The 144,179-nt window shown below is 43.2% G+C and overlaps 5 protein-coding genes across 6 annotated transcripts in view; 3 read left to right on the top strand and 2 right to left on the bottom strand.

The window, feature by feature from the left end:
- Positions 1-5,755, bottom strand: part of KEL (Kell metallo-endopeptidase (Kell blood group)) — a 21,464-nt gene extending 15,709 nt beyond the window's left edge. Inside the window, exons 1-2 of the mRNA XM_059821677.1 lie at positions 5,738-5,755; positions 398-539 (exon numbers count right to left, since the gene is read on the bottom strand). Of these exons, the coding sequence (XP_059677660.1) occupies positions 398-539; positions 5,738-5,755 (160 nt within the window). The remainder of the gene's footprint in view (positions 1-397; positions 540-5,737) is intronic.
- Positions 5,756-31,251: 25,496 nt separating this feature from the next.
- LOC104255901 (antigen WC1.1-like) lies at positions 31,252-58,957 on the top strand. Its single transcript, XM_059824492.1, has 15 exons — positions 31,252-31,321; positions 40,791-41,105; positions 42,606-42,914; positions 43,767-44,081; positions 44,879-45,190; positions 45,619-45,936; positions 46,678-46,992; positions 53,246-53,560; positions 54,334-54,396; positions 54,483-54,797; positions 54,993-55,028; positions 55,335-55,476; positions 55,685-55,773; positions 56,352-56,423; positions 58,677-58,957. The coding sequence occupies exons 1-15, from the start codon at positions 31,252-31,254 to the stop codon at positions 58,955-58,957; spliced, it is 3,267 nt and encodes a 1,088-aa protein (XP_059680475.1).
- Positions 58,958-68,088: 9,131 nt separating this feature from the next.
- Positions 68,089-75,910, top strand: GSTK1 (glutathione S-transferase kappa 1). 2 transcript variants are annotated; one of them, XM_059833564.1, is made up of 8 exons: positions 68,089-68,163; positions 68,862-68,943; positions 69,732-69,860; positions 70,205-70,305; positions 70,724-70,759; positions 73,528-73,644; positions 74,168-74,261; positions 75,485-75,910. In XM_059833564.1, the coding sequence occupies exons 1-8, from the start codon at positions 68,098-68,100 to the stop codon at positions 75,532-75,534; spliced, it is 675 nt and encodes a 224-aa protein (XP_059689547.1). In that variant the 5' UTR covers positions 68,089-68,097; the 3' UTR covers positions 75,535-75,910. The 2 variants fall into 2 exon arrangements, with proteins under 2 accessions (XP_059689547.1, XP_059689627.1); XM_059833644.1 differs by lacking the exon at positions 69,732-69,860.
- A 3,029-nt stretch (positions 75,911-78,939) lies between these two features.
- Positions 78,940-120,559, bottom strand: LOC104259599 (rap1 GTPase-activating protein 1). The gene is made up of 23 exons (XM_059833448.1): positions 120,516-120,559; positions 117,591-117,684; positions 117,097-117,132; positions 111,448-111,495; positions 110,288-110,326; positions 109,976-110,167; positions 103,854-103,957; positions 102,265-102,343; positions 101,912-101,965; positions 101,738-101,821; positions 101,394-101,494; positions 100,636-100,765; positions 100,225-100,380; positions 97,447-97,518; positions 97,179-97,265; positions 95,385-95,519; positions 93,686-93,832; positions 92,326-92,429; positions 89,902-90,018; positions 84,918-85,044; positions 84,727-84,829; positions 79,129-79,214; positions 78,940-78,963 (listed from the first exon to the last, which is right to left on the bottom strand). Exons 1-23 carry the CDS (start codon positions 120,557-120,559, stop codon positions 78,940-78,942), a joined length of 2,163 nt encoding a protein of 720 aa, XP_059689431.1.
- Positions 120,560-139,496: 18,937 nt separating this feature from the next.
- On the top strand, positions 139,497-141,763 carry TMEM139 (transmembrane protein 139). Its single transcript, XM_009808245.2, has 2 exons — positions 139,497-139,771; positions 141,175-141,763. Exons 1-2 carry the CDS (start codon positions 139,524-139,526, stop codon positions 141,719-141,721), a joined length of 795 nt encoding a protein of 264 aa, XP_009806547.1. The 5' UTR covers positions 139,497-139,523; the 3' UTR covers positions 141,722-141,763.
- The last annotated feature ends 2,416 nt before the right edge of the window (positions 141,764-144,179 follow it).

Below are 144,179 nucleotides of genomic sequence, written 5' to 3'. Positions count from 1 at the left end.
CTAGGACTAGCCTTATTAAGTCAGAGATGGAAAGGTGGAGGAGGATCTCCAAATCTCAAGATTCAGTCCAGTTTCCTGGAGGTGACTACAGAGAAAGCATGACACAATGGTGAGATGCAAGACAATATAATGACGCTCTCCCTCAAAACTGGGACACGGCATATTAAATAGCAGGCAGAGGTGGAGGACAGGTATGTGGATCTCCCCCCACTATGACCCAAGGAAGAGGCAGAACAGTGTACCTGTTTTACAACTGGTGTTATGATTCTTTGAAATTCTGAAACACCGATTCTTAACACAGATGCCTCCTAATACACAATGGAGGCAGATAGGAGAGAAAGGGGTCTTACAAATGGGGTGGATGAGGAAGCAGGGAAAAGGATATCCTATATTATACCTAGAGCACAAGTCATCATGATGTAGGTGATAAGCAGTGTAAAGCCAAGGAGAGTACTGAGAAGAAGTGTACACAGCAGTAGGCTTTTCCCCTGAAGGCATCGTTCTTTCTTTGCACCTGTTCTCAGCTCCTGGTCACAAGTCTGAAGAGAGAAAATGAGACAAAAAGAAAAAATGAAGAAAGAAAAATTCATATTAAAGTTATCACTGGTCATATACTCCATCTTCCACCTAATCTACAAGAAAATCACTCCCAGGACTAGTGCCAGAACACCAACAGTCGTCCAAATCATCTAGGTGACTGTACTCCTGGGGGCTTTCTCACCTCCTTCATTTCCCTGTCTTTTTCAGCTACAGCTGTTGCACAGTGTTATGAATTATGCATCAAAAAGCCAGCTTGCCATGAGAAGGCCTGTCCTGTTTTATGGAATCACCTTGCATATATGTCCTGAAGATATCAAAGTCTTTTTTGAGCCCATAAAGCTAATTACAGGATGGCTAGGACTGGTGGTTCTTTATTCTGTTACAGTCTGGCAACCTGAGCACTAATTTCAGATCTCTCCTCAAGAAATAACTCCTGTATCCTAAGCCTCTAGTCCAGTTCAAGTGGGAGAAAAGATTTGCACTATTCTAAAAACTGCAGTAAGCTGTAAGTCACAGAGAAGATCTTATATACAGACAGGTTTTATCTCACTTAAATTTAGCTGTGTTCATAATCTAGGTTTGCCTTTTTAGTCAGTGGAGAAGGTTAGGCACCTTATGACTACAGCTTCTATTTATAAACATCAGTCTTAGGATGAGCTGAAGCATCCTCCAGTTACGTGTCTTTTTCTCCATTGACTGCAAAGGAATCTAGATTAATATGATGTTAGGATACACCCCTAACGTCTACCTGGATAAAATTAGATAAAATGGCATTTACTCTTGTGTGTCCACTGCTTCTACCTACTTTGATGTACATAAGACTGGAGAACAGCGGATTACAAGAGAACAGATATGGGAATGGATGCTGGTCATACAAGGAAAGGGAAAGAAATGAAAAAATGAAAAGTGGAATAACTGAATAAGAATATACAGTGAGAAAAATGGGACAGAAAGGGAAAAAAAACAGAAGATAATGGAAAACCTGGGAGGAAGAGGGACAGAGAAGAAATACTATAGCAAGTAAGGAGTAAATCTCATAGGTGTGAAAGCTGATGGAAGTGCTACTTTGAGAGTCTTACATGCCAGTGTTAGGGCCTGGCTTGTACTGTCCCACAGCCTCAAGTTTATCTCCCTGTGCTCAAGCCTGGTTCTCTGATAAAAGAAAGCTGTTTGAGAAACCTTGACAGGCCTTGGAGCTCTTTGAGAAAAAGCTAGAAGCAGCCTCGGTGGAGGTGCCTACTTCTTCACTTGGGAGCTGCTTTTTGCAGCTCTCATGCGTGATCTCCATCTGAGCTATGCTGCAGCAGCAGCCATGTGTATGGCTGGCCATGTATCCCATTGATCTGGATCCTGACCTCAACCTACAGGCTTGATTCGGCAGGTTTGAACTTGGACCTGCCTGCTCACAATGGACTTGCCTAGCAATCTACACTCTTGGTTGACCCTAGCTACTGTCACCAGACCTGCCTTACCTCCCTCATTCCTGGACTGTGGGGGTGCACCCCTTGCTGGTAAAGTCATTACTTCTTGCCTACCTTGTCATAACGCTCAGGTTCTAGATTGTCTTCCCTTGTCTCCCCTTGCTGCTCCCTTACATGCAGCAGCTAAACTGCATTTGTCACCATGCTTAGTATCTATCTTCTTTGCCACAAAATCAGAAAACAAGATCTTTACAAAAATCGCAAGAAGAAATGAACCAAAACCCTACAAAAATTAAGTACCTCACAGCATATACCGCTTCACCTGAGGAAAGGCTAAGGAAATGAATGAGTCTGCTGTTAATCATCTTGCCTAATATACTATGTACCATTTCTGTACAAAAACATTAACAGAACAGAAAACATAGAAAGAAACAGAAAAACAGACCTCATTGTTTTATATCTTTCAAACGTGCATTTTATTCAATCATTAACAGAAGCCTCTCAAAAGCGTATGTCAGCTTACTTGACTCATGGAAAGTGCTAAGAAGGGTTAAAAACCTAACTGCTTTTCTCCCTTTAAAATCCTATTCTCCTGACTTCTTTAGGCAGGATACAGAATAACTAAGTGGAGAGCAAGTACATACAAGTGAATCCTGGCGTTAAAAGGTGCTAGACACAGAACATGACCATACTGGCAAAGTACAGTGTAGGAAATATAAAGGAGGAAATCCAAATTCCTTTCATATGCGCCTGTAGTAAAACACTTTAGCTTTTACTCCTCAAATAGAGAGTAAGTGTCACGACCTAACAGTATGGCAGGGAAGTGAGCGAAGGAAAATTTCCTTGGCTGAAAAGGAAGAAGAAAAAGTATTCCTTCAATGTGCAAGCCCTCATCTCTCACCATTTAGGAGAGAGTGAATGATTTACGTTCACAATGCTCCTGACTTCTCTGTTGCAATAAACTTCTTGGTTTTCACATTGAAAACCTGGCCTGTTCCTACTATGAAATATTTATAATTTTGCAATTCTTTGGTCTCATATTATCAGAAGACATCTGTTTCTCTCTTTCAAGTACTAAATGGCATGGCTGTGGAGATGCTAACAAGAAATTGGTATTTCAAGACTGTCACTGCAATTTCTGCCAAACTTCTGGTTAACAGTAGGTCTGGTTAACAGTATCAGGCCTATGTTCCTCTTGAAATGGAAAATGTATCAAATAATATATTTTAAAAAAATCTGTAAGAGAACTAGACTGTCCTCCCTCAAGACTCCAATGTGAAACAACTAGAGAAGTACCTGGCTGAGAACAGCATACCCCAAAAGAAGAGTCAGGGGAGTGGAAATTGGTTGTGTACCTATACTTAGAAACTGGATTAAGGTCTGTGTTATGTGACCCATAAGGATAAAAAGTGTTCTTCAAACACTTCACCTTCCATAAGGAATGTCTTTCTAATCTTCCCTCTGTTACTGGGGCTGGATTTGAGAGAACCTGTGGACCTACATAAACAGAGAAAAAAGAGGAGGGCAGTCATACTCAGTTGTCCCTTATCTCTTTTTCATGACAACAGCTTAAGGAAACCTAGACAGACAAATACCTGCTCTCGGTACTCTTATAAAGATACTGACCTGGGCAATATCCCTGTCAGATTCTTTATCTAGTATGAACTGCACTTTTATGCCACAAATGGACTAAGTGGTTCACAGAACACAGGCACTGAAATACAGAGCCCTTCCTAATTCAGTGATCCTTGGTCAAGGAAGTGTGGCTTTAACTAGATGGAATTGGAGGTGGGATATAAAAACTTCCAGGGCACAGGATGCAGGAACATTACATAGCTTTCAGGAAGTAGAAGCACTTCTTTGTGGTATGTTTTGAGGCTGGGTTGCCTCATCGAGCATGCTCCATATAAAGAGAAAAGTGAATAGTTTGAACAAGCCCGTAGAAAAGAATAAAGAGCCTTTAAACTCTGACAGAGCTTTTCCATATGGGCCTCACTTATGAGTAAGTGAGAACAATGATTAGTATTTGCATGACGTTGAGGATGAATGCAATTTCCAGTACAGTTTCAGTTCTTTCATGATTTGCTTTTAAGAATGTGCAAGGGCTCAAATTTAAATGGCTTCACTGTAGCTAAGTGAGATCAAATGCCTGTTAAATTACTAAAGGCTGACTTCTAATTGTCCTCAATAATAAAATGAATAATTTTGAATGTATGTATGTACTACATGAATCATCCAATTCAAATGTGAGCATGTCTTAGGCTAGCAGAATCTTGACAGGTACTGTTATCACTAAAGCAAGAACAGTTTGATGCAACTAAATCAGCCAAAGAACTTGATAATCCTTCAGCACCTCCTTCTTTCTATTTGTGAGCCATTCCTGAGTTCTGCAGGGAGTTTGAAGCTCCTCTACGTAATTCTTCCTCACCTTGCATTTTCCCAGTGTTTAGTGCTGTTGCAGAAAAAGAAACATCTAACTTCTATGAAAATAAAATACATTAAAATAAAGATATTAAAGGCAGGGAGAATTGGAGTTATTTTTCATAACTATTTACCAGACAATTTATGGGTATTATTTTTCAGCCAGTAGATTATTCATGAATTACTGACTTTGGCTGTTATCCACATTGCGTTTATCACATTAGTCATGTGGATGACATGTTTTCAGACTAATGCCCCAATACTCACAAAAACTTCAGCATTTTCTTAAATTTATCTTTTGTCAGCAAATCACTTAAGCACATAAATTGAGCACATTAAATGCCATTAGAGAAATAATATTTTAGCCTGTGTTCAAAATATAGTACCTGCTAACAAGAGAAACTAATCAGAAAGTTTGCTGACTTATATTCTGGACTACTAAAAGTTTGAGGTATAACCATGGCAATAACTATTTGAAATTATGATTGTTGTCTGATCTTTATCACACAGAAATATGAGAATGGATACACAAACCAAACATTTCTACAAATTCTTCAGCCAGAAAAATGCAGACAAGATAAAGTGACCATTTGCGTTACAGCCACAGCTTTTGCAACACTGAACAGCTCTCAACATAACAAAACATACACATTTCTTTTTTTATATTATTTAGTTACATAGAAAACTTTACTTATGTCTATCGTCCTTGAATGCTTTGTACATTTTAGCAACCCTGAGCCAGCAGTTCAGTTCAGTGCGATTTGTCTGTAAATATGCAACTAACACTTTACTAGCTATTTATGTAAGACATCAAATCAGGAAAAGGACACCACACTACATGGGAAGTAATTAGGCTTACCATGCCATTCTCACATTCAGAAAACTATGCCATGTTTACCCACAACTATTTGTGGGGAAAAAAAATTGCACGTCTCTGCATAAGTACTTTCTTAAAATAATTTGTTGAAAAAATGGGGATACACTAAAAGATGCAAATAATCAGATGATGATTATTATTACTACTACTACTACTACTACTACTACTACTACTACTACTACTACTACTACTACTACTTCTTCTTCTTATTGGTCAGTGCTTCAAACAGATCTGAACACAGCCTCAGAATGGTCATTAGGATGGCTAACAGGAAGGGCAAGAACCCTTAAATCCTCACACCACATCCCACATCATTAATTCTGAGACTGGGACAAGCCCCTTCTGAATACAAACTGTCAAAACCTCAGCTTCTCCAGTTCCCCAGGGCAATAAGCAGTGTAGCTGTGACAGGGAAAGAAAAAGAGAGAGGTGCAATGAAGGTACCTCAGCAGACTGCAAGACATACCCATTTCCTTACCTCTGGAAGAGTCCTCATCCTTGTCACTGAGCAGGCTTTGCGCCTGTGGTAACCACAGTTGTCAACTCTGTTTACTTGTTTACTATCAGTCTTCTGTGCCAAGACACACTACTAAGTTCAGAGACAATCTCTTCTTTCCAGCTTGGCTGATTGCTGTGGGGAGGAGAAAAGAGAGGAAAAGCTCTGAGAAAAACGCCCTTAAAGAAAATGGGAGGGAGGGAAATGGATACATTTCTGCAACTCTCCACCCACCTTCTCATCCTAACATCCCTACTTCTCATAAAACTGTATTTTTTGTTCCCTTCTGCCTCTTCCTGTGACCCATATGTCTTTCTGTCTCTTGGAGCGGCACTGAAATCTTTTTGAACAGAAGTATGTGATTCTCTATCTCCCCCAGTCGCTTCTCAACTATTTGCTGCTTCTTTTCTCTCCAACAGCCTTACTATCCTGCCCACCCAACAAGCCTGTTTTGGTCTGATATTCTCAGTGCTACTAGCCTGTTTCAACCTGCTGCTCTGGAGCCTGGAGGCCTCTGTCTATTGCAGGATAGTGTGGGTTGTGGATCCGAGTGCTCCTCCTCCCGCAAAAAAAAGGCCAATGTGCTGACTTTCTTTTTGCTCTCTCTCATCTGCATCCAAAAGTCCATTCAAGGGGTGAACACAAATCCACTTTCGATTCTTTTTCTTTTGCATTAAGAGGCATAAGACAAATCAATCGTTACTGATTCTACTTACAGTTTTTTGTTGCTTCCTTACAGGCCAGCCTGTGTGTCTTTTCTTCCTTAAGGATGAATATTGGAAAGATTTTGGAGGGAAGTTTGTCTGCTTTGGGGACTGGGAACCAGGATCACTTCCCTGAGACAATAAACACTGAGTAGTGGATGTTGCAAGTTGCGACCTTCTCAAGTTGCATCTGGGAGCTGAGAGAGATGGTGGGGACCAGTTTGGTGTCTGCTTCCAAAATGACTGAAACAAGCAGAATACCAGAACAGAACTGTTTACCTCCCCACCTTGCTAGTCTCTCAGGGGAATATGATGTCCTGGTTCACTAGTCTGAAGATAATTAGATATCTATTCAGTTGTTCAGAGCTTCCCAAATCTTTGGTCTCTCTCCTAAAGTCCAAATCTTCTTCCGACCTTCGTCAGTCTGATTTTTTCCTTATTCCTGTAGTGCTTGCATAATTTCTTAACATCTTTCATTATACTGTGACAACAGACTTATATTGCTGAAACCTGTTACTTACTCCCAGTTCTCAGGTCACTGGTAGCTATGTATTTCTACATTTACCAAATAGCTCTAAATACTGCAAAAAAGGTCCTTGCTGACCTTTCTTTCCTTGCAATAGGTCATTTCCCTTCAGCTTAACATCAGAATCCAATTTGCAAATAGTTCTTGCATAAATGATTGAGATTCAACTTAGTGGAAGTAACAAGATGCTCTTTTGGTAGTCACAACTCTTGCATCACTGGGAGGAGCATTACTGTGATCCATACTGTCCAACAGATACAGAGGTGCTTTGTTCATTGTGGCCTAAATTAATCTGCAGCTAGTCAAATCCCAAATATTTGTGCAAACTGAGAAATGGGAATATATAACAAAATTCAGCCCTTATAATCCTTCATTTCAACAGAGCTTTAAGTCTTCCATATGTTTCTGCCACATTTGCCTTTAAGCGTTTTCCACGCTTTCCTACTTTACATCTTTTCTCACTATAGCTACAGTTCTAGTACTCTCTCACAAACGCTTTTATTAGTTGCACTGATAGTATAGACAAAGAAATGGTATGCAAATGTGTGTAGTGACCTCACTAGGTTTAACTATAAGTGATCTTACAGTGGACATATCTTTGTAAACTGACTAGACAAATTTTTCATGACAATATGTAGTTTATTTATCTGTCTTATATATGTGTCTGAACTCTTCCATCTTCATCATGACAACATCTAACAGCCCCCAAGCTTTAAGTAATGAAGTTAATTTTACTTCTTTTTTCTCTAATGGACACTATCTAGGCTTTAAAATTTCTCTGGGCAAGGAATTTATTGCCTTTTTGATTATAAAACGTCTATGATAATTTTAAACACAATGGCATTTAAATTAAATCAAGTAATAAAACCTTTGCTAAAGTGTTCAGTTTTAAAATGAAACTTGGGAAGACCAAAAAAGCCTTTAGGTCAATATGCCGATGGGGTATGATTGGAGTTCACATGGTTTCATGAGCCAGTATCTTTTAAACAGGTCCTCTACCTCTTCTTGATTAAATGTAATTTTACCACATAATTTGACAAAATGTTACATTGATATTGCCACACCATATGGATTGTCCCACACACGCTATCTAGAAATACTTTGAATGTGTGTATATGGCTGATTTTTTCCCAGACCTTATAAACTAATCAGGACACATCTTGAAAAGTAGTTGGATCACAACCTTGTCATAAATGTGCATAGGATGTTTCAGGAAATGAAATGCACATCACTTTCTCAGTGAAGAGCATGGATCTTTGAATTAGTACATGTTTCAGTGGTGCTGTGATGCTGAGAAAGCTGTCTTGTGAGATCTGGCATGGAGGTGATGTTCCCTCTCCTATGTCATCACAGGATGTAATAATGTTATATACTGGATCTAACAGACACTACTGTTGGTTTCCATTGGAAGAGCATGCTCCTGAGTAGCATTCCGCAGCAACAGAGTATGTTAAATAATTCAGCAGGAAAGTTAAACTGTTATGGAGAGAATCAAGTTGTTAAAACCTTTATTTATTCCAAAATTCATGTCTCTCTTGGAAGAGAACATGGATTTATTTCACTTAGATGCTCTCCCAGTACTTTCATTCTGACATATCCAGGTATAAGACATATTTTATCCAAAATTATATGACCCACACTTCAGAAAAATCTGCTTGACTGTGGTTATTAGCTGAAGCTGTATAATTCAGACACTGCAGTTATGTACCTTTTAAAGCAGAGTTTCTTGCATCTATCAGAGTAAGGACAGAGCACATTTGCATCTGGCAGCAGTAAGCCAGGGAAGCATATCTTATATTTTCCACACTACCAATTGGATATGGAAGTCTTCTTCGGGTTAGGTGCCACAGGACAGTGTAATGTCTGTATATGCATTTAAGCCTTGAAAAAGGTCTACCTTGGAAGGGATTGCATGAATGCAGTGTGCAGTCCGACATCTTTATTGAATATACAACCTGTAGAGCTCTGGGGATCTTGTGAGCTGAATATGTGAAGTACTCATGTATACAAGAATATGGTGCTGCATACGTGCAGTTGTTTTTTCCTGCTAGCGCCTAAGTTTCTTTGAAGACACCTTTATCAACTACTGAAAGTGGAGACAAAAAGTTTCCCTGTAAACTTTTTCTAACTACAGAAGCAGGAAGAGGGGTTGGGGGGGGTGTGGAGGGGAGACGTCACAAGTAATCCTTATCGACTGATTCCCTTCTTATCTTTAAGGCACAGATGACAGCTCTGCTCTCTTGAGTCCACATATTAGTGAGAGGACCTCTGGGTAACAGACTCTTTCTCTTCTCTATACAGTGCATTAGGTTTTCCAAATGTAACACTTAGAAAAACATGATGCAGGAATATTAATGTCACTGGCCATCTTGAAAACTCACGTGGAAAGTTTATCACTTACAAAGAAACTGTACTTAGTTTTAAAAATAAACTTGTCTAACTCAAGTTTTTCTGCCTCAAATGGTCACTGATAGTACTACCAGTGACCAGTGTGATTTGTGGATTAAAGCAACATGAAAGAAATTCTCATTTATATGAAAGACTGTCTGCCAAAGGTTAGTAATAGTTTTGGTAACCATCAAAAGCACAAATTTGTTTTGAAAACACCAGAACACTGTAGCGCTGCAAGAGCTTGTTGCTTCACTGGAGAAGGTCAGAAAAATGGAGGCAGGATCACCTGAGATCCATAATGTTTTCCATTGTGGATGAGAGGACTGATGGCAGGATAAATTCATTTTAAACAGCCCAGAATTGGAGCTGCCAGTCAGGGATCTAGCAGAGTGTTCTAACTGCTCCATGGGTGACATAGAGAGATCCCTCCTGGGGCAAAAATGCTCTCAGAGACTCTTAGTCACATATGCAGCTGGGAACTTTTCACTACTTTTTTTTCCACCAAGTACTTGCTGTCTCATCTACCTTCAGTCCATCAGGTACATAGAATCATAGAATCACAGAACGGTTGGGTTTGGAAGGGACCTTTTAAAGATCATCTAGTCCAACCCCCCTGCCATGGTCAGGGGCATCTTTCACTAGATCAGGCTGCTTAAAGCCCCATCCAACCTGACCTTGAACACTTCCAGGGATGGGGCATCCACAGCTTCCCTGGGGACAACCTGTTCTTCCAACTTCTCTGGGCCACTTGTTCAACATATTTATTCAGGAAAAAGGACAGAAAAAATTGCTGATACTTCTAACCACTAACATCAGTCAAAAGACTTTAGCTTCAGAGGAGTCAGGAAGAAGGGGAAAGACAAAAGTTTGGAACCATGGACTAGCTCAGTGTGTGGTAGTTCAGTTACCTCGTTAAATCTGTTAAAGATGATGAGAAAAAAAGTGGGATAGCCTGACCTGTGCAGGTCCTTCAAACTGAAGATTCATCAATCCATCCAAAAAGGAAGAGTATACTCAGACCTGGAAGCCAAGTGGGTAGTATGGATGTAAGGTATATGACTCAGGAAGTAGACAGGAAGGGTGGCCTTGATGACAGAAAAGAAAAGGGATTGGTTTCAGGTACTACAGAAGGGAAGTCTGAGAATGAAGATAGGAGGGTAGAGATGATTACACAAGAAGGCCAGGAAAGCAGGCAAGAATTAAGAGCAAGAATGGCAGGAGAAGACGTTGAAGCTGAAACTACAAAACACCCACCTTATTTTCTTGAGTTTCCCTGGGCATAATCTTGCCCTACATGAATGCCTTATATTATTTTCTATGTTACTTTAATATCTCATTTTAGTGCTTCACTGGGAAAAATCTCTAAGAAGAAATAGGCTTGATTGTAATATCACTTCAGGCTATTGTTAATGATTTTGTAGTTTGTTGCACTTACTGTACTAGTGAGAACTTGACCTTTTTTTTATGCAACAGGGTAAAGATTTATATTAAAAACCTTTTATTTAAAATGAAGGAGGGCGAGAAAGAATGAAAACATAATCTCTGAATAAGCAGACACACTTAACATGCCTCCTAGGTAGCAGGCTGTGTGGCTACTCTAAGAACAAAATACATGCTTGCCCCTATAAAGTTTTTAGAAAGATGAAAATGCAGTAGATAAAATAAACAATATTGTGGTTCAAGCAGAGAAACTAAATGAATAGGCAAATGAAATGCCTGAGTCCAGCAGACTGCCAGAGGGACTCTGTTAGAATTGAGTGTGTACCAGCTTTGTTGTTGCTTCTTCACAGCGCACCATCTTCTGAAATACATCCTAGAAAACCTTTTTCCATAGTTCTTTAAATTACTGGCTACCTACTTTGTCCTTTACAACTGCTTACAGGCTGATTTAAGAGGATATTTGATCTAAAATTCAGTTCTGGTTCTAAAAATCAGTAGAACAAAAAATCCCCTTTCATATTCAACATAATCTAAAGTGGCGAATTTAATAATACAAAAGCTATGTCCTGTGTTTTACTGCATTAGCCCTACAGATCCAATTGAGATGAGAGACAACTTTGTGTGAGATGTTGAGTTGTTCACTAATATCTGCTTATGGCAAACTCAGGCTAAGTTGTGTGCTTGGTGACAGTAAAATAGAACTAAGCCTTATAACCTAAACCATGGGTGCTAATGTGTGAGGTGAAAACAGCCTTGAATTTCAGAGATTATGGGGCTAACAAGCTGAATCAATTATATTTCACATGTAAATTAAGTTCTTCTGATGCAGAGTCACTTGACTCATGACTGTTAAAATTCAATAGTCACTTGACCAAAACTCAGAGACTTGTGTCTCAACATGTATACTTGAACTATAATGCCACAACAAGAAATTATGTGGCAACATAGTGTTTACAGTTAAATTAGAAACTGTAGGAATTCCATGGCCATTGGCAATGCTTTAGAAGGTGTCAGCAAGAACACTGTTTTTCAATATTTTTTTGGATATAAGTACGTCCATATTATTTACCATTAGTTGCAGTTGTGGACCAGATATTGAAGTGTCATCAGTCATAAAAATTCTTCTCTTCCATTCAGTCCCCAAATCTGCTGTCCCCATTTATGTTTTAGATCATACTTGATTACTAAAGCTCTTAATATACTTTGCAATACCACAAATAATGCTTGTGAAATGCAAAGAGGACTGACATATTTTTTAAAAAAAGAAAAATGACCTCATCTCTCCTACGCAGAACCCTCAATTTCCTTGCTCTGTATTTCCACCAAGTTTTCATTTTATGTCTTCTCTTCTTACCCTTTCATCCTGTTCGCTATCTCCAGCTATTGCACTGTGTTTCAGTAGTTAAGGCCTAAACTCAGGATTCTGGAGATTTCAAGTTCCACTCCTATCTTTGATCCTGACGTAATATTTGTTTTTGAGTCATCTGCTAACTTATCAGTGCATCTGTAAAATGGAGTTGTTTGTATCTGCCCAGCAATGTGGCATACTTTGAAATTAACTAAATAATCTCCTGTGTGACTATGAGGTATTATTAAGTACCAAAGACTCCAGTACACAAAGTCAAAAGAAAAACTGAACAGCCTAATTAGCAGGGAAAGATTTTCTCCCAGACTGATGAAATGGAAAATGCATTTTTAGTAGCCTTCTGTGTAGTTAAATGAGTAAGCTGTGCTTTAATTCACTTCTCACAGGCAGGATCAACTTTCCCTGTGACATTTCTGCACTTTCTTGTTCAAACTTTTCTAAAAAGTTTGCAATAAGAATATATGTGACATGGTTTTTTCTCTAAGTTTTAACACTCTAATTGTAAAAAGGATCTGACTTTGTAATTATGAAGCCTGCCACTCCCTGCCCTCCCCTTAATGTACCTGTAGAAAAGTTTATTCCTGTATCTTCAGAGTTATTTTTTGCATGTGTAAGCCCTTTTGCAGATTTCTTCTCTCTAAACTAAACAAGGCTGGTGCTTTCAATTTTTGCAATTTTTTTTAATTTTTGCAGTTCTGCAACACAACCTTAATAGAGCTACATAGAACAGTACAATGCCTTAATTAGTACAACAAACAAAAATTGCTGTTTGTATATCCCAGCATGCCATTTTTCTTTTTTACAATTGTCTTCACAGCTGTTGCTGTACCCAACAGATCCTTCTCTGTGGTTCTGCTGACAGCTTCTTCCCCATCCAGTATTTATGCGTATGTTTGTTCATATCTATAAGCATTTGTCCGTATTTTTCCAGTCTGCATCTCCAGTTTGCCAAGATGGTTTTGAATTCTGACTCTCTTTTCCAGAAACTTTGTGGTCAGTCCAAGCCTGGTGTTAACTGCAGATTTAATAGTCTCCAGTCACTAGAAAAATAAAATTACCCCTGAATATTGGATGCAGTAGTCCAGATACTGTCTTAAAAAGTGCTGAGGGAGAGAATCACTTCCATTAATCTACTGGCTATGGTCCTGTTAAAACAGCACAGAATACTGTACGCTGCATACTTATTCTCTATACATTTACTGAGCTACTTTATGTACTTAACTACCCATCTACTGTGGTAGTTAATTCTGTTTAAACAAACTGTTTTCTTGGTCAAACTCTTGGAATTTACCTGTGTTGAATAGCACTGATAATTTTATTATTAGTAATATTTTATTATATTATTATTGTTGTTGTTGTTATTTATCATTTTACCACCAGACGGTAGAAAGATGATACTGGGATGGACTCATTGATAAAGTTCCCAGGTACTGCCATAGTGCATATCGTCAGGGCCTTGAGTGCATTCCCTCTCTACTGCTTCTGAGGTTTTGGCTGCCTAGATTCAGAGCCAACTTTCACAGTGCAGCTGGCTGACCTTAAATCAAATTGCTGTGAGAAGCCACAGTGGGGTTTGGCCGCCTCTACTTTCAGGTGCTGCTTCTAAGCTGGGCGCTCACCCTTGGTCTCTACCTGAGCTATGCTGCAGCTATGCCTGTGCCTTTACATGTGCTTAGCTGATCTGGATACTGATCCTGACCTGCAGACTTGAATTCCTGGCTTGATCTTGGACATGCCTTATCACTATGGACTTGTCTGGCAATCACTGGACTGCTGGCTGACCCTAGTTACCATCACAGAGCTTATCTGCTCTCCTGGCTTGTATGCTGTGGGACTGCATGCCTGATAGTGTCCTTGCTGGCCCTGCCTGCCATGTGGTGATGCTTCCCCTGTGGGGATGCTTCCTGGCTCACCTTCCCTTGTGGAACACTTCCTCCTGCTGCTCCTTGACACACATGGGCATTGTAATCTATGCTTCATCCACAATTCTCCCTCTGGACTTGCAGCATGTTGAGTAGGTTTTTAAATCGATGTACTGATAGTAGCCTCTCTATAAGCAGCACATGGTCATAGGTACTTTGTTAATGGTCTCCGTGAAGATGGGGAGTTCGGGTTCAGGTAACACCCATCTGATCTGTGATGTTGTACTTCAAGTTGGCTGCCTAGCAATCAACATCGAGATGGTAAGGTTACACAATGCAATGGAGGACCTTCTTCACAGGTGTTGGCACCCGGATTGTGATATGGTGACACTTTGTGACAGGCAGTATGTCACTGCATAGAACTTTGAAGGCGACCTTCTTTATGTCAAAATTTGGCACTTCATGTTGGTCCACCCAAGTGCACAACACAATATGACCCCAGGAACTGGAGGGTCATTTTCTGCAGCGTGAAGAAATTATCTGCAGCTCACTTTGCCCCTTCCTGGAGAAAAAGATTGGCCCAGTACTTTCTAGATAATTCCTGAGCATGAGCGTAATTGAGAATACAGCAGCAATAGAATCAAAAACAGCAGCTAGAATGGCAGCAGTATCAGTCAGCTTGTCAGTTAGTTGCCAGACAGGGCCTGGCTTTTGAGATGTGCAATGAGTATGTGCATGTGAGTCACTCCAGGTCTCTTAGCCATGGAAACAAAGACCATTCCCTGGAAGGGGTCGCCAGGACAGTAAAACATTGCATGAAACATCTGCAAGTTCTGTAGTTTAATTGTTACATACGGGATGAATTGTAACATACTCATAGTCTATCAAAATAAATTAAGAACAATTTTTGTAAGCAATTTTCTGACATCATCTGTGACCAGCTCTCTAATTGTACTAACAGCCTGTGCCGTTAGGACCGTACTGTAGTATGTTAGCAGCTACTAACAGACGTTAGTACATTGTTACATAATTTCATTAAATGTAGAACTAATCTATTCTATTAAAACATCCCCAGCATAGATGGTATTTATGATACTTGTTTAAAGCAGTCTCTATACTTACTATTCTTCTTAATTAGATTCTATAATCTAAGGATTGCACTGCTCCAAGTTGATGAATCCATTATCCTGATGATGCATGGATGCTGTGGCTCTGTTTTCCTGAAGTTGAGCTGGTAATGAGGCTGAGCACATACTCCTCAGGCATATACAGAAACACGCACAAGCACATGCAGTCAGAATACTCAAGCACACAGCTGGCCACACAGATCAACATGCACAGAAAGTACCTTACCCTATATAATGTGCCTTGAAAAGTTAGCTAATGACACTATGAAGCCATCAGAGTTGGCAAGACACTTAAAAAACTAAGCATCCAGAACATGAAGGCAAACCTCTACATTTTTTTCAGCGATGTTTCAGGCTGTGTGATATTCAGTCCAGTACTTTACAAAATTTCACTCAACTTAATGATAAATGTTTAGAAGCCTCCTTTGAGGTTTCTTAATTCATAGCAAAAGACAAAAAGCCACATACCGCTGGGGAAACACTTGTTCTTCCTGCCACAGTAAAAATGTCTGAAATAATACACAGAAAGCAATACAGCGGCAAACCGAAATGCATTCCTTTGTCAGCAAACACTGTTGGAAGATGCATAGAAAACATTGCTGAAGATTAGAAGAAACACGTATCAGTACAAATTACACAGTGTGAGAGGCTTGTTATGCAGCTGGATGAAAGTACAGGTGTTTCTAACGTGTCTCAGCTTATGGTATTTGCTAGATTCTGTTTTGGTAGTCAAATACATGAAGAACCACTTTCTGTGAGCCACTAAAGGAAAGATCTGACAGAGAAGCTATATTCTCAACAGTAAATTACTTCTTTAATAAAAATGTTTTATGGAAAGGCAGGGTCCCTATATCTTTCTCCTTGACTACATAGCAGTTAGGACATTTAACTGGAATTTGGAAGGCTTGGCCAGATTCTCTTCCATCCAGGGTGAGCAACCTATCCTCCAGACTACTATGCTCCAGCATGGTGGGTGAGTAAAAACAGGGACAAGAAGTGGGCTGGCAGCAGTCAAAGCAAAGAAACAAGGCAGTAGATCAGATCCACATCGTGACATGAAGATCAGCAAGAGCAAATTCTGTGCTTGCTTCAACAATTAGCTGATAGGAATGAGCTGCCAATCAGTGCAAACCATACCTTTCTCTTCATTTGGCTTTGGTGTGATTGGTCCTTAAAGGTATAGTTAGGCTCCTGGCTGCAGAACTTTAATGCTTAGGGGCTAGCACTTCTGACTGGTCAATGCATATACAGAACTCCACAGATTCAGGGGGAAAAAAAAATAAAAAAAGATTGTAAAACGAGTGTACTAAAGCATCCAGTTCCCTGATGGATGGGATGCTCTCCTTAGATAACACTAGCTATTCCATTACAAGGCCATACGTGGAGTTGAACCCAGGTCTGAATCCTTTGTTTTGTTAGGGAAAATCAAGCATATAGTAACCAAGCTGTGAATGTCTTTTCTGCAAACCTAGGACCCACAGTGAGAATGCTTGCCAAACAGTTGCAGGAGTGAGGGAAGAGGAAGAATGTTAACTGCATGATGGCCAGACATGGAAATCAGATCAGGCTGCTCAAACAGGTTTAAGAGACTTCATGCATTTGTATACAAAATGTAGTTCATTGTGTATGTTCTGAAAAATCCTTATATTCCTTGCACTTTCTGATACTGAAATGATCTTCCTCTCCCGCCAGACAGTGGTATGGGACCCAATCCTAGCATGAAAGAGAATACACACATTTGAAACTATTCTCCATCTTTACCTACATAAATTCAGAGGGTTCTGTGAAAACTGGATTACAACACATTTTTAGAAATGCATCCGAACCCTTTAAATGCAAAACCTTTCTCTGAATTGAAAAGACAGTAATTGACTCTTTATCCAATTTGCATGCTTAGAGAAAGCAGCTGAGGTATTAATCATCAAAAAATGTAAGATAACATAAATATTAAATTACTTAGTTTGATACTTCTTCCTCTGAGATAAATAGGTGATCATGTGCTGATAAAAGCTTGTTGGGATTGGCATTGCCCTGTAAATCTAAGGCTTTCAGGAGCCCATGGAAAGCTGAGTAAAAATTGTGTTTTCGTGAGTTGCTGTGTCCACGTTATTTTCTCTCCTTTTTCTAACAATTGCTATAACTGAATCCATGACAGGACTTCTAGGAAATGGAACTATCTCGGCTGTCAGTGCAACTAGCTACATCCGGAACAAAATATTGTCCTCGTATGATATGACTATGATCTTTCTGAGTTTATCCAGATTCCTTTTGCTGTCCTGGGTGATGCTGGATTTGTTCCTAAGCCTGTTTTGCGAAACCTCCTATTATGAAAAAAAATTGTTTGTAATTTTCAAGACAGTTTTTATGTTTCTGAACTACTCCAACCTCTGGTTTGCCGCCTGGCTTAGTGTCTTCTATTGTACCAAGGTTGCTAGTTTTACTCAATCTTAAAATCTGGCTAAGATCTGGGAATTTCTTACTGATCATTTTCGACTGCTTGTTGATTCTATAAGTAGAAAAATATTTGTTGATTCTAGAAGCATCTTTAAGATTCCAGTATGATTCAGTAAAGAATGACACAGCCTTTTGAGATTCCTGCTATTGCTGAACTAGTAATATGATGATGAACTAGTAGATACATTAGAAGACTCTCCAAAATCCTGTGATTAGAGCTAATAGGAAAAATAATTTCCTTAATATCAGACTTTTCTGAAGAATGACTTGAAAGGTTAATATTTCAGGTTTTGTTATGGAGAATAGATGCCTCAAATCAGAAGCATGGATTTGTGTCATTTAAGTATTGTCAAATAACATTCAATTGCTAAAATATTAACATTAATTAATTGGTATTATTGAGAAAATAGTGTCATTTTTCAGACTCTTTAAGTGGGTCTTTCCTCCAAAGCTTTCTTTGCATAGAGTTAAATGAAAAAGTTACCTGTGCATCAACATGCATTTTGGAACCTAAGACGAAAAGTAGACAGAAATTCTGGAAGGCACCTTATAGGGTCAATCTTCTGGTAGACCTTTCCTTCCTTAACTGACCAGCTAACTAACTTGTCATATTAATAAAAATATATTTAAAATACATTTTATAAACAGTCTACTAAAACCTTGCTGTTCTGCTTGATAAATTATTAAATAAGATTGATAAACATTTGTTCTGGGAAACAGAACAACCCATGCACTAGTAGGAAAATAATGGTTATTAGAGTTATGATTCTTTGATGTCATGCATCTTATCTGATAGTAGGCATTTTTCTCTTTCCTCTGTTTTGTTTGTAAGCTGGAAGTTGGTTTGATTCCCCCATCTTAAACTTACCAGTTTGCAGCCTGAAGAAAGTTTTAAATTCATCTTATCAGACCCTTCTAAAACAACCCAACTCTTTCCAAACACACCAATGCTACCTAGAGGCACTGGCAGCTCTATTTAAAATCTGGTATGGTAAATCAAATCAGGAAACAAGCAAAGTTCAAGGCTCCTCCTGTTCTAACACTAAGAGAATGAGATGATACAAACCATGTTGTCTTGTAGTTCTTTTCATTGAGGATCCAGAAAAAAATCAAACAAGGTTTTCTAGGAAACTGCTCAAATGTAGCATAAAACAAAGATGCCAGCATTTGAAACAAAGCTCTTTTCCACTAAAGAGACTTTTCAGGATTTCTGTAATTTACTAGTTTAATCAGAAGCCTTTCTTTTTGCCTGAGGAGCAAATTCCTCGTAAACTACTTTGTGATGTGATTTCTGTTCCCTCAAGGAGGAGTATTAGAAATTTACAACATTGTGACTATATTTTAACAAGGTATACGGCCTTTAGATTCCTTTGTAATGGACAGACAGAAAATTACTTCTGTTATACTGCATGGGACTGTGGACTATTGGATACTGATGAAGCCATACACAGAAAAGGCCCTGAACAAAATCATTAAGAAAAGGGGTCACAGAACTTCAGTTTTGTGATAATATCTATATATTGTATTAAAGTAGCCTATAGATGACTGGTAAATCATAAAATCCTTCATAATGATAAAAAATCATCAATGAGTAATTCAGAGAAAAAGGGACAACAGCCCTCATTTGTTTTCTAAATCCCAGTCTGGCCTCTTTTCCAAGTAATGAAACTAATTTAATTCTAGTCATTAGCTCAAGGCAAGGAATGCAAAGATGTGCTATATAAGTGACAGATCACTACAGGATCCTTCTCTGATTTGCATACCCATAAGCACAGCTAGAATTTTCATAACTGAAATTCTGGAAAACATGTTATGGACTCTATTTTCAATGCCCATTAGAACATGATTTTAAGAAATAGGAAAACCTATCAATAGTACACTGATGCAGCTCATTCCTCACATGAAAGGAACACTACATGTACACACCAACATATATATATATGCACATATTGCCAACCAGGCATCTTGTATGGTGATTCTTTATACCTTTATACCTCTGCACGTGCATATGAAAATGGAAGGCAGGACTTCAACATTAAACTGGATAGCTGCTTCACTGGATATCAGTTCCTGTGGATTCAAGAGTACCACTGGTCTCTGGAGTGTCTCAGTTGTTGAGAGACTTTCTCATGATATCTCTAAGCATGTAGTTTTCAGTTCTTCCACCTGCTGTTTTCCAGTAAATATTTCTCCACCTACACCCTACACAAACTCACACAGAACAATTTTATGGTGTAGCGATGATAATTTTTGCAAGAAGCTCTTGTGCTAGAACAGTGACCATGAAGGGATGCTCAGATCTTTTTTGTAATCTTCTTTCCCACTCCTTTGGCTTCCTTAAATGTATTTTCTTTCCTACAGTACCAGATATAATTGGGGTTTTTCTGTATTTCTCCTGTACAAGTAGAATTCACTCACACGCTCCTAATGTAATCACAAAAGGAAAACAGAATTAAAATATTAGCAATAATCAATCACTAGCACTGAAGGAAGAAAATATACAAACATTGTGAGCAGTAGTAGGAAGTTGATTATTGACTGATTTGCATCCCGAGGATCACCATCTGAAATAATTTTCTTAAGCTGGAACTGAGTTATTTTCAATCTCACTCTTTCTGAATCTTTCTTTGACACCTAGAGAAAAAAATCCTGAAGAACAGATGTACAATCATGCTCTAGTAAAACTTTTCATGCCAGAATAATTTCTGCTGGAACTCTAGCCTGTGGAGTTTATTTGGGAAAGTCTTCCTCCCATTTCTGAAATCCACTCCAGAATTACTTCTGCAAAGTAATTTCCTGTCATTCCTAACACATTCTGAATGCTTGCTTGAATCACGTATAAACCTAGACACTGTGGCTATGTCAAGTGTTGTCTGGAATTTTCCAACATTTGGGGGGTATGTTATGCCACAGCCTGGCGCTTTTGGGTACTGCTAGCTCCTACACCATACCCAAGTAGCTCAGGAAGAGTCCAATGCCACTGGCTACCTCATGCTTACTGGCTTTTTGGAGCACGGCTGTCCCTGGGCCAGTATCCTTGTTCCTTCAGAAGGAAGTTTGCATCCATGAAGTGCCATCCCTTCCCTGGCTTTTTTGGGCACAGCTGATTCCACTGCATCCCCAGGAGGTCCACAGTAGTGTTGGGGTTTCAGAAGCTGGCTGACAAGAATCTTTGTGGTTGTGCTGATTTTCTTACATTTAGGGGTGTTTTGCAGCCTAATTTGGCGTTTTTTTAGTGTGGCACCACACAGACGCAGATGGAGATGGTCATGGTTTCTTTCCCCCTTTAAGACTCTCTGCCCCTTTTATGGAGGGTCATAAGTCAAATTTGAGATCTGCTGAAGGACTGACTGTTTCTTTCGAGTATTTGGTGATATGTTTCCTAACAACAGCATTCTAGAAGTTCAGGAGTCTGTGCTCATTCCGGGTTTCCATATTGTAAGTAGTAAATCTCAGAACTATTTTTTTAACCTTTTTAAGGAACAAGATTCCTGAGACGCAACTAAGTTCATAGGATATGTTTACTTGAGATTAATAAGTAAAAACCTTTTAAGGATGTCTGGCTAACGGCTATACAAATACACAGAAAGCAATCAGAAGAACAGTGACAAATCAAGAACTCAGCCAGCCTAATCCCTCTGAATCAGCTACTCCTAAAACCGCTGAAGATGACTAATTTAGTAATTGCCCCTGTTGTAAAACACTCAATGGTGATCCAATTCTCTTTGGAATGCAATGCAAATGAAGGCAGACTACTGCATAAAGGAGTACAGAAATTAAAATGGGGAGCTTGGGAGAAAAGGAGAATTTGGGGATTAAACAATGGAATTTTGGGAATGTAGAGGATGAATTACAGGACATTTACAGGGAATAGGAAGGATCATGTTATGGAGGAAAATGGAGAGGGGAGTATAAAAGATGCCATTGCACACAAGCAGTAAACTTGTCTGGCCAGTCCCTGCACCTGATCACTGCAGATTGTCCTGTCTCCCTATTAAATTCTAACAGCTTTCATGTGAGTATGCTTTCTGTTTCTTCTGTGTGTGTGGTCTGCCAGCAAACTCTCACTCGCTGGTGAGTAGAGTGAGAAGATTAAGAGGTAGGTACTGGAGAACCTGAGGGTCCAGAGGCCACCTACCAGAGAGACCTGATCTACTGTTTTTTATCTGTGCCTTCAAATTCAGGGATGAAAGGTTTAAATATTTAGAGAAGAAGTTTAGAAACCTGATCTTACAAAAAGGGACAAACACAGACATGCACACATCACCTCCTTCCTGTTGAAACTTGAACGAATCATTTTAATCTTCAGAATTGAGATCCTGGCATTTATTTAAAAACTAAAGGTGACCTCACAGTTCTCTGCAGCAAATGTCATAGCATAATGCATCATCATTAATGTAACTTTTCAGAAGCCATTGGATCAGTTGTTCTGTCATTAGTTGACTGCATACTCATCCTGAAATCCTGGACAGTTACCCCAAGTTAATTTTACTATACATGGCTTGAATAAATAGTGATTTCATGACTATTGGAATTAATAAAAACTGGAGGGGAAAAAAGTAACAGACACTTGTATTAAAAGATACATTTTTTTTAAGGAGAAATGATATGGAAAGAAATAATAGCCACAAAAAGAAACCACCAAAGTTTCCATGTATAAATTAAAATGTCTCAGAGACAGTGCACCGAAACATCTGCCTTAGACCACAATTCGAAGAAGAAGTCACTAAAACTTTGCTTTCAATTTCTTTAACTCTTGGGGATGGAGACATTCAATGGATCATAAGATCAAAATATAGTTTATTCTGAAACTGAATGATATCTTAACTTTTCTTACAATATAAATGATATTGGCTTGCACTTGAGTCCTCCCTAAAAACAAATTTTGTCAAATATATGTATTTCTTTAAAGTACGCTTTCCTCAATCCATACTTTTGTTGGAAAATTCCTGACTGCCACTTCTCCAAAAGCATTCGGGCTCCTAAGAGAATAACAGAACGTATGACTAGCTTTTGGAAGTTTTTGAAAAATACATTCATAAAGATTCACAAAGGTAAATACCACTCCAGATTACTTCATTTCAGATGTTTGTTTAAACCATTGTCAGTTTGAGATAGTGAGATTAATACTTCTCAAAGCTCAGGTTTAACTTAACCACAGGATACACCTCATTTCTCTGAAACTCAAAATCCCTCCAGCACAGCCTGAGTCAGGAAGAAAGTGGTTTCCTTCCTAACTGCTTTTTTTCCTTCAGACACCCCCATCTTCACCTTAGCATTAAGTGTATTAGCTCCATCTATGTTTTGTTTCAAGGTAACAGCAGTTTAAAGACACATATATCTCTATAGCCCCAAAACAAGTTTTGAGGCAGCCTGTATCCACTTTGGACCATAAGACATGTGTCTGTGTCTGTGTCTGTGTGTGTGTTTATCTTCCTCACGCGCTTTCATAGACGTATGGGACTGAAGGTCTTAAGACCTGGAGGAGGCTTTTAGAAATGTGTACAGCCTTCTGTACACAGGGGTTCATATTCTGATTAAATCTGCTTAATAGCCCTCTAGGACAAATATTTAAGAATGTGGTTTTACCTGTAAGCCTAATAGTTTGAAAGCTTACCAGAAGCCCTTACTGATGGCACTCTTTGGTAAGCAGAGAGTACAGCAGCTCCTCCTGAACACCGCAGAGCAACAGTTGCCACCGTGTTGGGGCAGTAGCTCCTTTGCCATCCTACCTTTAGCATGCTGGAGGGGCTGACAGGGACAAGCAGCCAAGGGACAGCAAGAGCAGCTGCAGGATGACAGTCACTGGAATGCTGTCTGTCTGTGCCAGGTGGAGACCGACAAATTACAGACAAAGATTTGCTGCACTCTGCCAATTTTAATTGGAAATCTGTGGGCCCCTGGAGTCCAAAGTGGGGAAAACAGAGCTCTATAGGGATACAGTTCCTGCCATTCAAGGGGAAACACTGTGTCAGCATGTGGTAGAGGGAATTGAAACAGTCAGGCAAGAGCTGTTTGCCTTTTAGTTATGTTGCAGTGAGTGACATATTTTAGATGTCCAAGTTTAATGTGCAACAACCATAAGGTATAAATTTCCCATAGATACAAGAGAACGATGTCCAACAGGATTGGAGGTAAAGATTACTGCTGTGAGATGAAATCATGGGATAGGAGAGTGTCTTGTGGGACACATGCTGGCTTATGGATCAGCTCAGGTACTGCATTTCTGTCATAAAAGCCTGTATTGGGTGACTTTCCATGAATGAGTAGTGCCTATGTGTGTGAATGGAAAAAGAGTAACCAGAAATCAGATCAAGGGAAGGACAGGTAGGTGCTGAGAGGCAGCATGTAAAAGTCACAGAATCACAGAATCATTAAGGCTGGAAAAGACCTGTAAGATAATCAAGTCCAACCATCAACCCAACACCACCATGCCCACTAAAACATGCCCCGCAGTGCCATGTCCACACGTTCCTTGAACACTTCCAGGGATGGTGACTCCACCACCTCCCTGGGCAGCCTGTTCCAATGCTTCACCACTCTCTCAGTAAAGATTTTTTTCCTAATACCCAGTCTAAACCTCCCCTGGTGCAACTTGAGGCAATTTCTGCTTGTTCTATCACTTGTCACTTGGGAGAAGAGACCAACACCCTCCTCTCTGCAACCTCCTTTCAGTTAGTTGTGGAGAGCGATAAGGTCTCCCCTCAGCCTCCTCTTCTCCAGACTGAACACCCCCAGTTCCCTCAGCCGCTCCTCATCAGACTTGTGCTCCAGACCCCTCACCAGCTTTGTTGCCCTTCTCTGGACATGCTCCAGCACCTCAATGTCCTTCTTGTAGTGAGGGGCCCAAAACTGAACACAGCATTCGAGGTGCAGCCTCACCAGTGCCAAGTACAGGGGCACCATCACTTCCCTACTCCTGCTGGCCACACTGTTTCTGATACAAGCCAGGATGCTGTTGACCTTGTTGGCCACCTGGGCACACTGCCGGCTCATCTTCAGCCGGCTGTCAACCAGTACCCCCAGGTCCTTTTCCGTCCGGCAGCTTTCCAGCCACTCGTCCCTAAGCCTGCAGCTTTGCATGGGGTTGTTGTGACCCAAGTGCAGGACGTGGCACTTGGCCTTATTGAACCTCATACAGCTGACCTCGTCCCATCCATCCAGCCTGTCCAGCTCCCTCTGCAGAGCCTTCCTACCCTCCAGCAGATCAACACACCCGCCCGACTTGGTGTCGTCTGCAAACTTGCTGAGGGTGCACTCGATCCCCTCATCCAGGTCATTGATAAAGATATTAAACAAGACCAGCCCCAAAACTGAGCCCTGGGGAGCTCCGCTTGTGACCAGCCACCAACCGGATGTAATTCCATTCACCACGACTCTTTGGGCCCAGCCATCCAGCCAGTTTTTTACCCAGCAAAGAGCGCACCTGTCTAAGTCATGAGCTGCCAGTTTCTCCAGGAGAATGCTGTGGGAGATAGTGTCAAAGGCTTTATAAAGTCTAGGTAGACAACATCCACAGCCTTTCCCTCATCCAGTAAGTGGTCATCTTGTCATAGAAGGAGATCAGGTTAGTCAAGCAGGACCTGCCTTTCATAAACTCATGCGGACCGGGTCTGATCACCTGGCTGTCCTGTACGTGCCACGTTGATGGCACGCGAGATGATCTGCTCCATAAAACATAGTCTTATTTTACACACAAGAAAACATGCATGCATTAGTACAGGTAGTGGCCTAACCTGCTTTGGCAACCTTCACAGATATATGACAAGAGGGTGTTTTTGCTGTATTGCAGCAGTGGATAAGACCTCCAAGGAAAATAATGTGTGTCTGTCTTTCATACCGTCCTGCCTCTGCAGTGTTGCCATACAACTCCTCTTGTCAGCCCCTGTGATTGCATTGGACCTTTCCATCAATCCCTGAAATGGTCTCACCATTTCCTTCAGTGGACATCAGATTGGTTCTGATGTGGCTGCAGGTGGGCACAGGCAGAAAAGATGGCAACCCTACCTTCTTTTCATCATGTGTCCACTTACCTTCTGGATACCACTGGCCTAAGCCGCTGCTTGGAGGAGCAGCTTTTCTCTCACCCCACTGCAATCCACCAAATGTGTGGATCTTAGTGAGGCAGCTGACATGATTCCAGGTGCTGCAAGAGAGACCAGGCACTTCCCAGGGAGATGATGCCTGTCTGTGCTCCCTTGTCACCACATGCTGCTATCCCTGTGCCTTGAGCCTCCCTCCGGCTATCCCTTTCACTGTGGCAAGGCTGGCAAGACCTAAGTGCTCCTCTGCAGCAATATTTAGGAAATTGCTGCAGGCCTAGCAGCTCACCTTTGCTTTTGAGAGAAAGTTCCTCTTCTGAATTTCTGCTGAGGCTGCCACTGGGTCTGCTGTGTGAAAGGTTCAGCAAGGTCTAGTACTGATGTGCCTAGAGCTGAGGAAGATGATGGTGTCTCTGTTGCTCCTTCACTACCAAAGCTTCTGGCAGCAGGAGCCTCAGAAATGGTGTACATAAACATCCCTGGTTTAGCCCTCTTGAAAAGCCCTGAGGTAGAGCTTGACGCAGTTTGTGACAGGAGGACTTCTTGGTATGCAGAGATCAAACCTGCCAGTGGTGAAGATGGAGACACCAAGCTTTTTGTGACCTGCAGATCTGCTGATGTCCTGGATCTCCTGTCCCCATAGATTCCCTGTGTCTACCTGCTGCACAGTAGTACCACACTCCTGTGTCAGTACGGCTGAGGTACCCATTCCCATTCTCTCCCATCCCTCTAACTATGACTTTCTCTGCTTCACCTCTGTTTCTCAGAAGATGGTCTCTAACAAATGTTTTCCATGTTTCCTTTCCCATCCTCTAAAAGGGGCTGTACTGCCTCCTTTGTTGTTTACCCTGCACCAATGTGCATGCCTGGAATCCTGCAAAGGCTCCTTTGTAGTCTGGATGATCCAGCACAGAGCTTGCTAATGGATCTTCTTAGCCAACTCCACTACAACTGCTTCCTAAGAGATCTCCCATTAGACAGCTCTGCCAGGTGCTGAAAACTCTTCTAAAAAGAATGTTTTTTACAGACTACAAGGAAGGACTTTTCTTGCTGACTTCCCATGCTGTATATCTCATCTTCATGTGCATGGGGAGGGATCCCCCATGCTGCCATGGGGATGAACCCTGGCAGGTGTCAAGAAGATGAGGGGGCTCTTCAGCTGCAGGAGAGAGATGGGAGGGACTCTGTGGGTACCCCTACACTGTACAATAAGCAAGCAAACTCAAGAACTTAACCTCTGTCCGTGGCTCAGGTGCTGGTTCAGTCTCTACCTTTGCTTTGACGCACTTCAAGGGAAATATGATATAGAGGGAATTAATCCTAGGCAGTGCAGGTGCAAGTCAGTCTGTGCCACTTGACACCAGACACAGGAATCAGTCCCTGACCGACTTTTAGTTAGCGCTGTAGACAATACTTGTGCTGACTGCTTCAAAAATGAGGCGATCTTCTAACCACATCCTTCGTTGTTTGCTCTGGGAGAGGAAAGCCCCAGTGTCTCCATGGTACTTGCTGCCTTAGGTGAGTCTGTGCGAAAAGAGTCCCTACGCGCCTCTCAGCTGTGGGGTCCTGCCACGTGACTCTTCCAGATACTCACTGCACAGCCCATCGGTGATACCCATGCAGCCTGCTTCAAAGCCATGCTGCAAGAACATCCTTATGTGTGTCAGTTCCCTATGCTACATTGTCTTGCAAAAGCAAAGTGGCAGAACTGAGGAGCATTAGAAGAGAAGAGAGAACCCTCTCTTCTACCCTACTAATCTCTCACTATACCTATGATATAAACTGGAGATTTTCTTATGAAACAGTGGGCTATTTATTGGGATGCTCCCACCATGTATGCCCATTTTGCAGAAAGGTAAGTATCTCCTGTATATGGACAGATCCTGAGAATAACAAAGCTTCACTCTGTGCTCCAACCAGATTGGAGCCCTGCCCCGTATCTACTTTTCTTCTTCCTTCCTTGCAAGCTGGAAAACAGTGGGCTCTGCCCACCTCTTAATTTTTGCTCATCCCAGTAAGGAAAACTGAATCAACACCAGATTTTTCTTGCAAAAGAACCGAGAAGTAATCCTTAGCCAGAAAGTACCCCTAGAGCTGACAACAGGAGCCCTGGAAGAAAGTGCTGCTTTGGGAGCAGTATGTCTTGAAGCACCTACTCGGCAAACACAGAAACAGCTGTCAAACAGTGTCCTTCGACCCCATTTTCATTTCTGTGATGAAATATACTTCATTTTGCTCTCAGAATGTATAGTAGGGAAGTCAGGCAATTGATACTAGTATGATGTTTCTCATGCAGCACAGGAAATTCTTTATTTTCTTCCTGTATTCTCATGCAATCTAACTATTGGCTGCAAATTTTCACAGTTCATTAGAGCTCTTGTGAAGGCCTTCTACCTCTTTCAGATTCTAGACACCAACACCTGTTACATCTTCCTGTCCAGGGGTGTGTTCTAACCAGTGTCCCTGAAACTCCATATGCAATATGATTTTTAGTTACAGAGTTGTAAAGTTCGTTCTGAAGCACACAAGGCTGAGTCTCGTCCCCAGCACATTCTATTGCATGCCTCCAGACCATAAGGGTTGTTTTTTGTCTATCTTCCCAGGCTTTTCTGGCAGGGAAGCCAATTCTGAAAGAACCTTCACAAGCGACACAAACTATCCAGAAGTCCCAGAAACTCATGTGCAGTCAAAAAAAGAGCACCAAGGATTCAGAAATACATGTTCACATTGGGAAAACTAAACCTAAAGCAAATATATTTCAATATTTCTTCGTAAGTCTTGAAGTCATTCCTAGTCCTCCAGACCCACTTGACGACCTGCTATCAGCTGCTCTTATTTCAAACTTTCAATTCCCCCTCTTTGCCCCATTACAGATTTTTGCTCTCGTGACTGATTCCTTCCATCTACTTCTAAGGCCAACAGTGGGAATACACTGTGGAAAGCATCAGGGAATAATTCTGAAAAGGGGGGCTAGACCTCTAGAGGGGTAAAGCGGATGGCAGAGAATATTTTCCAAACAGGTACTCAGTTTATGATTGATGGACACTGTTTTAAAGACAAATGCAAGATTCCTGCTCAGCATCCCGACTCCCAGGAAAGAAGAGACAGAATCCTCAGCCTGTGACTGGCTTATAAGTGGCCAGGGAAAGAAGTGAAGAAGGGAGACAGTTTGACTGGGGGGGGGGGGGGGGGGGGGGGGGGGGCAGGCAGCACAGGATAGGTGGGTTACTCAGAGAAGAAGAAAGTGTTTCATCCACTTGAGGAAGGAGCTGAACTTCTGCATATGCAGACCAAGATGTTTGTGCTTAATGGAGATGGTACTGGTTTTTCTTCTGCTATCTGAGCATAGATCGTGTCCCAGAATGCCCCTCTATCCAAACAAAGGATACCAACAGTTATGATGGGGTGTGCAATGGTAACCGATGGGTTACTTTTCCATCTAGGAACATTCTGTATCCAAGTCTAGTGAGAAGATACCTTTAAGGTCCTTCACAATGCCATGTTGCCATTGAACTTGTCCTTGAATAGAAGTCTTCTCCTGGTCATTTGACTAGAAGCACATCCTGGTGTCACCAGACATATTCAGGACTTGTTAAAGTCATCATGGGGACTGTGGTTTTTAGGTAAGTGCTCATGCTCATTGGGCAGAGGGAATCCATACTGCCAGTCCCAACCCAAGTGAATACTGAACCTGATGACAGGATGGGAAAGAAAAGGAGAGTACCAACTTCTCCCCATCTGAGAATTCTGGAGTTCTAACATCCATGGGCACTGGCATGTGCCTGGCTACTTGGTCATAGTGCCCATGAAGGAGACCTTGGCCATCAAGGGCCTGCACGCTGAGAAATAGCTCTCACTCTTAGACTTCCTGGAGTGGGTTTAAAATGTCGGTAAGAATTCTGTTGATGGCTACTAATCAGCAAGGAAAAGAGTGCTATGTGAAACCACTGAACCTCAGTACATGAACAGACATTACAATGGATACACCATCTATCTCTCATTAACACATCTGTAGTGTTTTTTTTCCTCACCCTGACCAGATTTCCAATGGAGTGGCAATGACTTTCTGTTTTTCAGAGGTCTGTACCAGGGAGCAGAAGCAGGCTGATCTGCAATGGTTGGTCAGCCAGGAACTGAAGTTGACAGCAAGCCAGGCATGAGGCAGGATCCTCACCAAGGGGTGCAGTCCCATAGAACCTGAACAAGAAGAACAGAATCGGTCCAGTGACTGCAGCCAGGTTAAGTCAGCAGTCCAGGCAATCCAAACAAGACCATAGTAAGGTAGTAGGTCCAAGATCAAACCGTAAAGTCAAGTCAGGAGATCAGGGTCAGTATCAGCAAAGATCATGGCCAGACCCAAGTTTGGCTGCCATATAGCTTTAGCAGAGACCACAGGTAAGTGTCTGAGCTCCTGAGCAGCTCCTGAGCAAAGAATGTGCAGCTTCTGGCCAGACTTCTCTCTGCTCTTCCTCATGCAGCTCTTTCCACAGCAGTCTGACCCAAGGTTACACTGCTGCAAGGTTATACAGACCTTGAACAGGCAGTCAAAGCCCAGTGAGAAGGGGAAGAGGGTGCTGAGCTTGGTGGTGTACTAAGGACTTAACAGCTTGGACATCACTGAACTTGGGATTCTGGATGAATGTCTGATGGCACCAGATAGATGCCATCAGACAAAAAGAGCATGTGTGTCAGTGTCATAAAGAGGATTGTGTGTTCAGACTGGTGTAAACCGATAGCACTCTGCAACTTGTTCCAGTTGCCAAGAATGAGTCAAGTAGCCACAGTTTGATTAGCAGCAGCTTTTATTTCCCTAAATTCATCATTCTGGAGTGAATGAGAGAGTGGGCAGAACTACCAGCAATGGTCATACATCACCTGAAACAAAAAGAAACTCAGCAGAGGAAACAGGAAGACCTGCAATTCACATCCCAAGGAAGATGGTCTTTCAAGAGCTTCTGCCCATACAGTTCTCAAGTTTTGATCAAATAAGGAAACCCTGAGCAGCGCTTGCCTCAAAGACAGAGCGAGTGTAATTTTTTACTCACAGAACTACCGCTAGCAATAAACACCACGCCTGTTGATTTTACAGTGAGAGTACAATTGCTCCCAATGAGATAGATGAGCTACAAATTTAGGGATTTTGTTTGCCTTTTTTTCTTCACCTTTTTTTCTTCCAAAGTGGTTCATAAAATGACCAGTGTTCTGCACTTTCACATAACTTTGTCAGGTGAGAAATAACCATTTTGCGTACTGCTCTGCTTGTACCGCTGATGTTGGTCCCATAGTAAAACAAGACAATACCGATGGTGACATCAGAAGCGCAATCATCCTTCATATATGGTCACAAGCACATTTTTAAAAATTTTATTGGAGGTTTTGGTTCTTTCAGATTTGAGATTAATCTGTTGATAATGTCTAAAAAGGTGAACAATATTTCTATTGGTTCTTTCATGTAGTTCATGCTAGCACGTGAATCTATATATTTCCTCCTTTGTAGTCATTTGTGAGACACAGAGAAGCCCGTGCAGAGTTTGGTCTAGGCAGTGCCTAACAGAGAGTAAAGTTTCATCTGTCCATGATCAGGATGGCAACAAAAGGATGTCTTTCTACTCCAGTGTTGTGGCTGCTTCTCCTCTCCATTCAGGTGTCCCTGGGTAAGTACATACTTTCTTTCACATAAAGCAGTGAGATAGGAAAAAATGTAAATTCAATATAAATACGTTGTTATTCCATCAACCTGTAAGGCAAAGTGTCAAGAAGGTGTTTAAATACATTTCTGTCTTTGGTTCAGTCTCCTTCGTGATCCTGAGAGAAAGAAGGGTAAGCCATTTGCAATAGTTTTGTATTTTACTCAGACATCAGTGACTGGCCGTTCTCATACGAATTCGAGTCCAAGTTTAGTAAACACCCAAGCTGTAATGGAAACCAGCTGGGTAGTCTTACTACTGCCTTGCCTCCCCTGTTGAGCTCTGTGCAGACAGAATGAATAACTCCAGTTCTTTATTCAACACCAGTTAAAAAGATGTTGCTGTACTCTGTGCATCCAGTGGAGTTTGGCTGGGTAACATACTGTCTCCTCAGTTGTTCCTGTATATCTGAAGCTTATCACTGTTTGTCTCTCTGCTTTTCTAGAGCTATGTGTACATGTTTGAAGCTGATGATGAGAGAGAGATTTTGGAATCCCCATTTTTGTCTCTATACACATGTAGGTGGCACTATGGCATTGTGACTGGTGGTTGCATCCCCATATGATGAGAACAAGACTTCGTGGTTGATACTTTGATGTAGCATGGCCTTAGTCTTAAAGGTTCTCACCAGTTATGTGGATACAGTCACAGTTCAAGTGGATGGGAAGAGGAGGCACAGGCCTTTCTGTGCAAAGGCATGTGAAGAACAATATTAAACATTTGTATTTAGACATCTTTATAGCAATGTTTGAGTGTCAGCTGAGCAGAACTGTAGAAATGAGAGTGAGTTTTCTACCACCTTCTTTTTAGTAACAGGGAATAGTACCAGAGTGACTCACTGGCAGATGCAGACAAGAGTAGCTTTACCTTGACACCATCACCAGCACCTATGATCCACGTCTCTGCTCTGGTGGCACTTGCACCCTCCACGCTGCCACAGTCCCCTGCTGGTCCCCGAGGAGGGTGCAGCACGCAGGCAGTGCGGGAGGCACGGCCATTAGGGAGTGAGCGGGCAACCTGCGACCAAGGCTGCATGCCTGTGCTGAAAACCTCCACTTAGTGTCTGGGTACACGGATGCACAGTTCGTTCTCATCCCTGGCCTACGGGGAACCAGGTCTTCAGCTGGAGCAAGCCAAAATCTGATGCTTTCTTATGCAAGCAGAACCTCATTCTGTGACTAGTACCACTGAGTTCAGTGAAGGCACTTGTGGGACATGCTATGGAGTGTAAGGAAATACAAAAGAGTGTGCCTGTCGGTATCATAAAAAAATTCACATAAGATTGATTACAGTAAATGATAGCTTTGATTAGGGAATATTTAAATCTGTCGATTCGGTTATGCCTACCTCTGCATCCAACCTTGCATGCTGTCCTGTGTTGAAAACATCAGATGTTGGATTATTTAAAAATTCAAGTGCAGAGAGAGGTCAATCAGTCAAGTGAGGAGCTGTTTGTTTTACTCCTGGATATGGCTAATGGAAATAGTTTATCTGGTTCCTTTAATAATATATTATGACTTAAACTTTTCTTAGAAATTATTTCTCTTTTAAATGTATATATTTTTTAGCTGAGAAAACTTTTTTGGACTATGTTCTTCAAATAAACTGTGGGTTGTTCTCCAGAACATCTTTCACAAGAGTCATAAAAGACTTATTACAGAAAGATTATACTCCTTCTGAGACAACATGTCGCAAGTACAAGGGGATTTTGTAGTTATCAGAGGCTTGTGCTATGTATGTGAGAGACTTTCTTAGGAAATTTGAGGAGAGGACAGTTTGCGGAAAAAATAGTATGTGGAAGTTACTAGTTGTCAGTCACTTGAATAACCTCCCTTAAACTTTCTGTGTTTCTGAATCTAAATGATAAGCAGGAAATTGTGAGGAAGTCCAGAAGTGTTAGCAAAGAGGTAAAACCTTTGACTGTGTATAAGAGGTGAACATATGTCAAAGCTATATTGTCTGTGTCTGATGAAGCAGGGAAAAATCAGGCTACAGTCTACATGGAGATGGAGGCAAAATTGCCCTTTAGTTGACTACTGCCAGCAGTTTACTCTGCAATGAGAAATGAAACAATGGTTAGTTAGTGAAGGAAGTGGGTGCATCAGCATCAGTTCATGGGCTAAGACTGACATAGGGCATAGAGAGAGGAATTAGATTTGTTTTCAAATGCAAAGAAAAATTATATATTCTTGTTTCACAGTCTCAAATCACAGCAAACAGTGTGATATGTAGGAACACCTCTCTCTTTTGAGGAAGAGAGGGAAGGTGATATTTTCCACACCAGATTTTTTTGAAAACCCTTACTGGAAAACCCAAGGCTCTTAGTGCAAATTAGTTATCTTTTGTCGCTTATCAAATGCCATCATTGATAGGCGAGGATCTCTGAGAGGTGTCTTTCTGAACTATTTGCAAGATGTGCACAGCTGCACTGTTTTCTGTTCACATCACTGCCCGGTGCTGGGTCATAGTGAGTACTGCAGGTTTGTCTCGATACCTGGTCAGGTTCTGATATCTTTCTTGCTTCCAGTGCAGTCTTACTAAGAATTGTGGCTTCCTTAGCTAACTGTGTCACCTTTGGAGAGGTGACTCCTCTGAGTCATGAGCTGTAGAGCTGGTATGAAGGTACAGCAAGGGCCAGCCGCTCCAGCTGCGATAGCGTCCGGCGGGGCGGGGGCCTCACCAGGCAGGGTCCAGCACCGCAGTACCCAAGAGAGGCAAGCAGGGCAGACCTAGGGGCGGTAGTTGGGTTCAACTCTTGTTGCCAACTTGCCTCAGATCATCAGGCAATTTCATGTTGATGAGGCAGGTCCAAGGTCAAGCTGAGAAGGCAGTCCGTGGCCCAGAGTGCCGATCAACAGGGCCCATGGCCAGGCACAGCTCTGCCCAAGTTGAACACAGATGCACCTACAGTGTAGCTCAGGCAGGGACAGAAGGTCCAAGCCTGTGCTTAAATGGAGGCCTGTGCCCATGGGCAGAGTGTGTGGGTGGACACCCCAGGTGGGGAAGGTCAAGGCCTTTAAAGATTATTAGTGCATGCAGGGCACTGACAATTGGATCAAACCTGTCCTATAGTGTTTGCTTTAATTTTCCATTGTGTGTCAGGTTTTGAAACAGTGCTAATTTGGGACCAAAGTTACTAGGCTTCTTATGTGACTGTCCTGTAAAACTTCTCTAGCTATGTGGTCAAGCTGAATGATCCTCCAGGCCCCAAAAGAAGTTGCCAGCCCTCATCAGGGATTTACCTGTTCCATAACATGCTGAAATTCAAATCTGATCAAATTGAAGACAAGTCTCAGCTGTGGTGGCCAAGCTCTTCCTGACTCTTGTGTGCACTTAGCTTGTAGTTTGTCCTTAACCTGGCAATACTAAGGTCCTGCATATGTTTTTCTACCATTTGATTTTCTACCCATTTTGTCATGTCCTCGTTCATGCTCTAAACACCAGTGGCTTTCAATTCATATGGTTCAGTAAGGCCAACACAGTGGGTTTTTTCCATTTTCTTCTTTTAAGTTTTCTCCTTGAGAAGCACAAAGCTCATATCCAACAACTTGGTTCCAAGGGGCGCATGAGCTGACAGCAATGTTTAAGAGATAAACGTGATAAGTACAGAAAGATTTGGTTGTCAAGGGGCAGACTTAAATTTTTAAAAAGTGGCCCAGGCTTCTTAATTCCATCACAAAAGCTGGAGAGCTTCCTTTCCTCTGAAACATAAAATTCCTTTCAAATATTTCAATATTCTATGTGTAATTCAATTGAGCATTTATATCCAGCAAATAATTACATACCTGTCTTCATTTCAGGTCGGCCTCTATCCCAAGGTTTAAGGCATGTATCTTTCTCGTGTTATCATTGCTTAAATATCTGATTACTGTTTGATAAAATCCTTCTTAAAAACCTTTCTTGTGCAGGGGTTGCTGAAACTGGTAGCATGATAAGAGACAAGGCAGTTACAGCGCTATTTCCTGAGGTCCTGAGGTAGCAAGGCTCACTTGTAGTCCCATTAGACACACACATATGTAACACACGTACACTGATATACAGATAAGCACACACATATATACCTGTACATGGCTGGCCACACAGACAGAATCATGCAACAGTGACACCAACAGCCTTATCATAAGCAACTGATGTCAGCTATCTTAACTTCTGTAAGATAGTCCCACACAACATTCGTGTCATTAAATTGGAGATATATGGGTTTGATGGACAGACTATTCAATGGATAAGGAATTGGCTGGATGGCTGCATCCAAAGAGTTGCAGTCAACGTCTCAATGTCCAAATGGAGATCAGTAACAAGCGGTGTCCCTCAGGGGTCTGTACTGGGACCGGTATTGGGCAATATCCTTATTAATGACATAGGTAGTGGGATTGAGTGCACCCTCAGCAAGTTTGCAGATGACACCAAGCTGAGTGGTGCAGTTGATACACTGGAGAGAAGGGATGCCATCCAGAGGGACCTTGACAGGCTTGAGAAATGGGCCAATAGGAACCTCACCTCATGAAGTTCAACAAGGCCAAGGGCAAGGTCCTGCGCCTGGCTCGGGGCAATCATCAGGATCAGTACAGACTGGGGGATGAAGGGATTGAGAGCAGCCCTGTGGAGAAGGACGTGGGGGTACTGGTGGGTGACCAATTGGACGTGAGCCAGCATGTGCGCTTGCAGCCCACAACGCCAATCACCACCTGGGCTGCATAAAAAGAAGCGTGGCCAGCAGGTCGATGGAGATGGTTCTGCCCCTCTGCTCCATGCTGGTGAGAGCCCACCCAGAGTACTGCATCCAGCTCTGTGGTCCCCAGCAGAAGAGAGACATGGACCTGTTGGAGGAGGTCCATAGGAGGGCCACAGAAATGATCAGAGGGATGGAACACCTCTCCTATGAGGAAAGGCTGAGAGAGTTGGGGTTGTTTAGAGTGGAGAAGAGAAGGGTCTGGGGAGGCCTCCTTGAGGCCTTTCAGTACTTAAAGGGGGCTAGTAAGAAAGATGGAAAGAGACTTTTTACCATGGCCTGTAGTGACAGGACAAGGGGCAATGGTTTAAAACTGAAAGACGGTAGGTTTATATTGGATATAAGGAAGAAATTTATAATGATGAGGGTGGTGAGGCATCGGAACAGGTTGCCCAGAGAAGTTGTGGATGCCCCATCCCTGGAAGTGTTCAAGGTCAGGTTGGACGGGACTTTAAGCAACCTGATCTAGTGAAAGATGCCCCTGACCATGGCAGGGGGGTTGGACTAGATGATCTTGAAAAGGTCGTTTCCAACCCAAACCATTCTGTGATTCTATGATTCTATGTTTTCCTCTCTGGCTGATGAGAATAAAAGTCTATCAGTGGAAATATGCAAATATATACAATTTGGATTCCTCTAGACACTCAGCCCATCCAGTACCTGGTCCTGGATCCTCAGTCTCTGTAGTTGCCTCATGCACTGACACATATGCAAATGGGTCTTTGAGTTGACCCCCTGACCTTACCATCTCTCCAGTAGTTGGCCTGGACCCTCTGGTCCCTCTGATAGACAACTTCTCCAGTTACCTCAGTCCCACAGACATGTACACATACTTGGCTCCCAGGCCAATTAACTTATTCACTGGCTAGTCCAGCTTGATATTCACTAGCAATCACACACTGACATGCGGAACCCTCACTCCCTGCAGTTGCTGGCATCTGTTGTGGTAGCTGCCAGTAGGCAGCTAAGCACCACACAGCCGCTCGCTCACTCTCCCCTGGTGGGGATGGATGTCACAGTCTGTTTGGATCTCTCAGATTCAGAGGACAACGTACTCTGTGAATTAAACTTTATTTTAGGAGCTTATTAAGAAATACAATAAACAAACACAACAACAGGGGCTCATTTCCCCTTTGCCCAGACTTGTCTGTCATGTGAATTCACTGAGTCAAGTCATAAGGTTTCATAACTTATAACCTGTAACTCTTAACTCATGCACTTATGAGAAAAAAAAATATTAGAATTTGTTGCCTAGCTGATGGTGAGAATGCTCATCCTTCCTCCTCCATCATGGTGCAGGTGTCCCCTGTATCACACAGGGAAACACAAAAGCCTCAGCAATCCAACTGCTGTTGCATCTGCCTTAAAGGCTTTTTGGGTAAGCTGATGTTTTATACCTTCCAGCTTGGAGGTTTGGTCTATACCATTTCCACAAATTAGCAGATGCTGAAGAAACCGCCAGACAAAGACGATGGCTGCAGGACCCAGCTCTCTGCAGGTGATAATGGCTGCATAATGGCCCTTTAGCTCTTTCTGGCCACCTGTCCCACCTACATGGTGCTCTCACTCTGACCTAATGGCACTGCACCCAGCATATATCAGGGCTTAGCATGAGCTGGGTTAGCCAAAATCTGAGCAGGAGTTAATAGTCACAGATGGCTAAGATTTGGAAGGGTAAAAGTGAGAAAAACTCATGGGTTGAGATAAAGGCAGTTTAATATGTAAAGCAAAATCTGCACGCAGAAGCAAAGCAAAATAAGGAATTCATTCCCTACTTCCCATCGGCAGGCAGGTGTTCAGCCATCCCCAGGACAGCAGGGCTCCATCACACATAATGGTTACTTGGGAAGACAAACACTGTAACTCCGAATGTCCCCCTTCCTCCTTCTTCCCCCAGGTTTTATTGCTGAGCACGATGTCATATGGTATGGACTATCCCTTTGGTCAGTTGGGGTCAGCTGTCCCGGCTGTGTCCCCTCCCAGCTTCTTGTGCACCCCCAGCCTACTCGCTGGTGGGGCAGTGTGAAGAGCAGAAAAGGCCTTGATGCTGTGCAAGAACGGCTCAGCAATAACTAAAACATCCCTGTGTTATCAAGACTGTTTTCATGACAAATCCAAAACATAGCCCCATACAAGCTACTGTGAAGAAAATTAACTCTATCCCAGCCAACACCAGTACAGCACCAAAGACACATGCTTCTGTGACCTGTGGTCTGGCTCTAGTTGCTGGCACTTTTAGAACACCATATACACACATGCACACTGCATAGAGTCACCTCACCAGGAAAACAGTTAGAAATAGATTTTAATAAGAAGACACAATGGACAGCGCTCCTTAGGTGCAGGGCATAGCCAGACAAGCGTACTGACCAGCAGCCTGCTTACCGACCACTGGCTGCTTTTCACAGAATCACAGAATGGTTGAAGTTGGCAGGACCTCTGGATGTCATCTGGTGCAAGCCCCCTGCTCCAGCAGGGCCACCTAGCGATAGTTGTCAGGACCATGTCCAGATGGCTTTTGAGTATCTCCAAGGAAGCCAACTCCACAACCTCCCTGGGTAACCTGTTCCAGTGCTCAGTCATCCTCATGGTCAAAAAGTGTTTTGTGATGTTCAGCCAGAAACTCCTGTGTTTCAGTTTGTGCCCATTGACTCTGGTCCTTTTATCCACTTAGCCTTCTGTTTTCCCATGCTTGCTCCTACCCAAACGTCCTCGATTCCCTCCCTTTCCCCACCTTTGATTCCTCTGCTAAACATCCCATAATAAGCCTTGTGCAATTCCAAGATGCTCTTCTCTTGCATCCCATAGAGTGTCCCATACCCTCTAGGCAGTAGCCCCGCTCAGTCTCTAAGGTGACACAGAAAGCCCTCATGTTGATTCATCTGATGGGCGTCACACCTGGACAATGGGGTTGATGGCTCTGCTGGGAGAGCCCTAGAAGGGGTCAGGGAAGGGGCCTGAATGGATTATTGGGATTCCCCCACCTGCCATTGTTCCTCTGTTCTCCTTTGCACATGGAGACAAGCTTTCTATCACATAACCTAACAAATGAATGCCATTCATGTTGTTGTTTAATTACAACCATGACTGCTTTTGATGGAATTTGGCAGAAGGTTTGGGGTTTTTTTTTTGTTTCAACATTTGTTTTCGCAAACATCTACAGAAAATCATTGTCTACGTCAGTTCAGAATACTAACTCATCATGTTCTATGATTCTGGGTATGCTTTTTACTCAAGCAGATATGAACCTTTTTGCAAGTAAAGAATCTTTTTTATCAAAAGATGTTCCAAAACTCTTGCCTTAAAATTCAGACTGGGAAAAAAACCTCAAGACAATTCCTGAACAAGTCCACCTTTTTCTTTACGTGTCATAACATCTTAGGCTACACGCTTCAGTTTTTCCAATGTTTGCTGTGCCTGTGTAAGACGCAGACTCAGACCTATTCCCCTATGTTTCTTGGGTCCTAGCAGGCCTTTGTGTAGCTTGGCTTCCTAAGAACTCTGTCTGTGTCCCACCATCATTCCTGCATTTGAATGTAACAAAATTCTCCCTGTGTTTTCCAGCCTTTAAGTCCCTGTGCAAAGCTACTGTGTAATATTTGAAACATTTATGATAGCAATCCAACACTGTAAAGCAAGAAACCGACATGTGCATCTTCCCTCTTCTGTCAGGCTTTTTATCAAGTGCTCTGTGATGACTGTAATGTTATTTTCACAGAATCACAGAATCATTAAGGTTGGAAAAGACCTTTAAGATCATCCAGTCCAACCATCAACCCAACCCCACCATGCCCACTAAACCATGTCCCACAGTGCCATGTCCACACATTCCTTGAACACCTCCAGTGATGGTGACCACCTCCCTGGGCAGCCTCTTCCAGTGCTTCACCATTCTCTCAGTAAAGAATTTTTTCCTAATATCCAGTCTATTTTGTGAGTCGACAGGTAAAAGGACTAGGAAATGTGTATCCATATCAAAGGAAAGAGGCAGACCTGGGAGCAGAGCAGGAAAAGAGGGTTCTTTGGGCATCAGCCCCACCCCAAGAGATGGTGGGGCATGAGGAACAACATGAAGACCTACCTGTCTGTCTTCTGCTTATGCTGCTGCATCTCCTGAGATAGCTTGCCACGCCTCATGAGTAATTCTCTTCTCTCATCGGGTACCCCTGACTAGGGGACCCCGTGGCTAGGGCAAGAGAGGAGGGAAAGAACAATGAGTATTGGGACACTGAGTTGCAAGTAATAGTTTGTCTGAAAGGAAGAACCTGAGGCAGAGAAGAAAAGTTGATTCTTCACACCATACTGAACACAGGAATGAAGAAACTGGTGCCCAGTGAACATTTTCAGCTGGATATCATCATGGCAGAACAACAAAAAGAAAGGAGGAATTTCTCTCGAAACCTTTGTGAATCACACAGCAAGGACATTACTCAGCATTTCCCAGCCCTGATAGGTCAGAAGAAGAGAAAGCTCGCCTGCAATCAGAATAACTTACGCTTCAGCAGTGCGGTTAGCTCAAACTTGTAAATACAGACACAACTCCCTGCAAAAAACCTTTAAGTTGGACTATTTAGAAAGGTGAACTGACTAAGTCTGATTTACGAGTAAATTAAGAGTAATAATAATCTCATTAACCATCTGTAATAGATAATCGTGATTAGGCACTGTCCTTTCCATAACCTTGCTCTGTCTCTGTGTATGAAGGTGCTGATGAATTGAGGCTGTCAAATGGAACTGGCCCCTGCTCTGGGAGAGTGGAAGTAAAACATGAGGAGCAGTGGGGAACTGTGTGCGATGGTGACTGGACCATAGAAGATGCTGAGGTTGTTTGTAAGCAACTACGGTGCGGATCTGCTGTTCAGGCCCTTAATCGAGCTCCTTTTGGAGAAGGATCTGGACCAACATGGTTGTATCGAGTTGATTGCCGTGGTAATGAATCCATTCTCTGGAACTGCTCACACACAGGATGGGGTGCTTTTACCTGCCCTCATTACTTTGATACTGGAGTGATCTGCTCAGGTAAGAAGTCATCCAACCTTGTATAATAGAAAAATGCTACAAGGCTGAAATCAAACTTTCTGCTAGCTGGATAAAGCCAAGTACTACACAGAGGTAACACTTCTTCCATGGCCTCCACTCAGCCAAAGCAAGTTGCACCAGCATTAAGTCTTCTGCTGACTACAGGTGTATGTCTCCTTTGCCTGGGCACATAGAATGACATAGAATGGAAGTAGACATCATAAATGACATAGAACAGAGAAAGAAACATTATTTGTTTCTACCACAGCTCTCCCAGGCAACAGGAGAGCAGTACTAAACTTGTCTTTGACCAGGAATGGGGGCTAAAAAAGCAAGTGTAGATGGAGGAGCAAGACAGGATGGTCTGCAATGGCAAAGAAATCCAATGTCTGTGTGGCTGCCTTTCTCTGAAAGATGTACTTGGTTTTGCTCTTTGGATAAAGTACCATTGCAAGAAGATTTTTCTTCCCAGCTTCACGACTTTACATTTGTCCTTTTTGATTTTTATAAGGTTCCTTCTTGTTAGCTCATTAATCCAGCCTATCTAGGTCCCTCTGAATGGCAGCTCTGCCCTTGGGGTTATCTCCCACCTCCACCCAAATTGATAAAGAGTGCACTCCATCACCTCCTCCAGGTTGTTGGTAACGATACTGAACAGAACAGGTCCCAGGGAAGACCCACTTGTATTCCACTTGTTGCCAGCCTCCAGGTAGAGTGCAACCCACTAATCACTACTCTCTGAGCCTGACCATCCAGTCAGATTTTCAACCGTGTAGTTATCCACCCACCCAGACTGTAACATCCTAGTTTGGACACAAGAACATTGTGCAAGACAGTGTCAAAGGCCTTGCTAAATGTGAGGTAAATGGCACGTGCTGGTCTCCCCTCATCCACAAATCCAGTCACTTTTATCAGAGAAAGTAATAAGGTGACACAGGCATGATTTACCCTTGGTAAATCCATGTTGACTCTTCCCATTCACCTTCTTGTGCCCAGAAATGTGTTCCAGGAGGACTCATTCCATGTTTCTCCCAGGTACCAAAGTAAGGCTGACCAGTCTGTAGATATCCAGACCGTCTTTTTAGCCTTTTCTGAAGATGGGTGCAACATTTCCTCTTTCCTCTTTCTGGGGCGCTTCAGCTTCCTGTTCATTTGAATCATGAAGTCTCGAGGACACAGACTAGTAAATGGGGTTTTATTTATTTATTTATTTATTTATTTGGGGATTGCTACTTCTCAAGCATTTGGCAAATCTTCAAAGCTTCCCTCCTTCTGCAGCTTCCCAAGGTTTTAGCATTTTCACATACTAAGAAATAAGCATTCTCACACACCATTTTCTCTCTTGTCAGTGACATACAGGAATTGCCACAATGGTTACTTAAAAGTGTTAGTGGTCCTCAGAAAAGTGACATGTGTCTTGCCCATGAAGATATGGGAGTTATTAAACTAGGTCAGTACAACCAACCCCTGATGCTGGATTTCTTGAGGGTTTTTTTCCAGGTTTCTCTGGGCTGCGTCTGACTGGAGGGGACACTGCCTGCTCAGGACATCTGAAAGTAAAGCAAGAAGAAACTTGGGCTACAGTCTGTTTTTCAGACATTGATTTCAAAACTGCCTCTGTTATATGTAATGAGTTAGAGTGTGGCCAGTCTGTGGATATCTCGAGAGGAACTCACTTTGGAGACAGACGTGAACTGATATGGCAAGAAGAGTTTCACTGTGTAGGCAATGAGACTCACCTTGCACACTGTCCCAGGATGCTGCACCGTAGTAAGACATGCTCTCATGATGCTACTGTTGTATGTTCAGGTGAGACTTTGGACTGATGGATGTAAGTTTCATGTGTCCTATATGTCTTCTTCCTGTCAGCCCACAGTTCAGAGCCTCTGTGTATTTCTGTGGTCCTCAGGGTTCTTGGGTGCTTCCCCTATCACGCCTTGAGCCATCCAGGGAAGGCCAGGAAGTAACAGTGCTGAGAATTCCTTCTGTGTCTTTCTCATACACATAAAGGGAGAGATGGCCAGAGGTCTCATTAGGGGGAGCATGACACAAGGACCAGGCAAGGATAAGAAGTAACAGTGTGAGAAGATAGAGGGACCGCATGGGGCTGGCAGTAGGACACCACAGTCCTCCCCATGCTGCACTTAAATTATCGTCAAGATGCTGATGGCCATGGCCTGTGGTGTTCAGACCCTTATGCTGTGGCATGGATGAAAGTTGAGAATTGCACACTGCAGTTGCTGCTTACCAGGTAATGTGAGATGACCAACAACTGAGAGAGTGCTACCAGTAGCTCCCACTCGGAGTTTCTCACATGCTCCAAATACAAGGCAATGCTGGAACTGCCTCTGCAAGAAAAGATGTTGCAAGGTAGTGGCACTATTGGGGGGGAGAGAGCAGAGCAGAGGGGGAGAGACTGAACTTAAAGAGTGAGTCAAAAGACTTTTAGTCATGTAATGCAGGCTACTATATGGACAATAAAGACTTTTTTTTCAGAGCTGACTTATGAGCACCCTGGTCTAACATGCTTCCCAGTAACCTGAGACGCAGTGAGTGCTAGTTCCTCACAGCTAGTTCCTTGCAGCTAGATCTCTCTTAAAATTTTCAATGCAACAGCACACACAAAAAAGTAACTGCTAAGTTCCTTTATTCTTCCTGCAGGCTACGGTGGGTACAGGCTGGCAAATGGCAGTACCACATGTTCAGGGAGAGTAGAGCTGCTTCATGGAGGGACGTGGGGACCCCTGTGTGACTACCTGTGGGATTTACCAGCTGCCAATGCCCTCTGCCAGCAGCTCGACTGTGGAGTTGCCCTACTGATTCCAGGTGGACAGTCCTTCAGGAAAGGAAACGGATATGTCTGGAACGGCACATTCAGCTGCAAGAAGAATGGCTCACACCTGAGAGACTGTCCTGTGAGTGCGCTAGGTCATGATGAATGCCCTGCTGGAAAAGACGCTCGTGTGGTATGTTCAGGTGAGCAGTGGAAAGGTCTAAGAGAACTGAAAAACTCCTTCTTTGAGGAAAAATATGAACCCAAAATCCAGAGGGTGTCTGTGGAGTCAAGCTCCATCTTTTGTCTGCTGCTATAGGCATTTCCAGGAGTTGAGGCTGCACTTCACCTGTACCACAGGCTGCGATCTGTGAAATGCTCCTAGTGTCAGGGAACAGCAAGAACAGGGCTGCTCCACAAAGTAGGATGAGCTGGGGGCAGAGAGTGAGGACAACACAGGCAGTGTCCTTACCCATCAAGGCACAATCCAAAGCATCTGCACAGAGGACGGTACTAATAACAAGGTCTATGGACAGTCCCAGACAGGGCAAAGTAATCAATCAGATGGAGGGTCCAACTGGAGAGTACAGTTGGGAGTAGCAGGAGACAAGACTGGAGACGGTTACACCAGTCACATAGTTGAGGCAAGGACTGAAGACCTGGTCCAGGTTTAAGTGAAGCCTGGACCAGTAGCCTGAGGGCCCTAGGTGAGGCTGGTCAGAACAATTAAGGTCTGTTGGTTCACCCAGAGCCCTGAAAGCTAGTGCCCTGAGTTTAACAATTGCAAAGGGGACCAGACCCTGATTTCTGGTCATTCTTCTCAGTAAAATAGGGTGGACTGAAGTCTAGTTATGAGTATGGAAGTTCCAGTGGCCCAGCAGAGTCATTTTTACTACTGAATGCTAAGGAAAACTCGTTCCCATTTCCCAGACATTTTCAGGTCATGCCCATGAGCAGTTACGAACATGACATGTCAGTACTCACTTTCTCTTATATTCAGGGTGCCCGGGGGGCAGGTTGGTGAATGGCACCACATGCTCTGGCAGAGTCGAGATCCGCCATGGAGGCACATGGGGAAGACTCTGCCGCTCCCACTGGAATTTGCAAGCTGCCAGCGTTCTCTGTCGTCAGCTCAACTGTGGCTATGCAAAGTCAATCCAGACAGGAGACCGTTTTGTGGACGGGAATGGGCCTATATGGAGAGATGTTTTTCACTGTGAAGGGACAGAGTCCTGCCTGTGGGATTGTGCTCAAGTGACTTTGGGCAATCCAACTTGTTCAGCCAGCGAAGCAGCCACTGTTATTTGCTCAGGTAAGTCAGGAGTGGCTTTTTATGGGTAGTGCATCTTCAGACCAAAGCAGCATTGGTGATCTCACTCTGCCAAGCAAGTCTGGTATGTCAGCCTGTCTTTAATGCCCTTTCATTTCCTTTCTCCCACCCCTCCAACTTTGGTTTCAGCATAGAAACTTCATTTAGTAGAAGGAATCACATTGGTTAGATGTGCCTTGCTCCTCACAGGATCTAGTCTTTGAGCTGGGGAAGCCTTCCTCGCTTCCCATTGCAGACCCTTGTGTGTATGAAAGCAAAGCCTTAACAGAGGCTGTCTCCTTAAACAGTGGTGAGAATTATCCTTTTACCAGCATAGAAATTTCTCCTTCATCTCTCTTCTGCATGTTATTTCTACTGCAGTAAGAGCAGTAGATGTTATTCAATATATTTTCCAACTCTTTTGAGCCCAGGTCTTGCTGAATCACTCAGACTCTCAGATGGTGAGAGCCACTGTGATGGGCGAGTTGAGATCTCACTCCATGGCATGTGGAGCAGACTCCTGGATGATGACTGGGACATTAAGGATGCTCATGTGGTATGCAGGCAGCTCCAGTGTGGAATTGCCGAGAAAGCCTATTACCTTCCAAGGGCTGAGCGAGGCACGGGTCTTGTTGGCTTAAGAAGTGTCCAGTGTGCTGGAAATGAGACTCAACTGATGTTCTGTAACACCTCCCATTCTCAGACAGTGCCAACAGGAGTTGCTGAAGACGTTGGTGTGATTTGCTCCGGTGAGTTACTGTGAGAAAGGTACAGAATGCTTCCTAGGGTTGCCTCTAGCCCACCTTGTGCTGTGGTCTCACCAGATCTTAAATGAGCGTGGGTCTGAGCTTGTGATACCCACCTGCTTGTACACTCTAAGGGACAAATGATAGTTAAGGAAACAAGTGTAATTTACATAATGCCTTCTTCATCTGAATTTCTTAAAGAATTTATCTCACAGAATCAAAAAGAAATCATTTAATACAGAAGCCATAAGAACACTAATTTGGCCATGACTGCCAGACATTCTGACTGTCACTTGGGAATTAAATAGGTTTTATTTTGTGACATTTCTATATTTATAGATACCTGCAGCCTTTCTACAGTAAAGTAGAACTGTTTCTACTTTTCTCTTATTTTGTAACCCATCTGTAACAGAAACTGTCTCTGTCTAACTAAATGAGTTTAGATAGAAAAGAGCTTCTCCGGCTTTCTAAGATAAGGTGATCTCTGCATATACTTAGTATGACTAGATGCTCCTTGTTTGCAACATCTCACAGGAATTATTCAAACGTTTACCTGATGCAGGAGTAGGCCTTTCCCTTTATGCGGTTTTAGCATCACAGGAGTTCTGCCCAAGAAACCACAACAGAGGAACTGGAATATAACAAGAACATGATGCCTTAAAAGTGCTTTAAACATACAGCCATTACGCTGACCTGTGCATTATCATTATATTGCGTGTTGACAGCTGGGTTTTCTTCCTGCAGGTAGCAGACAGATCAGGCTGGTGAATGGAACAAAGCGCTGTGCTGGGAGAGTAGAGCTTTATCATGATGGCATCTGGGGCACCATCTGTGATGATAACTGGGATCTATCGGATGCTAATGTTGTTTGCAAACAGCTGGGATGTGGACATGCCATCGAGGCATTCGTCTCTGCTCATTATGGTGAAGGCTCAGGACAGATCTGGCTGGATGATGTGAACTGCACTGGGGCTGAATCTGATCTCTGGGCATGTCCCTCTAGGGCATGGGGCCAGCACAACTGCCAACACAAAGAGGATGCTGGAGTCCTGTGCTCAGGTATGTTCAGAAAATCCTTTCTGAGCCTGTGGGTTGAGAGAGGGGGGTTAGATGAAGGGGGAGCAAAGAATAGTGGAGACTTGCTTGGACAGCCTCTTGCTCTCTTGACTACAAGCATAGTTGGTCAGCACATCCCTTTGGTCCCACCAAGATGCAAAGGGTCTACAGAAGTCCTTATTTTGTGTTAACACACACACACAAAAGTGTGTGGTGGGGTGGGATATTTGGGGGGTAAATTGGAGGGTTTCCATAAAGATTTCCACAGCAAGGGGCTGTGGGTGTTCCTTGTGTTGGAGGAGGTCATCAACTGCCATGTGCCCATTGCAGTCAGTTACAGCTGGCTCTGTAACCAATGGAAACAGCCCACTGCGCACCAAAGCATCAACCAATCAGAGGAGCATATGGTGGCTCTGCTCATGCATATTTAGAACAGAGTGGCAGCTGCAAGACAGAGGAGAAATGAAGGAGAAGTGGAAAAAGACACTGCTGGGGACATGGCTGGAGACATGGTTTCCATGCCAGAGAACGGAAATGCCTCTGAGAGGGCTGTGGCCTGTGGATAAGCCACACTGGAACAGATACACTCCTGAAGGGCCTGCAGACTGTGGAGGACCCACACTGGAGCAGGTACAACCCCTGAAGGGACTGCAGCCTGTGGAGGGCCCACGTTGGACCAAGTACAAACCCTGAAGGCACTGCAGCCTTTGGAGAACCCACAACGGAGCAAATACAGTCCCTGAAGGGACTTCAGCCTGTGGAGCATCCATGCTGGAGTAGAGGGAAAAGAATAAGAAGCAAGGAGCAGCAGAAAAAAACCACAACCTCCTGCACTGCCACCCTGACTGAAGGAATTGGGAGGCAAAACAAAGGAAGTTAGGACTAACGGAGTGGCTCAAAGGGGTTTCCCTAAGTGTTTGTTTAATCGTTAGTGTTTTCTTTTTTTCCCTCATTACCCAAAGCAATAATTAAGATAATGCTAAGTGCAAAAAATAAAATTAAGTTAAATTCCCCAAGTGGAAACTGTTTTGCCCATGATAGCAGTAAATGCGGGAGACGCTCTGGCAATACTAGTACCTGGCATGCCCTGGTACTGGAATAATTGTAGTGACTTTAAACTCCAGAGAAGCCTTGATTCTGATATTGCAAATTTGTCTTCTTGTGGTGTCATGTAAACGGTACACCCATTGTCAGGGCAGGGGCACAGGGAATGGTATGAACTATGTGTAAACAGGTGGGGAATGGAGAGTATGACAGACCTCGTTGCGGGGAAGGTGATTGGAAAGAACTCCAGTGGCCTGGATCCTGGATATGTTTGTGTCCAAGAATATCAGCCTAGGAGATGCAAAGAGGTTATGTTGCCTTTGAAACCCCAAGAGCACGGTGTGTTGCTTTGCTGTGAGGTACACCAGAGTCTACCATGTGCTCACAGCAGAGCTTCAAAAGGCACTGGGACAGCTTAGCAGACCTGAGAATCTGGTTGATGGTCTCTGTCAGAGTAATGGTCTGGCAAAGCGGTGTTAACTCGTGCTCAGCACGAAAGGGAGGATTCTGGTCAGAAGTTAGCAGCTAGTAGCACTGAAATGGTCAAATTGCAAGCTTCAGGCTGCTTGTGGGAGCACCTACAGCTTAGATTGACTGAGCCAGAGGGGGATCCTGACACCTTTGGAGGGGAAACTAGGGGCTCATGGTGAATTTAAAAATGGGTCCTTTCAGGCAGCCCTAGTTACAGTAATTAAGGAACCCTACAGAAAATGGTACGCTGCTCCCCAGCCTGTGACCATTGAATGGGTCTTTACTCTGAGTGTAAATGAATGGAGAAATGTGGAGAAACTTACAGTCACTGGTCCAGGGAGAGGCCTCCGCAGTGCCTATGGCATTGCTGGGACACCAGAGCAGAAGAGATACAGATGAAAGATTGAGACAGCAAGACTTTGGGGAGTTCGGGGCATAAGCCACTTGTAAAGACTGTACTGCACAATGTAGGAGGGCTTTGAGATCAGTTTATAGAGAGATAGCAGCATCTAATTGTGCTGATCCCACAAACAAAATACCCCTTTGAAGGAACTGGGAAGAAGAGGATAATCAACTGCAGTTTCCTGGACTGCTGGAGTGTGGTTACAGGCAAAGGGTGAGGGACCCTGAAAAGCTTGTGATCACTAGTGTTAGGGCTTGAAATCTCCAGTGGCTAGGGACCCTTACTAATGCCCCTCTGGTACCACCTGGTGGGATGCCCTGTTGATCAAGGAGTGACCTATGTATACTGTTCTGGAGTGAGGATGCTGGAAGAAGAGTGCAAGCTTATCAGCGCAGACAAGGATAATACCGAGGATGCAGCAGTATGGTCAACCACAGGAAAAACAAGAAGAGAGAAGGAGAATTCTGCATGTCGCCCTCCTACACACTGAGACTTAAGGATGTATCCGAAAGAAAAGGGAGACAATATGAGAGACCAGGAGGAAAAGCCCTCCATAGAGCTAGTACTGTGAGCGCAGGTGAGAGGTGAGAGCTTATTTAAACCATTCCATTCTGCTACCCCCACTTCTGGACCACATACTGCTCTGACAACTGATTTGAACTTACTGCATCAGGGGGGTTCTTCCCTGGCCTGGCAGTGGATGAAGTTAACCAAAGTTATTAGACTGTCCAGATAAGGCGGGCAGGCACCCTCGCCTTAACAATGTTGTGCGCTAGTCAATATCTAACAATAGCGGCCCTCAGTGCACCATATTGTCCTCTCTGCGTAGCAGTGATAAATAGTTCTTGGAGTAACTGGAGGAGAAACACACCCAGCTCTGGAGGTAGGGAACCTAAGCTTGAATAGATGGGTTTGGTACATCTTACTTGCTGCCTCTGGTCCTACTGCCCCTGTCATCCTTGTCATTGACTTTCCTGACCACAGGAGATGGATGGATGGGACAGAAAGTCTTCGGGTCTTTTGGCATAGAAAGTGCAGCTTGCACAGGTGGGAACCAGCTACGGGACTCCCCAGGCCTCTCTAATCACCCAAACACTGCTGAATTTGCTTAAATAGACCCAGGTGTCAGTCCCTTGGCAATCCGAGTAATTTGCTGAAAGCAGTATCAAACTGACCAAGGGGCCATGGATGAAATACCCAAAATAATTGTTTCCCTGGAAAAACAAGGGGTGCTCTTAAACATACAGTGACTTCAAAACAGTCCTGTTTGACCTGTATGGAGTTCTGCTGGAAAATAATGGTTTACAATAGACTTCAGAGCTCTGAATGAAGTCACACCCCCACCAGCTGTTACAGTTCCAGATGTGTTGCAGCTCTTGTGTGAGCTAGAAGCTAAAGAATATACCCGGTATGCTGTAACTGACATTGCAAATGCTTTTTTTTTCAATCCCACTGGTCAAAGAAGCAAGACCTCTGTTTGCCTTCACCTGGAGTGGTGTGCAGTACATCTGGAACCCGCTGACCCAAGGGTGGAAACACAGCCCTTGCTATCTGCTATCCACCAAAATTTAAAGCAACAGAATTCCAAAGAACTTTCCTCTGCCTTGATGATGTATTGATTGGAGGAACAACTCCAGAAGTACTAAGTAAAGGGCTATAGGTAATCATTATGTTTCTCAGTGCTGGATTTGCCATTAAGCACTCCAAAGTAAAAAACCCCCCTCAAGATATACAGGTTTTAGATATGCAAAATGGATGCAGATACATGCCAGCTGACCAAATTGCTTGGATAAGCACCATGGACCTCCACACAATAAACAAGAACCCAGGCTTTCTCAGGCATTACTGGATTTTGATGTATGCATATCCTTGGTGACAGCCAGTTGACCAAACCCACATATCAAGTGACCTGAAATAAGCCTCGTTTTGAGTGGAAAGAGGAACACCAGCAAGGTTTGGAGCTGATCAGCAGGAGATAGTCCATGCCATGGCATTAGGGCCAATATGGGTACGTAGCAGTGTAAAAAAATTTGTTATATCCACATGCAGGAAAGAAAAGCATCATATGGAGTTTGTGGCACTGAGCATCTCAAGAGATGAGAGACACTGTTGGCACTCTGGTGTCAGAGCCACAAAGGAGCAGAAAATAACTACTTCCCTCTAGAGCAAGAAGTCCTAGCTGCATGTGCAGAGGGTGTCTGAGTGCCACTCAAGTGAGTGCAGAGCAGTCACTGTAGTTATGCCCTAGACTAGCTGTCCTGAATTTTAGGTTCAAGGATTCAAAACCACTGAGGGAAGAGCAACCACAACTACATGGCAAAAAAGGCTACTGGTCCTTTGCCAGCCTGCACATATTGGTTCAAGCTCCAGACCAGGATCAGTTGAATTTACTAAGTCAATGACCAGCAATCAATAGTACGAGGAAGACCAAACACCTTTGGCTGTCGAAGCCCTATCATATGATGAATTAAGTACTTGAAGTAAACAACAGATTTTGTTTACTGATGGATCCTGTAAAAGCACAGCAGGAAACAGGAGGTAGAAATCCTTGGAACCCCTCTACAGGAGAAGCTGCCTTCTGGAAGGAGACTTGAAGAAGTTTGAAAGGTCTTGAAAATAGCCTTGGAACATACTCAGAAGCGTCAACAGACCCACGTATACAGATTCCTGGATGGTGAATAATGTGGTAAGGAAATGGCTTGAAGAATGAAATTGTGATAACTGGCAGCAGTGAGGAAAACAATTTTGAGCAGAAGTAGTATGGAAAGTAGTACAACAGCTGCTTGAAGGAAGACCTACTTAGTATGTCATGCTAATAATGCACATATACCAAATCCAAAGGCAACTCAAGAGGAGAAACACAGCAACCAAGCTGACCAGCTGGCTCAACCTGTCAGTAGAGATTTGGGATGGGAGCGTAAAGGAAAACTATTTTTAGATAGATGAGCCTGGGAAATTGCTGAGCAGGCTGCGAGGGATCAAGGACAGAGAAGGCTGCTTAGGCTTGTCTTGGGAAGATACAATGCAAGCAATTAGGCAGTGTGATGTCTATGGAATAACGCAACATACAGCATGAATGATGGAACAGTATGCACAGTGAGAGAAATGAATGTTTGGAGATACCTGGCAAGTGGATTATACAGACCAACCCATTCTGCCCCAGCAACACTGGCAGATGCTATGTTCTCATAGCAGTATAGCATCACAAGGGTGGTTAGAAGCTTTCCCCACTCACACAGCAAACACAGGTAGCACCCTACAAGGAATAAACAAACATCTGTTGGCACCACGGAATGCTGCTTAGGCAGGAATCAGACAACGCAAGTCATTACAAAAATACAGCCATTCAAGAATGAGTAGGGTGGGTACATTCCCAGGCAGCTGGAAAAGTAGAGCTGTGGAATGGTTTACTTAAACCCATGCAGCCCAGAAGAAAACCTGAGCTCATTTGGCTGATAAAGCCAGCCCTGAGGATGCTTGGATTGGGAAGTCTGCAACAGCTGAAATCCCTAAGAAAGTTGTCTCTATCATTTGAAGATCAGGGTTTACTTACTGTTTGGTCTTTGGAAAAAGAACAATGAAATGTGTGCCTTTACACAAAGTAAATAGAAGAGAGTAATCTTACTTTACTTCATAAACTACATTCTTGTTCACGTGTTTTTCAGGGACAAGGCCTGAATCTTGTAATAAATCTATGTTGAGATTGGTATGATATAAACTCCTGTAATGTGGTTCCCAGAACGAGAGGTAGCATCTTACTGACTATATGTGCACGTTGTTACAATGTCAGTATCTATTGTCTGGGACTAAGGGTAGCTTTTATGATGCATGTATTTTATGACTATGATGATGGTAAAGTAGAGTTTATAATGGATCTGTGTTCAAACACTCCTTAAATAGGTGTTTCACAGAGGTGAGGGGTGAAATGTATTGGCTACAACTGGCAGGATTTCAGTCATGAGATGCTGCAGGGGTGCCCTGTGCTTCTGCAGGGGAGCCATTCCAGCTGGCTCTGACATTACTGTAAACAAGTCATTGCACACCAAAACTTCAACAAATCAGAGGAGCACATGGCACCTATGCTTCAAAGAAATATGCCTGCAACTGTGAGGGGTGGCCATCACTGCTCTTTGTTGATGTGAATGCTGGCTAACCAGAGAGGATCACTGTCTGACTTTTGGTTTTAAGTGCTCGTCACTTTTAGAGTGGCTTCCTCTGGCACTTTCTCACTCAGAGTGATGGACAGTATTGTTAGCAGATTCTGGATTTCACTCATCACAGCCAAGTTCCCAGCAGAATCAGGCCCCTCTAATTCCATTTTTATGTCTTCACTTCTAGAGTTCCTGGATCTGAGGCTGGTGAATGGCAACGACTGTGCTGGGCGGCTAGAAGTTTTCTACAATGGGACATGGGGGAGCATTTGCTCCAATCGTATGTCTCAACTCACCGCAATAACTGTATGCAAACACCTGAACTGCGGAGATGGTGGGGAAATTGCAAGAGACTTCAAATATGGCAGAGGTTCTGGGCCCACATGGCTGGACCACATTGAGTGTACTGAGCAACATAGCTCTCTCTGGCACTGTCAATCAGACCCCTGGGATCCTGAGTCATGTGATAACCGAGCAGAAGAGACACATATTTCTTGCACTGGTAATTAGAAATGCATCTATACAGGACTGCACAGACATATACATAAACCTGCGCATGCATATATGGACATTGTAGTAATTACCTTATGTTTGTTTGTTATCTGGTATATATTATTTCTAATTTCAGGCAAATGGCACAAACATTTTTATTCGTCTATATCCTTGACGTAAATGCGTGAATCAAAATTACATGAATGTCACTGAGTGCAATTACCCAGTGGAAATCCCAAGGAAGTCCCTGATAGGATGGTGCCATTGCATATTTTTAAAGCAAAAATCTATGATACACAGTCAGTCTGTGAGATCTGAGCTAGGATCAGACTTCTCAAGAAGTCTAAAGGCGTCTGTGTGTTTCTACATGTATGGAGGCTTATCAGTGCATCTGTACATGTACACATGTGCATGCACATAGCCATGGACAAGTGTATGAATTAGTTCAGTTCTAAAGGTCCATTTCTAATGCCTGCTCTTATGACAGTATTTCATACCTGTGCATTCCCACTATAATACAAACGAATTCTAGATGACATTCAGATCTCCTGAAAGGGATTGCAGCTGCCTCACACAAGAAGAAAGAAAGCACAGTCATCAGGAAGATTATTTAATTCACAGCAATAGCCAAACAGTGATCCACCAAGTACTAAATAGGCCATCTATATATATATATATATATATATAAAAATAAAGCTGATGATTAATTTTCAGGCATTTTATACTCCCTCGCTCTTTTTGGAGAATAATCAAATTATTTACTTCAGTATTTAAATTCTGCAGGAAGAAAAGAGGCAACATCTCCACCCACATTTGCTGAGTGTCCAAACTCTACAAGTTGTTCAGGTACCTTTACCTCTTTGTTTCTCCTTATTGGTCCCTACGGACCTTCCTGCTGTTTCAGCAATACAGAAGGTTTCTGTGTTTTGCAGACAGGGAGAAGTTACGAGTCATAGGAGGAGAGGATGGATGTTCAGGCAGAGTGGAGATTTGGCACCAAGGTTCTTGGGGAACAGTCTGTGATGATTCCTGGGACATGGCAGATGCTAATGTTGTATGCAGGCAGCTGGGTTGTGGATCTGCTGTGTCTGCTCTGAGTGAAGCTACCTTTGGGGAAGGGACTGGTCCCATCTGGTTGGAGAAGGTGCACTGTAAAGGAACAGAGCTGTCTTTTTGGGACTGTCCTGCCAAGCCCTTGTTCGGCAGAAACTGTGATCATAAGGAAGATGCTGCTGTGGATTGCTCCGGTTAGTGACTGGTCCTTTGGTTCGTTACACAGATCTGGGAAGGAGGAGGATAGAGGAACATTATGTCAGCTGTACATCCCAGTGACTAGCCCCTTCATAATTTTGACTGCAGGAACCTCACAAATGATGTGAAGATGTTCTCCCTATTTTTCACACTTGCCTCTTCCTTAATCTGGACTCACCTTCCTTTTGCAGGTATGACAGAAACAACAGCACCACCCACTAGAGCAGGTAAGACATTCCTTCCTCCCCCTTTCTTTCTCCCATCAAATGAGAATTTAATGTCCCTGATACTGCATAGCAGGTAAATTGGCACTATATTCCAGCTCATCAGAAAGTGTCTCCTGCAGCCTTTTGTAAAGGAGAGGCAAGTGACACTATCCCCAGCTGCTGATTTCTAGCTGCTTGAGCAGGACCCACAACTGGGCAGCAGGTGACCTGCCTCACCCTGCTAGCACGGGCACAGCGGGAGGCTACACAGGAGCAGCCCTTTCGGTCGCCTGATTCTCCACCTGTTGTTTCTTCGTTTCCATTCAGATCCTCCCCGCCGCCCTGCAGCAGACACTATGAGAATCTCAATGCCTGTCATTCTCTGCATTATCCTGGGGGCCCTTCTCTGCCTGGTCCTTGCCGTTCTTGCTGGACAGATCCGAAGTGCCAGGGCACAGCAGAGAGGTGGGTTCCTCAGGACTGGTATGAAATGCCTCCTGACGTGGCTGGCGAGTGTTTAGTTGGCTGGGGAGGCTGGGGGGATGCGTGACTGAGTTGAATGGTTACCAACCAGGCCATGTAGACCCCTTTAGGTCAATTATCCTTTCCATGACCCCCAGCCTGAGTATGAGCAGAGACTGTGTGAGTGATCATTGCCTTTTGCTTTCAGGCTCCAGACTATCCTATGACCCTTTCTCTGAGGCTGTCTACGAAGAGATTGACTATAACCTGATGAGAGAAAAGCAGGGCATGACTGGTCTCTCAGGTCTGTGTGTCTTGCTCTTGTCAAGGGAAAATTCCTCCTGGTGGCCCAGATCCCAATCTGATACTTTGCAGGTCCCAAATCTACTGAGAAACTGAAAATTCCTAGATTTGAGGAGGGGGGGTTTCCTGCCCACTGAACTCTGCCAATTCCTCTCCTAGGGACAATTCATTTTGTGCTGTCCTCACTGCAGCCATAGAGCATAGATCAGTATAGGTCAAACAAACAAACAAACAAAAACAAGGCTCTTGCTGCAATTATTTAAAGCAGGAACAAATAAAGGAATAATTTGTACCTCCCTCCCAGCAGCTACATGTCTCTGTAGGCTTCTTCCTGTCAATCGCTTTTCTCCCTTTGTGGCTTGCCTCCCCCACGAGCCACAAGAGGTGTTATGGGGCCCCTGAGGGATTCTTGTTTATTCCACCGTAAACCCTTTACCTTGCAGGAGTAATACTGACTGCCCAAGAATCTGTTGAACTTGGATGGTATTAGTGTAGCCTACTCTTTTCCTCATGATACAGTCTAGGCAGCTAAGGAGAGTTTAATCACACTCTTTCTCATCTGCCTAGATTCTTATTCAGAGAGTTCAAAAACAAAGGCACAGTTTTATAGCGGGGACAGTGATGAAGAAAATGGTCCTGGAGCAACTCAAGGTAATGGAAGATGGAGATCCTACAAAGAAAGAGACCCAAAATCAGGGTAGCTTTTAATTTCCAAAGTATTATTGGCGATTAATACTTTTTTCTTGCTGCACTTCATGTCTACTAGTGATGCTTTGATGTGAACAAAAAATTTCTCTTTAACTCCTGTGGTCAAAGAATGTCATACAATCACGTATACAAGTGCTAGTCTTCGCTTCTATATGAGAAGTTGAAAATAAATGTTTGCTGGTAGTATTGCACTCTTCACAGGATCCAGTCACATGAATACAATAATTTGACAACTGCTTCTCCCAGAAATTGCAACTATAACAGCTTGTAAACTGTTGCTTCATTTCTGAGATAAACGGGGAGAATAAAGACAGAGGAAGAACATGCTCCAAATAAGAACATTGGCATACGATTGGTGTTGATTAGGGAATTTTAATCTAAGGGATCTGAAGAAAATGCAGTTTGCCAGATGTAGGGTTTTATTTCATTTGAAAAAGCTGAGGGAGAGCCAGTGTTTGGAGAAGAACTGCATTTTCCTAGAGCTGATCAAAAAGCTCTCTTAGCTATTGCCTGGTCTCCGAGAGATCAACTGCCAAAGGCACAAGCAGTTTTGGACCGCAGCTGCCCATATCCCGGGTTATCTGCTGTGCTATGTCTTTAATTTTATTTTCTATTGCTTTTCTTATATTAAGGCTTCTTCGTATTATTTAAAATTAAACTAAAAGCTTTTCTTTTCCTTACTTGCTTTGAAATGCTTATCAAGAAGGTAATTATTCCAAATAAGATCTTTTTTTCTTATTCAGATTGAATATTGAGTACTAGGTAAAAGCTTGAATAGGAGTGCTTTGATTGACTTTTAATTTTATATATGTATTATTTGTATGTCCATGTGTGCATGTATATACCATAAAACAGTGAAAACTAATATTCTCTGAGGGATGGATTCCAGTTAAGTACAGACCACAGAGCTAGCTGCCCCTGAGGAATCAGAAAGCTGGCTACTGATAGAAAAGAGTTTGATGGACAGACTGTTCAATGGATAAGGAATTGGCTGGATGGCTGCATCCAAAGAGTTGCAGTCAACGTCTCAATGTCCAAATGGAGATCAGTAACAAGCGGTGTCCCTCAGGGGTCTGTACTGGGACCGGTATTGAGCAATATCCTTATTAATGACATAGGTAGTGGGATTGAGTGCACCCTCAGCAAGTTTGCAGATGACACCAAGCTGAGTGGTGCAGTTGATACACTGGAGAGAAGGGATGCCATCCAGAGGGACCTTGACAGGCTTGAGAAATGGGCCAATAGGAACCTCACCTCATGAAGTTCAACAAGGCCAAGGGCAAGGTCCTGCGCCTGGCTCGGGGCAATCATCAGGATCAGTACAGACTGGGGGATGAAGGGATTGAGAGCAGCCCTGTGGAGAAGGACGTGGGGGTACTGGTGGGTGACCAATTGGACGTGAGCCAGCAATGTGCGCTTGCAGCCCACAACGCCAATCACCACCTGGGCTGCATAAAAAGAAGCGTGGCCAGCAGGTTGATGGAGATGGTTCTGCCCCTCTGCTCCATGCTGGTGAGAGCCCACCCAGAGTACTGCATCCAGCTCTGTGGTCCCCAGCAGAAGAGAGACATGGACCTGTTGGAGGAGGTCCATAGGAGGGCCACAGAAATGATCAGAGGGATGGAACACCTCTCCTATGAGGAAAGGCTGAGAGAGTTGGGGTTGTTCAGCCTGGAGAAGAGAAGCAGAACTGCAGATATTTTTCTCCAAAGGCTTTGCCTAAGTTTGTAGCCACATGTCCATAGGCAAACGGCCAAGGGTTGCTACTTAGCTAGACCATTTCAGAGGAATTTAGCAGACGGTGGTTAAAGTAATGAAAAGACAAGGAAGCAGGTGGTACACAGATATAAACACAGAGTAATTTGTCATTGTGCAATTATGAAATGCAATGGGGAATCTTATTCTGAAATAAACTTTGTCACTAACTGCCTCCTTGTCCAGATCTTCTTCTCCCTCCTGTCCCTCCCTCATGTTGAATTTCGCTTTCTACTTGTTGCAGCAACGTATAACAATTATTGGAGCTATATCATTGTTGTCTAAAATACCTTACAGTCCTCAGGAGGATTCTTGATTCATTATTCTTCATTATCATCATGAAAATGTCAGTATTACAGGCCTTTATCGCTGGATCATCAGCCACTGCTTTCTCTAGGGGAAGATCTCTCCCCATCATAGTTAATATCTGTACTGTTCCAGAGGTCTCTCCACTGCCTGGAAATGCCCTGGAAGATGGTTATGATGATGTGACAGAATCTCCTGGACCTAAAGATGCTTCTCCTTCTGGGCAGAATGAACAGGAAATCATTGGGATCCCTGAAGAAAGTGACAGAAACAAGGATTCATGGACAGGTGAGGCCAGAAGAGCGGTGCTGTTAGTTTTCATAATCTATAGTTACCGTACTGAACTCAGGGAAAATCAAGGTGGATGGTACCTCAAGGGATCACCTAGGTTTTATCTAACCACTGTCAGGAAGTAACACTACCTACCTACACAAAGAGTGTCGGTTAGATGTCTGTTATTCTGTTCTTATAGCCACCACAGTTGGTGGCACTTCAGAGTTCTGTCCACTCCGGTCTCTCCAGTTGCTGTCACCACAGAGGCACAGACCTCTCTGACCCATGGTCCAGCTCTGGTTGTTGACACTTAGACCTCCATACACACACATACACACAGAATGGAGAGCCCCCTTAGCCAGGATGCAGTTAGAAATGGAGTTTAATAAGAAGACAGGACAGATGCTGCTGATCAGATGCAGGGCATGGCCAAACACGCATACTGGCCAGCAGCCTGTTTACATGCCACCAACCCCTTTTGTCCCCTTATCGTTCTGTTTTCTCATGGTTGTTCCTCCCCAAACTACATTGATCTCTCCTTCTCTGTGCTTTTGTTTCCTCCCCTAAGCAGCCCATAGTAAATTGTCTATAATCGCAAGATGTTCTTCCCCTGTACCTCATAATAAGTCTCATACGCTTGTGGGCAACACCACCCCTCAGTCAGGAAGGTGGGTTACATCCTCTTAATGGGTTTCAAACAAACACAAGACAGTGGGCTGAGCACTCTCCTGTGACAGCCCTGGGAGGACCCAGATCAGGGCACATTTGTGGGATGGACAAGGATAAATCTGCTAAATTTGCAATGTGTCCGATAACACTTGAGGCAGTAAAACGGAGTGGGGTTACTCAGGGATTTTGAAGAATTGCCTTTGTTAGAAGTGTTTAAAGTTAGATCAGTAACCTGTTTTCTGGGAGCAGCAAGCTTGATCCTTGTATATATGTACATGTAGCAGGAGGCAGGACAAGACAAGCATATCTAAGGTTCTAATTTCTGGTGGAGACAACTGACAGCCCATGCTGCCAGCTGCACAACCACATAAAGGTAATACATACAGGATGTGCATTTATCTCAGTGTTCTTCCCTTCATGTTTTCAGACTGGAGTCCTAATGTGTCAGGAAACAGGACATCTAAGGCTGAGAGACATTCACCCCCTGCTCCTGAGGATACAGGCTATGATGACATTGAAGAGCTGGAACACTGATAGAGAGTGCTGAGCTGTTACTGACCACTTTTGGAAATACACCTCTGTTCATAAATGCTAATCGGGTACTAGTAGAACCAGAACAACCTGCATTTAGGATTAGTTTATCTAAGTTTGGTTTATTTGCAGAGAAGCATTTATATACTTAGGAGATACACAAGCATGACTGCTAAGAAAATCTTCCTCATTTCCCTTATAATTTCTTGTCGCCAAGACTGCCTGGACACTTCTTGCTTTTTATTTGTAAATATTTTTGTTGTAATTTTTTTTTCTACTGAGTTAATTTTTCAACTTATGATATTTCCTTATTAGAAACTGTTTAAAGATCTCTTCTCAAATTTACGCTGCTCTTCCCGGATACATGGGACAGCTTTCTGGAGATTATTAGGAATGGAGAGTGAACTGCAAGAAAATCATCAAAGTTCTGTTTCATCTTTTGGATATTCTTGCTTGTCATACAGAATGTGAGTACTAGAATTAATTTTCTAGATAGTGTTTTGTGAGACGAGAAACTCAGCAAGAGGTTATTCTTGTCCTCACTTTAGATCCAGGTCTGTCATTTGAATTATGTATAAGTGAATCACACATTTGATTGGAGGGAAAAGCTTCGCTTCTCTTTTCTCCCTCTATACCATGATGACTTATTGGCTCACAAAGTCACACCAATTATATAGTAAGAGAAAGTTTAAATTCCTTCCACAAATGGCAAGCGGTGGTCATACCTATAGGTGTCTGTCATGTCATTTCTTTTAATCATATGAAGGCAGATTGAAAAACTCCACATGTTGATGGATTGGAAGGTGAAGTGTTGTTGTCTTGGCTCCTAATGAAATTTCTTTCAGTTCTTGAAACAAAAAGCCTCCCTTGCATTCTGTCATCTCTCTTGGCCTCCATTTGTCCCTCAAAATCTGAGCCCTACCCTTCCAGTAGGCACTCCCTCTCCACTCAAGAAAGTTGCTAATTTATTCAAGAATGTGAAGGAAATTTTTAATGAACCTTATTCAGATCAACTAAGTATCTCAAAAGAAAAAGGTCTGAAACTTCAGCATGGATATGTTTTTTTGGATCAGAGGATAAATGTAGTGAAAACGCAGGCTGTTGAGAATTTGCCTAGAGCATGCCAGTGTAATGATGTGTCTAGAAGAAATACTTGTGAGAGTCACCATAATCTAAATGAGACTCACATTTGTACATAAAACCAACAGTTGTTCTAGCCATCATCATACATAAAGAAATGTTGAGTTTGTCCCAAACAGTTGAGAAGACACACAGAGAAGCAAATTCTTTCCCAGACAATCTCAGTAACCTCATTAGCCCAGCGTCAGGACACCTAATAACCCTGTGCCAAGGACAGAGGCAGAAGAGGTTGCACTGAGATGAACTGAACACTTCTTCGTATTCAGTGAGTATCCTGGCAAATCTACAGTTCCCTGGCTGTCACCCTCTCAGCACTGAATGGAGCTTCCTGTGGAACATCGTGCGAGCACCGGAGTACTCTGTACTGCTATGATTCTGTGATGCATAGGACGTTTCTGTCTGTGTAACTTTACCCTTTCCAAGCTAGACTGGAAGTAGTGAGGAGGAAATTGAAAAAGAAAGACAAGTCTGGCAAAGACGAGGCACTTTCTTAAAGAGATCCTAGGGGAAAGCAACCACCTTGACATCTAGCTCCAGGCAAGAGTGGTTTATTTTTTCCCTGGCTAAACCTAGGATCGCAGGAAGACATAAAGCCATTGCAGCAGCCAAGTCTTTGAGAAAGGAATTCTTGCTGATTGCTTCTCCAGCAGCACCAGCAAGACCTGACAGGCATGCTACAGGCCTGTTGTGAGACACAGAAGGAGAGAAACACACACATTCATGTAATTTAACTGCATCACGCCATCTGCTTTTCCTGGCACACTAAGAGAAAAACTAGGAAAGTGGAAATAGAGAGTGTTTGCAAGGAATAGGAAAAGGCAGCGGAAACTGATGGAGGCAACCAATTCTATGCCAGAAATAGGTGTAGCAGACTATTTATCCCTGTCAGAATTATCTATACAGGACAGGACCTCACCTCCCTGGGTGCACCGGGCTGGGCTCCAGTCACCAGGAAGGAGGACTCTCCTGCGCCTCAGAGATGGCAACAACTGATGTCATTGGCATGATCCGCTTGAACTGAGTACTTCCAGGTGACTGTATATACGGGTATTCAGTCCTCAATATGGCAAGTAGACTGATCTTGGAAATGCGCCCACAGTGTTAAAACTTGTAACCAAACTCCTATAGCATTATGGATGCACCTGAATGGGACCTGCCCAAGGAAATTTTTAGGATAATTGGATTGAAAGTATATTAACAGAACACAAGAATAATAAGAGATGTAAAGTGGCTTAACTGTGGGATCTATCAGGCAAAATTTCTACTCTGAGGGATGAAAACAGATGCTTACAGAAGTATGTATAAGACCTCCTATAAGTAACAGACCACTCTAAATTATTAAATCAGAAACAATATTGGCTAATGAGCAGAATGAAAATGAAGACAATCAGGCTAAGGCTGAGCTCATTACAAATCCATCTTTAAAATTTGTGAAAAAATCAAGTACAAAAGGAATACAAACAATTGCAAAGGTATAGCCTCAATTTACAGAGAGATTTAAACCTGATGGAGTCTGATAGCAGAACTCTTGAGTATTGCATACAAATTTCAGCCTCACCTGATTTTACTCAGTTTGATCCCTCTAATCCTCCCATGCCTATTTTTCCTATACTGCCTTGAATTCTTTCTCTGAAACAACACAACTCCATAAATAATGTAAATAATGTACCTAGAGGAAATACAAATTTCTCATAGCTCCTGTCATTAGACAAACACCTAGACATCCTGCTAGGAAACAAGAAATGGCTGGACAGGACAACCCAGGGTCAGCCAGTATTATTTTAGCAGAACAAAGGCCTGTGTTTCTGAGCATGCTTGGATAAAGATCCTGACCCAAGGGAAAATACACAATTTCTAAAGAGCTTGGTCCCTCTGAGGGAACCTTAAAGATTTCACCCTTGAAGAACCACAGAAATATGGACACACAAGATGGGTCAGGTTACAGTTTATGTGTCACACTGTATGATATCCCACCCATCAACATCCCCCCCTTCCTGATAATTTAAGTGCTAAAAATAAGAGCCCTTAAAAGGGGTCACTGCAGGGAAGAGGGTCGAAATAGCATTCAGAGACCAGCACCACCCCACACTAGAGTGCCGAAGGTGCAAGGTTCATTCACCAGAGCAGAAGGAACTATGTTTTAATTCATAGTGAACTTACTCGAAATTAACTACAGACTGAGATGAGATACTGGAGTGGGGGACTGAAGGATGGAGACATTGGGGTCAATCGGTTGGAAATGAGGCACCCTCCTCTGATACATGCTTATGGTCTTATATATACAGAGTCACAAACCTGACTGAGAAATTATAAGAGACAATAAGACTAAAATTCCTTAACCACTAGTTGATGGGCCATCAAGAATCTACAGGAATAGCTTCGAAGAGAGTCGACTTGGACTTTGTAACTGATAAGAAGGGGGAAACAAGAGAACATGCGTATTATGGATATTTGAGGAGATCTGGGGGACTATGCAAAACTGACTAAGGAATGTTTAGGGAAAGAGTAGGGAAAAAGGGGAATCAGGGAGGAACAAAGTGGGGGGAACAGAGGGGAAGAATAAAATGGCCCGTTTGTGCGTAAGCAGCTGCTGGTCAGAACACTTGTCTGGATGAGCCCTGTGCCTGATGACAGTCTATCCTATCTTACTAATATTTATTAAATATCTGTTTAATTTCACCCTCTACCCTATGTGAGACTGTTCAAAGGTCTAGGTGACAGCAACTGGAGAGACCAGACTAACCGAATCAAATGCCAGCAACTCAAGTTAGATCACGGGTGATAACGGCCCATGTCTTTGTGGTGCCAGCAACCAATTTTGTGGTGGGTCTCAGCATCAGCAACGGGAGGGACCACGGGTCATAGGGCACTTGTACCTGGGATGCCAGCAACTGGAGGGACCTGTCCGTTTATATTTTCCCCTAACCTGATGTGCATGGGTGCACATGTGTAATTTGCTAGAAATCTTCTGCTAGGGATGGGGTGACTCTGGTAGCTTGACAGAAGCAAGGCTGCCACAGCTCCATGACCCCAGGTACAACCAGTAGTGAGACTGTGAATGTATTCCCAGTAGGCACACACACAAACACACATATACAACACAGCTCAACACAGCCAGACACACTCAGTACTCACACGAACACAACCAACAGCCTCATCCTATCCCTGCTCTGGCTGATCTGGATGAAGATCCACTAGGTACAATGTGGATTCCCCCCCATAGCTGGGCTAAGACACTCAGCCTACCGAGTAGCTGGCTACTGGATCCCAGTCTCTCCAGTTGCTGGCACTTGGTCATAGAAGCCCCTGAGGCCACAGCCTCACTCCAGTTGCTGTTACAGACCTCCTAACTCACTGACACACACACATAAATACATTCACAACTTCCCAGCAGTTGGCCGGGACTCCCCTGGTCCCTTCTGGTAGCCAACTCCTTCTGTGCTCTTGCCCTTTGAGACATACAGGCACGCACACACCGTTTACTGGGACTCCCCTGGTCCCTGTGGTAGCCAAGTCATGTTTACATATGACAAGCGCTTTTTATCCCCTTACACCTCTATTTTCCCATGCTTACTCCTCCTGAAATCGCCTAGATTCATTCCTTTCCCTGTCTTTGGTTCCTCCCATAAACACCCCTATTGTAAACCTAAAATGACCTTCCCCTGCATCCCAGACCGCTTTGAGGTACCCCCCCCCCCCAACAGTTCTGCTCCTGCTGACTTGATGGGTTTTGCCCCTAGACCATGGGGCTGATGTCTGTCCTGGGACAGCGCTGGGAGGAGCCCAGGACAGTGTGTTCTTACACAAGAATTTGGGTTCTTACATGCCACTGTGTCCCTGAGCACCTCTGGGCTTGCAGAGATGGGCCTGGGACACGCCCCTGTGATAGGCCTGGAAGCAACCAGGGCAGCCTATTACTTGGGGTCCCCCACCCACCATTGTCTTTCTGTGGTCCTTTGTGGATGCGCGGATAAGGGTTTTTATCAGATAACCTAACAAATTCAAGCTGTACTACCTGGTTCGTAGGAGGAAAACCTGGAAAGACTCACGTCTGAGCTGGAGGTGGCTAAGGGAGCTTAGAGCACAGTTCATGGGCCAAGCTGAGAGCCTTTGCTGATAATCAAGGGATCCATGAGCTTGTGAGACAAGTGTGTAAGTGAACGCCTCTGTTTGCCAGTGAGTATTGAGCTGGACTAGCTGGCACGTAAAAGACCCATATGCTGGGCAACAGGGCTCAGGATCAGGGCATGAACATGAGCTGAGGGCCCATGCTGATATTCAAGGGATCTGCAAATGTGCATGTGCTCGTGAATCCAGAGGGTGAAGGGGTGTGTTTGGAGGAGGAACAAGTGTGGGAAAATAGAGAGTAAGGGGATAAAGGGCCAGTTGCATGTAAATAGTTTGCTGGTCGGTATACTTGCCTGGCCATGCCCTGTGCCTGTCCTTTCTTCTTATTAAAGTCCTTTCTAACTCTTCCTGGGTGAGGGCTCTCTACCCTGCGCGCACGTGTGTGTATGTGTGTCTGAATAAAGCAACTGGAGTCAGACCACAGGTCCAGTGCAGGCATGCACATGAGCATGTGATGGCGAGTGAAGATCCAGCCAGACGAGCTAGTCAGTAGGTGAGGCCACCCAAGAGCCGGGGGTGTTGAGTGGGTCTCTAAGGGCCAACGGTGAGTGTGACAATGCCTGTGTGTCTCACCTTCACCTGTCTTCAAAAGAAACAGGTTGCAAAGAGAGAAGAAACACTCTACTGGTACTCAGCAGTAGATTGCTTTCACATGTATCTTAATTATCCACGGTACTTGTTACTTAGAAAACATGTTCTCTTTATCAAAGCTGATGTATTCTCATGCATGAGACTTACTTCTCAAACCACTTTTTAGAGAATTTGCCTTCTTTAAAGAAGGCAAGGCTTAGTTTAATAACAAAGGAGAAATCCTTTGTGATCTTAAATTACACTTTTCAATTATTTTAACAGGACAATTGTTAGCCCTAACACCTACATATAAAGACAGTGTCTGGACTGTACCTGGCTTTATGGCAAGGTTTCTCAGGGCTATCGCACAACAAGTAATAAATTAGAGGACAAATAGAGTGGGGTTTGCTTCCTTCTTTCTGTCTGCATTTTATTTCTTTACCTTACTATGAGCGTTGCCAGAGGTAAGGTACAGATGGACAGCACTAAATAATGTGTGCTTGGGTAATCTTAGAGATCCGAGTCAAACACCTTTAATACAAAGAGGAACAACTTGCGTTCCACTCAAAGGTAGCCAATCTGACTCTCTCAGACAATCTCTCTCTCTCTTTATGTAAATACATATAGTATGTAATACAGGCAGTAATTCTGAGCCAGCTTGGCTTCTCCAAGGGAAAACTGAACCTCTTGATTGTTTATAGTATAAGTGAATGAAGAATTGAATAGAAAAAGTCAAGTGGATGACATCGCTAGAAGCACTCAAAATCGTTTAGAAAATATGTATTGATTATAGCTGTTAATAATGTTACCCATCCTTACAGTGTCATTTCAGAACTACACATTAAAGAGCACATTTCCTTTCTGAGGGTAGATATATAATGAACAATCAATATAGTTTCATAGATGAAACATGTTAAATATAAAGACAAACAGTTCTATTATAATCAACATCTTATTTTTCTAAGACACAGAAGTTTGTAAGCAACCATAGATCTATGCTGGAAACTGTTATAATCTCAAGATTTAAAATCTATTGTCTAAAGTTAGACACGTTCATGTTTTAACTTTTGAAGAGGAACAGGCCCATTTTCAGAGCTTTTGAGTGCTTGGAAACTATAAAACCTGGTGGGAGGTGCCTATGCAAGAGCTGAATTTAGCTCAGCATATTCGATATTGTTCATTGATATAAGGGAGGAAGTAAAGACCAAAGAACTGAGTCTGCAGATGTACCTCAGTTACTTCAAGGAGCAAATACGCAGTGGTGGAAGAAGGTGGCAGGGAAGCATGCTGCACTTCCAGATCAGGCAGCATGAAAGATGAAATTCACTTCTCTAAGGCCGGATTGTGATTGTCTCTGAACGTGAGCCGTCACCTGAGGAAAGAGATGACGGAATTAGCAGGGGCTGTGTCTTTTGGGAGAGCTGACTTTGTGCTGTTGCTCACGTACACAAGCCACACTTAAAATAGTGAAATGAACTTACTGAGTGTATCAAAAAGGAGATGGGAGGTAGCAAGGTAGTATTTTGCCACCATGTGCTATATGCTTCAGTGGGATATTGAAATATACTTGACAAGACTTTTAAATATCATGACAGGAGACAGAAAGAGACTTACAGGTTATTTGACTGGTGTGTATAACACAGTACAAAAAAGGATAATACAAAAAAGGAAAAATAGTGATTGTTTCTGTGCTTTAGATTATAGCGTAAGAAAATTCTTAAAAATATCAGTGTACTTAGAAGGAACAGCTCATAACTATGAAATTTCCAGCTAGCAAGAACTTCGATTTGTTACCCCAACCGGGGGAATTTTTTGCTTTTCTTTTTTAAGTTTTACACACCCTCCGCAGGCTCCCGCAGGGAAGCCGTGCTCCCGGGAAAACATGCTGGACTGCTCCGCTGAGCCCGCTCCCGGCTTCCCTCCTCGGGAGCCTCCTCTCCCCCTGCCTCGCCATGGAGAAGGGCGCGGGCCCCCTCCCGCTCCCGCCCCCCCCTTCCTCCCAGGCCGGGCTTCAAAGCAGCGACCGCAAAGGGCACCTCACAGCTGGGACCGGGCCCCAGCCGCGCCGGGCGGGCGGGCGGCGGCACGGGGGAAGACGGGGACGAGGAGCCAGAAGGGGCGGGCGGGCACTGCGGCCTCCCTCCGCCTCCGCCGGCCCCGGGGGAGGTGCCGCTGCCGCCGGGGCGCGCTGGGTAGCGGCGGCGGCGGCGGCGCAGGAGGGGCCGGGGCCGGGGCCGGGGCCGGGATGGGGCGGACGGTGGTGGAGCTCTTTTACGATGTGGTGTCCCCGTACTCCTGGCTGGGGTTTGAGGTGAGGTGAGGTGAGGGGGCCCGTTCCCGAGGCGCCCCGCCGTTCTCCGGCGGCCCGGGCCGCTGCGGCGGCCCTCTGCGGCTGCTGGCGCTGGCCCGGGCCGGGCCCGGGCGGCCGCTCCCGCCGCTGCCTGTCCCTCAGGCGCCGGCTGAAGGGCAGCGGGTCCGGCTGAAGGGCAGCGGGTCCGGCTGAAGGGCAGCTGGTCCGGCCGAGCCGCGGTGCCCTCCCGCCGTGCTGCGGGCAGCGCCCGCCCCACCCTGAGCTTCGGGTTTGTTTTCCTCTCGCTCGTGAGGGGTATTTCGGTTTCTTCCTCACCTGCTGAAAACCAGGGGCTGGAAGGAAGCGTGTCTCAGCCGAACGGCAGCGTGGCCTGTGCTTATTTGGGAGTTACTGCTGAAGGTTTTGGTTTAGGGATAGTTTCGATGTTTAACAAGGGCAAGTGTCCGCTCGTGAGCGTCATCTTTTCCTTATTTACCCCTGCTCAGACTTGTATCGTCCTAATACGAAGGCGGTCCTTTTAGTTTTCTGAGATCAGAGTTCTCTGGCAGCCTCCAGAAAAGGATTTTCGGCCTAGCGCCAATATAATAGAAGAGGATTTATCTGCAGTGTCTGTTTCATGCCTTAGCTTATTTCCTAGCTGCACGCAGCTCTCCAGACATCTCTGTCTGATAACCCGTCACTACTTTTTTATATTGCAGGTGCTCTGCCGGTACCAGCACATCTGGAATATTGATCTGCGCTTTCGTCCAGCGTTCCTTGGTGGCATAATGCAAGCGACTGGTAGGCAACACGGGGAGATTAGCTCTGTAGGGAAATACCTTCTTCACTAGCAGGGCACTAGTGGGCAAGCTCTTAGTGAGTGCAGAGCCCACAGAGCCTGCTTTAAACTAAGTTTTGGCACCAATAACAAATAACTACAGGATTGTGGAGCTGAGTAGTGACTGAGAAATCGGCCACAAGGAATTTCATACTGTTGCAACTACACAACCCCTGATGCTTATACTGTTTCTGGCACATACAAGTCTATGCCAAAGTTCTTCAGTTCTAAAATAGGATAATAATAATTTGATATGGAATGTTTTCCTAAAAGCTTTGTGTTGAGTTCAAACCCGAATTAATTTGTGGAACACTTGCAGTTTGCAATATGCAGGAAGAATCCAAGTATGCCAAAAATAGTACTTGTGGCCTTATTAGAACAAGTTAATCACTGAGACTTGTAACTCATAAATCATGAAATTGACAAGTGTCTACATTTGTTTACCCATGCATTAGTAGTTGTTTAGCTTAAAAGTTGTTTGTCTGAATCAATATAAATCCCTGTTAGGACACCTGTACCTTGGTTTAAAACTGGTTCTGCTAACTTAAAGGGTTGATCTGTGCAAAACCGAAATAAATCATGTTTAAATCTTAGCATTATCTTTGGAAAAGCTGTGTATGTTTCAGAAAGCCAATATGAAATTATACTCTTCCTTAGGCATATGTATGCATGAGGTCTAATTTGTCCACTTCTGTTTTGTCCAGTGTTTTATAATACAGTTGAAAATCTCAACAGAACTTTTTCCTGAAAGGTAACAAGCCCCCAGCAATGTTGCCAAAGCGTGCAGAATACATGCTGAAGGATGTAAAAAGGATGGCAAAATACTACCAAGTGCCTGTACAAATTTCAGAAGACGACTTCCAACGTATCCTTGGTAAAAGTAAGTAAGAGACTTAGCTTAGCTGGTATCTTTCAGCTCTAGCACTTCTTGTTCAAGTCCTCCCTAACAGTAAAGGTGAGGATGAATTCCCTGTCCACAGCCTCTTCCTATATCTGTGAGCAAGATGAAGTCTGTGCATTTTTAACCATAAAAGGAACTTCTGGAGAAATATGTTTGTGAATGATATTAGCATGGAAGATACTGTGAATCAACATAAGCTTTACTGTTTGGGGACTGTTACAGAGAGGATCATACTGTTCTTGGGTAGCACTTGTGCAGACAGTATCTGTTCCTGATCCTGTGCCTTGTTTCAGTATGTTTCTCTGTCTCCCCACTAATCCCAGGCAGTCTTGGGGCCATGCGCTTCATCACAGCCATTGATATGACACAACCACGATACTTGGAACCGTTATCTAGAGAGTTCTGGATACGTTTTTGGTCACAGGTCAGTATTTTATGAAGCCAACTTCTTGATCCTTTCTCTGTCACCCTTCCTGTCTCACTTCATTCAAATGTGGAATTCAAGCAAGAGAAAGGAAATGTCTTTTAATGAAAAGTCATAGCAGGAAACATATGGCTCCTGAACCATTATGACCTTTACAAGAAAAGAACTAGCTTCTAGTCAGTTTAATTTGCCTTCTTTTAGGCATGTATGCTGAGTCCTGTGGGCTGAGTGGATCAGTAGTTCATATCAGAAAGCACTCAATACATTCCTAGATTAGGTGACTTCAAACTTTTTCTGAGGAAATTTCTCCAGCAACTAGTGTTGTTTTTATTTCTGTTTTCTGAGAAAACTTGCTTTCAAGTCCAGAGCTGAGCTTTTGTTCTTAAGTACTGAATCACTTATTTTATTCTTTTACCAGCGTGAAGATATCAGTCAGCCGGAGAATATATTGTCTGTAAGTGTCTCCTTTTTGTTGGTGCTTCTGCATTTCTGATACAGATTCTTATTGATGGCTTGGATCAGTAATAGACATGAAGACAGCTTAGTCAAATGATCACTTTGAATTTTGAAAAATTTCAGCTAGAAAAAAGTAGATTTAATTTCCGTAGCAGCTCTGTTTGGAATGATTTTTTTTTTTGGTCATGCTTTGAGTGACATTCAGAACCAGAATCTCCTTTTTTGTTAATTCATGTGGTGAGATACCCAGGATGGAGAATGAATTATCTGTTAATAGTTTTATTAACAGTAGTGAAAGTATGAACAGTATCTCCAGAATGCATTGTGGTTTTGCTGCTGTATGAAATCTTTAGGTGAAATGCAACACTTTGGGGAAGTTGACTTTCCCTGGAGTGATGGAGCCAGGCTTTACTATTAAGTTCAGTGCTGTATTGCCCTTTTAGAAATTGTACTCTTTTGATGTATTTTCTTTTGCTGTTTGGATTTTGTTTATTACAGTAAAAGCTGTAATGGCATGTAAGTTAGTATACCATGAGATCCTCTTTAAGGGCTCTCATTTCTACATTATTTTATTTTTTAAGTTCTTGGAATATGAAGAAAAGAGAGGAATTGTCCATGAATAATCTCTCCTGTCCAACATCCCTATTTGAAACCTGAAGCTTGCAGTCTGGCTGTTTTCCCAGAGTCTAGTGCTTGCACTTCAGCTTCACCTTAGTGCACTTTTTTTACCAGAATTTCAGCACATGTTTGCATTTTGCCTTCTCAAGAGGCAAGATTAGAAGGATGTAATTAAACTGTGGTGTGTTAACGCTGGTGGGCAGCTGAGCACCACACAGACACTTGCTCACTTGCCCCCAGTGCCCAGGGGGACAGGGGAAGAGGAAAAGAAGAAAACTTGTGGTTGAGATAAAATTGCTTAAGACGCAAAGGAGAAGTGGAAGAAGAGAGAAACAAAACAAAACAAGTGATGCAAAGGCAATCACTCACCACCTCCCACAGGTAGACTGATACCCAGCCAAGCAAAAGGTGGCTAACCTCCCTAAACCCCCTCTCCTCTCACTTGCTGTTGCAGAGCTTGGTGTTACATGGCATGGAATCTCTCTTTCGTTAGTTCTGGTCATCTGCCTTGTGTCCTCTCCCAACCTCTTGTGCACCCCCGATCTATTCCCTGCGGGGGGGAGAGCAAGAAACAGAGAAGGCCTTGACAATGGGCAAACACCGTTCAACAATAGCTAAAACATTAGTGTGTTATCAGGATTGTTTTGGTCACAAATCTAAAACACAGAACTGTACAAGCTGCTATGAAGAAAATTAACTCCATCACAGCCAGACCTGGTACATAAATATATACAGAAGGTCCTTTCGTAGTCTCTGAATCCATCACTATTTAAATAAAGATAAAGCAAGGATATGCAGAACTTCAGAGAAACAAACTTCATGCTCAAGAAGATCTCTATGTAATTTAGTCACTGTTTGGCGGTCTATGAGTATCCACCTATGTTCAGCAAGGCAGAGAGGTAGGCATCTCCTTGTTTGCTTGTGCCTGTCTTCATTTACCCCTGCAGCAAGTACTAGACCTTCCTCTCTCGTGGAAATACGCCATCCAAAGCTGGGTGAGGGATCCCAATCCTTTCATCTGAGTATAGGTGAATTTATTTTACGCATCAATTAGAAAAATTGAATATTGTTTACTTTATACAGTTCCTTAGTATTTTTTTACTACTTCTTTCTTTAGTCAGCAGTAACATCACACAAATTACTACAGAAGCAATGTATAGTCTTTGACTCCTGCACCAGTCCCCTTAAATACCCCTTCTGCCCTAGAATGGTGAGGACGAGATACTACGTCTCTGTGTAAATATTGCGGTCTGAACACCGTGGCTACCAAGCATACACAGCATTTTGTTCTACTCCAGCACTATACTTGTTTATCTCCCATTGAAGCAGTGTCAAAAAGAGCTCCTAATCTCCCTGATGTGGAAGTAGGAGAAGGTATAAGAAAACAGGTGCTAAATGAAAAAGTGATTGAGAGAAAGAAAGAAAGAAAGTCATTAACACCTGCATTATTACGCAGGTGTATTGCACACAGAGTGTGCAATTTTTTAATGCAAGCATTTTTTTTTTTTTTTTAAAGAAAAAAAAAAAGTCATGTCATTTGGGTAGATGGCATGGAAGTTAGCATTTTTTTGTGAAATACGATGTTACCATATTGGACCTTTACCTTTGGCCACTTTGTCTCATTCCTGTGTGGCAGAGGCACAGAGGAGGCTAAAAAGATAGAGAAGTAACACTAGCAACTGTTTAACCTCTGTGAGTTACAGTCTCTTTCATGCAGTATCACTTACAGTTCCTGTGTGGCCACATTTGTTATACAAACTGTTCTTGTCTTGGCAGGCCTGTACAGTAAGATTTTCTTTTTCAGAAGAACATTTTTTTTTTTCCAGTAAGTAAGTTATCTGATAAGTTATTGGATCAGAGGTTAAACTGTTTTGTTTTTTTTTCCTTTTTTTTTTTTCTGTTTAGGAACTCCTGGAAAAAAAAAGTGCAGTTTAAAATATCCCTTCTATTTTGTATCTGAGAGTTGATAAACAATGAATGGGTTGGGAATACAGCAAGATAATTGTGCAATAAGTGCTGCAAGGGTATTTTGTAAATTTTTTGGCAGTAGACCTTGGGTGATAACGCAGAAGGTTAATTTAATTAGACCATAGTAGGAATTAGAATATTTAGTATTAGAGTACTCTTAATTATAACATCTCCTCTCAGGTTGCAGGACAGGCTGGGCTATCATCAGAGGTTGCCCAGAAGCTACTTGAAATGATTTCATCCCCTGCAGTGAAGAACCGACTGAAAGAGACAACAGAGGAAGCCATAAAATATGGGGTGAGATGCTTCCAATGCCATTTGGCATCACAACTATGCATTCCTTCGCTATTAAGAATACTGGGCAGCAAGGAACAATGAAGGTGATGATTAGAAAGCACTATATAGACCATCTCTTTTAGATGGTCTTTGCTCTTTGAACATGTGAAAGCTAACTCACTGTTGTTGGTAGTTAACACATTGTCATCTGGGAAACCAAGGCTGACCCACTCAGCTCATTCCAGCTGGACGGCAAGGATGGGGAGGTACAGGACCAGTACTAAGAGATACCATTTATTGCTGCTTGACATAAAACTGTGGATTTATCAGGTTGCTTTTTTTGCTCCTTGAAAAGGGACGCACAGGCTCTGGAGAGTCCCCTACTTTTTGATGGCTCCATTAGACTCATCTTTAAGAATGAAGAAGGTGAAAAGAAGGGGAGGAAAAAAGTCAAAGTTTTTGCTTTTTATTCCTGAAGATGGATCATGTGTTTGCAAAAATTTCTCTCATAACATTCTCTGTTTCATCTCCATGGTGTCAATAGGCATTTGGGATGCCTGCTGTTGTGGCACATTTTAATGGGGAACCGCATCTCTTTTTTGGCTCTGATCGTTTAGAGCTGCTAGGCAGCGTTATAGGTGAGTGTACCTAATAACATCACTTTTGGTTTCATGCTTTCACCCTCTTTTAATGAAACATGTAATACAGCTAAATAAAGCACTCTTAATGTCTTTCAAATATTAAATAATATTGGGTATCCTTCTCATGGGATGATACTGCTGACCAGAATGTATCTCAGTACAGTCAGAGTGACCAAAGATGTAGTCCTTTTCCAAACAAGAAGTAACTTGAGTTCTCCATGTATGTTTCAAGGCTGTGTGCTTCACATGCTGTTCTCAAATTACTACTGAAACTCCTTAGTTTTCAAAATGTTCATATTTAACCTTCTGGTACTGGGTATTAACCTTGGCTAAGATTAACACTATGGCTGATACTGCTTTTTTTTGTAGTTTTAACATTTTCATTTTATATCTGTTCCTTCTTAATAAAAAGCATATTATCACAGCTCCCCGATCCATAACTTGTAATTACCTAACTACATAACTTTTTAACAGAAATTCATATATTGACCATCCTTCTTTCCATTTTTCTATTAATAGAATACAAATTTTAAATTTTAAAAGAGAATAATAAAACTCAGTCACCTGCTCTTACATGAGTAAGAGACCATTTGACTATTGATCTCAAGATTTGGCACTTGATAGAGTTTGCCACTACCAAGAGTTCTGCACATAATTAGCTCTGAGCATTTGTTGAAAAATTTCAGCAGAAAATCTTAATATAAATTAAAATTAGTCATAGGCTTAAACAGAAGGGATTTTTTTTGAGGTTTATTTTCTTTTCTGAATGGGTTTCTGATTCTATAAAAATATTCTTGATGACTACGATAGTCACTAATCCTAATTGGAATGTTATGGCCTCGTTTCTAGTCTCACCTCCAAGGACTTCAACAGATTTTCTTCTTGTTTCTCTGACTCCCTAGCCTTCCACCCTTTTTTTCTTCCTTACCCCCAGCCCCTCAGAAAAAGGAATCCTAAAAAGAATTGGCTTCACCCTCAAGTGGAGTGCCCCAGACCTGCAGAATCTCTCATCTGTGACAGCTTCAGTTGTGACTAGACAGTGGAGGGTTTACGGAGATGGCTGAAACATGACAAACAAGATATAAATTTGTATTCCATCATCAGTAGTTACCCTTCAAAAACAGGAGTAGGAATGGTCATCCTACTGCAGAAATGTAACTGGCCAATCACTTCTATACATTAAATTTAAACTTTCTTTTTTGTGCTCGTTTGTCTTGCAGGTGAAAAATGGCTGGGACCAGTTCCATCAGTTCCAAGCGCCAAGATGTGAAAAGTCCTGGGGAAATATATGACAGTGAAAATATATATATACATGGTCAATCTTCAGTGATTATCTGAATGTATCTAATTTTATGGAGAGATGGGCTTTATCATCCTTAACAGCTAACTTTACAGCTCAGTCTCATCTCTAATTACAAAGAAATTCAAGGTTTGCCTGTGTGTTAACAGTCTGGTGAGGTCTTTACCAATACAAATGTGCTTCTTTTCTTTCGACAGATTAATGATTAACATTAAAGATTAAACATTAAATATTTAACTTCTTACAGATTAAACATTCTTCTTTCCTGATTAGTTATCTTTCTCTTACCCTAAAAGCATGAGGATTAAATTGTTGTTATGGGACTGAGATCTCTGAATTTCTCGTATCTTCCTGCTTGTCCTTTACAAACATACACACATACAGCCTAAGAGAAGCTGGCCACATTCTCGTTTTATTTTAAGTCCAGGATGCTACATAGAAACTAGAAGCACAGGACAAGGTATTCACACTTCCTTTTACTCTGCAGCATGGCAACTGGAAGGGACTCAAGAGCGAAGAGTGGAAGAGAGGGACAATTCAAGCCCAGAGGAAAAATCTGGGGAACCAAGCAGGTATTTCAAAAGGAACTGTCCCCCTCCTGGACAGTATTTTATACACCTTGCTCTGCAGTGACTGACATTTGAGGAAACCACCACATACATGCATTCTCAGGCACCAACCCCAGACCTTGCAGGCGTTTTTAATTAATGTCAGTTTTGTTACAGTAATGTCTTTGGAGGACAGTGGTGAATACCATGTAAGTTTATTTGGTAACAGCCAGACTGTGTTTTGCTTCCTCAAGGATGGCCTAATTGCTGCCTAGCCATAACAAAATCACCTTTGGATATGAGGGATTTCCCATCATATAGTCTGCGGAGGGAAAGATAGGCAAGCAATAAAATTAAAACCAAAACACTTCACTTTTACCTCTGATTACAATGAGAAATTTCACACTGAAGTAATTTGAACCTGGCCCTATATTGGCTGAACTGGAGTAACACACCCAAATTAATTTGATTTGTATGAGGCTTGATTTTTCAATGATTTCTGGGTGTCTCTGACGCATCACTGAAGGAAGCAGAAGAACTAGCAGCAGCTGGAATTCCATTTTTTTGTCTTTTTCTGAACTTCAGGGTAAAGCATATTCATGCTTGTTCACTTGAATAGCAAATCCTGGAACAAAGGATCTGAAAAAAAATCTGTATCCTTCATGTTCTTACAGCTGTAAGTGTTGTGGGAGTATCATTTGTTCCCCCATCCACAATTTTTCCTTCTTACACCTATTTCAGCTCTTCAGGAAATATCCTATAATTTGAGAACTCCTTCCTCCTTTCCACCAATGCACCCATTAGTCTTTGGGCAAATCCAGCCTGGAATTTAAGGAAATCTTTGTGAGATATAAGAGGCTACATTCATTTAGGAGTTAGAATGATAAGGAAGTTATCATGTATGTGCATGCCATAGGTTTAGTTGAGTCCCCTGAAGCCATGTTAAAGAAATTTTTTACCGTTCCCCCCCAAATTTGCTAGTCTCCAATTTGTGCTATCAAACTGATGCTGAGGTTGTGATTAAAATGGAATGACTGAAACATCACTTTAAGCCAGATCACCCCAGTGACCTGCGGCCACTGCCATAGGCAGTGCTGTCTCAGATGGTAAAATGCACTTTTGTGGAGGTAATGAACTCTAGTGGGAAGGTGGGGAGAATGCAAGGAACATCTTGAAATAATCTCATGGTGAAAGCCAGGGTCTCATGAAACTTTGTCCTTTGAAGCAGCTTGACTGAAAAAAACCAGCCTTTGTGACAGAACGTTGATTTGGCAGATGGACCAAATGAGATGGATCTTATAGACTGCTACATAATTCCCAAAATAATCTTAAAGGCCCTTAGACGTACTTGAAATCAGTGGAAATTAAATGCTCAAAGCCTTAGGTACTAAAATAGTACTTAAACACTACTGAGATAAGGAAAAATCCAAACTCAGGATTTTCCTTGCATTGCGTACTGCCTGTGTTAACTACGAGTAAGTGGTTACAGCCTTTGCATTTGTCAGTGAGTATGCATATTGTTGCAATTCTGACTGTATACCTACTTCGAGCAAAATTTGCCTGTTTGGGAGCAGAGCTTTGAGGAGGTCCTGCCTCTTGTTTAGGCAACCTTACTCCTCTGTTACAGAGACCTGGTCATGAGCACAAGCTCTTAGACACTGGTGATCACCCCAGTAAACACTGGCTGGCAGCTATCCTGTCATTCTCAGTACTCATCTTTGGCACAGCATGCATTTAAGTAGTCTCAGTGCTGAGCACCAGCTTCTTTACCTGGCTCCCCTTCTGATCTGCTGTCTGTAAATGTCAGTCTGCTGCGACACCAATGGCCACCACCACTGCATGGAACTGAACTGTTTCTCTGACAGCTCTGAATGCCACCAGGCGGCAGGGGAGCTAAAACCTCAGCATTACTTAAAAAACCATTAAGGAGCTGAACTGCTGTGTCTTTTTACCAGGCACAGGGGTAATGCTAAGCAGTAATAAGGACTGCCAGCTATTTAGGAATAGCTGGAAGACTTTTCTTCCGTAAAGATGATACCTCTTCTACTTAACTGTATACAAAACTAGTTCCTGAGAGCCTTGCATCCACATCACTTTCAAGGTAGCATGCTGTTTAGCTGTCAAGCCAGAGAAGATACTGGGCAAGGAGAGGGACTTTGAGCTGAAAGAGACACTCTCAGCGAGGCAGGCAGAACTGGACTATGAACTCAAGGGAACAAAATTGGAGTTGTGTTCCCCTTTGCTCTATTACAGACCTCACCAGGAGATCCAGTCCCACTTCCCATTTCTGGAAAATCTGTGAAACTGGCATGGAGAAGTAGGTCCCACCAACGCTAGGGTGAAAGCAAACAAGCAAGTGTAGAGTTAGGCACGAAGTCACAAAATGAGCAAAAGAAAGTGGCTCAGTAAAATAATGAAACCATAGGAAGCAGAGGATAGGTGCAGAGAAAGCTAGATGGCATACGAACAAAGGAAACCAAATAATGAAAGAAAAAGAAGAGAATAAAACTGAGCATAGATTAGGGCAGAGAGAGGTGTCTCAGTGGGAAATGCTGTTCCCTGAGAGGGAGCAGGCAACCAAGAAAGGCAGAGCTTAGGTAGATTAAACAGGCCAGAGTCAGCTGGCCATGGAAGATGCTTTGGGGAAGAGAGTATAGGATTAACTATTTACTGTGAAGCTGTACAGTATTTGCTGCACTCTTTCAGTGAGGCCAGGGATGGCCCACAGGCCTGCCTCCACCCTGAAGCCCAGCCTGCGGCACTGCTTCACATCCGTTACCTGTGCTCCTCACCCAGCGTGCACCGAGACAGTCCTCCAGCGGTGACCTCACACGCAGCACAAAATGGAGGCCTGCAGAACAAGGCAGTTCTTTAACCTTCCCCGGCAAGCACCTTCTTATTGTCCTTTCTTGTCCTCTCAACCCTCAGCAAGCAAAGCCTCCTAAATGAAGTCTCTCTTTTCTCCCATCCTTACCTCTGTGCATGTGAGAAGGAAACATTTTATTAAAGCACTTACTGGATTATGGTGCTGAGCATCTGCTTTGCTGCCTTTTCCTTTTCCAGTGGAGCCAGCAACACTGCTGGAAGGAAGCAACCTGCTTCCTAGAAGGGAACCAAGCACAGAACAATAAAGAAATAATCAAAAGAGGGTATCCCAGGAGCTGCACACATAGCTGGCCTACCCCAAACGTTTCACAGATCTGTGGCTCATCCACAGGTAAGAGGGAAAGGAGTGTATCTACACCCAACTTGGCTAATGTTACCTTGACCTATTTCTCATTCCAGCTTGAAACACTATGAAAGTGGTTGCTTGGCTTTCATTTCATTCCCAAAAAGTCACTGAATTTGGCCACTTGTTCCAGACTGTGCTTCAATGCCACAGCTGTTCTGGCTAGAGCTTCTTGCCCAGAGAAGCTATGTCTATAGCTATCTAATAGTAATGAAAGCATTGTCAAACTTTCCCAAATGTTTCCATCAGTTCCACTTCTGTATCACTTTACTATTATACACAAAAAATAGTTTAAAATAATACAGCAGGTTCCAGTGGGTGACAGCATCATGCAGTCGAAAGAAATGCCATTACTGAATCTATCTGTGTAACCTGAATGCTTTATCCTTAAGAACACACTTCGTGAAGCAGAGTCTAATCTTCTGCTCTCACAGTATTTCTCTTCTTTTTCCTCCTTCTGCCCCCTCTCTTAAGATTCCCACATCTGACCTCAGGGTTTAAGGAATTTGCCTATCATCACATATCAACACCATGGCAAAAACGGGGATAAAATACTTCGCAAAATTCACAAACTTAAAACATTCTTTTGCTTTCTGTAATCATCTTATATTCACCATACACATTTCACAAGAAATGAGTATGATGTCTTTAACATAACAGCCCTCTTACACCATTCTAATTTATTCTCAGATGACCCTCCACCCTGTGCACTAAGGATGGTTTAAAATTATAAAATATCATAATTTCATAAATAGTATAGTTTCTGGGAGTTTATGCATAGCTGTATTGCAACAGTAAATCTGTATTATAACTCTTTTCTTTGAATCAGAGGAAAATGGAAAGAGTTTGAATTACAGAGTTGGTGTCAGTGTGGAATGTGCTAAGGGGGCAGAAGGAGCAGAGGAATGACTTTGATGGCATACCTATCCACCATTCAAATCAAGAAAGTTAAGGAAGCTGTAAAATTGAGCTAATGAGGGATTCCTGCAATAAGATGGTAAGCCAGGATGTTCTTCACAGGAACATTTTTTTTCTTTTTGAACTATACATGATCATACCAATATTTTCCAGGGAACAGATGAGACGCAACTGTGTTTTCAGCAGTTTTTCAAAGGTAGACTATCCCCTTTCCCAGTTTCATGATGTAATTTAAAACTCTGAGGTTTAAAAACAAAAGTGGTAAATCACTGCCATTTGTTGCTAAACTGCGGCTTTAAACAACATGAATTTGCAGTACCGGGGTTCTTCTCCATTTTGTATGTATCCCAGCTCCAGTATTTTGAAATTGAATTATGATGTATGTTTGTAGGTTGTGACTAATAGACCAAGTAACTGAATAAAACCACATCTAAAACAACTATGCATATGAACTAACCTAGCAGTGTTGTAGAGAAAGTCTTAAGGAGGGTTATAGTTGAATTTATATCCTGGTCTTGAGGCTAGGGGGAAAGTCACCTCTGCCTGATGTGATACGCACTGGCATATAAGACATGTTGGTTCTTTAAAGCCAACTCAGAAAACAGCACTTTTGGCAATGGCAGTTCTCTATGTCTTTATCTAGCTTTGGTAGCATGATGACCACAGACTGCTGTCATTTTTTTTTCTTTTCTGTAACTTTGCTCTCTCAATCTGAATGGCAAATTGGAGAATCCAAGAATGTGTACTTAGGTTAGAAATTCTAGAATCATTCAGCATAAGACCCAGACTTACAGTGGGCATCCAAAATGTCTTAGGTTTCTTTATAAAAAAAATCAGTTCAGTCTGATTTTACACAGTACATTAACTGTGGCTGAATAGTTATTGTATAGCTCACTAAAAGACAAAACACCCAGATGCCTCTCCATGCCCCAAGGTGTTTTCTTTGTTTTCAGTTTAGCTTAACTCTGGTATTTCTTCAGTTTATTATGCTTGGTTATGGATAATTACAATTCTTCCCTGTTGCATAGATTAACCCAAATTATCAATGTTCATTTAAATGTAATTTTGTCTAGGACTGTACAACATGTATTGCCACACTTGAGCTTTTGGTAATTAGTCTTCTATCAGGACTGGCTGTAGTACATAAATAGAAAACTTATTACTCTTTGCAAAAATCAAAATAAATATATCATCCCTGTTTTTTTTTCCTGAATTTTTTAGCACAACAAATTGCTCTTAATGCTATCTTTTTCTAGCTCAAGAACTGTCAGAACTTCTGAAAAATAAAATTTCAAAAACTTTGAAATTCCTAAGGACCAGATTTCACTCTGTGCTTAGAAAATGCAAGCTCAACTCTGCTACCTCATGTACCTCACACACACGTAACCTTTTGTTTCCTTCCTCTCTGCCCCTTCTTCTATTACCACAGACACATTCTAAATGGTGTGGATGGTGACATCATTGAGCCTTCTTCCTGCAATCAGCAATGGCACTCAAGACTACATCTCTACAGTCTCCTGATTAGGTGAGTTGATTTCAACTAGTCAGAAAAGTATCCACTATGTTTATCCCTTTTAACCATGGCTCTCCTGGCATAAGTCAGAAGTCCATATACAAATCTGCGTGTTTGTTGCCGTACCTTTACATACCTTTTTTTTTTTTTTTTTTTTTTTTTTAAATCTCTGCACTAAAGATTTAAGAGCAGATATGGTACAGCAAAAAACCACCACTCCTGCAGGGTGCAGCTGTCTTACCATACCAAGGTACTGAGAAACTACAGTGAAAGTTTTGCAGCGTCAGTGTCAGATCACTGCCATTGACAATGGAGTGTATAAACCCTAAAAAGTACGTTGACCTTTACATCACATTCTCTGTAATGATTATTCTCAGTGATGCGTATACCTGTGGTACAATAAGGAGTCAGCAGATAGGGAAACTATCTGGGAAGAGCAGCAGAGGTCACTGGAAAGCATTCCTGCTTCCAATATCCATAACAAAAGGGTAACATCTAGGCTGTATAATTAGCACTCTTCTACTGGAGAGTATATTGAGTCAGCAGCTTTTCCCCAAGGTGGGAAGCTGGGAGCTCAGAGGGAGCTGGGCCTGTACAATCAACCTAGCACTTAGATCTGGATCTGAACTTTCATAGCTCAGCTACAGCTCTAGGATCCAGTGGGATTTTCTGCCAAGAAGAACAATGCAGGAAGGAAAATGTTGCACGAGTAGAGGGGTAAAAGGAGAGAGAGAACCCAAGCTAATATAATAAAAGTTTATAGTGGATCACTTCCCCTGGGCTTTACATGACACAGATAGATGGGAGTGATAAGTGGATTTGTGGAAAGATCACACTTGGATTAAACTATGGGCTGTGGTAGGGGAGGTGTTAACAGCTGTTAAAAACAGCACTGCATTATGTCTGTGTCTGGGAGTGCTCTCAGAGAAATGGAGGGCAAGGGGAACTGCAGTTATCCACAAGGTCAAAAGAATGTGAAATCTTTTACTTGCTGACGATAGACAATTTATGACACTCAAGCAAAACACACTAGTTTGCATTTACACTAATTTTCTGCTCCCATTAGTATTTCTCATCACAAGTAAACACAAGCTGTTTACTTTTGACAGGGAACCATCTTTCACACCTGCTTGGTCTCAGTGCAGTGCCACAAAGGCAAAAGGAGTGAATAAAGCTTACACATATGGCCTGCTCAGGATTATGCCAGACCTGTGGAAATGGTAGCTGGAATAACGCTGTGGTGATACAGTGAAAACCCTTGCACTACCAGGCACAAAACAGCTATTGCTTTTATGGTGTCATTTCCAGATCCCTTCAAAAAGAGACAATTTCATGGTGTGAGGCCTCTTGGTCTTAAAGTATTTATTTATCACTCTTGCTCTGAACTGATGGCACTGAACTCTTTCTTCCTAGCCTTCACCACAAGGATCTACAGAAGCTCATTCCCAATTTCTGCCTCTTAATAGCAGCTCATTAGCTGTCTTCCACTGTGAAGGTTCCTGACATGCTGCTTTTTCATATCACCACATTTGACACCTTTATGTCTCTCCCTCAGGACAGGCAGGCTCTGTATATAGCACCCCACTCACTAATTATAGTGTACAGCATGGCTCTCTTCTTTCTCTGCACAACCAGTAACTCCACTTGTTTTTCCTGTTCTTCCAGAGTTCCAATACCAGCCCCTTGGGTTCTCTTCTGCCTCTAAGTATACAAGCACTCATGCTGTGAGTTGTTCTGCATAAGCGGAGAAATCTTACAGAACCTCTCATAGAACAAAGCTCTCTGCAGAACATCTCACAGTATTGCATCTCCATTGCTGTTGCTAAGATACAGGCAATTTTAAGCAGGGATCTGATGGCCACTCTTGATACCTCAGACAGGGCTGCTGCAGAGTTTGAGACCTAACTCTGTCTTTCAAGTAAATTGCTCCACGTTCTGACCCTTGTCATGTTTTTCAACAATCCCTTTTCACACAATTCCTGTAAAGATTTCACTGTTCCAACCAACCCTCTTCCTTGCCATCCACATAATCCCCAGTTATCTCTTACCATCTCAACTTGCACCTACTCCAGAATCTTTTAGCAACAAATGTTAAGTTTTGCCTTCCACAGTTCCTAATGACTTTGCAATCTCCAAAGCTTAGTTTTTTCAATCATACTTTCCAAAAATCTTACACAGTCCCTTCAGCCTCATTCTCAGAAACAGAATGAAACTGATTTAAAAGTTTTCCGTAATTTTAGCTTTAGGCTGATGCTCAACAAGAAATGCTTCAATCCAAAATAGTTCTTTTTAACAAGGTGAAACACAACTGCGAACGGGGTCTGAGATCAGGGCAGCTTATAGAACCTCAACAACAGATACTGCAATAGTTCTGCCTGCTATGGGACTAAAAAGAACTTATAATGACTATAATCATCTCTGCATTGTGAATGGATCCAAGCCGACTTTAGTCAACTACTTCAACTTTAATCAACTACTACACTAAGAGCCCAGCCTTGGCAGCCAAAAAGCTCAGTGCGGGTTAGCTACCTGATTACCCACCTTCTCAGCAGCATACTGCTTTGTTCGTGAAGCACCGTTTATGTAATTCCCATATCCAAACTATCTACTTTATGAAGAGGTATGGGCACTGCATTCAGAAAATCAACCACTGAGATACATGCTCTCCATAGAAACACATAAACACAGTTCTTTGCAATCTACTGTAACTCCTTCTGCAGTGTGCACAGCACTATTTATTCATGCTACTGAAACGCACTTCCCCTCCCATTCTCTCCCCATTAAAGTTTGCATGCTAGCTTCTCTCCCCATTTCTCTGAGCCTATCATCTACCTATGCTTCTCAAATCTTCAGTATAGCATACAAAAGATTTTGCTGAACAAATGTAGCTCAACCTCTCCCATGCTTCTAGAAGCCTAAATAGGGGATTTTTTCTTTTCTTCTTTCTTTTTTACCTGGTGAGCTGGAAGTACTGGGTGTGCAGTCACTGTCATCCAGCCACATACTCTGAACCATTGAATCCTGTTTTGGAGGGCCCTCAAGAGAGCACGTCAGCTCCTGGAGAGGGCAAAGAAGATGAGTTTTAGTAATGCACTTGGTAAAATCAGGGAGGGCAGCCTCCTTTTATTAGAGATCATACACCCACCCTGTCATTCTCCTCTTCCTCGGATGTTTCATTTTCCCTCAAACCACTACAACAACTGCTTACACTGGATGAAGAACGTGAGAATGGCTGCATCACACAGTATCCTGAAGTCTGACTCCTGAGCATTCTGTGAAATGCAAGCATTCAACATCATCATGCTTATTGTTACACATAGGCTTGCACTTTTTGTGACATAGCTTTATTATAGCAGTCAGAAACCGTAAGAAGAAATTATTAATCCACAGCTAGTTTTTCCACCTAGGAACAGAATTCAGGTGAACTGACTTGCATTCCTTAATTTCTAGTTGCTACTTCATTTAGTAGAAACACCACTTCTTGGTTCCGTTCTGGGTAACTGAACAGACAAGACTAACTGAATTTTTAAGTCACAGACCTAAGTGTCTTAAAGCACAGTGAGTCAAACCACCTGCATTTAAGCACTGTTTACCTCTAGACATTCATTAAAATCAGATGCCTTCGTTTTGGAGATTAGAGATTTTAGGAGACTAAATACAACATGATGAGGTGTTAAACTGAGTGTAAAGGGAAGGCACGACCCAGCCTAGGCCACCCATTCCCACAGCCACTCTCAGCCTATCATGTTTGGTCTTACATGAAATTCCAGACAGTACAAGGGGACTATAAAAGCACATTTTTTCATGTCATAGAGCTTATAAACTGTCACCACTGTGTTTCTGGACAGCTGTAACAGGAGGAGTCAGGAAAGCATATAGACATTAACCAGCATTACAGAATGGTTAACTAAGAAAGTTCAAGGACGCAACGGGGAGGTAGAAACAAATTACTGAGATCTGCATTATTTTAGGATGTCTCAGCGCCAAACTATTAGGATCAATCAGGTCTCTTGCACGGACAGGTCAGAACCCTCCTCCTGCTTACAGATAGGAACAAACCTAGGTCATGATGCCCATCTGGTGATTTTGCATGTGCCCAGTTACCAGTAGACTGGCTCCTGTAGGTCCATCCCACTAGACTTGACCCAGCTCCCACAGGGTCATTACAAAGGGAACATTCAAAGCAAACTGTATTGGATCACTTGACCACCACTCTCTCAAATGTCATGGACACTGAGGTAGCCTAGTCCATGTTTCATATCTGCTAAGAAAGACCCTTAAGGTCAGCTTCTCCCAGCTCAGAATTTGGGATCCACTGCTTGCAGTCATCTAGGAGAAAGAGCGGTCCACGAGGCTGGTATGCTTACATGGTGGAAGGTGCACTGTGCACGTAAGCCTAACATTTATGGTGAAATACTGCCCACACAAGAGACCAGCCAGCAAGAGAGAGATGAAGTGCTTAAAAATGTTAAGAAAACCAAAAAGGCTAAGAGAAGCAAGAAAGATAAGACACCTTTAACATACTAAATATATTTATTCCTTCAGAAACACTGCAAAATGTGGCCAGTCTTGACCTACAAGCAGTAATGAAACCTAAAGTCCCAGGCATATTACATGCCAGCATGCAACAGGGAGAACAGTAAAGATAGGGCCAATATAGGCCAAAGATATTTCCTCAGGAGATTAGGAAAAATATTTTGGAGGAAATGAAGGCCAACATGCTTCTCCCTTGGCAGAGCAAATCAGTAACATGAATTTAAGTGAGCTGGGACCTAGATTTCCACAAAGTATCTCCTTCTCAGCATCCTTCCTCAGCAGGTTTCTCCATCCTCATTCTCTGCACTGCACTTCCTGACCTATGTCATCCAAAGGCACTAGAGACAGAGGTGGAAACAAATTCTTCTGCTCTTGCCTTCTGCAGGCCAAGCTCTTCTCTTCTCGCTCATCTGAGGGGAGGGGAAGAGAAGGGGAGGCACTCAAGGTGGCCTCCTTCCCCCATCGTTAGTAGAGGCTGGTTCAGTGGCTGCTGACTGGGCAATGGGAAGGGCATAGAACCAAAATGCTCCAATAGGAGCTATCTGTCCATCTCCCTTTCCCAGGATTCCTGCTCCAGGAACTGCCAGTGGAGCGTTACTTGGTGCCACTTGGTCTCTTCACAGTCCTTGAGGTCCTCTAAGTAAGTTCATGTTCCTCTTAGCCGGGACTCTCATTTCACCCCAAAAGTCTTGCCAGTATCTTCAGTGAGGTAACCAATGACTGAGTAGCATCCGGTCCACTCCTGATTGGCTTGGTGTCCCCACTCAGATGTGTCTGAGGAGGGAAAACACACACACAAAAAACCCATGTACTTTTCCTAGGATTTGGATATACACAGTACAGTGCTTGATTTTTCAGATGCAACCCAGAAAGCCATCTGATCCTGAGGAGTTTCGCTACCTGGTTACTTAGGCTGGGTTCATTCCTTTGAGTCTGTCCCTTGGGAAGAAGGATTATTTGGAAGGCTACCTGGACAGCAGAGCAGAAAATCTAAGGACAATTGTCCCTGTGTGTGGGAGAGAAGACACTGTTAGCCCAAGTGAACAATGTGGTTTCATGGATTGCAGCCTGCATACTGCAGAAGGGTGTGTTGGAAATCAGCATGCGAGGAAAGAAAGTAAGTGCTGGTTTGTCTCTACTGTAAAATAATTCATCTATTACTTATGTGTTCCCTTTGCATTTATTTCCAGGTTGATTTTAGCAGAACATAGATGAAGAGTTTGACCATTCAATTCTGGAATCTGAAATTATTATTTAAGACCAGCAGCAACATGCTGGACATTTTTACAATAGAGAAATTTCCTGTGATGCTACTCCCTGGAGAGAAGCAGGAGTGGATTGATGACATACTACCAGGGATAACATTTTTAGTATGGGCTGCGTAATTACTCTAGAACAAGCTGGAACTCTTTTTGCATTAGAAATATGCCTATATCATGATCCTGATTTGTGGTTCCACAGTTAATGAACAATAAATAGAGTATTTCAGTAGGACTTCAGTAGAACTGTCTCTGAAGCAGCCTGTTAGAATTACACTCCTAGCCTGTTCCTGCAATACTGTGCTAATACTGTCTTGGTGAAAATGGTGTGCTTTACATGCTGGAATTACGTGTCCTTGATTCCCTGTCTCAGATATGATGCAGAAGGTATGACTGCATGTGGGCTGGTCCCTAATTCTGAAATCACAACTCTAACTAACTCTGGCTAATCACTCATTGTGCAAAACTCCATGCTTCATCCCACCTTGTAAACAAACTGTCCAGGAATGGGCTCAACCACCACAACTGTGAAAAGACATTTTCTGGTGATCGTACAAGTGGTTTTGAGTCCATGACTGGAAAAAGATGCATAGAGAGAATCCTGGGGACAGAAGTAGTCAGACTGCCAAATCATACAGGTCATGCCTCGTGCATAAACAACATTCATGCAAGTATTGTTAGTCAAATCCCATGCTATGTTTGCTTTCTGAAAGCATGTGATACCAATTTGAAACAGCCATTGCAAGTGGCTCACCTCCTCAACTGATGAATGGAGAATGGGGGTTGGGAAGTGGGGGAAGCCCGCAATCGAATGTGGAAATCAGGAACAGATGTCACAAAAGCATCATCTTTTTTTTCCAGGACATGCACACATTCTACAGTAGGATAACCAGGACTAGCCGAGCTATGAGATGTTTTCTTACTAGGCAGAATTCTTGCTGATTATGCAAGGTTACTTCAGCTACCTAATTAGAGCAAAAGTCTCTCACATGTGCCTGGCGAGGAACTTCTAGTTGACTAACAAGGTCCCAGGCAGGAAGAGGAAGGGGAGGTGGAATGATGTGGCAATGCTGGAAGATGGGGGTTGCTGACCAGTCAGCTGTTCCATGTCCAGCACTCCTTCTTGTCCTTGGCTGCCAGAGCTAGCATCTTAAATGGTCTGCATCTCCTAGCTGTGCTCCCATCCTCCTCCCCACCAAAATTTTGGACACCCACACAACCCAAAAACTAGTATCACAAAAACATACTTACCAGAACTCTGCACCTTGGCTGTGACAAAATTCTGGGCAGTCCTACAGCATACAGGTGGGTAGCTGAACTACTGCAGAGTCACCAGCCTGTCATTCTTAGGGAGCATTGGGTCTAGTTGGAAGGAAGGCCCTTCCTTGTCAGACTTGTCACCTGGAGCAACTACAACCATAGAGGCATGGCTCTAGGACACCTCCTGAAATTTTCTTAGAGCTGTCCCAGTCCTGAGAAAGAGACGTGCCCTTTTTGCCACAGGTCTCATCCAACTTCTCATGAAAAAAATCAGGTGTGGCAAGCTGTTCCAGAAAGTCAGCTGCAGTCTTGGATTTAGAGACAGGCTGCTCTGGAGTCTTGGAAATGTAAATGTGTGGTTTCCATGAAGTCCTGAAGTTTCCTAGATAGGATCACATCCCACCATAATACAGCTTAGCAACAGCAAAGCTGCACTACCAGGAAAGTGCAATTTTCCAGTTTTTTACCATCAGAAACTGGAGAACTATTTTGCAGACTACTGCATGAAGCGTTTTGCAGAACACTGGGTGTGGTATGGTGTGCTTTAGCAATGAAAGATAGGTGCAACACAAGACCCTGCTGTAACACCTGCTGTAACAGTTTGGGAGGAGTGAAAACAGGCTAGTTCACACTGGTTGGGAGCAGCAGCATGAATCCTGCTTAAAGGGGCAGAACTTGAGTACAGCCCAACATACCCTTGTCCAAGCTTCTCCATGAAGCTCCAAAATCACTCCAGAGCAAACTATAGAGGAAACATATACATGAGTAAGCATGGATAATTGGACAGCTAGGGCTTTGTGTATCCTGTTGAATGCAAGCTAACATTACAGTAAAGATACAGCCAAAATCACCTTTAAGTGGTCCCATCTTCACTGGCTGTTTAAAAAGGCTGAGTTCCTTACTTACATGCTCTGAATTCCTGTGCCACGGCCAGACATCTAACTTTTCAGATGCTGCAATGCCTGATGTGGACAATCTCAGTAAAGCCTCCAACAGAGCAAGACATGCACCATACTTAAGCCAATACCAGACACAGTGAGTATCTTTCAAATACTAAAATTATTTTCAACTCACTTGCTCTTCCTGATGGGGAACTCTGGGGAGCTGGGACTGGATGATCCATCAGACTTCAGGTCAAAGAAAGTTCCCGGACTGTCCAGCACCTTCTGTATTCTCTCTGCAGTGTCTCTGCTGGGACAAAAGAGAAACCAACTATACCTCAGGACCAGAGTTAACCACTATCTATTCTAACACATCCTTACAAGCCACAATACAAAGCTGGATCTCTCATATACACATGAAAGGGAAGCAAATGCAGTTGTGTTGAAAAGGGCAGATTCCTTAGGTGTGACCTGTTGAGGGAAATCTATTAGAAATGGCCAACTTTAAGCTCCTTTTTAATTGATACAAAAGCCTAAATTAATTTCCGTATTCTCCTTTAATTCTTCAACTTTTTCATCTACCCTCCCCATTTCATTGGTCTTAAGAAGCTTTAGGATTGATTAGAGAGCTTATATATTTATTGCATAAAGAAAAAGGATTCAGCAAATTTCCCTGTTTCAGGATGGTTACAATAGTTTAATTGCTATTAGTACTTGTCAAGATACCTCTGAAGAAAGCTGTCTGTGTAACTGAAAAGTGGGGTATGTTTAATTAAGGATTGGAAAACTCACATTTTTGTTGGGGTTTTTTTGTGGCTTCAGTGATGGAGTTCACAAAGTTCCTCCTCTATTCTCCTGGTCAGTTGATCCTACCTATACCCCTCACATCACACTTGCTCATGCCCTCACTTGTGCTAATACAACTGTTTGTGAGACTGGAAATTATCCTGACAAAAAACAGTCCTGAAAATAAAACAACCCTGAAACTACTATGACATGTGAGCAAACAGGATGGACTGGGTCAGCTCTGTCATCAAAGTCTGCATATCATTAAACTATAGGTTCAGGGTGAAGTCACACGTGGCATGTTCAGCTCACTGTTGCCAGAGAGAGAGCCTGCTCCAGCCTCCTCCACTCTTGCTGAGTGTACTTTCCACCAGTCCTGGTACCCATCAGACTTCTCCATGAGCCAGTTCGTGGCAGAACCCGGCAGACAATTAATCCAATGAAAGAAAGTTGATACTTTTTCTGTTAGATTAGTGGCCTGAATCAGTTCCATGAAAGGTCCACTAAGCATCTCAGCCATCACAAGGAATGGGGCAGGATTGGGTAGTTGAAAGAGACACTGGGAGAGGGAAAGTATGATAGCCGCTTTTCAGTAGCAATGAACTGTTAGAGCAGACCAGTTGCTAGCGAAACTGCACCTTCAATAATCACCCAAAAAGTCTCTCACAAAACACAAGGTAAGTCTTACTGTTCCTCATAGCTAAGATTACAAATAAGCAAAAGGAAAGCTAAATAAACCCAATAGCTTACAAATTCCCTCCTAGCAAAGAGCAGGAAAAAAAAAATAAATCCAGGGTTCTTCCTTGTTGTAGAAAGTTTTTACAGATCTTTTAAGGGGATGGTGAAGGATGTTGTACACAAAGTGATGGATAGAGGGGCACAGCTGCATAAGGTACAAAACTATTTAAAGTAGTGAGGAGCTGTGGCTACCATGTTGGCTTAGACTGTTACAGGGAAGTTGTCTCAGAAGATTTTATTTTTCTCAAAGAAAGTTCTATACTATTTTTATTCAGATTAGGTCATAGGCACTTCATTAAAGAAAGGTCCAAGAGAGTAACTGGAAAGAAGAGAAAACTAATTCTTCCTATTGTGAAATCACTAGTTTCCACATTAAAGATGGCTTTTCCCCTTTTACACTGAGTCTTTAAGCTGTTTCCTGTAATTCTTGCAACTGGAAAAACTGTATATTAGATGCAGAGCACTCATGTGACTTTTGAGACTCTGTATAATCTTAGAAAGGTGTCTCAGCTTGACTTGAGAAAAATTTGTTCATTTAACCTGTCTCTCATGACCACTAGACAACTTTTGAATTCTGTCAAATATGCCAAATCACTCCTTGAACCTGTGTGTTACCCTTAATTATAATTATTTCTCAGACCATCTAACTTAAACGCTAGTTGTTTTGACTGAAAGCTTTTTTTAAAAAAAATCCTTTTTTAAAATATATCAGAAGTTTTTTCTATTTTAACTTTTTAACATGAAGATAAACAAAAAATCAAACTCCCAATTCCCCAGTCCCAAGTAAAAGCCTTTCATCTGACACTTAGTAAGAGTGGTGAATACAGAACAGGAGAACCAAGAGTCCTGGATGATAATGTACAATGTTTAAGAGCGATCTTACTATGTTCCTCCACCCATCTCCTCCCTTCTTCCCCCATTTCTATTTTGTTTGTTTCTGTCATTTGTCCATTTCTCCATTAGCCGATAATCAGGCTTTTCTTCCCATCCCAACCATTTCCATTTCAGGTCTCATTCCTGCCGATGCCCTTTCTGTCCTTTTCTCATCTCCTCCTGTTTTTTGATCTCTGTCTCATCTTCCCATGGCTCATACCTCTTTTCCTCCTGTATGTTCTCAATGCCAATGGCACTACTCCGTCGCCCATGGAAGCGGCTGGCTCGAGTACGTGATGGGCTCCTACCAGGCAAGGCAAAAGACTAGAAAAAAGGAAAGTGTCACAGAAAGGAGGGAGGGGAACAAGACGGGAAAAACTGTGGAGAACAGGAAGCATGGGAGAGGGAGTTTGTGATGTGGATCCAGATACTCTCCTTCCCTCTGCAATACAATAGCGTGGCCCAGCTCCACCGGTACAAGGAGGAGTACTTTCTGTCAGTGAGAAAGAGAAGCTAGGGCTTACAAAGGTGGTGTGAGACAGAGACAGACACAGAAACAAAGGCAGAACAAGATGCACAGCCAGTATACACAGAAAGAGGCTCAGGAAGGGAGGTATCCCCATATGATGAGAGAAAGAAAGAGAGGCAGAATCAGAAAGGTAGAGAAAACTAGAAGTTAAAGGAAAGAAGGAGGCAGCAAACCCAAGTCATTACTATTCTGTGACTTTGTTGTGCTGACGTAAAGAATGCATACAGCTGAGTAAACTGTCACCAAGAAACTTCCACACTGAAAGGCACCTTCTTGGCTCACTCAGAGATGGTTTTCTGTAGTTTGCCTGTATTGACATCACTAGTGCAGAGACCACAGTCAGCTGGATGCACTTTGGCCAAGGTAACCATATATCCAATATCAGAAACCTGGATCCTTTTCTGGAAACATTTGTCATGGATTTATTATTATGCTCACACTGATCACGTATGTTTAGTATCCCTATCAAATAAGAAAGACTTTGATAGTGACTAGAAATATTCACTCTTTTTCTCACCCTAGAGTTTATTAATTCTGCTGTTTGTTCCCAACATGCAAATTCTATTTACAGCAAAACAGCACCTTGAATAAACATTGTGCACCTGTTTATATTACAGAAAATAATCTGATTAGTGAAATTGAAGAAAATGGAACAGATCTAATGTCCTTATGTTCTCAGCTCCTGCCATATGACAATATAGTACCATTCTGGTCAAACAACAGTGCGTGCATTTTTTTTTAAGGTACGGCAACGTACAGCATCTAATCCAGGATAGCAGAGATAGATGTCTAATGTAGAATCATGCTTGGCTTTCTTCTCCCAGTCTGTATCAATCTCAGCTCTAGTTTACAGATGAACTGGGGCTAGAGATAGACACAGACAAAACAGACTGCAACACATGCTGTCACCACTGATGAAATGGGATGATACAACAAAAAGAGATTGACAGAAGGACAAGAGGACAAACTAATGGGGAAAGAGAAATAAAATGTATGGGTGGGTCACAAAGGTATGCCGGGTTTCTTCTTACAGCCCACCCGAATACCTTACCGCAGCAATGGCCTTAGGGCCCTCGGCGACACTCTGGCTGAGGGCAAGGCCAGCTGTAGTTGTGCGGCTGGGCAGGGTGGCTGGCTGCTGCTTTCTCATAGATATCCCCATGGTATCCAGGCTCTGGCTGCGGCCTCTGATTACCCGCTGAACAGAAGGGAGGCAGGGGAACAGACAAACAGAGATACACATATAGACATGCACACAGTAGGGCAGCATGAAAAGCACCACAGATTGGGTGGAAAGTTGTGACAGACCAACACCAGAACCACAGAAATCCTAACTCCTAGAAGGCAGCATCTTAGGATTGGTCCTAAGCCGATTCATGGAGCTTACTGCAGGGAAGAACTCTTCCTCAAGTATATTCTCTACTTTGACCTCCCTTATCCTGTTGCAATAGAGATTCCCTACCAGTACCCCAGCATACTGGATAAGACAGCATCATCTAGAGCAGTCCTGCCCAGTACAGGCTACAAAACACAAAATCAAACTCCTGTTCAAGACTGTAAGGTTCCGTCTTGCATGAACTTGAGTGCTGGTTCCAAGGGGAAAGCAGCTATATCAAAATCTGCAGCATTTGACAAAGCCATTTTCTGAGTCTACTCAGCCTTTTCCAAAGGTGATCTGTGTACATGACATGCAAATCACAGCACCTGCTAGAAGTCAGAAAATGACATTTTGGGATAATTAGTGTAAGACACGGATGGGTATGAAATTCCTGGTTAGCAGCAAAGGAAGGGTAGACTGATTGTACATAAAAATACACCTCACCAAAGCATCCCAGCTCTGACCAAAGCTACCCATATAGCTACCAAACCGATACGTGAACAGATTAGTTTCACAGCCCTTAACAACTCTAATCAGCCCACCATACAAAGAAGGTGGAGGTCATCTGAAGAAATGCTATTTATAATATGTCTCTCTGTCCAGACATACAGCTTATTATAAAAAAGAAGTGGTGAGGCACTTCCCACGGAAGTGGGAGATAGGAAAGTGATAAAAGATTCTCTCTATATAATCAGCTCAGAACTCAGTTTGCCTGTTCATACAAAAACTTTGCTTTCTCATATCATCTTGATCACTTTTAAAAGTAAGTTCTCTCACCTGATGCTGATTTATTAAAAAAAAGGAAAAAAGTGTCATCTACACTGAACAAAGGTAAATTAACTCTGGCTTTTAGAGGGTAAGTAAAGCATCACAGTTTTTCTAGACAGCACACTCACAGATATGTTAGAAACTCTTCTTGCAGTGGCTCTCGCAACTCTTTCAGTTATAATGAAAATGAATTGGAAGAGATCTGCTGTAGGAACTGAAAGCTGCTTGCTACTAGCTATTACAATTCCTCTTGCAAACACTCACTCCTTTTTCTGTCAGTCATGGAGTGAAACCCCATCTGACACTGGACACCAGCACAAAGCATAAAGAGTTTGACTTCTCAGGGACAGTATGGAATTCCACCCTGGACCAGGCTGTAGCTCTGTAGAAAGGAGCACAGGAAGGGGAAAAATGTCTTTTCTTGAGACAGATGGTAAAGCACAGTTGAAGATGCTCTAAAGAAAGGCTGCTGAATGGAAAGACTTTTTTTCTGTCTCACCCCAAGCATAGCTGACGATCAGGATCAATATTCCTTGGAAGGGCACACAATGAGTTTGAGAAAAGTGTGAGCAACTGGGTAAGGAATCAATCCACTATGGCTCACCTTGAAATTCTCGAGGAAGCCCCCGCTGCCGTTCTCTATCTTGTCATCCTCCCCCACGGGTAATCCCATCATACTGCGGCTGCGAAGCTGCAGCTCCTCAAAAAGGCTCTCCAAGAGGGCACTCCGGGTTCTTTCCTGCATCGGGAATGAAAACACAGCTATTATTGGGAGTGGAGAGATTTCTCCCCCTCCCCCCCCATTTTTGCAATGTCTCACATCCCCCCTTAAAAAAAAAATCACCATGAAAATTAATTTAAACAGTATGAAGTGGTTTTAGCTGTATAGTTACGGAATATATTACAGTAATAGCCAGTCCTTTTAAACTCTTTCTAAAGCAAGGTGATGAAACAGAGGCATGGATTGAGGGCAGTTTTTTCTAGATCAGGCAAGCAGCAGAGTCTGGAACAGAATTTTGGTACCTTGAACCAAAATCAGTCATATCAGTACGCATCCTGTAGCGCAATGCTGAGTTTCAGCTAATACAGATTTCCCTCCAGGAAAATGTATACATCATATACATATAATGGGTAAAAAAACTGGCTGAATGGCCAGGCCCAAAGAGTTGTGGTGAAGGGAGTTAAATCCAGTTGGCGGCCGGTCACAAGTGGAGCTCCCCAGGGCTCTGTACTGGGGCCAGTCTTGTTTAATATCTTTATGAATGATCTGGACGAGGGGATCAAGCGCACCCTCAGTAAGTTTGCAGATGACACCAAGTTGGGCAGGAGTGTTGATCTGCTCGAGGGTAGGAAGGTGCTTCAGAGGGATGTGGACAGGCTGGATAGATGGGCCGAGGCCAATTGTATGAGGTTCAACAAGGCCAAGTGTCGGGTCCTACACCTGGGCCACAACATCCCCATGCAATGCTACAGGCTTGGGGACGAGTGGCTGGAAAGCTGCCCAGCGGAAAAGGACCTGGAGGTGTTGATCAACAGCCGGCAGTGTGCAAGGCGGCCAAGAAGGCCAACGGCATCCTGGCTTGTATCAGAAATAGTGTGACCAGCAGGACTAAGGAAGTGATTGTCCCCCTGTACTCGGCGCTGGTGAGGCTGCACCTCGAATGCTGTGTTCAGTTTTGGGCCCCTCACTACAAGAAGGACATTGAGGTGCTGGAGCATGTCCAGAGAAGGGCAACAAAGCTGGTGAGGGGTCTGGAGCACAAGTCTTATGAGGAGCAGCTGAGGGAACTGGGGGTGTTCAGTCTGGAGAAGAGGAGGCTGAGGGGAGACCTTATCGCTCTCTGCAGCTACCTGAAAGGAGGTTGTAGAGAGGTGGATGCTGGTCTCTTCTCCCAAGTGACAAGTGATAGGACAAGAGGAAATGGCCGCAAGTTGTGCCAGGGGAGGTTTAGATTGGATATTAGGAAAAAATTCTTCACTGAAAGGTTTGTCAGATATTGGAACAGGCTGCCCAGGGAGGCGGTTGAGTCACCATCCCTGGAGGTATTTAAAAGGCATATGGATGAGGCACAAAGGGACATGGTTTAGTGGTGGACTTGGCAGTGTGAGGTTTACGGTCAAACTTGATCTTAAAGGTTTTTTCCAACCTAACGATTCTATGATTCTATATTCCCATTCTTACTTCCTTTACATTAGAATGTACCTGTTCATATTCTATCACGCCTGCTGTGAAATACAAAGGAAGCATCACATAGTTGAGTATCATAACATTTCATCTTCCTTTTTTAAGCAACACAAAATTAGAAGTAGAAAATTATACTGTATTTTCTTAGTCTGTCAATTATAAAACTATATTGTTTTATAATTTTTAATGGAAGCAACCAGGTAATAGACCTACCTCTAATTTAGCAAATTTCTCAGCTCGATAGCAGCTGTACTCGGCATTGATGAGCTTGACCAGGAGGAATTCACGGAACTCTGCACTCTACAAGACAAGATGAAGACTAGAATGGAGATTAAAACAGTAATAAAAATACCACGAGAAAAGCTCTGTCTTACTACTCTTTAGACCTCCAAAGTCATCTAGCCAGACTGTCAATACTGACTCAGCACACAAGAGTGTGTACCATATCCCCCTGCCATCTAACTGGACCAGAGAAACAAACCTTTCTAAATATGGCTGGATTTGGCAGAGGGGGTCCAAAGAAGGGGACATCATCTCGAGCTGTAACCGAAACCTGAAACAATATAAGGGGAAAAAAATAAGTACCATAACACAAGTGAGACTATCAAAGCTTTCAAACTACTATGGTACATCTGATCCCTCCTGAATCATTTACATATCCAAAAGAGATCTAATATGCTGTCCCATGCATCCACCTGTTTCTGAACTCAGTGAATGGATGTGCTGATTTATCTCCCAGAAATTCAGTGAGCTAGGTGTGCACACAGCAAAAGCAACAAAACCCAATTGAACCGACTGCTTTTTAAAAAAAATATTTTTAATAAGTATTTTTAATAGTAACAACCAGTGTATTTAGAACAAAAAAATAAGATGCTTCTATTCAGCCTGCAAGATATACCTCCACTAGAAGAACCTTTGTCAATATGGTTGCACTGACCTATTCTTTTTGACAGAGAATCCTCAGTGGAGATACACTGCACGCTGAGGGGAGTATCTCAGTGACACCACCTGTCTGAGTCACATGTGGTAAACATACAAAAGCACTTTCCCAGTAAGAGTTAAGGAAATCCATGCTTTTTTTTTTTTTTTAACATGCTCCTACCTGACACACCAATGCCAAAAATAGTAACTGTAATGCAGTCCAGTTTTTACACACTGTCACTTGGTTCTTCACACCGCTTACCTATAATTATATGCAGCTATCTTACCAGATACCTACAGCACTTAAGAATATTTCACAGTTATTTTTTGTTATGTTTGAGATGGAACAATACCATTATTTGCCATTTCATACAACAGAGACCAATGTCAGAACAACTTAACAGCAACTGCCTCAAAATAACACTTCAGTGTAAATGTCACAGAGCAAATGAGAGGCATGAGTGTAACAAGAAGAAGGAAAGGGGCCCTCAATTTATTTCAGATTTCTCACATGGCAGGCCAGCTCCCCTAATTACAAGGCCTCCCTCTCCCTCCCAGTAGAGATCTACCAGTTAAAATCTTGCTTTGCATTTTTAATTTTCTGATTGCAAAAATTGATTCAAAGAAATAAATGCCATTAATATTCTAATTTAACCACTGGACACTAAAGCTTAAGTAAATGGAACAATGGATGGAAAAAAAATCTTCCCAAACTACAGTCTCTTAGGTACTAGAATGCTCTCAAGGCAGGATGAGTTAAAACCCCTTTGGAAAAGCCTTTGCAGAAAACTCTGGGGTCCTGAGTGGGACTATTTCTTTTTCATGAAATGATACAGGCAACCCTACTACACTGACAAAAACAATGGCATTGCAGACAGGCAAAGATGAAAACGATAGTACGAAGAGACAAGACAAATGGCAAGCTTCCCCAGCTCCTTCTCTTGTCATTAAAAAAATCCAGTGAATTTCTGTGCTCTGCAAAACAGACAGCGAGAGGAGAACTGGAACCCCATGCCCCTGATCAACATGAGGCTATCGTGTCACTACAGACCTGGCCGCCCATAGCATAGGGAACAATGGAAGGTGGTTGTTCCACCCCCAGCACCCTCTTTGGTGGGAAAGGAGATGGGGATCCTGTCCTAATTTTGATATTCTTGGTGTTCTTGTAGACCTCCAAGGCATAAGGACTCATCATCACCAAATCAGAATTCCTACATAATACAAGACATAGCACTTTGATTAAAATGTTTCTACAATAGAAAATCCATCACAGAATGCAAGCTTCTATATATTTTCTGCTCTCTCAGCATGACTGAAAGTTGAACATAAAGTTATATAGGCATCCATACACAGTCATGTGACAGAGAAAGAGCTGTGTCCAAAGGCTGCAGATAGGAAATTCATGTTCTAGCAGGGCTTCTTTCAACTGCAGGGCCCTAAAAGGTAGCACTTGCCTGTGAGATGGGCATCAGTTCTGGGATCCCTCAAAGCAGATGTAGCTGGTTTGGACTCCACAGATTAGGTCAACCAGCTGTATCTGACCTGCATTCTCAGGCAGTGCATGTTCTCAGCACTGTGCTCTGCAGCATGAGCAATGCAGACATGACTGCCAGTCAGGTGAATGAGTTTTACCTGGCTTATATAATGCAAGCAAGACATCCCCCAAAATGGCATCAATTGCTCTTCATGCTCCTTGATGTAAACAAACATTTTTTTATCTGAATTCATCCTGCTTCAATTTCCAAGCTTTAAGCTTCAGAAGTTCATCAGCTACTTAGAAAAACATACAAGTACAGTCTAGTTTCACGTGTAGATACTTAACAAATTGATCAAATTATTCTTTAGCCTTCTGTTTGCTAGGTAGAGGCAGTGAGCAGTCCTGGACTCCTTTCAGTAAAATGCTTGTGTTCCAGAATTTTAATCATTCTCATACTCACCTCCTAGCCCCGTCCAGCTTATCAATATCTTTATCAAATCTGGATACTCAAACATGAACACAGATTGCTAAATAGTAGCAATCACACCAAACAGAGAGGACCTCTGCAAACCTATAGAATAGAGAACAACATAGCAGGAAGGAGACTCCCGGTCAGAGATCAAAGAGTGGGTGAAGAGGAAGGAGAGCTGATGGCAGCTATGGATTTCTAGGTTTACTGGTAATAGATCTAATTATTGCCTTTCACTGAAAATGTTGATCAAGTTTACTAACAGAGCAAGTAAAGCTGTTATGATGACAGCTGGCTGAGCCTGTACCTCCGCCAAAGGCCCAAGAACAGGTTTCCACTTCAAGGATCAATATCAGTAAATCAGCACAGAGGAATCTATTGGCTCTGTTTACCTTGTAGAGAGTGTCCCCAGTGGTGCCATGAGTGAGCTGAACTACCACATAAGCATGTAGGAAATTAGAAGCAATCATATCGGGGACAAAAGGTGTGCTTTCGTCCTGGAAGATGATGGCTACAATGTCATTCCCAATGTGACGCTTCCGCTGAAGCTGGAGAGGAAAAAAAAATAAAGCGAGAAGGCAGGTGAAAAAGAGTAGAACATTACGATGGGGCCTCAAACACCAGTCTGTCTAGCATCTCCAACCCCTCTGTTCAACTAAACCCCTCACCACTACTTTTACCACTACTCCAGCCATAATTCCCAACATTATGTGGTTAGGCATTCTCCCCTCTAACTAGCCCCTCATCAAATACCCCTCCCCTCTTAGCCACGCTGTTGAATTCCTTAGTTCTCCTTCCGATACCTGCTGGGAATCTCCCTCTGTGAAGGGCAGCTTTGTAGACACATGAAACATGATCTCCTTGCCCCGGAAATTTGTATAGACTGACTCAGTGCCCGTTTGACCTCTAGTGACATCCAAGCCTCCTCGGAACCTGAGCAAATCCATACCATGCCATAGGTCAGGCAAGACAGAGATGAGAAAGTGGAGAGAAGAAAGAAGACATCAATAACAGTAGCTTGGTACATCATTATCAAAGGTGATTTTTAAGAAATCAGTGATAGTGGGGCACCAAACCTTCCCAAAACAAATGCACTGACTGAAGCTGCACAATGTTTCTGCTGATGAACACGCCTGCTTGCTAAAAGCTATGAAGCTAAACCAGGGATCCTCAAAGGAGCTACTTTCTTTGGCATTCTTCTGAGAAACACAGTCCACATTTTAGAACTACAGAAAGGACAGGCGGCCCCACAGAGAGAGACTAAAACAATACTGACCCCTACCATTGTAAATCAAACTTACATTCACACAGCCAAATGAAATTATTCTTTACTGATACTGTGGGTCAGATCGAGATACCAGGAGACCTTTAAATGAAAATACCAGCAGAGACCTAAGCTCCAACTGGTTCCCAAACAGGATGGTTGGCACAAGCATTCTGGGCTTCTCCACCTGCACTGGGATTCAGAGGACACAGCACTTTTCTGAAAGCAGGGCTCTGACAGAGGTACACGCAGCGTTCCCTAACTCAATCTAGCTTTCCATCTGCGCTGGGTACACACCCACGGAAATCCTGCAGCTGAATCTTGTCACCAAGGAAATCCAGGAACTCCAGGAAACCTAGACTCTCTTCTGTGTTACTGAAGACTTCTTCTTCGGTCGTCTTCAAAAGGAAAGAAGAAGTCATAAGGAGCACAAGCAGTACAAAGAACAGGCAGCAATTTCTAGACATGGTTCAGCCAGCTTTGAGGACGTGCATGAACAAATCGATCAACATAAGGCAAGCTTCTATCCTTTCTCTTTACGGCATCCGCATTTTTCATAGGACAGTACAGACCTTGTTACTACATTTAAGCTAAGAGAACTGACTCTTTGTGTTTTGCCTGAAGTATCTAAGGGAGCTTACCTGTCCAGGTTTCTGGTAGATGACCCCAAATTTGAAGTTATTGCTTATGACGTGTTCATCAAATGCAACAATAAGCTGCGAAGCCTGAGGTAATGAAAATACAAATTATCAGCTGGACATCATTAGCCAGACCTTGATGGAAAAGGGACATACAGACATAACAGAACATTATACCTTGGGGTAGAGGACAGGAAAGAAGCGTTCAACATTCACATCCTCACACAGTAGCTGTTGAGCAAGAGAGAGAGGGAGACAGAATTGTGATTATCATGTGCCCTAGCTTGCTGCGGAAATGACAGTGTAGGCACTGTTTCTAACTATCTGACAGGAGTCCCTTCAGGCAAAAATTATGGTAAAATTATGAGGTAAAATTAGAAGAGAAAGAAGAGAAGCTAAATGGAAGCCTGAAAGGGAAGTATATGACAATACTATTGAGGAATAGTAGAAAAGAGGGAAATGGGAGGACAGAGGTGAAAATAACTTGAAGAATGAGGCTGTAAGAGCGAACAGGCAAGCACGAATCTCACCTTCGCCATCTGGACAGCATTAGGAAACTCATTCAGACAGGAAATGGGGATCAGGTCATGTTTGGTGCCAGTCCGAGTCCTGACACAAAACAAAAAAAGGCATTAGAGCAAAGGCGAAAGGGAGACATAAGCAACACTGGCTCTTTAAAGAAAGAGTAGCCATTCCTTCAGATTATCCTTAAAGCAGTTAATTCCAGAGGATTAATTTTAAGCCTGGTGCATAAAATCACTGGAAAAGGGAGGTATTTACACTTCCTATTGCTCATCACTTGTTGTGGGGAGCAGAGGAAGACAAAACAGGGATGCTTAGTCTCTTGCTCCTTTCCATTCTTTTCTTGCTTGAAGAAGTATTTTGCTTCCCCCCCACCCCCATCCCCCTCCATTTTCTTTCACAGAAATCTAAATGTTGAAACACAATTCATGGACACAGTATTATAATGGATTCATAAGATCATACAATGAGGGTTTGAAAGACAGTTAAAAGGTCTGTTAGAGACAGCCTAGGAAAGCAGATCTGTGCAAAGTATAGGAGGCAGAAATTGCTGTAGCATTGTTCCAGAAAGCTGATGGGGAAAAGCTTCCTTTCTCTAAGTACATATATTAAAGGAGAGATGTCTTTTTAGGGCAGAAGAAATACTGGGCTGTCAGAGTTCTCTTCAAACCATTATAAACAAGCTATTGAGCAAAAGGTGCTGCATACAATACAATATCTTAATAGAGGAATTACTACCCTTTTGTTCTTCACTGGTCTCTTCCATGTAGGAAGGTTTCTGGGCACAGACAAACATTCCCTGGCACAGCTCACAAATAGGCTCTTTCTCTCCGCCCCCCCCCGCCCCCAGATTATCACTCTGCCTGGCACTCTGAAGTGTTCTCTGTATACAATGGAGGAAAACCACCAGTGATTCTCTTGTAGCTGACTCCTATGCAACCAGCACTTTCCCTCAGTCCTGGATGAGTCCTTGTCAGCAGCAACCGTATGGCAGCTGGTTCCAGTAGCATATTGCCTGCTGGAAGTGCACCCAGGCCATAGTGTGGTAAAAGCTTTTCTGCAGCGTGCCTCTCACCTATGCAAGATCCATCTCTGTTCTTCCTCTAGTTCATTCAGCAGCTCTCTCTGGGTGATGGCTCTCAGTGGAAGCCCTAAAGGTTATGGCACTTCATAGGCTGTCCTGGGAAGCTAAGGAATGTTCTAGCTCACCTTCAAGGGAGCCTTAGTCTCAAGTACAAAGTCCAAAGACAGGCCTGGGCTAGGCTGCCCTCCATCAGGGAATCCATATTCTCCTAGAGAGTACTCACATGTCTCTAAGTAAACAGAATAAACAGAAAAACTTTCTTTTTGAGGGAAGAACAGATGTTTTTCACACAGGAACTATAAAGATGCACCTGCAAACATCACTTCAGCTTCCTGAAGGAAACTGCTGAGAGAAACTCAGAGGGGAAGGCAAGAAAAGAAGGCTCAAAGGTTCCTTTGCATTCATCTCCAGGAGAAAGACATGAGATTCATACCCATATCTATGCAGAGGAAGACCAAGGTAAGATGAGAGAGACAGCACAGTAACATACACTTCAACAACAGGTGCTGTTACCTCAACAACAGGCGCAGATTTTCCTGTTTCTCGATCTGTTCATACTTCACAGAAAGTACCAGGTAGCCCAAGGACATGTCACTGGAGTAAAAGTTCTGGTGCTCCTGAAAACAGGAAGCCAAAATGCATTATTCCCAACATTCCCAGAGAAGTTTACCAGACTTTTTGCATACAGCCTGTCACTCAAGATTAGATAATTTTTTCTTTAACTAGCAACGGCATGCTTGAGACACGCATATGCTGTCTCCCAGCCCCCTTGGTGATCAGTCATGCACTGCCAGTTCAGTTCCTCCTCAGCTGTCCATGATCAGAAGGGCTCCTGAAGAGGAATAGGATGAGAACACTCAGCAACACATTTTGAAGAAATGCAGTTTCTTGTAAATAAATGCGTATCTTCCATGGACTCTCCCTGTATCCATTCAGACTCTGTATGACTAAGTAGTGGTCTCCAGCACATTCAACTGGATGTGGTCATGGGAATTTTTGATACAAACAGTAATGGCAGGATCATTATACCAAATGGTTGATCTCTGAGAGCACTCACATCTCAGGGAGGATGCAGTCAGAGCTCCAGGTAACTACTCTGCAGATGAACACCGTTCTCAGCAGTGCCACTAACACTCCTTGAGCTTTAGTGGAGTGTGCCTCGAACAGAGAGAGTCATTCAGTCAAACAATGAACCGTAACGTTCATAACGATGAACATTTTCTCAGGCTCTATATAGAAGTGGCTATGACCACACATTTCTCCTGGGTATACAGCCATGTTCCAATGGCCTGGGTATATAAATATATATTTCATATATATATAAAATATATATACAAATATAAGATACATATCAATATATATAACCTCTAACCTCAAAAGATTAAAGCTTTTTGACAACGGATGTGAACAGAAACCTCTGGCACAATGAGAATACTATAGAGGTGGAATCACCCAGAAATGCTTAGATCGCTCCCATCTTCCCAGTAGAAAACCACTTTATGGCCAGTTTTTAGAGCTGGCTGCTACATAATCTCTGACCAAACAAAGAGCTGAGACTGAACTCATGCTTTCAGCAAACAGTCCAAAATTATTGGGTTTGAGGTATAAGCAGGACAGAGAGATCAATGAGAATGTCATGCAGGGGATCCAATTCTCTTTGGATTAGATTTGATTAGATTAATATCTTAATCTCTTGTTGCTAATGAGAGTTTCTGTTGAAAGGGGCAGTAGTACATTCCAGTATTTAGCCTCCAACACAGGAGAATATAGTGAGATTGGTATGGTACTTCTGAGCTAGCAGTGATGGAAATTGGGATAAGACTCTCTCAGCAAAGCAAAATAATAATAAATAAAACAAAACAAAGAATCCCAAAAACCAAAATCATCCCAGCTACCCTACAGCAGGCAGAATTATCAGTGCCTCCTTATGCCTTGGGACCATGAAAATCAGGACAAAGTCCTACAGCAATCTGCTGTGGAATCAGCAATGTATCCACAGAGATCTTAAGTGCAGAACAGTTTAGGCAACAGAAAAAGAAAATTAAAAAAATTAAAAATCAAGGCTTTCTTTTGGTATGTTTCATAGACAAATCTTGGGTACCTCAAGACATCCAGCTGGATATCCCACTTGTGGTTCTGTAGGAAGAAGCAGCTCTGGCCACTCACTGAGAGTCAAACGCTCCCAGGAGATGAAATGCACACAGTTTAATGGGGAGCTTGATTCCCAAATTCCACTTGTCAATTGTTTCACAGAGAAGAAGTACCAACTGCTATCTTGTTTGTTGATGTATTTTCTAATGATAGGGTTGCCCATCACCAGCTTACTTGTAAGATATAATCAGCATACTCTGCATACATTTTAGTGTGTACAGATTCTGTTCTGATGTACACCAGTTTTACACTATTTGGTTGTAGAAGTGATCTCCTCAGCCTAAACGCAAAGCGTTTGTCATGGTCAAATTAAATAGAGGAGAGAGATAAAACACCATTCCCCTGCAAATAATGAATGGACTGTTCTACCACCAGAATAGCAGTCATCTCAATTCAAAGACAGGGTCACTTGCAACCTGAGAAGATGGCCAGGGAGCATGAAGTCAGTAACCAGGATTGCAAGACTCAGAGGAAGCATCACAGGAAGCACTGTATAAATGCGTCCTTGTGCATGACACAAAAGTGTTATGCACTGGGACAGTAAGTTAAGTGTCCAGTTGTACAGTCAGAACTTGCATGATCTGGAATGTGTTCTGTGAAAGGAATACTCAATTAATTAATTAATAATGACTCAATGGCAGCAAAGTGTGTAATTTCATCAAAAAGAGTTGCTAGTCTGGCGGTTCCTTCCTCAGCCTTTTGCCTAGAAAATACAGGTCTGTTCTGTCTCTGGTGGATTGCAACCTCTCCAAACACAGTGGTGAGATTGTCTTTTGCTGTGGAAAAAAATCTAAACATTTTTTTATGTTAGTAATAGTTCTGATTCACTGTGAAACAAAGATACATCTAGTGAAAATCTCTGATATCTATATGTGGACGTAGGCGTCTTGAAGTCAACAGACATAAACCAGTCCCCTCTTTGGAAAAAAAAAAAAAAAAAAAAGAATAACTAAGACTACAGTCACTACCCTGAACCTGGATGTGAAGATGAAGCTATTGAACTTCTTTAAGTATTAGAGATATCAGTGTCCTCACTTCCTCTTTGAGATAGAAAAAAAACAACACCCAGAACTGCCCTGCTACTGACCTATGGGGAAAAAGTTTCACGGCTTCTGGTGCTACCATAGTCTACCTTCTGCTGAAGCAGACCGAACAAGTGGGTCCTGAAAAAGATGAGGTATAAGTAAAGAGGAGCAAATAGGCGAACAGAATAACGTGGCCTCTAGCTGCAGTGTTCCAATCACAGAAGTCCAGCATGATCTGTCACACAAGTCAGTGGTAGTGACTGAACTTACCTGTACATGGGAAGCAGAGCTGAGATCAAAGGAAGTCACAAAGGCTGAGAGGACAGTTCATTTCTCCTGACCACGACTTTCAGGATACTAATAGATTTTTTGGGATGTGAACAAGAATCAGGTGCAGTAGTCATTGTGACCAAGGGCAGAAAGACAGAGCAGCTGAGGAATAAACATATTCAAGGAGCAAAACAAGAGCATGCTCAATGGCCAGCTGAAGTCTAGAATCAAAGTCCATAAACCAAAGAAGTCATATGCTAGGGCGGATGCCCAAGACAGGCTGTTAAGGAAAAAGACAGCACGATGCCAACAAAAGTAAGGACTAGAAGGCAGAACAAAGGAATAGGAGCCAAAGCCTGAGGTTAGCTGCAGCCAAAAGCAACGCTGAGCTGCAAAGACCAGAAAACAGGATGCCTTTTAATGAGGCTTCTGAGCCAGACCCCAGCAGGTCTGACACATTGGGATATCAGTTGCTTTGGAGACCGCTATCAGCTCTGCAGCCGGCATAACCGGGCAGAGCTGCACAAAGGGGTGCAAGCTTCACAGGCAAACAGGCACCAGAATTAGTGGAGGTCTTAAAATAATTGAATTTTTGTCAAAGCTACTCTGGCTGCCTAGCTTGATCCTGAATGTAAGCCTGGGTTTTAAACTGAGATCTGAGTAATTGTATGTATGAACAAAAGTATAATTTCCTCGTTATGACTTTTTTTTTTTCCACTCTGTGATTTTCTTTCTCTGTAAAAACACATAGGTAACAGAAGGCAGACTCAAGAGTCCTTCAACGTACAACAGCATTTATCATTGGCTGTCCTGAAGTTAGAGATGAACCATCAAAAGGCTTTATGGTTAATACTGAAGATTGCAACTCAGCAGTGACAAGAAACCCTGGAGCTGAGATGACCTATGTATAGATACAAATTTGTTCAGGCATAGAAGCAGTTTCTGTAACATTTAAGGCAGTCTGAAAGGAAGTTCTGGATTTCAAACAGATCTCTGTAAAAGCAATTAAATATCTTCCATGCGGCTAAGGGGAAAGACTAAGAATACACAAGGAGTGCTGACAGTTTGCCTGAGAAGTTATAAAGCTATTAAGACATTGGCCATGTTTTTAGCCGCTTGGGTTCCTTTAGATGAAATAGAATTATTTTCACTATTCAGTAGCAGCAATTGCACCAAAGAGGAACAAATCAGACAAAAGTAAAAGACGTCTTGCCTGTGGGACCTGGTATGTTTCATCAGTTCTTTTAGTAACAGGAGCATAGGAAGCCAGAGAACACTAAAAGATCTTTACAGGATTCAAAATGGGTTCATTAGCCCATTCTCTTCAAGACAACTGAAAATAAAACTTTGAATTAACTTGGCAACCTCTGGTCACCTGGTAAAATACTGGGATGATTTCATCCCTGAAGAAGGAAAAAAAGGAGTTTTGGTGGCCAAATGATTATGTGATGACCTACAGGAAGACAATGATACCTGAACATCCAAACCTATCAACAGTGATAGATAACTAATAAACTTACAGCACTGAGTAGACAGCATCATTACTCCAGCAAGCCTTCTTGTTGGAAAAGTGTAAGGTGTTTTTTGCCAGTCAGATGACAACAAGGACCTAGAAGCTACTGCCATTGTTGGCAGCTGCAGAACACAGAACCACTAAGGCTTGTGGAAAAGCTCCGAGCTCTCTCCTTACCTAAGCCTTTAAGACATGGGTAAAGTTTTCTACCCATGGGTAGTGTTTTCTGTGACAAGAGTCCTGTTCACCTTGTTATTTTCTGACACTGGCTTGCTCAAAAACTTGCCTGTTTAATTGAACATGGACACAGATTCATTCCAATTAAGAAAAAGAATAAAACACTGGACACGCTGTAGAAAAGGGAGAATAATAGGTGAGAGGAGTTTTTCTGTAGTACTGAAGCACTGATGGTTGGGCACTTCACAAATGTGTACAGTCGGAAGGTATGGGAATTCCTGGATCTCTCTTGGAAGGAACAATGATGATATGGCTCTGCTTGAGCAGGGGTATGGACAAGACGAGCTCCAGAGGTCGCTTCCAACTTCAACCATTCTGTGATGCTGTGATATCAGGTCAGCAGTGAATCGTACAATCGGAGTGAGAAAAAATCATATCCCAGTTTGCTTCTCATCCTAGCTGGCTCTGGAAATCTTCAAGCACAACCCTAAATTTACCACGACAGGAAAAATAATTACAGTTGGCATACTGAAGGCTTCTGGAATGTTACAGGATAAATGTCCATTAACAGATCGTACAGCAGATCTGTCAGTCTAGAGAGGAAGCCTCCAGGAAAGGTACTTTACGTATAAATTATATTAATATCGGTTTCTAGCGTTGCATGCTACACAAGATCATTCAGACAAGTCCAGCTACAGCAGAACAGGTCCCCAGCACCGCCCAAAGCTCCACCTCTTCCTGGTTTTTAAGTTATTAAGCAGTCGTGGAGGGAGACCACTGAATAAGATGCAGCATGAGTATACCTGTCAGGCTCTCACTTGTTCTTGATGGTTAATATCATCCTGAGATCCAGTCTGGGAATCAACCAATTCCCTAAACAGACCAACCCAAATGAACCTTAATGGCCAGCCAACAAACATCCACTTAATGAGGCCAAGCTCTGTCCCCCTGTCCTGAAATTTTTAAAGTTAGGCAACACTTAGCACCAAACTTACTTAAATCAAACAACCATAAAACACATTGTCCAGTTTCTTCATTCACATTCTGTGGTGACCATACTTGCTACTTATCTACATGGAGGAAAATGGACCATTTTTCTTACTACTGAGGGCCCTGCACTGTCAGTGCTGAAGTCTCCTCTAAAAATAATACCATCCCCATTTCCAGTATTAGTACACTTTTTTGCCCTTTGTCATCCCAAGGTTGGTATCTGTCCAGGAGCCTCAGAAGAGCTTCTTAACCAAATATAAGTATTTCCTGTGCAAACCTTTCTCTTCTGTTAATGCACAGGATGATGCACATATCGCAAGGGGACAGGACCAACCTAACACACTGCTAGCCATATGGTAGTATGTACCTTGTTTACATTAGTTCAAGGCGTCACGAGGAATTGAAATGGAGTGGCTGTGCAGTTATTTCTAAGCCCATCAGGAAAAGCCTGAGATACATTTCAGCCTTGAGGCTGGGTGGGCAGAGAAAGCTCTGAAGAACACCCTTACCTTCCCCAGAAAATGTTTGCGGTACAGCTTGGCTGTAGGGTCACTCTCCAGTTTCACTTTACCACTCCAGGGAAAGGGTACGTCAGACAGAGTTGGACTCAAGCTGGAGAGGTTGTGGCTGGTCCCTTCAATCCAGTAGCCCCCAAACTGGGGTAAGATAATGAGAGGATATGGCCACCCTTTCTGTAATACCTATTCAGGAGGACAGAGAACATGAAAGCTGAAAGGCCAATAAGCTGGAAGGCAAATAAGCTGGAAGGCCAATAAAAAATAAAGTCCAAGTTAAAACAGAGGATAGGAGTACTAACTCACCTCATGGATGCTGGGGTAAGGAATATACTCCTCTTCTGTCTGAAATTGGAAGAGACCATTAGCAAAAATGCGTGGCATCATTTAAAGTGTTATGCTCTCATGATGGCACAAGCTGGACCCTCAGCTTCTACTCTGCCCTAGTCCATATTTAGAGCTTTACTTTAGGATTTAAGGTTAGACTCTTGTTTCCCAAATCTCAGCGTTATAATACAGAACTTTGAGAAGAATAAATTTAGGAGTCAGTTTTCACCCACCTTCCTCCTTGAAACTACACAGAATACAGGCATGCAAAACGAGGTTGTAGTCAAACTATAGGCAAATTGGATGAGGTTAGGAGTGAGAGCCTCTCTCCTTTCCTTCCACACACTGTTAGACAGCTGCTGCTGTTCTGCAGACAGAGATGACAGTAGGGATGGTAGAAATAGTACTGTATTTACAGCGAGATCAAGGTTGTGTCATCTCCATAGCTAGACCTGTGGTACACAACTGAGCAGTGCTGAGGCAAGACTGCAAGAAGAAGAGTATCTGAGCCACTTTATGCCAGTTGCATGCCCCTTTCATCACCACAAAGAGCACTGACCATTTCTGTCAGAATTGAGCTATATCAATTCTCTGTGTGGCTTTTTTTTTCTTCCTAAGGTCATTCCAAGATTGAATTCAAGGTCAAGGTATTTTAAGGTTACTGTGCCTGAGCTGAGACTGAAAGAAGGGAGAGGAAGAGTTGAGAATTTAAAGACGGGAATCTCTTCTTATTGGCCTAATATTGAGGGAAACAGACCAGCTTTCTAGTAGCATCTATGGCTCCTCAGGCAGACTACTGAAATATGCAATGTGGTTTCATAAATATTACTATAGCTCTTAAATTGAATAAAATTTAAGAAATTATTTAGTCAAAACTAAGATTGTTAATAATATTAAACACTTCTTGGAACGACTTAAATTTGAAAAAGGGAAGTATTGATTCTGTTTCAGCTACATAGTTTCACCCTGTTGTGCCACAACTTTAAAAAAAATAAATAAATTAAAAAGGCAAGCATATTTGTGTTCTTGGGCTGTTTGTAGGCTTCCTGTTCACTCCAAGATGAAAATACACTGCAAGCCAGATCCGTTATTATATACCATTCTCTGCAACTTAGGAGGCAACAACAACTTGGCCTGACCTTGAGAGGAGCTGGAAGGGAACATCTTTGTTCGTCCAGACGACTCCCCTGGAAACAGAAAAATCACAGACAGTGAATCCTATGTTTTAGCATGTCTGTTTCACTTACCCTCTGTGTCCTCCTCCATATCCCCAAAATGCATATTTTGTCTCTCTCTGTAATCTTCTATTTTATGCAAGTTTGGAATAAACCTAGAACTTGGCAGTCCCCTAGCTGGGCATAAAAACTGAAAAACCCCCCCTCCTTACATCTCTTAAAAAGCAGAAAGCTGGCAGAAATCAAAAGCAATCTCCCTCCCAAACTGATATTCTTATTTAATTCTCTAATCTCTTCTGGCTACTTTACTTGCTATCCCAAGCAATAAAAAAAGGAAAAGGTAAAGAGAGAATGCGAAAGAACAGTATTTCAGACCATTCATTCCTGTTCCACTCTTCGCTCTCCCTTGAAGATACTGTCAGGCAGAGCATAGAGAACCTCAGAGTAGAGTTAAGAGAAGTAACAACACTTGTTTTGAGGATTAGGGCTAGGCAAGAAGACTTTAAGCAGCTTATGTGGCTTGCTTCCATCCACATAAGGGAACAAATCTGTCTCCTGGAGGCAAGACAGAAAATCAAAGCTGCTCTCCATCTATACATCTGACTACTGCAACAGACTCCTGCAGGCAGCAAGGCGCCACATAGCCAAGCCCTGCACATCTGCTCTCCTAGGCACCATTACTGTGAGGTAGGTTGGAATGGCAGGGCAAAAGACTACCAGGTGCCTTGTTTCTTCCTGAATCAGCAGCTGGCACCCAGACTTGGTTATATTTCTTAAGGCTATTCCATCTTCTGCCTTCTCACCACGGCAAGACTAGCTCACTTCCACCACACCTCTGCAGCAGAAGCACACAGGACTAGGAAAATTTTAACATGGACTGAGCAGAGGTCCGGAACAAAAGAAGCTGAAAAGATATAGGGGCCAACAGGCTGCATAAAATGCTGGCCATAGTCCAAGTGGGCATCAATACAAACGGAAGAGTAAGAGGCAAAATTCGCATTGTCAGATAGGAAGCTAAAGACCAGGAATTGAGTTGTAGCTTTCTCTTATACACAATACATGAGCATTCAACTGCTGCCACCTAAGTCTTGTACTCTCATACCGGAACATGATGCTGCAACTCCATTTTTTATACACCATCAGTGGCTGCTTAATGGAGTGGCTAATCAGGGATTCCAGATAGGACAAGCAGCTCTTGACTTTGTTCTGAAAATAAGCAGGATCTGATTTATAACAGCTATGTCTATGCAAGTATTCCACAGTGGAACTAGCTTGTAAACTAGTATCTGGTAGAAACATGTAAATCTGAGTGGAGTTCTAAAGTGGAGATGCAAGGCACTCAAGAGCAAAATTTGGGGTCAATGCTCCAGCCATATAGGGTGAAAAAACCTGCTAGTATAGCAAAAATATTAACATTAAGCAATAGCAACATTACATCAAGGATTAATAATGACCAGGATGCTCCTTGCAGAAGCAACAAAAAGGGGGGGGGGGGGGGAAGACAAGACATCCATTACACATAAAAACAAGGTTATAGAAAAATGAGAAAGTTTATTAAAAGAACCTGAAAATGAGCCATAAAAAAGGTAAATCGTTATGAAATGATGAGGAGCCAGACCCTGAGCTCACAACAAATGCATAACACCTTCAAAAAACTCTTTGAAACACCAGAGGAAAACCAGTATGGCTAGACGCCACAGTAAGGGAGACTAGCAGTAGATACATGAGGGCATTCTTCATAAGCCTGAAGTTGAGTTCAAATACACAAAATAGAAGTAACAACAAATTTTAGTTGTTTAAATACAGAAATACAGTAAAGCAAGTAAGGAACAATCTGCAGATAATAACAGCAAAAAATTTATTTTCCTATATATATTAGAAAAAAGAAGCTTGCCAAAATGTCTACAGGATCAAACTATAAAAGCTGAGCTTAGAGAAGGCAACCCCCCCAAAAAAATTTTTTTTTCCAGTTGTATTTTCAACAGAGGAGCCTCAACAAATACCAGCTTCGAACTATTCTTCATGGGGAAATATCAGAAGATCTGTTTCAAATTGCAATGTCAGTGGACAGCACTGACAAAATGAACAGCAAATTACCAGGACATGGTGGGTTGTGAAATTAAGATGGAACAGAGAGAGGCTGACAAGTGATCTTTACCTTCTGTGGAGGTAGTAGTAATCATTTTGCATTTGGGCAAGTCGTAAAGCTGAGAAAATGGAGTGCATGAAATGTAAGTGCAAATGGATGTTTTGTTGATGTGATCTGCAGCTTCACCTGTCAGCCTGGTGTGTTGGGGCTCATGAGGAAGGCTAGGTTCTGAAGCAGGGGTCTCAGGAACAGTTCTTTGGGGCAAGAACCTCCTATGCTCTATCAAATTCAGACTGAGACAGGAGGGACACGTAGGTACAAAGCAGCCCCAGCCTTCCAGAACAAACTGTGGAAAGAACCAGGACAAACTTGCTATGCACCAGGGGATTTCTGCACATGGAAATGGAGGTTGCGAAACTGCAATTTTGTAAGATGTCTCTCCCCTTCCTTGGCATTTTTGACAGATCTGATAACTGCAAAAACTTCCCAGTTTCAAAGGAGGTCCTGGTAGGAGACCAGTATCTCAGAAAGGCCTGAGGGAAAACTTCTGGGCTGCTGTAAAGGAGCTGCAGTTTGTATTGGAGCCTCGACAGAGAGTGGAGGAATGTGCCAGCACGTTCCATGAGTCTGCACTGTTCAAGGAGCTCCTGGTAGCCTGCAAGCAGAAGACATAGGCCTAAATCTACTAACCTCTTCTCTAGAGTGAAGCTTAAGATACTGGCAAAGATCTAATGCAGTCCCAGCCATATAGTCCATAGCTTTATTTTAGAGGGTAACCAGGACTTACAGCGTAAGTTGTTGAAGTGTCAAAGAATGGGCAGAACAACTGGTTGATGATCACCGTCATTCCTCAAAAGGGAGAGGCATAAACTATGGCAGTCTCAGCCACCTGTTGAGACACCCTTCTGGTTTGGTCCAGTCTGGCTTGCGGAATTGCCTTTAAGGAAAGGCTTTCCCTCAGTGTCTCCCTGCGTAGCTTACTGGAGACAGTATCGGTCTGGGAATCCCAGGGTCTTGTACAGGGGAAACACCTGGCCTGAGCCGGATGAAAAAACGGACAGCAAAGGAAAAAGCTGTCCAGACTCACACTCGGGTCCAACATGGCATAACAATGCTATGATAACACATGTTTTTTTTATGGGGAAAGAGCGGTGCCTTCAGGGGACTAGTTCAAAACGGACAACTTAGATATAAAAGGGGACATAGGAAACAAACCATGAAGGTAGTTGTGAGAAAATAAGACTGAAGGATGTGTTGAAACTGTACGAATGCAGAACAGAGGTAGTGAACATCATACCATAACAGACAAAAGCAGGTAAGTGAAGAGGGATTGGTTATGCAAGTATGTGAAGACCTAAAACATCTGGGTTCATTGGCTGAAATAAGATTTGCTTGCTTTTCAACTGCTTGCACTGCAGAGCAATCCAAGAACAATGTATTCATAAGTGTCCTTATCAAAGTATTTACTATGACTTCACTACATCTGTATGCATAGAACAATGTAGCCAGTAGCCCATTTACTTCAAGTAATGATTATTAAGATTTAGAAAAAAAAGAAAGAAATAAAAAGGCAAACTTCATTCCCAGATCTCGGGGACAGGTTTCAGTTTAAAAAGAGGGCACAACTTTACCTGTTAATTCATCACACATAATGTGAAATGGCTACGTTAAATTTCAGTCAAACAATTATACTCCAATCCGATTGTTAAAATACTCGAAAACTAATTCTATCCTGTGGCTTTGTTGTTGTTATTTTACAGGAGAAATGTCCAAGTCTCCTTCTTTACCTTTTACTCACTTGATTGCTAATAAAAATCCCAGATTTCATTTTCAAGAATGTTTCAACAAATATAAAGGAGAGCCAGAGTCAAATGGAAAAAGGGAAAGAAAAAACAAACAAAAAAGAATAAATAAAGGATTAGTAAAGAAAGACCACAACAAATAATAAAAAGAAATACTGGGGGGAGGGGACCCTTTTTCTTTTGGAAAACACCTCTCTTCCCTTCTTTCAAAAAATTGCTGTCATACTTAAGTAGCAGTTATTAATTCTCCGAGTGCAAGACAAGTGACAAAACAAGCTAAATTAAAAAAAAAAAATACGCTATACAGTTTTAACAATGGGCAGTTAAGAAACCAATGTAGATGTAAAATTAGGTGACCTGCATATGTTGGAAATTCTCATCAGCTCCCTCTGTTCTATCTCTAACTAAAGAGGTTCAAATCCAGTGAGAGACAGTTTTCATACAGTAAACTGGGAGCTGAGAAACACTGAGAATCTTAAGCAACACAGTCTTCCAGTAAGGGACTTCTGCTAGCGATTCTTCCTTATACAGATTTCAAAAGGCCTGGAAAGGACTGCCATACCTTTTAACATGTGCTTGAACTCAACAAGCAGCTCTTCACGCTCGAGCTTACTTTCTAGCACTGAGCAAAGTAAGCCAGGCACACTTACAGAGCTTGTTATTCTAAAGCACTGAGAATACATCCCAAACACAGTTTGGGTGTCAGTACAGTGGTTTCAATCTCATACACATGAGTATATATAAAGATGTACCTTCAGCCCCTCCTTCTCCCACTTGTCCTTTCTAGTCTGCCAAACAGTACTTCAGTCTCCTAACTCTATACTCAGCATTTTGCTGCTGCCTTCCACCTCCTCACCTTTATAGTCCCACCAAAGTCGTGCATTTTCCTCATATCCATAATTTAATCACCCAAATTCCAGAAAAGAAGTTAATTGTTTCCTATTAGTTTAATTCCTGCACATAATAAAAGGCAGGCGTTATCTGCCATGGTACATGTTATGTTAGGTCAAAGTTAACCACAGCATTTTAAAGAAGGTGTACCACTCAGAGAAAATATTGGTACTCTGTAAGGATGCTCCAAGAACAGATCATCTGAAAAATGTAGTTTGAGAAGATTTTGTTGTTAGATATATAATATATATAACATATTATTATATTACTATATCTTTATTTGGTAGGGCAGGGTTGGTTTTTTCCCCTTTTATTTCAATTTTGTAATGTAACATATGCAACTAAATGCACATATTTCTTTACGAGAGTTAAGCCAGAGTCATTCTTTCCTGTGCAAGTTAAAGACAGGGCCTACAGTAGTTATTTATTAAACTCTTTGACCTTGCTAAACGCTGTTAACACCCATTAATGACCTGTCATTAGCAGCTGCTACCCAGCAGAAACATAGTTTCTTGAAGAAGATGCCAGAGAAACCTTAATGCAACTTTGATTTTCTCTCAGAATGACACTTCTGCAAAGAACAGACAGAATGATATTAATTTGTGTCTACTCCTTCCATCATGCTAGTTGGAAAAACGAACATGGGAAAATGCTTTTCAAACCCCAGTTAAGAGTAGGTATAAGAGTCTGGGCCTAGAAGAGCTAAATATTCTGCAAGCCCAAATAAAAGGGTATTGGGAGTGAAGTGACAAGACAAATAGCAGCTGATTATTTGTTTGGCTATGAAAAAATCAAGAGATCCCAAAGTCTGACAGAATAACCTCTCCTTACCTGCATTTTCTCAATCATCTCAAACAAGTCCACAGCCTGCAAAAAGGAAAAGACAACAGGGAAAAGAATTCAACATTTGCAGAAGCTAACATTATCTTCTGTGGTGACCCAGATATTGAAGGAGCCAACGGCTCCTTCCATTTTTTGGCACAGGAACCACTTGCTTGCTGAAGACAAGATGGAATCGTTCGTCCTTAACTGACAGCATGGACAATACAACTGGCCAAATTGTCTTCAGCTTGTGTCGCAAAAGGTTGACCTAGAACCTGATCAGACCGGTATCAGGGATTTCTCTCTTTCAATGGGTCAGACTACTGACTTGATACAGTATAGCATAAGAAACAATTAAACGAACAAGTGTAGGATTCTCACAGAAGCAGGCAACTATAGCTACAACACATGCATGCACACAAGCTTGCTTTCAGGCATTTCTTCTGCTCAGTGGTTCTAGGCACATTCCAACCCCAAGCCAGAGGAACATGGACTGCCTTTACCTTGTTGGGGACAGCAGGAGCGAGAGCACATGGAAAGCCTTGGGTAGGAGAGTCTATAACATCACTGAAGCAGCACACACCCTCCTCAGACCTCCTGCAAGAGACAGAGACAGAAGGGGGGGAAAAAAAACCCCCACACACAAAAAAAGGAAAAAGTAAAACTTCTAACTCTTGGAGAACTCAAGATGCCAGTGCTTGCTTGCCATGCCTCCTTTGCCTTCTGCTGTCTTCTGCTTAGTCTTCCTTTCCCCAGTCCATTTCTTGCCGATGAGGAAGCTGTCATTCCCTGTGAGATTCCCTGGGATGTCTTAACTTACCACTTGCCACTTGCAAACATCCTGGATATAACAGCAAAAATTCTTCTGGCCCTGACTGCTCTGCCTCTGTTCACACGTACTATTTTCCTCACAAATGTCACGTAAGTGCTGAATGATCTTTTTCACCAAGTTCCTCCTCTATCATAGATTTGCAGCAGAATAAAGACAGGTCTCACAGGAAGCTTTGGGATCAGATGTCAAGACTGAACCATATTAAAAGAGCTGAAAGTTCTGAAATATCGCTGAAATCAGCACCTAAAGGACAGCCCCAGTCGCCACAGCCTGGGTATTAGTCTCTAAGAGAGGAACATAACAGAGATGGTGCCAGAACAGAACCGATACACACTGCAGGGGAGATGTAGGCACGATTCTGTGTTACCACTGCTGCTAAAGCCACTGTGCACATTAGTGGGGCTTTTGGCTGCACATCTTCTATTGAAAATATATTATTATTATTATTTTGGCCTCTGCTGGAGCAGCAGTGTATACAAACAGCAGTAACACTTACTTGATTTCATAGAAGAGAAAACAAAAAATAACACAAACAATATACTGTAGTTTAAAAGACATGTATTGCATTGCCCATTGCAGTACGGACAGCCTCACTGCCAGCTGCAGCTCTCCTACAGTTAGTTAATAAACTTCCCATGCGATTCACAGTTTTTACCAGCAGTCACAACTGGGGTTTAAGTCACAGTGAAGGTCACATAGGTGGTGCTGGGAACAAAGCCCAGAAAAGCAGAATGTCATCCTTCTGAAAAAGAAAAGCGATTCTGCAGATGGGGAGAGGAATATGTATGTGCAAAGGTATACTTGCTGAAGCTTTATTAGGCAATGGCAACAAGGGGAAGCAGATGGCCTGAAAAATGCTGAAGACTACACTAGGATTTTACTAGTGACAGTAACCAGCGCATTAACTTCAAGCAGGTAGCCAAACTAAAAGTGGGCACTGCTGATCCACTGCTCAAGACTCCACTCTCAATTCTGAAACGGTGCGAGAAGCAGCTTTGCAGAGCGCTAAGCCACCATCTCCACACACACCACTCTGCTCATGCTCTGTATTCCTGTCTTGCAGCATCCTCTGCTATTTCAGTCCTGGGATCGGTCTATACAGCTCTCTCAAAATCATTCCCATCTGCCATAGCTGAGCCAGTTCAATAACCAAGTCAATGCAAATATTTCTTCTGAGAAAATACAAATTGGCCTTGACAGATTTCATACATCCTTTCACCCGTCTTTCATAAATACTCCAGAGGTAAAGGGGATTTGTTGCACTATGAAGAGACAAATGCCCCAAATCCCCAGCTATTTTCCTGAAAGTTCACAGGGAAGCAGGTGTATAGCTAATGTAAAAACCTTTGCTAATCTGGAAGTCTCCCAGGAGGAGAAACAATAGGGCATGATTTGCAGCTAATTATGCAACAACAGTCAGTATAATAACTGGTGTCCCAGCCTGACGAGTGATTCTTGCAATAAGATGCTGATATGTCTTTTAAATCCCTCACTAGAAGGGACAGGCAATTCAGAAGAACCGAAGGTAAGGTGAAACAAGAACAGGCCTGAAATGCTCACAAGGAGAATTCTGGGCAATGACCTCCCCTTGAGCAACAGCTTCTGCTCTTCCACTCCCTTACAGAGACGTATTTGCTCTACCAAACGCAATTTTTAGGTATTCAGTGAAGACTGCTGAAAACATGACACAAATAGCCTTACTCTACTAACACCTGTACAGCGTTCAATTTTGCTCACACACAGGTTCCTAAAATCCAAGAGAAGGAATTACCGAGAGGGAACTAGGAAAAGGAAGCGACTGCTACAGATGGGACGGGGTTTGCTCTCAGCGGGTCACAAACCCTTCTGCCCACAGACTCTGACTTCCAGTCAGGCCCCTCACTTCCCGCCGCACTCCCCTTCCCGGCCGCGGGGGTCCTGCCCTCCCGTGGGGGCCCTGCCCCGACAGCGGGCGAGCCCCGCTCTCCGCCCAGGGCCGCCGCCGACGGAGAAGGCGGGCAGGGTACCGAAAGGAGAACGCCGCTATAGCTCTCGCTCCCCGCCGGGTGCTACCCCGCAGGACAGGAGAAGGGAGAACTCCCGAGGGAAATTAAATGAATCTCGCCGCGCATCCGCGCTCCCGCCTCCCCTGAAGCCCAAACGGGAGGACTCGGCGGCGCCCGGGGAGGGAAGCAAGCGAGCCTCGCTCTTTCCCTTCAGCGAGGGGAGCCCCCGCCAGCCTCCCCCGCCCGCCTCCTCCCCGCCAGAGCGGGGCCCAGCGAGGGAGGGCCCGCGGCCGCTCTGCCGCACCGGCAGCGCGGCCGGCCCCGGAGCCGGAGCCGGAGCCGGAGCCGGAGCCGCCCGGTGGGCCGCGGCCGTCGCCTTCCCCCTCCTCGCCTCCCCGCCCGGTCAGACGGCCCGCGAGAGCTCTTCCTCCCGCTCCCCAGCACGGCAGCCGCCGCGGGCGGGACCCGCTCCAGCGCTTCACCCCAACCGCCTGCAGCCGCTCCCCTGCCCCGTCCCCGGGCTGCCGGGGGAAAGGCGAGGCGCCCGCGGCGCGGCGGGACCGCGCGGTCCCGGTCCCGGTCCCGGTCCCGGTCCCAGCCCCAGTACACACCCTCCGCAGGCTCCGGCAGGGAAGCCGTGCTCCCGGGAAAACATGCTGGACTGCTCCGCTGAGCCCGCTCCCGGCTTCCCTCCTCGGGAGCCTCCTCTCCCCCTGCCTCGCCATGGAGAAGGGCGCGGGCCCCCTCCCGCTCCCGCCCCCCCCTTCCTCCCAGGCCGGGCTTCAAAGCAGCGACCGCAAAGGGCACCTCACAGCTGGGACCGGGCCCCAGCCGCGCCGGGCGGGCGGGCGGCGGCACGGGGGAAGACGGGGACGAGGAGGAGAGGAGATGGAGAAAGATGAGACCCCACGGGATGGGGTCACAGCCCCCCCTCCGCTGGGGAAGATCAGCTCCCCCAGATGCGCCCTTTCCAGGGGATCCATGGGTGGTGCACAGCCCGCGGGAGCTCTGCTGCGACAGGAGGCTGTACTCCGGGTGATCAGTGACGGTAAGACAAGCACTACCGGACAAGGACAGCAGAAGGGCCCCTTATTCAACTCTGCTGTTGAGCAGGGTCTCTCCCCAAGCTCTCAGTATCCAGCGGGAAAATGAGCGTCAAGGCAACAACCTCCCATTCCCTTCAAGGGAAGACTGAGAAGATAGCAAACCCACTTGCCTTTGGTACTTGGAGCTGATGTACATCAAGTACTACAGACATTTAGCTCTACATCCCCCTTATGAAATAGCTCGCGGATCGAACATGTAAGCTATTCTCTAGGGAAGCTCAAATTCTGAGGGGTCAGAAACCCCTTAACCACCTGCATTTGCACTCATCAATAGATGGTCACTCCTGATCAAAACTGAGGATAAGAACATAGTCTTCCATTACAAGAGTATGCATATAGTTGTGTTTAAATGAGAACACAGAGCTCTTCTGGACACGTTTTTTTCTGTGACTCCCAATTTCATTCCACAGGATGATGTAATGTTTCCTCTTTCTATCAAGATCTATAAAGGCAGCAGCTACAAGCTTATGCCAAGTGTCGGCCTCACAGTGGATTTGTTCTAACTCATAAAGGGGACAGTAAGAAACACAGAACAAGAGAATTTGAGAGAGGAGCCAGAGAGCTAGGAAAAGATGCAAAGGAAGCGTGAAAGCAGAATGCAGAGAGATCAGACAGAACATATGAGACAGCTGATATAGATGGGCAAAAAGAAAAATAGAGAAAGCAAGCAGCTACATCAAAGTTTTAGGGATAAGAGTGCAGCAATTTCATCCTAATGACTCCTGTAAGTTCTACTCATTAAAGACCTGGATAGAAATTATTATGGGGGCTTCAAGAGTCTGTGGGTGGGAAAAGAGACTGTAAGGAGTAAGGAATCAATCAAGGTAGGTGACAACTTGAATGGATGGAGAAAATATCCACTCGCTGGCTTTAGGAACTTGGACGGAGGGCAGGTGTTTCCATTTCCTCTTGTCTACCTTTTTTTTTTCCCCCAGCAGATCTGATGCTGGAGTATGGGCTAACTGATACAGCCCACCTCCTCGCTCCAACCCGAATGCCTCCCAGACCAGTCCAAGGCACTGAAGACAGCAGCTGCTCTCTGCACAAGCAGCTCTTGCTCATTCACCTGAATCTCTGAGCAGAGATGTGACTGGGCCAAGGCAAAGAGCCAAGCTTGCCACTTCTGCTGCATCCAGGAAGGAGGAAGAGACATTATTTTCTGCTGCTGGAGAGGGCTGCCAGCAGTAACTACTGCCCTCCCCCATCCCAGGGTCATTATCAGCAGCCATAGCAAGCCTGGCCATGGTGAAAGCAAAATATGCAGAGAGGCCCAGGTCCTTCTGCCATTCTTCGGCAGCTTGCCACTACGGACAAGAGCCAGCTCTGTTCACATAGAAAACCACACTGGGCTCAGCGTTCATTTAACTGTCTCACAGCTTCACCTAACCTCCTGTGCAACTCCCATTGTGTACAAAGCCCTCAAGACCCACAGGCAAACCAGCAAACAATTATTAAATACCCTAATTACTGTTCTAATTAGCCTCCTTTAGCAATACTCATACAAATAAATCACTTCCACATGTAAGCAAATCACAGGCCCCCTTTCCCCTTACTGTTCCTCATCTTATAATCAAGCTAACAATTGTTACTATTTACACAGCTGATGCAGCAGTATCACCTAATATATGCCTTTAGTTGTACTAAGTAGATTCAGTTCCTATTGATACTTGCATTCTAATATGACTAATTCAGTGTATTTATAGTCTCACATTGTAATCCATGTATTTGTCTATACTTGCATAGCTTATTATGCATTTTATAGTTATTGTGTATTTTAGGTACTGGCACACAAGTTTCTGTTCTTTCAGGTATCCTTGTAGGTATCTTAATGTATCAATTACAGTAATTGGTATCTATACCTTTTGCTATGTATTCTCCCAGTTTTTGTTAACGGGTTTTTTTTCATTCTTGTAACTGCATTAGCATTTTATCTTGCTCACATAGGAAAAGTCTGTATTAGCTGTAACACAGAAACTGGTCTCTGCAGTTTTATTAATTATTTGAGTCATTGTAAGAACATCAGAAGCTCCACGGAAGCTGCGCAGTACCACATAAACACAGCAGCATATCCTTCAATGGTAAACTCTTCAGGGCAGAAACTGTATTTTTTTATGCTTTACTGCAATATTACACTTGGTCATCACAAACTCATAGATGCACCCCCAGACAGAAACATACATGTTTTCACATCCACTGTTTCCACAGATCTATGCACACAGCTTCTAAATAAAGTACTGAGTGTGCACAACCAGCACCTCCCCCTGCCCCCTTGGACTCATCAAGTTATGCCAAACGCTGACAGAATCACGGTGGGATTTCTCTGAGTCTGGAGAGACCCTCTTTCATGCCCCCCCCCATCTCTTCAGTTTGTCTCATTTCCTACACAGACATCCACTCTCCCCACCTCCACACGCTCTCTGTCTCGCTCTGTCTCTCTCCCCAGCTGATTCTCTACACAATGCAGTACAGCACAATGTCTTTTAAAAAAAGCATTCTGCCACTTTCCCTGCTGAGGCTGAAACTGCCCCAAGGTCCATCCGTTACACAACGCCAAGCAAGCAGCAGAGATGATGTGGATCAACCCTCCCCCAGCTGTCTTTGCTCCCCTTCCTTCCAGATGCAAAATATATTTAATTGGTGTTGCAGGCAAGACGAGAATAAAAGCAGCTAAGCTGTTCATCCCCTACCTGAGCAAAGATCTCTCATCCCCAGCTGGTGAGCGGATGGAGACAGGGAACCCAGCTGCTCTCCTTTCCTTGCACTATCAATTATTCACGTAGGTTGCAGTGTCCTCCCTCTCCCTCCCTCCCTTTCTCTTCCGCTGCCCCCACCTGCAGATGAATGGAGAGCGAGCAGGTCGGTGCTGTCACACTTGAAACTGGAGATCATTGTCGATTGCACAGCCAGCCCGTGGAGCAGCTGGGCTCTTCAGCAGAGAAGCTTGGTCCTAGGGGAAGGGGCCAGACAGGCAGCTCCATAGGTGGGGCACGGGCAGCTCTGCACACCCACATCCTGCTCCCTGCACTTCTAATCCCGGACCTGCAGGGATGACCTTTAAAAATGAGAGGGGCTTTTTCCACAGAAAAGCGCGTTTTTTTAGTCCTCTCAAGTATAAGGACAGCTCTTTGGTGTCAGAGAACTGGGTCACGCAGATTCATGTGTATAGATCAGAGTAGGAAGGGAAAGTAGCAGACTGGAAAAATCTGAAAAATGCTTACTTGGTGCTTACTTAGTCCTGATTTAGTCCCATAGCAAAGGCACTGAACGAGGATAATCTGAGGGACCAGGATGACGTGGTAATTTCTGGAAATGCTTTTGCTAACCATGAGCCATGAGACTGACCTGTGGATTGGAATGATTGTTCAGTTGCAATTTTTGTAGATAATGAAAGAATCTCCTGTGTGGTACCAGTCTTAAGCAATGGTAAAATGAGTTCTGGCAGACCCAGGTGAAGGCGTTTAATGCATTTTGCCTTTGTAGAGGGCTACTACCTACAACTGCGTGGGTGCTTTAGATCTGGCTCAGAGCAAAATTAGGTTTAATTCCTAGGCCAAATTAAGCACTCCATTTTGCACTGCAGTAACTCAGCCAGACTCATTCTGGTCCCATCAGTCGTCTGGGGGTCCTCCTACTAGGTCATCTCGAACATCACAGTAATTTCTTCTGTTAATTCTTCCCATGACCATAGCCATGGCAGAGGCACCACAGAGACAAAAAAAAGAGCATACTAGGATGCTCAAACAGTAGGTCATAATTGGCTTTTCTGCCCTATTTAGCTTTTCCCATATTTTGAAAAAATATCTGTGGGAATTTTACCAGAAGTAATAAAGAGTTTCCTGAAATTAGATTCAAAATAAAGTGCCTAATAAAAAATTGTTGGTATTGCAACCTCAGTTGTAAGACTCCTGAAAACCAGCAACTCTTTTTACAGATAAACAGATAAACTGGCACAGAGAGACTAACCCTCACTGTCACCCAGGGCCAGGAAAAGGAATCAGAGCTCGCAGTCTGTCAGTGCAGTGGCATAAACAGCTCGGGATGCCTGTGTACTGCACTGGCACCAGGACAGTCCCGCTCGGAGCAGCCAGCTGATCCGGGCAACATCCTGACTGCTAGTGCTGGTGCAATGAGGGGGACTGGAATACGGGTCCAGGGATGGAAATGGGATGTGGCAGGACACTCTTTTTTGTGAGCAACTTTATTTTAAACGGGCCCATGAAACCGCATCGTCAATCTCCCGGCAGAGCCCCTAGGTAACAACTCAGTTTATTCTCAAGCTTTGAGCAAAGTTGCCCGCTAGTAGAACTTAATGATAAAATATTTATTAATTTATCTGACTGTCAGTACTGAATGAACTGGGGAAGATTTTGGCAGTATAACTCTGAATATTTGTCAACAGGGAAAATTCATATGGACGGAAATTAATTATGGAATTACTTGCTAATTTCAGAGATGACTGGAATGGCCACAATTCAGAAAGAGGAAGCAGCTCCTCCACAGAAGTGACTTCTAGGTTCTCACATATGTGTAAAGCAGAAGGACGAGAGGTAACATTCAGGTTGCACCAAGGAAAATTTCAGCTCTATGTAGGGAAAAATTGGTTTTTCCTATGAGGGTGGTTCAGTACTGGTAAGAAGTGCCAAGAGAGGCTGAGTAATCTCCATTCTTGGAGCTCTTCAGAAGATGTATGGACAAGGCCCTGAGCAACCGGTTCGAGCTTTGAAGTTGTCCATTTTGTGCTGGGTAGTTGACCTAAACGAGACCTTTCTGTCCTGACTTATTCCATGATTTTAATCACTGCCTGTTAGAACACCTGTGGCGTGAAATGTTCAGAAGCTCAAAGTTCATTATTTCAGTACAAAGGGTAAGAGCTTCAAGTTCTGCAGTGTATCAGATCATAGCCAAGTTGAAATTCTTCACCATCAGTTTCCCCCCAGAAGTCACCAAGTTTTCTAATAACTCAGTAGGTAAATATTTTCTCGGCATATGTGAGAGCACTCTGAAAATAAGAGAGAGTTTGTAGCATCCAGCAAGTCTTGCCCTGAAAGTATATCTCAGGTGCTCGTCAAGAGGATAACTCAGGCAGATGGAAAACATGAGACGTGAGGACAGCTCTAGTAGAGGAAGGCACTCTAATAAGCCCGTATTTTGGGAACAGTAGTCACCATCCCTGGCGGTATTTAAAAGATGTGTGGATGAGGCTCTTAGGGACGTGATTTAGCGGTGGACTTGGCAGGGTTAGGTTTACGATTGGACTTGATGATCTTAAAGGTCTTTTCTAACCGAAATGATTCTGTGATTGTCTATATAATAATCTTGCCTAAGAGGAAGGACTTAGTTCCTGGGCTTTACTGCACAATTAACTTCGTAACTGGCTTTAACTAATAATTTTAACAAAGAAAAGCTTTCTTTATACTCTCAGTCAGCTCGGTCCCTCAAAAGCAGTAACACACGGATATACAAAGCAGGTTCATGTCCATGAATGACATGTGAAATCAAGGCAGAGAAGTGAAAGGATTTCCAGGGTCACGTTAAAACAGAAGGATGGACCGATGTTTTTGACAGCAGAGAGGCAAGTCATTAGAGCGAGCAGAGGCTGAAGAGCACACAGGGGAAGATACGGGCCTTGCCTGGGCCGGGCCGACGAGGCTAACGGTTTGCAGCAATGAAGCGGTGTTCAAGCAAGGGGAGTAACAGCGGTCTAATCCAGACAGAAGGACGGTGCACGTGCAGAGCTGTTGTGCCGTGTATGTACCAACAAGTTTCCAGACTGGCACTGGGACTGCCGGAAGGTACGCGGGAGGGGAGGAAGGGAGGTCGGACCTGGAGGGGTGCGGCGTGGGTGAGGACAACAGGGGGGTGCCTGGGTGGAAAGGCAGTCGGATGCCTAAGTTCCTTTTTCAGAATCAGGGATAAAGCTGCTTTTAATATCTCTGAACCAGCTGGGATTATTCCCCACAATCTTCTCCTGTTGGCCTGAAACTCTGAAGGGAGCAGAAGTGGTTGAAGGGGCCTGCAGTGCAAGGGGCGGCAGGGAGCGGCCCCTGCCAGGCCACCTCCAGCTGGGGAGTCCCTGCCGGTAGGACACCACGCGCCCAGAGCCCCCTCCTCTGGCAGGGGTCCCCTCTTTTGGTGGGGTCCCGGGAAATGAGAACGGTGCCGCGGCCCCTTTAAGAGCGGGAGCCGCTGCTGATTAGTGTGGCGGGCACGATCCACTGCGGCGCGCGCGCGGGCGGGGGCGGGAGCGGGAGCGTCCGCCAACGGCTGAGGCCTGGAATTGCTGGGGGAGCCTGGAAGTGTGGGGGGCCTGGAAGTGTGGGGGGCCTGGAGCGGACACAGACCCCGAGGTACGAGCGTTCACGTACGAGCACTCGGCGGCGGGGGGGGGCGTTGGCGCTGCTGATTCCTTAGACTTCATCGACGCCTGAAGTGCTGCGGAATGATGTATTTCAGTGAAGCGTTTTTGTTCTCTTTTTTTCCTGGCGGAGGGGGGCTGCAAGACAGCTCGGTAAGATCTCGGCCCCGTTTGCAAGGCACGAAGTCAGAGTGAGTCCCCACTGTGAGCAAATTCGTCCTCCAAGAGACCTGCCGTCATCCGAGGATTTGCCTGAAGTCGCAGCCCGAAGGCTTGTAGCGACTGGAAACTGGAGCGGGGATGACTGAGCCGGAGAGCAGCTCCTCGGGTGCAAGAGCAGTCCCCTCGCTTCCCCTGTCCTTGCGATTACTCCTCAAGAGAAGAAAAGCATGAAATACAACGTCTTTCTCTAATTACGGGGCGGACATTGTTACTTACCTGCATCAGGACCGTAAACAAGCAACATGCAGACCATTCACAATTACTTCCTCAACAGGATGTAATCAAAAAGCACCTCCCAATTACTCCACAATATAGCCCACCAGGAAAGCGGCAAAGATGGTTTATGCAGAGCATTAGGAGACAAAATAATGGCTCATTTATTTGTTAACCAATAAAGAATAACGAGGGTCTAGTGGTTTAAGTATGTATGACAGCAGAGAACAGCTGATACTTGCTTTGACAAACAGCATATATAACGTCCTAAAAAGAATCACTTCATGATACTCAGTAAGAAAATGTCGACCACTTGGGAACAGTACACGAACTCTAAATACCCAGAAAATCTATTCCTGAAGAATGTGGGGACATTTTGCTTGTGTGAACGGCCAAATGCGTATCCTACTGTGTTTGTACAGTACATACCACAATAGGACACAGTTCCAATTGGCATGTGTGGGCTGTACACTACAGGTGCACATATATTTATAAAATACGTAGTATATTCTATCAGCCCTGCCGTAAAAACTGAATTTCTGCCTTACAGTTTACTTATTACAGGGAAGTCCTCCCTAAACCTTTTGGAGTACTGTCACACAACATGTCTCACAAAATAGTGTTGCCACATTAAACTTAACCAACAGAACAACTAAGAAAAAATGATTCTGTGGACCATTTTGTTAAGCACCTCACTCACCTGGGTAGCACTAAGAGGAGAAACAACTGAGCACCGCGAGAAAATCAGCCTGCATAGAGCCCTACAAAGAGTAAGAATCCAGGGAGCTGAACTGCTACAATAAAAAAATCCTAGTAGATTGCAGTGAAATTGGCATGGGATAAAAAGCATCCAGCGGTTCTTAAACAGCAAGTGACCACTTGGCTGGAATAGGAAACATCCAGCAATTTCTAAACTGCTATAAACTGTAGACCTGAAATATAGAACACCAGCAATGCTTTGGTGACACATAAAACCGAAAACAGGGGAAAACCAGCAATCTTGTAACAGCAAGTAGAGCTGCACAAACTAAAATATAATGAAAGGAGGGCAAGATGTTTAATTCCTTCTCAAAGAATATTAAGAATTGATAAATATATGGATATAACTGATGTAGACATATTCGTGGAATGAAAGGCAGGACTATAATCAATAGTGGGACTATACCAAAATGAGGAAGTTGGATTTGTTAGGCAGTAAATATTTATACTGTGCCAGGGCTCTGACACCAGCTGGCTCAGTGTGAATGCTATGGAGAGAACTCGGAAGGGCCAACAGCTAAACCAGGGACTTTAGGAACAGCGACGACAACCAATTACTCTCATCCCAAAGAGTTTTGCATAGGCATGTCAAACGTGGGGAATCAGCTAACCACAGCCTCTTTGTTTATAATACCAGTATTTCATCTGTCACCCCAAAACAGTAGTATTTTTTCCCTTCACTCATCCAAAGGCATACATCCAGTGTTGATTTGGAGAATATAATGTTTTATTTTTCACCTTTTTCTGTATGTTCTTCAAGCTGTTCCACTTCAGTTGTCTCTTACCGACCTACCACAAAAACCTCTTACTGTGGCAATTTCTAGCCAAAACTTCTCCACTTAGAGAGCCACAATTCACAAGAAGCCTTGCTTTTGTCTTTGTTTTGTTTGGAAACATGTTTACAGTCAGATTCTACACTTCTTGTTTGACATACCGGTTTCAACACAACCTGTAAGAAAACCATTCAGCCCGCAAATTAACAAAATATAAAATAGGAACATAAAAAAATCACCTCTGAAGAGATCTCTAGAAGTGTTTTAATGACTCATATTTTGGTCTTAATGACATTAAATAAGCCATACATAGTTTGCATGGAAATGAACATATTTCTGCCTTCTCCAGCCCCATGATGAAGTGTGGTGATCTGGTAGAAACTCATGTTGTCAGAGTCACGTACTTGAGGTTTGGAATTTCAGAAATTGTGAGACAGGCTTAACAAAGTTTGCTGTAGCTGGGCTGCCAGGCAAGGACACTTCAGAGTAGGGTTGCAAGGGGAAAGCAGCAAGCAAGAGATGCAGAAAGCTGCAGCACTCAATGTAAGCAAACACTTTTCAGGGATTTTGCATAAATAAAGATAAGTGCATCATTTGGCCTTTACAGGGCTCATAGGAAATTGAACAAATCACCTAAAGGCTACAATTCTTCTTCACCTCCACACATTCCCCATTCTGCCCCATCCCCTACTTTGCAAATATCATTTCAAGAACAGCAGGTGAACGTGATATTGCCAAGGAAGCAGAAGAGTCAGCTCTCATTGTGAAGGCCCTTCATCTTCTCTTCAGATGGCCAAATGTACATCCCATAGCAGTGGCTGAAGCAGAAATTTAGGAAGTCTTGATGATGGTCAAAGTTGTTGCTGAATAGCTTGATGAGCACGAGAATCAGGCTAAAAGTAGCACCACCATATATCAAAGACTTGGAAAGTTCTTTAATACCAATGGAGACATGGAGACTTTGTCAACATCAGTGATCCACAAGCAGGTGTAGACTGGAAACTTGTGAGAGATCTGGGTGTCACACACTGCCACACTTTCAAGTGTGAGAAGAAAAGGGTCATATAATGGTGATTCTGACAAAAGACTATTATCCCTTTTTTTAAATCAAGCGAGACAAAATTTGGAGGAAGCAGGGAGGAGCAGAGGAGGCAGTGGACAAGAATATGTACCTCATCAGTAGTTCCAATATATTCAAAGAAGTCTCTTCAGCCAAAACTTCGATCTCCCATGCACCAAGTGTCAATGAGAGCTTTTGAAATAGTTAACAGTCTCCTGAATCACTCTGACATCTTTCATCTGCAAAGGATTTCACAGAACAGTCTTACAAATCAGAGGTTGCCTGTAGCCAGTAGATTTGACAACTCTTCTCAAGAAACAGTGGCACCATCATATGGATCATCTTTAGCATCAAATATGACTTCAGTCCAACACAGATGTCCACGAACTATGACCACTCTGTCCTGCAGGTCTCCCTTTATGGGCAATCTTCTCATATCCACGGAAAGACCCTTCGCAACCAGTCATCACTCTTCTCATGAGTACAGACATGATGTCGAACAAGCAGACAGTTATCACCATTAATAAATTCTGCCAAAGCCATCAGTTCAACCAGATACACACTTAATTCCACGTATCGCGTGCCCGGGTTTTTTTGCCGCCTACAAGTGAACAAGAAAGCTATCTCTCAGCAACAGAAGCCTTGATAAAACAGAGTTCCCCTTTACAAACAATAGGAACTGCAGTATCACTACTGCTGCTGCCTCAGGAGAAAGCAAAAGTGGTGTATTGTTTTCACAGCACTGATTTACAAACAGCAGCCTGGCCTGGCAGTGATGTGGCACGGTGCTCTTTATGAGACTGTTCCTGCAGCTGATGGCTGACCTTGGAAACAGTAGTTCACACCACAGAAAAAAACATCCAAAACATCTTCACAATGCCATGCTAGAATGTACCAGGATAACAATTCAGATGCCATACAAACTGCAATACTACAGGGCATGATCATGGCACATACCAGAAATGCATTATGATGTGCTCTTGCTAATTTGGCAGTGTCCATTAGAAATGCAAATCCATGTCAGAACTGGATAAAACCTGTTCGTATCACTACATAAACTGACAGCTTGCACATTGAGGAACCATGCCAAGATAAAAGCTACGTTCTTTTCAGCTCATGTAAAGTCTATTTGCTTTCATAAAGTAACAAAGAAAATGCTCTTTCACTGACCTCTGTGAACGCCTATTTGCACGGATTTGTAACTGAAATCTAACACCCATTTTTTCCTGAGGAAGAAAAAGGAACCACATCGAGCTTCCTCTCTCTGAGGTGTGCTGCCTTTATGGCACATGGCTGGAGCAAAACGCAGTGAAAACCAGTGCTAAAACTAGTGCTGAAACAAACTGTGTTGCCTTCAAGTAGAGGATATCTAATGAAGCAAAAAAAGGATCACAGTTGTAGACCTAGTTTTCAAGCAAAAATGGCCTTTATTAAAATACATTTTACTATTTTTTTTTTCTTTCTTATTTCTTTTCTTACCAAATTATCTCTCTTTGGCCTTCCATACTTGAATTGTTGCTCTGTGGCTTTGTCACGCTTGCTTTAGACTATGAGCACCTTTGGCTGGGAAGAGGTGCCGAGGAGCGCGTGGGATTCTGCGCGGCATTTGCTGTAAGCACAACGCTCAAGGAGTGACCAGTAGCAATAACAGCAGTGTACTCTTTTCTCCAAAGCACAGCTCATCAATAAAATAGTTCAGTGAGCTCTTTGTCTGGCAACACCTCCCCCATTCTCCCACCCCACTACTGAAAGAATTTGAAGAAAGAGCAACATTATACAATAGGAACGTAAGAGCGCCTCAAGGAGAGACACTGTCGGGCACACCAGTGACAGCGAACAATGCCAAATTCCTCCTCAAGAAGCTACATTCTGCCACAGTTATTTCAACTTCTTTCTACTCCTCTCACACCTATTGCTTTTCAGTCCACAGTTATTTAGTATTACAGTGAGTTGCACAGTCACTGAGTTCCAACCCAAGGAGGCTATATTTTAATGCTGGGTGGTAATTCCCAAATATTTCAGGTGTGGTTCCCTAGCAGAACCATCTAATGCTGTTGAAAAGAAAAGGGCATTCCCGATTCTTCAACACAGAAATAGGCCATGAGGTCCTTTCTTCTCTCCATATTGGCGCTTCTTGCATGTTTTCGTGACTGTTAGTTTACTAACCCAACAGAAAATAGCACTTTTTTCCTTTTCACTTGGTTGGTTTGATGCCTTGTTAGCAATTCAGAATATGTCAGGGAGGGCTCCAGTGTATAACAGGTTTGGCAACATCAGCAGCAATAATATGCGGCTAGGACCAGGGAGGAAGATAGGGAACAGGAACTCTGTGGCAATTACACATTTACTTTTCTCACTGCATCTCACGTCCTTTGGCTGAAAACTGTCCTGTTTTGGAATGGTGAAATTGTGTCTGGAGAAAAGGAATGCAAACACTGTTCTATAGTAAAGCAGCCCAGTGTATACAGGTCTTTTTTTCTCTTATTTCCAGAGACATCTAGTATAGTCTAGACTGACAGCAAACAATCTTCCTGTGTTAACTATTCTCGACTGATTCCTTAATTTTATCTTGAAACTATTTCTTTCTGCTCACTTGCTCTTTCCATACTAGGTATTCCACTTGATTCTTTCACCATATTCTAGCAGTAGGATCTTAACTGCCCTCCTCCTTCTTCACCTTTAGTCACAGTCAAGTTCTCTCCTCCTCTGCCGGATCCACGTTAGGAGCTCTCAATGAGCACAAAAGGAGAAGTCACTCCATTTAGCAGCATTACAGTCACCAGGGTGAATTCCTTCAGAAGAGTGCACACTGCCAATGTACATCCTATATACAGCAATGTCTGTTTTTTCATCAGTAGAAGTACTGCAATGTGCAGAGATTCTACACAAGTATAGAAAGCCCTCCAACAAAAAGTAAATAATACAGCCCAATAAATAATTGGGCTTTGTCCTTAAACTTAAACCAGCTGAAGAAAGTTTTACCAATGTGAATGAAATCTCACAGTTTTAAGGCTCCTGCCCTAAGGAGAATTCAGAATAAAAAGATGAGGAAGTTTCTAGCCTTCACTTTCTTTTTTGCAGAGAAAAAACGAAACATGCGCCATAAATGAATTTGAAAGGCTGTAAAAGGAGATAAAACCCTCCATATAGCATAGTCTTGCTAGCCGCTTTTTACTTTTCTGTCACTCTCAGGGCAGAAAAGGAGGCACTGCCTTGTTAATTTTAAATACTTAGGAACCTGAGGTGTGCAGGCAGCCTTGGAAACACTTCTCACCTTAAATGCGACTCCCCACTGCCAGAAAATAGAAATCCATTAGTTCTGCACAACATAACAAGTGTCTCTGACTCAGTCTCTGTAGATTTATGCTTTTCAGGTATCCCTGAGACAGGTGAGGAACTAGTAGCAGCAGTAGAAGCTCTCCTTGCAATATCAGTCCTTCTGTGACTATACAGCGACTACACATAGGATAACTTTCTGGAATAAGCTGGAAGACAAAAAGAGATTGCCAGCTCCCAAGACATGTATTAACATTCAGCTATGGCAGGCCAAGCACAGCTGGATTTCTCAAAGTTGCACATATTCTTTGAACATCCGAGCATAGGCAAAACTTCCTTGGGGTTTTGCTTTCTCCTGCTCAAGACATTATACTGACCAGAAATGTATCAACCATAGGTCATGGCTGCCCTCTGTAGATACAAAATAATTGTGCTCCTGAACAGAAAAATCGAAGTCATATTTAACAAAGATGACCAAGCAGAACCTGGGAGGCGAAAGGAGAGGCAGACAAGACAGGAAAAGGTGGCCCAGCAGCACTTTGTCCCCAGTACTTGCTCAGGCTCTCAGAAACTGCTTCAGGACAAGGTTATAGGGAAGAATAGTCTTACTGATTACAGAGAGATTAATCGTGCCATGGTATGTACGTCACAAGCCCTTGGGAATAAAGCAAGCTTCTCTGCATACCGAGCTGATAAGCGAGCTTACGGTAGGTACCAAGTTAATTAGTAGCAGTCTGGGCAGGAGGTAGAGTAGATAGTGAGATGAAACAGGGGAAAGGTGAAATGCTTCCTAGAGACTGAATGAAGAACGAAGGTCAACAATGAGATACGGGAAGAAAGAATGAAAAAAGGAAATCTGTGGTCTTACGTAAAGAAATCTGCTGTTAAATGAAGTCTGGTACCCACAGCACGATTGAACAACAGAGAACAGAAAGCTTTCTATAAAAAACATCTCTACTGCACAGGAAAGGGAGACAGTTTAGGATGGCAGTATAAATGTCCTTCTTTACTCTCCCTGACTTCTACCCCTTGTTTCACAAACACTGCATGGTGATGCTTCTCAGGCCTTTCCCAAGCCCCGCTGCATTTTCCGAATCTTGTCATCACCAAAAACTTCTTGATGCAGGTACGTGATCAATTTTTCTTTGTTATGGACCCCCGCACACTGTAACCAATGACAGTCTGAACCAGACTATGGAGACAGTCAAAATGGCAGACAGATAAAAATTTCAGAAGTCCATCAGAAATGCCAAAAGGCTTCAAATAGAAGCACTGTATTACTAGAAATGATATTGCAAAAGTTAGTTCATAGAAGTTCATCCTGCTTTGTATCCTTAGATCCACAAAGCAGTCAGTATCGCATTCATAAACATGTTCAACTAATGCATTCACAGCTGCATGGCAAAGTATCACTCTTGTAGATGCATAAAAATAATTCCTAAAGATTCGGCCCAGTCATCCATGCAACTCCATGGGTAAAATATACAGGAGTTACTGAACTCTGAACTTCAGCTGAAATAAACTGAAGTAATTCAAGCAACAACTAATGCAGCAAAGATATCTACCATTTTTAGCCTTTTTCATCCTGATATTTCATAACTATGTTTATAAATATTTTAAAAAATGGTGCACCAACCAAGACTACTATTTTCAGCAAAACCTGTGTCTTTCTATCTTTCCACAAATCAAATACAGCCTTTCCAATCACAGAGGTAGTTTTCAACCAAATCATATGAAAATTTTTTTCACCTTTCTGACTTGCTCCTAACTTAGCAAAAAGGTCTAGCCCCAAAGTAGTTTTTACGTGTCTACTCCTCACAGCAGAAGATGCAGAAGATGCAGACAAGCGAAGTGCCTCAGCTTCCTTTACACAGCCTACAGAGGGGTAAGTACCTTCTGTAGGTTCTTACAAGGAGGATTCAACAATAGTCAGATTGTTGGGGGGATTTGACAATAGTTAGTGTATTTACCAGAGCTGGGAGTTGCCCAAAGTCATCAGGCTCAGCTGGAAATCCCTGATATAATTAATAGGATTTGCTGAGGACAAGATGGGTCTTAGATGCTACACCTTTCTGCAGGGCTTACTTAGTCCAACAAGGAAGAACTTCCTTCCACTCCAGTGGTTTGTGCTGAGCCGATCAAATGGCACTCACTGCAGCCCTGGAAGTTATTCCCACTCTTCCTCCCTTCCCCTCTACCACTCTAGCGATGCATTCCCATTGCTTCCCTCAAATGGGGATCTAGTGGTTAGATGATACTTTGGTGACTAGACTCAGCCCACTAAATTCACTCAGGAAAAATGTAAATACTTCCCACTAGCTGAGACAGCTGAGGTGGCCCAGCAAGAGATCAGCTGAGCACTAGAATCACTGCAAGGAGGACAGGCTTTGACAGCTGGGAGATGGAGAAGAGGCAGGAAGGAGGAAGGACTACCATATTCCACAGGAATTATCTATTAGGTTTGTTTAGTTGCCTTGTCAAACCACACTTTCACTTACTACTTAAAAAAATAGATCCATCTTATTTGAAAACAATTCTTGTAGTAGTGATGCTCTTTTATTACAATAGCTCAGTGAACAGAACACTTAGCCAGGGTCTGTAGTATATTTTAATTCCCTCCTCGACCCAGTAGGATATAAATCTTTTATCTTCAAGGAACTGTTCTAACAACTACCAGCTACCCTGGTTAGAAGGAAGAATCGAGGCATCCAGATTCCACCATGAGTCAGTCATGCCTTCCGTGCAGAGAGGCTGTGAAAACAGTTTTATGAAATCTTCCTTAGCATTTAAAGTGTTCTCAACACCAGGCAACCCCAAAATGGAAAAAGCTGTAAGAAACAAATCAGTTTTCCTATTTAAATGATAGTCTTGCAAAATTACACGGTACACATCAGAAGCCTGACTTCCTCCTCTTTATATGGATGATAAGTCTGCCATCTTCAAAGAATTCTCTTGAAAGCAAAGAATGGATAACAATCGGAGCTGAAAGTCCTTTACCTGTCAGCAGCCAAAAAGGCAGGTATAAGGGAAAAATATTAGAAACACAGAAACATTGACAAGTCTAGGCTGGAAGGGGAGTTCATCTGGTCCAACCTCCTACTGAAATCAGGGCTTTAGACTCAGCCGAGTCTTGAATATTTCCAGCCAAGATGATTCCTCCACTTCTCTGGGCAAGTAATTGCAATGTTTTGCTGTTTTCACATTGAAGACCTTTTTTCTTATATCCAGAGTCACTTACCCTCTTTACTATTGCCTCTTCTCCTGTCACCATGTACCCTCATGAAGAGTACCACCATCCTCTCTGTAACTACCTACTAGACATTGGAAAACTGTGACTAGACACTCACCACCTGCCCCAGCCTTCTCTAGGCTGTACAAACACAGTTCCTTAAGTTGTCAAAGTTTTCCAACTCTCAAATCATCTTGGCAGCAATGCACCAGACCATATCCAATTTTTCAATTTCTCTCTTGAACTGGGGGGGACCAAAAATGTACACAGTATTCCAAGTGTCTCCTAACAAGTGCTGAGCAGAGTGGAATAATCACACCCCTTGATCTGTTGCCTACACTCTCACTGATGCAGCCCAGGACACAGTTTGCCTTCATTGCTTCAAGGGCACACTGCTGACTCCTGCTGAGCTTGGCCTTCATCATGACCACCAGGTCTGTTTCAGCAGAGCTGCATCCTAGTCAGTCGGACCCCAGCCTCTACTGCTGCTTGGGATTATTCTGTCCATGCATGACTTTATCTTTGTTAAACCTCACGCAATTCTGGTTGGCCCCATCTTCCAACCTGACTACTATTAAAAAAACATTTAGCAGCAGGACATCTTCCTCTTACAGACAAACGTGAGCTGCAGCCAGCTCCTTGATGTAATTCAAACTATAGTATTTGAGAATTTCCAATGATTTTCAGACACACGCTAAAGGTTCAGATGATAACAGACTTCAAGAAGTAATTCAGTACCTGTTCTGTTGCTTATCAGTACTCCTCATTCCCAGATACATCAGTGAGTAAGAAGGCTTTCAACCCAGCCCTCTGTGAAATAATAACCCATTGCCTCCTTTTTTCCTTTTGTTTGTAAAATCAAAGAGGGCATAAACCAACGTCTGACAGTACCCAATCAGGATAGGAAAATGTATGGATTTACATTTTGCAGAACTCATTAATAGATTTATGTGTGGGCCATGTGATGTGGGCTGGGCCGGCAGTCCTTCCTGCTTTGTGAGGCAGAGATCAAGATTCCTCTGCTACGCAGTGGGGAGAACATAATTTTCAGGGCAGAGTTTCTCTCATTAAAGTAAAGCAGACCAAACAGCTCCGACACAGGTATGCACTCCCCCACTGCTCACTCCGCCCTCTTTCCTAATGAGTTTCCTGCTTTTGTGGGACAGAGCTAGAAGAGCTGCAAAAGAGCAGAAGGTATGTGATCGTCTAGAAATTGCTTTGGATTCAGAACCTGGAAAAATGAGGCTGTAGTTTCCCACGCAAAACTCGTACAACAGGATCTTCCCATCGTTCGGTACCTTCCCATATTCACTAGTTACCGGCTTTTAGTTTCAAAAGAGACCTTCGTTGTCTCCCTAGAAGAAAACTCAAAAGGAAGAAGGGAGAGTTTTCACTGGTGTCCCATCCTCAGGTCAGAAGGGGAAGGAACAGGAACAAAAGAGCCTGCACATTTTTCCTTGTGATGAAGAGAGAAGTTAAAGCATGACTGTTCCTACCTACCGAAACCTCTCTCTGGTAAGTGTGTGCTGAAAGCTGACAGTAAAAAAGGTAACAAGAAGGTAATCTGTACAGAAAGAACGTGTTTCTTTTTCTGGCATTTGTATGTATACATTTATCTATTTTTGCTGTAACAAGGGAACGCATTTAGTGTGCAAAAGCATACAATGTAACATGGAACTATATAAAACTGTGTATTTGTTTGGAGATGCATATTCATAAAAAATATACCCATAAAAAATATGTCATGCTCTTTTCCGCCAAAGGAGTCTTCATCAAAACAGTGGGATATATGTAGGTTAGTATAACACATGCAAGATGACTCCTTAATTATGGTGTTCTTGAATACCACAGATCCCTGGTATTCATTCCATATTGACGGCACACAGTGACAACTGCTGTCTCTTTCACAGAGATGGGGTTTGGAATGGGGGACAGAAAGGGCTCTTGTGTTTGAGAATGGTGCAAAAAAGCACATCAACTGAAAAAGGACTGAGCATATAGGCAAATATTCCAACGCATGCCTACATTTTGCAAAAACGGACATAGCCCAGTAATGCTATTGCTATAACGCTACACTGAAGTTAGACACTCAATTTACAGCCCCATTAATAAAGCTACTTTTCTTCCAGGATCTAAACTAGTATCTGAACCTTCATTATGCAATGTACAAATGTCCTAGAATTAACCTTTAAAGTTATTCTTCGTTTCCCTTTTGTGGTAACGTGAAATCTGCATCCTAGACTGCTCTAAGTTTTATTAAGAAGTTAGAACTTTTTAGATAAGCCTTGCAATAAGAGCTAATGGTCTATTTATGCATTTTATGTCTTGCAACTGCATGTCCAAGCAGTCCCATTATTCAATATGCATTCACATAGGAAATTATAGTACTTTTACATTGGCATGCATTTATGCACAGATTTCCCAGGCTTATTACATATGTGCACACCTGCGTGTTCTCATGGTGGCATGTACTCAAGTATGCATGTTCTTATTTTGGTCATGATACTGATAATGTGTTTGTATGCTAGTGTTTCATATTGAAAAAAACTATTCCGTCTTCCACAGATGTCTGTCCCCTTAACTGCTCATCTGTTCTCAACTGTCTGCTACCACCATCTATACTACCATGTGGTTAGAGACACACTGGAAGAACATCCGCCAAGCCTTGTTGCTTCTTTTCACTGCTGCTCTTCTCATCGGGGTCACCATGCTGGCCATTTCATCTAATATCAATCCAGTAGGCTATTTCTTCCTAGGCGTAGGGGGAGTGTGCCTGGTCGGCTATTTGCTGAGTGTGTTTGTCGAGTGTTACCTGAGGAATCAGCACCGACATGATGCAAATGAGATACCTCCAAACAGACAAAGCCAAACAGGGTAAGCAGCAGCCTGGTTATTCCTCTACTTCAACTCTCTCTCCTCAGATATGGCCATTTTAGATAGAGTTTTGCTGCCCTTCCCCTAGGGCACCAAACACAGACTCCATTCTAGAAGACAAAAGGGGTTTTTTGGGTTGTTTTCCTTCCTTCTTCAGACGGAGGTTGCAAATGTCTATGCCACACATGTCCTGTATCTTGTCCAATGTATATTTTCTTCCCCCGGGAACTGATCCACTAACAGTTTTCAAGGTTAAACAGATCCAGGCCCCGTTTTATTTTGCTTTGAGTAATCGAGTCTTGCCAAACAATGAGTCAGACAAGGAAAAAGAAAAAATGCTGAAGCAATACTGAATCTTACCTGGCTTTAGCTCTATAAACCTTATCTCCAGAGCAACTGTTCCTCGGCAAACTTTTAAAAAGGAACCCGTAACTGGGTGTGTTTCCAGTTTTAAAAATCCAACTTGATAATAATAAGCTCTGATTTTGAAAGGCTCTGAATACTCCCACATCTTTTTGACTTCATGTATCTTTGCAGGTTCTCAGCATCACCTAATTTAACCCCAATCTGCCTGCTGTGGTTGAAGAGTTTAACTTTATTTGTATCTTTGCTTCCTTGTCTGTATAATCTAGATAATCATTATCCACATCCATAAATGACTGGACATTCCTAAATACAGGGTGTTCTAGGAAGGTAAAAATGTTATTACGTGCTTATTTTTAGAAAGAATACATAAAAAGAAGCCTGTATTGGGCTTTGCTAGCTTGGGGGCATACTAGAAGAAAATTAGTATCTATTTATTTAAAAATATGACCTAAAAAGGAAAATGTTTCTAAAGTAACACTTTTCTCTGCAGACCTTCTTTTTAACAAAGAATAGTTAGTCCTTGTTTACACTAGATGAAAATACTTAATTTTCTCCACTTCTTAAAAATAGGTGAACATTGAGCTAATGTATTAAAAAAGCAAGGTCCTGTTTTATTCTGAGAAATAATTAGTGGTTAGTAATTCTTAGCAATACACTTTAACTGGTAGGAGATTTTAAATGAGGGACATCATCCTTATGGGTCTGTTCCAGCTTGAGATATTCTATGATTCTATGATCAAGCTAAGCCTAGGACACTGAAACCCAGTGTGGTCTTTTTTACTTATTCTGGCAAGTGTGGGAAAATGGTCACGTGAGCCATTCTCTAGACCAGGAAGCAAGACATTAAGTTGGCTGGACAAGTGAGCTGATACAGTGGCACAATATCACATACAATAATACCACATGAGATACCCTGTCTCAGTCCCATCTATTGATTGCAGCACGGTCCCTATACTACATTATCCAGACTACCTGCCTCTCCATAAACTGAGCAGTAAAATAACGAGTGTAACTGCCGTTCCTCTCTTTGTGCATAGGGTGAACGCTGCCTATGAAGCACCCACCTATGAGGAGGTGATGACCATGTCAGTTCCAGCAATATGGACGATTGCATCCAATCCAGGCTTAGTGCCCTCACCGCTGAATGAGCCTCCTCCTTACGACGTAGTTATTGAATCATCTGCCCAAGAAGAGATTATGGTGGAGGCTCTCAGGGTGTCAGTGGCATCAGACACAAGGCACACCTCCGAGACAGACGCAGGCTCCAGGATGCAGTTGCAGTTGGTGCTGCCACCAAGACTGCAGCGGTTTGTTTCAGACATCCATGAAGTGAAAGGCATTGAAGACAGGTTTGAGCCTCTAGAGCCACTCACTCCACCACCTGCTTACGAGAGCGCCATCAACGATGAGGTCTTTGAAGATGCTTTCCAGCCCTCTGTAATACGATTAATCTCACCTTCTATGAATGCAGAACCAAACCCTCACCCTAATACAGAGTGCTCCTGGATCGAAGGTGAAAGAGCTGAGATTTCTCACGCCCAGAACTGTAGAAGTTTGTCTCACCATTCTTTGAACCAGAGCTGAACTACAGACACAGGTTCTGATCTCACTAGTAATCTTTTTGCACAAAATATAAATCAATGCAATATCACAATGCTTTGTCTTGGCAGATACATAAAACCACTGTGAGGAAAGTTGTCTTACAGACAGCAACAATTCTCAAACTGGAGATACACCTTTATGGGTGAGGAGAGTGAATCATGATAAAAGACAAGGTTGCCAAAGGACCTCTGAAGACGGACTGTAGGATGCAGCCAAGAGAAGCTGCCTTGGAAAGGGCAGGAATAGAAACAGCACTAAGTAGGTTCTGCCTGTGCCTTACAAACAGCAGTACTGCTGAAAGCTGTGCAATCATCAGCCACCGTAAAATCCCTACTGAGGGACTGAGGCTGCAGTTCCATGGGTTGTTGTTTTGCAGCAAGACAAATTTATGGTCTGCACTGTTGTTTGCTACTCCTCTGCTGCACTCGCTCCATGTCCTCAGCTGTGCTGCACCGGAGCGTGACTGAGGGGAGGGTGGCTGTCTTCATCCAGAAGCCAGCACCACCCGATAGCCGTCACTTGGGGTTGAAAAGCTGACAGCAAGCATGGCACCCTGAAACTACTTCTGTTGTTCCCAAGGTTCTCATCCCACACAGCCTCCAGGTGGTGGACAAGAGGGAGATCACAGCAGTTTTTCTCCTGTAAGAGAGGCAGGCAGTGGAGTACAAACACATACACATACATGTATCCTCTGCCTGGACCACCAGTCTTTGCAGCTCTACAGGAGGGTGTATTTCACTGCCCCGAACACATTGCTTGAGATGATACTTTATCATCATCATGGCAAGCATTTGCACAGAAAGGTCAATGCTCCTCCAGTTCCCGGTAACAATGCTGTGCACGGAGCCTTCTCTCTAGGCTCTGGAAAGGGCTGGTCTGTCTGCCAAGGCCACGGCTGCAGTGGAGAGCAACTGAAAACAGCAGTCCCGAGGCACACGCAGTCTTCATCATGACGGCTCTAGGTTGGAGCCAGGTTCTAGCTCTCACTCATCAGTGATGCTGTGCGGTCTTTTCAAATGGGTGAGTTAAACTGACGGGCTCTGCAGCATTAAAGTGATCTGCAGTATGCAAAGAGATGTTCACATCTGGTGAATGTCCAAATAATAAAAAAAAAAGAACATAGTAGTCCAAATCTCCTATGAAGGACAGCAGCAATCATCACAGCCTTGTCTAGGACAGCATCATTTTTAATTCATATGAGGAAACATCAAAGCATAGGCTAGAAGCAAATAAATTATTTCTTATTGTTTGATTCTTTATAGTTTAAAAAAAAAGACTTTTTATGTTGTTTATAAATAAATGGGACTGCGCTAAAAATACCTGGTGGCATCATTAGTTTTTCCTCCCAAAAGGAACACTCTGCAAGGCATGCTTTTGCTTGCATTCTGCTTATTTGATAATCTTGGCTTAGAAAAAGGAGAGGAGTTCCATTTCTAAATCTACAGCTGAATCACTTTAATATCATTAATGATGAAGCAGCTATGATACCTCTATCACAAAAGTATTATGAGAGACAAATTTGCTGAGAGAGGGAGTGTGATTTTTTTTAAAGCCAATCATTTCTCGCATCTCCCTCCTGTAGCTGCGAACAGAAAGGAAAAAACCACAGCAAAAAGCAGCACCGGTGTACCAGGCAGGAACAGAAACTCGGGGTCTGAGCTGGGCAACTCAGGGCCTTCCTGAGTGCCCCGAACTGCCCGGAGCCAGGAAGAAATTCCGGTGACCAGCATGGATGAAAGCAAGCCAGAACAAAGAGAAATGTCACCAGCTATGATCCCTGGGATCGTGTCCTCAGCATCCCTCAGGGTTATTCAGGCCTTCGGACTTGGCTTAAGTTTTAGCACGTGAAACTCCCGTGCACCACGGAGCAACTGTCGAAGCTTTACGTGACAGCAGCTGTAAACTTGCTCCTGCTTGCTCGCCCCGTCATGCTTCACGTGCGCTCCGCACGCCCGGTGTGCTCCCCTTCTCCCCTCTCCCGTACCGAACCTCACCGGAGCCCCTTCCTCGCTTCAGCCGACCTCAGCTGAAACCTGCCTCAACTGGACACGCGCGACAACACCCCTGAAAATGGAAGTCCCAGGAGCGGTGCGTTTGCCGGGAAAGCTGCGTACCTGTTGGTTCTACCTGCACGCAGAGCCCCCCCACTACGCCCTCGTGCAAGACTACGGCCGCCCCCGCCGCCACTCCGGCCCCTGCGCCCCGGGGGCGCGCGCCCCGCGGGGCGGGGCGGGGCGGGGCGGGGCCAGCACGCGCGGACAGGCCGCAGAGCAGCCCCGCCCCCCGCGGCCGAGCCCAGGCAGGAAGAGGCGGGAAACCGCTTCCGCGCAGCGAACCCCGCGCACGCGCACAATGGTTGGCGGCGCAGGCGTGCTTTGTGTCGCTGTGGCAAAGGGCGGGGCTGTGGCGCGGGACCCCGCCTCGGCCACGTGACTGCAGG

Source organism: Gavia stellata, chromosome 1 (genome assembly GCF_030936135.1).
Source record: "Gavia stellata isolate bGavSte3 chromosome 1, bGavSte3.hap2, whole genome shotgun sequence".
NCBI lineage: Eukaryota > Metazoa > Chordata > Aves > Gaviiformes > Gaviidae > Gavia > Gavia stellata.
Note: the sequence above shows the minus strand (reverse complement) of the source record. Positions and strands in the feature narration are given on the sequence as shown.

Bases quoted from the DNA above. Each gene is read 5' to 3' on its own strand.
- LOC104255901 (XM_059824492.1), top strand. From the start codon at position 31,252: ATGGCAACAAAAGGATGTCTTTCTACTCCAGTGTTGTGGCTGCTTCTC. The intron at 42,915-43,766 runs GTGAGACTTTGG...TTCTTCCTGCAG, and splicing joins TGCTACTGTTGTATGTTCAG to GCTACGGTGGGTACAGGCTG. The intron at 55,029-55,334 runs GTAAGACATTCC...GTTTCCATTCAG, and splicing joins AGCACCACCCACTAGAGCAG to ATCCTCCCCGCCGCCCTGCA.
- GSTK1 (XM_059833564.1), top strand. From the start codon at position 68,098: ATGGGGCGGACGGTGGTGGAGCTCTTTTACGATGTGGTGTCCCCGTAC. The intron at 68,164-68,861 runs GTGAGGTGAGGT...TTTATATTGCAG, and splicing joins ACTCCTGGCTGGGGTTTGAG to GTGCTCTGCCGGTACCAGCA. The intron at 69,861-70,204 runs GTAAGTAAGAGA...CACTAATCCCAG, and splicing joins CCAACGTATCCTTGGTAAAA to GCAGTCTTGGGGCCATGCGC.
- LOC104259599 (XM_059833448.1), bottom strand. From the start codon at position 120,559: ATGTTTTCCCGGGAGCACGGCTTCCCTGCCGGAGCCTGCGGAGG. The intron at 90,019-92,325 runs GTATGAGCCATG...CTTTTGTCCCAG, and splicing joins AACATACAGGAGGAAAAGAG to CAGAGACACTGCAGAGAGAA. The intron at 84,830-84,917 runs GTGGGTGTATGA...TGCCCTCTCCAG, and splicing joins AGGAAGAGGAGAATGACAGG to GAGCTGACGTGCTCTCTTGA.
- TMEM139 (XM_009808245.2), top strand. From the start codon at position 139,524: ATGTGGTTAGAGACACACTGGAAGAACATCCGCCAAGCCTTGTTGCTT. The intron at 139,772-141,174 runs GTAAGCAGCAGC...CTTTGTGCATAG, and splicing joins AACAGACAAAGCCAAACAGG to GGTGAACGCTGCCTATGAAG.